Source organism: Electrona antarctica, assembly GCF_951216825.1.
Source record: "Electrona antarctica genome assembly, chromosome: 19".
Classification (NCBI taxonomy): Eukaryota; Metazoa; Chordata; class Actinopteri; order Myctophiformes; family Myctophidae; genus Electrona; species Electrona antarctica.
The window spans coordinates 19,168,093-19,304,522 of NC_136800.1; the positions used below are offsets into that span (position 1 = coordinate 19,168,093).

Genomic DNA, 136,430 nt, shown 5'->3' on the forward strand with positions numbered 1-136,430 from the left:
AGTCGAGGAGGAAGGATGGATGGGGAAGGATCAACATATGGAATGTCAGAACAGGTCAGCTCCACATGGAGATCTAAGGGTTTGAGGTTTGAGGTCAGAGCAGTGCTCAAGAATTTTCCTCTTTACTGTGTGACTCACTTACGGATCTGCTTGACTGTGTCTCAAACATAACATGACAAATAACATTTTGATGCACTGATTAGGACTGGTAAGTGGGAGAAAAAAAATACCAGCCATTATACGGTATATATTAAAATAAAAAAATGTGAGCAGGACAAAAAAAATGGAAGTGAGTTCACAAGGACACTGAAGATGACAAAGGAATGTCTTACGGTAGGTATCTTTATGCTTATTATTTCCTCCGACTCATGTGCACCTTTTTTGCACCTGCTGTCATGGACACCTTTTCTTCATCCATGCCAACAGTTGAGATTTATTCTTTCATCTTTTTTTACCACAATATCTTTGCATCGGAATTTACAAGATGAACTGATCTCCCCCCACCCCCCGAAAATGAAAGAAAACAAAAAATAAATATATATATATATATAAATATATTTCCCCATCAGTGCTGTAATGTTGTATGTGTAGGTGATTGATAACCACATCCTGTATGTAGCAAAGCCTCCCCAAAACCATGGAATTCTCTCCGACAAGGGCTCGGGTGTATATTCAATACATCCGACAGTGTATGAGCCTAAATACCATACCCAGCATGGACCCCCCCACCCTCTCTCTTTGACTTATGAGTATAAGTTTAGATTCCCATATGGGAGAAGTGTGTTGAATTTGAAACTTAGCACATGCAGTGAAAACAGCCATCTGTTGCAGAAATATACATTGAACTTCATGGCCAGAAAGTATATGGACCAGACATGAACACAAAAAGAATAAAACATAGGCTATTTACCTGCATGTGATACTCACCAGGCTCAACTCCATTTTCCTTGATAGCCTCACACGCAAGAAGAAATTACTTTGAACTGCATTGTAGGTCATCAATGTGTACATATTCTGCTCACTGGTACATTTATCACTGCCATAACATTTAACAATTCTATAAAATAAAAATTAGCCTGGGTCCTTGTGCTCACCAGGACCACCATGGTCCATGGTTACCAATTCAACTTTAAAAGTTATGTTATCCCTAAGGCCATTTATGGATAGGGTGAACCCTCTTCCACCATCAGCAACCAGAAAACCTATTTACCTATATAGGCTATGCACAAAATGTCAACTTCAGTGTAGAAACACTGATGGGCTTTTGCATTTCTATTTTTTGGTGTATAATTTTGGAATTGCATGTAGTAAAAGTATTTATTTAATACTGTCAGAAGATAATTTAAATTAACGGTCCCCATAAACTATATTTCCAATTAACAGTTCAAACTTGACATGAAAAATTAGAAAAAATCTGCGTATGAAATGAAAGTACCGATTGGAAAATCAATACGGACTTGGATAAGATACGTGATTTAAAATCAAATAGAAACGTATGTAGGCCTACACTTGAATCCATCCAGGCGATGGCAAGTTGGGAACAGCATAGAAAAATCTATGTAAATGCATGAATGTGCAACAGTGTATCCGTATACAGCATGCTTATTTATAGTTGGGTTGATCATCTGGTTTTCCACTATCCCACAAAAATGATTCATGAATTTCAACATCTTTCTGTTCTTTCCAGATAGATAAAGCAGATGCAGTAAAGTTTTATGGATCTATTAATTGTTTCTTTCACCGAACATAAGACACCGAATAGTCACACAATTCTGAGAAAAGGAACAAGAGGAAAAATACTCCAAATAAACCAGGCCAGAAATGAATAAGGTTTTTGTGGTTTCATTTTAAAACATTTTTCTTTTCATAGCCAGATGATCATCAACATGACATTTGTAGAGTTTAGAATGTTTTTATTATAGTTTATTGTGATAGCATTTTCAATTTTTCTTTTTTTTTCCTTTTTTAAAATTTTCCAAAGAACCAACACAGCAAATAACGTCAAGGAAGGAGAGAAGAGGGAGAAGGTGGAGAGGAATAGAGAAAAGGAGAGGGTAGGCAGGGTAAGGGGAGGGGGGTCACATAGATAAGATATATCGGTCGGTCCATAGATAGATAGGATGGATGCTTTCAGGTTTGGCTTCCCCCCCCCCGAGCCCCCCAGGGTTCACACATAATACATACCAATAATAAAGATCAGAATAATATTAATAACCGTCATATCTATGAACAAAAAGAGCGAGAAAAAAACACTTTGCAGAGGAAAGCAACAGGCCTCTAACCCAATTCACTTACACTGCTGTGATATCCAAACTCCCTACAGTAATACAACGTTGCCTAAAAACACCAACAGATAGAGAAGACTATAGTTTTATGTATGCATCATCCATGTATGCATGCATATATGCAGGCTGGTGTGGGCGAGAGAAACAATGTGCAACGATACAAGACAACTTCAGTATTGGTACACATTTTTGAACGTGTCGACATTGTACGTGTTTATAAAGGTTTGTCATTGTGTGTATGAATGCATATACTGTAGCCATGTAGATATGCACGTGTTAAGAATGCATCATAAACAAACGTAAAAAAAATTGAGCCATTTGTGCAGCTGTCCAAATCTCTCTGAGGTTAAGGCAGACAGCTGATGTCAGGTCAGATTTATTGGGCTGTGGTGGGTTTGTTTTTTTTGTCTTTAGGACAAAACATAGGTAAACAAAAAATTTGGCATTAAAAAATAGATGAAAAAATAGAGCCAACGTTACTATACAATCTGAGAAGTTGAGGACAGAGTGCAAGAGAAAAAAGGGAGGGAAGGGAAGAGATTTGAGGGTAGATGGGAGGACAAGTAATGAATTAGTTAAAATATGATAAAATCTTGCCTATCACAGCAGGGCCTTGAAGCAAAATACTGCAGCAGTTATCAAGCTCTGATTATAGTACACATCTTCCAGCTAATTCATGGTAGATTTCTGGCTTTGCAAAAGGGATACCGCAAAATTTTAAATTTGAGTCAGTTTACCACCAAGAGCTTGTTATGGGGGGGGGGGGGGGGGGGGGGGGGTAAAAGGTTATACATCATTTATCCTTCACAACCACAGTAACGGGTTGCTAGCACCGCTAATATTTCATCATGTAAACCCTATATGGGTCCCCCTAGCCTTAAGCTAACAAGCTAGTTTGGTGACCTTTGATTTCAATGAGGAATGTCAACAATGTTAACTAGATGTTTTTTCTTATGCGAGGCACAAATACCAAACTTCTTACTTGCCATGTTGCGCCCGGTGACAACGCAGACAAGAAAGACAAAATGCCACGTTATCCCCTTCACAGCGAAAGCAAGAGAAACGAAGGGAGCCATATATACACAGAACGCAACAGTTAAATAGTACAGCCTTAGTTTAAAACAAAGTTTTTTCCATTTGATTTGATTTAATTGTGGCCACTGCTCAAACCTCCTACATGATTCCCTCTCTATTTCCTTCAGTTTTCTTTTTCATTTCAATTCCAACTTCGTCACTTTTCACACAACAGTTTGGTCTTTTATTCCCTCCCATGACAGTTTAAAACATTTGTTTAAACCACAGCCATCTTCTAGTGTTCATTAAATACAATTCAGCTCATGTCAAAAGAAAATTAAAAACAAAAAAACAATAAAGACACAAAGAGAGAAGAATTTACTAAAAACAAAACAGAACAAACTGTGAAAAGAATCCACCACAGTTGGTTTTCTGGACAGACATGTCTTGGTTGCAGTGTGATAGGGCAGTTGCTAATGCCACCTGCACTCTAAACAAAAACAGATGCACTGAAATCACACAATTATATTGTCCCAAATACACAACAGACTGACACAACATGTTAAATATGTTGCTATTAACGCGCTGTGCCTGTATGTGCAAGCAGACAGTTGTGCCATTTCAACAAGTCCATTTTTTGAGTGCCTGCTGTCTGAAGCACAGGAAATACAGTCACCTTCTTTTTATGTCTCTCTCCACTAAGGAGCTCATGATCTATTAAAAAAAAACATACTTGTAGATATCTTAAGTGTTTAAATACCTCTAATGTGATCATGTTGAGGGACTGACAAATTACGTTCCTCTGTGGAAAAACTGTGCTTTGCCCTGTCCTAGCTGTGGTTACACGTGTCGCTAGCTTCTTCTCGTTTTCAGCAAAAATGGATACATTGGCAGCAAGAGCAACAGTATCAGAGATAACATGGCTAAACATAACCCCGCCATAGGTGGCCATGACTTAAGCCTGATTTATACTTCAGCTGCAAAGTGTTGTGTGATGTGTTGCTCGATTAAAAAAATAACTGAAAAAAAGAAAGTGTCATTTTTTTTCAGTTGAAAACACTTTATTTTTGTCGAGCGACATGACGCACAACACTCCGGCTTCAGGCTTTTAGCGCAACGGCTCTCCAAACTCCAGCAGGTGTGCAATTCTCGATTCGGGTTTTTATAAAAATAAAAGACTTCAAATTCGTTTATTTTTTATAAAATATCAAAACCTGTACACCTCCAGAATTGTGAGAGTGTTCGCCTCTGAACATCTGTTTAGTTGACTTTGTTCCTGCGGGGGGGGGGGGGGTTCCCAGTAGAAGGGAGGCAGAGCGGACGAGGCGTGGCTACTGGCTAGGCCCCTAGGCCCAGTGGAGTAGACGTCCTGAAGACACACACAAAGATGGAGATGGATGGAGAGATGGGGCGACAGCAGGAAACCATAGAAAAGGAAGAACAGGGATGGATGGAGAGAAGGACCCGGGTGGATGAAGGGACAGAGAGACGAGAATGGAGAGGCTTAAACAAACTTGTGAGTGAGTGAGCATGGCCAGTTATGGAGAAACGCAAGGAGGAGGTCTGGACAAGGGAAGTAGAGGGGACAGCGGGAGGAACAGTGGAAGGAGGGAGAGAGGGGAGGGTCTGAAGAGATGTGTTCAGAGGGTGTTCAGCAGCATCCGCCCCCAGCCTGTTGTCCTCCCTGGTTACCGGACAGCGAGGAGTTGGTGGTAGGATGCTGGGGTCCGATCTTAATACCGTTAGCCTGTGCGGAGAGAGAAAAGAGATGTTTGGCTCAATTAGAAGGCCAGGGATTGTTCTTCATTAAAACGGTCTTACTAGCAGAAGTGGAAGTGGGCGACAGAGTGAGTGGGTGACATTAAAGCCCCCAACAGCATTCTTAAACACCTTCTTTTAGCGTCACAATAGACAGCATTCTGAGGCTTCTGAGGCTGACTCAATGCACTGCTTTGTGAACAAATGTTAAAAGCATAGTTATTCTCCTAAAAAATAAAAGATTTACAGTCAATTTACAAACACAGACAGGCGATGAAAGTGGAGAGAAATAGGAGTGAGAGGCAGTTCTGTGTGCGTGCGTGTGCATGTGCGTGCGCACACGTGTGTGTGTGAGAGATGTATGGAGCAGTTACTTTCATCCCTCCCCACTCTGCCCTTCAGACAGGAGTACAGTAGAGCATCTGAGAGCTCTCTCTCTCTGTACAGTACAGTGGTCTCTTCTCCTCTCTGGGAGGCTTGCCCTTTCTTGCTGTAGCCCTCGCTCTCTCTCCCTCTTTGGCTCTATATTCATATACACCCCCCCCCCTCCTCCAGTAGCAGCAGTGCCCCTGGGAAACGCTGCGTGCCTTTAAATCACATTTATAGAGCTAAGGCCACGAGGGTGTGTGCGTATGTGTGTGTGCGCTAAGTTTGTGTGTGTTCTCACTGTGCCTGCCAACTGAGGGGGAGGAGGGGGTTCTACTTGGGGTTCCCTCTCTCTCTCCCCCTCTCAGCTGATGTGGTTTGGACCGGGTGCCTGGCCTCCCACTCATTTTTTTTCTTCTTCCCTCCCCCCTTCCTCCTCCTACTACTACTAATAACAAACAGACCAATGGCGGAAGAGGGGCTCGCCTGCCTCTGGCTCTGGCTAGCTGGATAACAGCCTGGACGACTGGCCCAAAAAGCGGTTGAATCAGTGACAGCCAGGCAGGCTGGCTGGCTAGCTGGCTGCCTGAGTGGCACACATGACTACTAGACTGGCCCGAAGGACCCGGCTTGCGGCGGTGTGGCTTTACAGACTGCATGAGCAACTGGCTGGGTTGGCTGACTGACTGTCTGTCTTACTGCTGCTTGACTGAGACCTTGTGGGATGTGAGGAATTTATGACCTGGCAGGGTGCCAAGCAGAGAGAGGGAGGAGAGAGAGGTGGGAGGGCAGCAGCAGTAAAGCAGGAGAGGGAGAGAGCAGGGGGACAAAAAGACGGAAGGGAGCGAGTGGAAAGTAGAGCAATGGAGGGAGAGAGATAGTTGTATTGAGAGAGAGAGAGAGAGAGAGAGAGAGAGAGACAGACAAAAGCCGCTGGGTGTGGGTAGGAGGAGGGAGAGGAATGCTGGAAGTTTGGCTTGGCTGGACTCAATGGAGGGCCTAGCCCATAAGCCTCCCCCCTTCTCTTTGAGGCGAGAGGGAGCGTGGCAAACCACAGACATACTCCCAGAGATACCACAGAGACGAGAGAGAGAGGGGGGAAACAGAGAGAGATGAGGGGGAAAAGGACAAGAGAAAGGCAAGAATGATTGGAGAAGGAGAGGAGGAAGGAGAGAAGAGTCTGTCTTACCTCATTGTTGATATCAAACACACCCTCCTGGATCTTCTCGTAGATCTCCTTGGCTGTGTTGATGAATGCCTGAGAGAGAGAGAGAGAGAGAGAGAGAGAGAGAGAGAGGTGAGGGAGCAATAGAGCCTCCGTTATTATTTCTGGTTCTTCCATCTGTTTAACTCACGATAATCAAAAGTTAGATATATAAAAAGAAGGCAGAAGAAAAAAAACACGTTCACAGGAAGGCAGCAGGCATTAAGGCCGCGGATGAGGAATGTTGAAGTAGTCTTGTTTGTATTGGACCTCGTTCAGGGCATTAGCGTCCAAACCCATTTGTGTGAGTGTTATGAGCAGAGCGGAGTAGCCAGCGACTGGCTTCCCACAGGCCTCCCAGACAGAGCTACTGGTTTGGGTTTTAATGGTACCACAGATCAACACTACTGCAGTATGTACGACGTGGTCACAGGACAAAGCAGAATCTAATTTGGGATCAATGTCCATCATCGCTTCTCTGAAGCCCCTTTCCCACTGTAAAAAACACACAATCCTCCAACACCAGCTAACATCTGGCTTCTGTCTTTAGCGGGAAAGGTTACAATCGGCATTCATTCCCGGGACAAATGACTCGCCACAGGTATTTATTGGCTCCAGCTCCGATTGTCAATGATGGAACAAGCACATAGAGATAGATATGCAAATCTCTGCCCCTTTTTCCGGGACACTATAATATAGTTTCTCCTGATGCAACGAGAAGAGGAAATCTAGAGACCAAGGGCTCTACCGTGTGAGTATATCACTCATATGTCTTCCCCTGAAAATAAATCTGTGAACTGAGTATTTACAACATATACAGTAATGATTACAACCATTTACTTTGGAATTCCCATTCCCAAGTAAATGAGAATTCGTCAGAACTTTGTAGAAGCAATTTGAACATTTTTGGAAATTAGAATCCTCTATTATACCACCCCCTGAGTCATCCATTTTCATAATTGCAAGGATTCCCAAAAGAAACATTTTGATCGGTTTGGATAGTTGTAATTATTGTGCATCGCCTCTGGACAGCACGCATCTGAGAGAAAAGATAGCAAGAGATTGTGAGACAGAGAGACACACACACACACACACACACACACACACACACACACACACACACACACACACACACACACACACACACACACACACACACACACACACACACACACACACACACACACACACACACACACACACACACACACACACACACACACACACACACACACACACACACACACACACACACACACACACGTCTGGAACGCACCATAACGGATAAGATGACAGATCTTTCTACTTGTAATGATGGATTTATTTCCCGTTTTGTGCCCCATAATGATCTGGTATGTTTGTGACACACCAGAAAGAAAAACAGAAAAGGCATCGTCCTCTCCTGGCAATGGGAATGGCGTCAATAACTTAGTGCTCATGTTAGTGGGAAAATGTTATGAATGATTGATCCCAGTGGTCTCAAATTGACGCTGAGAAGACTTCATATGCAAACTTATACATTAAAAAATAAATAATTAAATAAGTAAAACTCAGCCAGACAGCATTTCTCTCTCACAGCTATAGAGCATAAGTTCAAAGACTTCAGAGTAAACTGCTGCACACACACACACACACACACACACACCCTAGGGCCCTGTGCTGGGATTAAACTGGTGCAGAAGGCCCTGGGACCAGTGTGATACTACACACTACTGGTGGCAACAGCTGTTTCACAGCCATCCATCTGTGAGGAATAATAATAAAAGAAACAGTGCCCCCATCTGGTAAAATGGACACATTGTAACACGCTTGAATAAAAAAAGTAAAATAAAAAAAAACACCCTGTAAAGGGTTGTCTGCTTTCTTAAAACCATTCTGTGAAAATTGTTCTCTTTACATTTTACAAACAGCACACCGATGATGAGGCGAGTTAATGTCATTCTGTGTCCGCGAGGCTATTGCATTGGAAGCCCTAATGAACGTAAAGATGGATGGGTGGATGGAGGGCATAAAAGAACAGAACCAAAGAAAACAGGAGTGGGAAATGAGAAGAGAGTATGTTATGGGAATGTGCATCTCTGAGGGTCTTTCCAGCAGATTGGTGTCCACCCACGGACCCTGACGACCAGCCGAGGACTCCGATTGGCTGCTGGCTGTCACCGAGGGGAGGAAGGGGGTCATGAATATGTATGAGATATAACTGCTTGATGCACAGCTACGAAGGGGAGGAGGGGAGGTACATATCAGTTACTAGAGAGGGAGCAATAGAGATGGAGGGAGGGAGGAGAGAAGAGGGGGAGAGAGGGGGGGAGAGGGGGAGAGAGGGGGGGGGGGGAGGGGGAGAGGGGGGGGGGAAGAGAGGGGGAGAGAGTGAGGGGGAGAGGGAAAAAGAGGACAGGGAGAAGGATGGAAGGTAAAAAGGAATAAAAATGAGTAAATGATGGACGGCAAGGGACGGAGCGATAGAGATGGAGGGAAATGGAGAGCGGGAAGGGAAGGGTAGAGAGAGAGAGAGAGAGAGAGAGAGAGAGGAGAGAGAGAGGAGACGTAGGGTATCAGGAGGATTGAGAGGACACTAATGAGACAAATTAATCATACCACACACAAGCAAGCACACACACACACTCACACATGCACTTTTCCTGTATTAAACACCTCAGGAGAACAGCTGTGTGTGTGTGTGTGTGTGTGTGTGTGTGTGTGTGTGTGTGTGTGTGTGTGATAGTGTAGGGCATGAGAGGGGGGGAAATCAATGTAAACACACATACACACACACACACACACACACACGATGGTGCCCAAGGCCTGGCGTGCTGTGGTGTGTAGGATGGGATTATTTATGTGATTGGATAAGTGAGAGAGGGGTCCCTGAAGACATCACCATGCATTCATTAAATATACCAACACTCTGTGTGTGTGTGTGTGTGTGTGTGTGTGTGTGTGTGTGTGTGTGTGTGTGTGTGTGTGTGTGTCTTACTACACAACAATTGGGCTGATCTCGGCTGTGTGTATGTATTAACACGGCTATTTATGGTACATGCCATGAAGTGACGAAGGCACTTCATTTGGTACAACAGCTTTGGTTGGGTATGCATGCATATGTGGATTTGTTATGGCAGGTCGGGTCTTCATAAGCTGTGTGCCAACAGACGAGCCACTCACGGGTTGTGCCGTTTTCAAAGTAAAATGTGCAATTACTTGCACAAATCATCAGAATATTGATGATCAATAGTCAGCGCTTGAATGCATAAATTATTGATTGATCTTTTGGGGGGTTTTGTCTTTTTTTGTAAAGTGATACTCCTGTGTTACCGTTAAGCAGAGTCTAATTCTAACATCACTGACTGCAAGAGAGCATCCAAAAGAAGGTTGAAAAGTGGTGAAGACAACAATGCTGTAGCCACTGGACCACAATTCTCCTCTCAAGATGTTCTTTGTAAACCTCATAGAAACTAAGGGAGAGGCGACATTCGCCAAATGCTACGACAACAAATCACAGATTCTCAGGGAGTTTTTCCAACTGCTCCCAGCATCCCCAGCTTGCGTCTGCACCACCGTAATTATGCTTATAGACAACACAATAATAAGCCTGAGCTAATCATTCTGAGAGATCAAATGACATGTGCCGTGCGTCATAATCAGCCTATACATACTAGTGTTTACATGTACATGTACAAGAATGTCATAACAGCACGACACACGAGAGAAAAGTAGAGAAAATGTGCAGACTAAGGAAAAACGTGTGTGTGCGCGCGTGCGTGCGTGTGTGTGTGTATACAATATTGAGAATAACAATCGTCCAGGGTGCAACTACTTGGCGATTACAGATCAACTGTATATAACCTACTCTGGTGTGTGTGCAGTGTGCCTACAGTGTTGCTTCTCTTAGCTCCTCTAGAAGCAGTCTTAGCTGAGATTAACACAATCAGCACCGGGATTCCTTCAAAATAGAAGCTCTGGGGTACCGGAAAGATATGGCCGCTTTTACTCTGAAACCCACCCCCCGGAAACAATCCGGGGAAAAAAAACTGAGAAATAGTTTGCTTTACTTTGCTAGCTTACATTGCTATAGTTTTAATTTATATGATATATGATCCAAAAAGCGTTCATATTTTGAACGAGAGGCGGATGAGGAGCAGAAATGAAGCGCTAGTATATTCATCAGATCAAAACCACGGAGAGCGCCCTGGATTAGGAGAGACGAGGCATTCTTTCTGCCGCACTAACAGCTAAGTCAACGGGAAGATAATATGGCCGTAGAGAGCGAAGGGCGGTGGCCGAGAGTCGGACTGAAAATGTAAGGAAAAAATTCAGAATATTCTTCTCTCGCCTGGTATCATTGAGGATGCGCTAGGACGTGTACACACTTCCAATGCATCCCTCCTACGGACGGAAACGGTTAAATGTTTGTTCTCTTACCTCCTCTACATTAGAAGCAGTCTTTGCTGAGGTTTCCATGAATATGAGGCCATGTTCTCTGGCAAATGCCTCTCCCTCCTCCTTCTTCACCTCTCTCCTTGACTCCAGGTCACTAAACACACACACACACACACACACACACACACACACACACACAGAGAGATACACATCAACACAGACGCACATAGGAGCAATTGCATCAGAGTAGACCACATGCTACACTAGCATGCGTCTATTCAAGGTTACAGTAATGCTATCAAGACTGCATGGGATGGCACGTTGTGCACACTGCAGTCTGTGACTTCTTGTATAGCTGATATTTTGTAGAAGGATGTGAGCGATGACTCTTGTAGCAACTGAGCAAAAGCAGGTAGAATATTTCAACCCCTTGGAAGATTGTGGACACATTTTGTGGACTGATTTCACAATGGCCATTTCTCAGACAGGGTCTGACATTTTTAGTCTCCATGCATACGTACATAGAATGTGATGCAAGGCCTCATCGAAGCACATGGTCGATATAACGCTTACCTCTTGTTTCCGATGAGCATGATGACCATGTTGGAGTTGGAATGTTGGCGTGCGTCCTCTAACCAAGTTGTCAAGTGGTTGAAGGTGTCCCTTCTGTCGAACACAGAGACACAGCAGTCAGCAAATTATTATTCAGTCTTATACACTGACTGCTTACATATTACTTAGCCACAAGTGTAGATCCTGCAGACAGGAAAGCAATAAAAGCACACTTCATTTATTGTAGAATGCGTGTCTGACCAACTCTGCATTTATGTTTGACTGAACTCTTTTTAAATTGTATGTGGAGCCTTTTCTCTCTTTACACTTCATTCAATGTCTTCCACCGTTTTGTTTTTGTTTGTGGTCCACTGGAAGCCGCTCCCTCCCTGCACTGCTCTGCTCTACGTGGTCGAAATGAACATTCTCAGTGCAAAAATACGTCAAACTAATCTCTCTCTGCCCCTGCTGTCACACAGTTCACAACTGGATAAGTAAACTTTCCAGCCGGAGGAAAGGCCAATAATGTCATGGGAGGCTGAACCACAGGGGACTGGCGTGTATTCAATGGGAATTATCAGCATCCCAGTTACAGCTGCTGGCGATGACACTGTCCCTCTCTCCATGTTTGTCCATCTGGATTTTCTTCTTTTTTTTTGAGAGAGAAGGAACCAGAAACTTCCTGGTTCATACGAGTGCACGCCGACTACGGAGGTTCCATGGCTCCATTTGATTGGCTGAGTTACCTTGTGATGTCGTAGACTAGCAGTGCTCCGGCTGCTCCTCTGTAGTAAGACCTGGTGATGGAACGGAATGACTCCTGACCAGCCTGGAGATGTAGAAATAAATGGATATTCATTAACATCAGAGTAAGATGAACGATTTTCCTAGGATGCTCTACTGGGTTATGGGTCTGGAGGTTTTTCCATACATACACAGTAAAGACACAAAGGAGATAAATATATCTGAAACAAGAAATTGTGATGAAATGGATTAATTCCCATTTATCGTGGTAAAAAAAAAGAATGCACACAGTAACAAAAAAGGAGTCAAGAATCTCGCAAATTGGCCCATGTCCAGTCCCTGGTTTTAGTCCTGATCCCCTAGTGGATTCCAGCTCCTGGTGTTCGAGTCAGCTGGGAATAGTGAGTAAGGGGACAGAGCAGGGCCTGTTATGTGGACACAATGGACTTCTCTCTGACACAATCCCTGTTGTCTCTCTGCTTTCCAAAGTCTCTCTCCCTCTCCCTCTGCTTTCCAAAGTCTCTCTCTCTCTCTGACAGTGTCCTTCGGATCAAACCTGTGTCACTCTAGTTATAGTGTAGTCTCCAAACTCAGCACCTTGTTCACTCCCCTGCCTGTACTTCCATGGCTGCACCATAAAATTGCTCATTCACTGTTCATGCGTCTAGTCCGCTCCACCCTTCTGTCCTCACTGCCTTTCACTTCTCTCCAACGGGGGGTGTCAAGACTGACCCCTCTCTCATTTTTGTAGGACCGCTGATGCGACCAACTCAGGCTTCCCACATGTTTTTTTTCCCTTCCCAAAACTTTTCCAGAATATTTAACCCAATTTGGCATTGGCACCTGTGCAATAGAGACACCGCGTTTGAAGTCGATCGCTCAAGCAGGAGACCCGGACGGTTCTTGAGATATGCACGCAGGGGATTCTAGGCATTTATCGATCCATAATAATACCTTATTAGCGCATTTATAGTTTGATAATAATTCTACGCTCTCTCTGCAGTGTAACATTGTTGGCTCTGTGTGCTTTTAACCCGGTAGCAAATACACAGCACAGCGCTCTATAGTCTTAACAGACAGCTGCAGCGTCTCCTTCTCAAAAGGATGCATCCCAACAGACAGACAACCAGGCCATGAGTCAGTCAGTCAGTCAGTAATGCCATTAGTGTATAAATGATAAATGAGTTCAAAAAAGAGAACGCTGTGTCTGTCTGCCATCTGGTGCGCGCGCGCGCGCACGCACGCACGCACGCACGCACGCACGCACGCACGCACGCACACGCACACACACACACACACACACACACACACACACACACGATATATCTGTCTCCCCTGGTTCTTCTTTAGGAGCCTCTAACCTCTGAGACCACTAGAAGGCTGCAAGGTAACAGCACTGTTGTGCGTTTTATTTGGAGGTGTCTTCAACAAGCCACAACTGAGACACTTAAGCTTCTATTGACTTTGGGGTATTTGACCTCAGGGAGTGCGTCCTAACGAGCCATGAAGGAAAAAGACATGGTGTCCTTGCTGTAATGGGCAGACGACCAGAGTCAGAGCATCCTGTGGAGTTTCAGAGTTCAGACTAGCTCCACTGTGGCTCATAGAGCTCTAACTCCACCTGCTGGCCAGCATGTTAACTGCACCTAAACTGCCTCACATTATGGACATTGAAGTGTCAATAAAATGACATAATACACAGTGTTCCCTCTAGAATTTGTTTAGCAGAGGAGGGTGGTGGCGTAGGAATGTTATCGTCTCAATCTGGGTTGGTGTGGGTGTGTGTGACCCCCCCCACCACACACACACCCAGGTAGTATGAAAACACTGTCTGCTCTTAGAAATGCTCTGCTAATGTGTTAAAGACGTAGTGAAATGAAAAATACAGTTCACACTTTTAGACAATATATCTGGTCATCATATGGGCATACCTAACAATGGATGCCAAAACAATAGGATCATTTCCAATTTTGGGTATTTTTATATCAAAAGTCCATACAGATCTAATTTTAATTACTTCCTTTGAACGACGAAACGTAATGCGTGTAGAGTCCTGCATGAATAAAAATGACATAAAACACACAAGGGGGACAACTCCAAATATTGGCAAGATACTATATTCAATAGTTGCTTGATAGATTAAAAACTGATTATCCAACATTCCCTCAAATCAAAAAATCCTATCTCAAAATATTAGAATATTAGACATAATCCAGAAATGCCGACCATCTTAAAAGTATATTAATGTATGCAGTCAATTCTTTGGGCTACTTTTCAACAAATGATTTCATCAATGGGGTGTGGCATGGAGGTGATCAGCCTGTGGCACTGTTGAGGTGTTATGGAAGCCGAGGTTTTCTTTGATAACAGCCGTAAGTTCAATTGTATGGTCGAGCCTTATGTCTCAGACCTTCCTCTTGAAAATACAACCTAGATTCTCTGTGGGGTTCAGGTGAGGCCAGTTGGCTGGTCAGTTAAGCACAGTAATAACATGGTCAGTGCACCAATTACTAGTAGTTTTGGTACTGTGGGCAGGTGCCAAATCGAGCTGGACAGGAAAATCAGCATCTCTGTGAAGCTTGTCATGCTCTAAAATATCCTGATAGATGGCCGTGTTGACTCTGGACTTGATACAATAGTAGACCAATAGCAGCAGATGACAGGGCATCCTGATAGACCAATAGCAGCAGATGACAGGGCATCCCGATAGTAGTCCAATAGCAGCAGATGACAGGGCATCCCAATAGTAGACCAATAGCAGCAGATGACAGGGCATCCCCAATCATCACCGACAAGTGGAAACTTCACAGTGGAGGCAACGCTATATCTCAATATCTACCGTGTGAGACATAAGACTGAACAATACAAATTAACTTATGGCTGTTATTAAAGCAAACTTGGGCTTCCATAACACCTCAACAGTGCCACAAGCCGATCACCTCCATGCCACACCCCATTGATTCAATATTTGTTTCAAAAGTAGCCTAGACCAAGTATTGACTGCATACATTAATATACTTTTCAGATGGTCAACATTTCTGGATGATTTTTTTTAGTGTCTCATGTAATATTCTAATATTTTGAGATAGGATCTTTTGATTTTCATGAGCCGTATGCCATAATCATCTAGATTAAAACAAAAAACAGTGTGTGTATGTATGTATGTATGTATGTATGTATATATATATATATATATATATATATATATATATATATATATAAAAACACAGATGCTGTCCCGGATTGAAAGGTATAGGTTACACAGTACACAGTACACCCTTGGAGAACCCCACTCAACAAAGTATATAGGGTTTATATGGTATTTTTGTAATTACCTGTGAAAAAAGCTATGGGCATATGTGCAAAACAAGCGAATGCCAGGCATTTGTCCTCAATATCTAAACTCGGTCAACGACAAAAAACGGGCATGTCCAGATAAAAACCTATTACATCATGGTCATGCTATTATCAAACATTTGTATATTACCGTGTCCCAGATCTGCAGTTTGATCTGTTTTCCATCTATAGTGATCATCCTCGCTCCGAACTCCACACCTGGACACACACGCATACAAATCATTGTTATTTCATATGGCCACACCATCGAGGTAAAATGAAGCTTCATATCCATCTATCAGAAGGAATCCTGATGCTAACATCTGTAACAGTGTAACAACAGTTCTAAGTGTCTCCTGATAGTTTCAGACAGCACATCAGAGCACCTGTAACAGTGTAACAACAGTTCTAAGTGTCTCCTGATAGTTTCAGACAGCACATCAGAGCATCTGTAACAGTGTAACAACAGTTCTAAGTGTCTCCTGATAGTTTCAGACAGCACATCAGAGCATCTGTAACAGTGTAACAACAGTTCTAAGTGTCTCCTGATAGTTTCAGACAGCACATCAGAGCATCTGTAACAGTGTAACAACAGTTCTAAGTGCCTCCTGATAGTTTCAGACAGCACATCAGAGCATCTGTAAACGTGTAACAACAGTTCTAAGTGCCTCCTGATAGTTTCAGACAGCACATCAGAGCACCTGCCATATTTATTGACTGAGATATTGTCCTCAGCTGCAGTGTGGTACACTCTCAGAGAGGGTCTTACCAATAGTGAGGTCGTGAACTGGCTGAAACCTCTTGTCTGTGAACTGTAGTAATAGACATGACTTCCCCACACCTGAAACAGAAAAAAAACACACAAACTCAGTCCCAGAAGTTGGGAAACAGATCCTTAGACACATGCATGCACACACAGCCTCGTTATCAATTATTGTTACACAGAAGTCTGATCATCCACTTAAACACACACACACACACACACACACACACGATAACAAAAAAAACAAGAGGTCGCCCCCTGGATTTTCAACAAGAACCAGCAGTTAGTTGTAGATCTAAGGTTAGATGGCATCACGTAGACCAGTTTAATTGTATAACAATGTCCGTGTATGACTTGGGAAAAATCATACCACATGATCACGATACTGTACATTATCATACAGTGTGCTGCACTGTCGGGAAGATGGTTTAAGTGTGATTCACATTATATTCACTTGAGGAATCACAGAGAGGGAGGTAGTTTGTTGACCTCTGTAGACAGATAGTCAGATACTGGCTCGTGATGGGCTCTATTTCTTTTTTTAAAGAGCCCATCTACAACACATTGTGAGCTTGTAGATGGATGTTGTACAACATGGATCTTAGATTTGTTTGTGTGACTTTTCATGAAAGACTACTTTGAAGTATAGATCATATTGTTCACCACTGGTGTTTACCATCTAATTAAGAGCCTGTCTCAGGCCAGACGGCTGGGTATGCTGGAGGATTAATGTCGTCTCTTGCTCAGACAGGACGTTGCTTTTTTCATCCTCAGCAGAGGTCTACAGCAGAAAGGTTAATGTTGATAGAAAGAACCTTTAGGAAATAAAGTAGTGTCTTGTGCATGTGTATGTGGCAGCCAGGCTGGACATCAAAATGGAACTCTCCACCCACGCATTGTTTGAAGAATCAACTCTTATCAGTCCGTTTCTAATACCCAATTACCGTGCAGCAGCTTTACCTCCATCTTCTCACAGTGTGATATTATAAACAGGCTTTCTTTAAAGCAATGTTCCATTTACAGCACTTACTTTTGCAGGAGTTCACAAAAGAGCACCAATAATGGCCAGTTGGCCACTGTTGGGAACCATAGTCTTAGTTTCACCACAGAGTTTTGCCAATGACTGACTAAAGGCCCATTTATATTCCCTTTACGTATGAAAATAAATATATCTGATTCAAATGTGAAGTAACCATCACTGCTCACATACTACTACTGCGTCTTTTGCATTGGCATGGATGTTAAGCAATACATTCAGTAGAGTGCAGTTCATGGTCAAAGGTTTCAGATGTACACTTTAAGAAATCTTGCATAAAGACGGATTAAATGAAAGCAGAAAATGGACAAAAGACTAACATTGACATTAAATTAAAAGTACATGATTAATCCACTAATATCCACAGCACTGATGCATTCTGAACTGTCAATCCCCACTCAGTCAGAAGGCATCTACACATCTATCATTTTCACGGCTTTAGCCGAAATTGAAATTGACAACACACAGGAAAGACTATATTTGTGCGTGTCTCACGCATCGAAAATAGCCAGTCTACATGCTCACCTAACAAGCTTGTAGTCGACAGGTTATTTATATAACAGGGCACGCAATCAAGCATAAATTAGGCAGAACATTTTCATTGCTCATCTCTGCAGACTCTGCCTCCTTATTTGCATAATAACTCAACTCGAGACAGGTGATTGGTCAAACAGGAGGCCAACCTCCCCAACATCCAGGGGGTCAGAGGGCATTGCCATAGCAACAGATGGCACTAGCTCCTGTGTTCAGAGCGACCATTTTAGCCCCAAATGTCAACAGTCACCATAAGGGACACATTATTGGAGATGGAAGGGTGATAATGTAATTCTTCACCTCCAGCTGAAGGCATGTCTCACGAGATTGTTGCTGACAGGTTTAACGCATAAAGGAAGAGAATGTTGCAAGGCAACCGTTTTACATTCTTAGAACTTGCAAATATGCTGGCAATTTTGTTTTGTTTTCGTCCCAGACACTAGTTTTTCTTTTTTCTTTTTAAAGTAAAGTGAAAAATAAAATCTAAAAACTGGTGTCGTTAGCCTGCCAAAACTTGAGGTAAACCACCACAACAGCAGCCAAACATGTCTTTTCAACAAGGACTGTAGTTACACAATCACGGTTTGTATACTATAGATAGAGAGAGACAGACACACAGTCAGTCAGTCTGTCAGTAAGACGGACACGAAATGTTTGAGCTATTCTCAAACATTTTAGAGAAAAATCAATGTAAAAGTGTTACAACTGTGACTGAGATGATACCAAACATTCCTCTGATCATACAACCCAGCAACGCTTAGCAGCTGTGGTAATATTGTTACTTCTAAGAGTACAGATCAGCCATGTTGAAAGAGATACAGACAGTGTGAGAGCGCGAGAGAGAGAGAGAGAGAGAGAGAGAGAGACCTTCCTCTTAATTGTTTCCAAGGGTTACCATCACCAGGCAGTGGCGTTGCTAGGCAGGGGCTCTGTGGTGATGGGAGGATGGAGAGAGAGGACAGGCTCACTGGAAGGACCCTTGTATATTGTAGTGGTCTGGTGGTAACCTTGTATGTCCAAAACTGGACATACAAGAACGCACCTCCAATGCCTGGCTTTTGAAATTACGTCCTATGGCAGCCAAGTCTATGGACTATTAATGTTTGTTTAGAGCACTTTTATCTAAAATCGAATGGCAGCCAACTCTATGGACTTTTAATGTTTGTTTAGGGCAGCAGTTAAACATTGACGACGTGAGAGGTCATGTGGCAAATAAAAATACATCTTGTGACTGATTTAGTTTTATATACAATAATAACACTCGGCATTCATGTCTCGTAACGTATTTAGTGGCAGTGAATCTGCAATGAATGAAAGTGACTGAAGACTCAAAATTATGCTTAATTTCCCAAAAACTAAAAAAAAATGTGGCAGCCACAGTGGGTGGCTGTTTGTTATCGTAAAACTTCCGCCGTATTAGCAGTTTTGGCAGTTCTGAGCTATCGTTTTTCACGAAATTCGGCAGTATGGTAGAGGGCTGTGAGGATCCCTCAGGAACTGAAGCTCACACTCATTCGTCAAAAGACCTCTGATCTTTAGATCTCTAGATGAAAAAAAAAAACTAAAATAATTTTCTCGATCCATTCTTTGGCCACGTCACATAAATCGCATTTCCATACATGCCAATGGAGTCTGGCTGGTTATGGGACTACATAGCATTGGCAGAACCCCTTCAGCCAATCAGCCTAATCATAGTCCAGTCTACCCGCGCCATGTGAACCACACAGGAATGAGCAGGTTCGAGCTGACCTATAGGTAGAATCTAATTAAAACCCACATGGGCAAGCCCATTTGTGATGATTCGGTGTCCTCTCTTGTCTAAGACCGTAGCCCAATCAGGGACCAGCATCTCTGGCAACGTAATTATGTCATCATTACAATATATCATAATATATCAGGGGGGTTTTTGGAAGCGGTGATGCCAGTGGTGAGCACACCTCATGGCGTGCTCTTTTTGTGCAAGGCGCAAGTTGGCAGCTCGACAGAGTGCATTTCTAGTTCTTATAATTGTTTTAATTAAATATTGAAAATAGATGATCTACAAGCTCACAACTTTTCCACTACATCTGTGCAACACTCTTGTTATTGTTAGTAATTGACAAAGAAAAAACAGAATAAGTTGAAATATGGAGATATGAGGTTTCCTTATGACATCGATGCTATAGTGATACGCCTGTCATTATCCCCTGCATTACACCGGCAGTTTGCAGTCAACATACACCGCAAGACAACAGGGCAATGAATCAAAAACATATTGAAAACAATATTTAGAACCACTAACCAATTTAATTTTGCTCTTGTAGGTTAACCGATTGATCGACAAACAGGCAAAGTGCACACAAACATTACAGGAATGTTAAACTATAAGTTTATGAACCGTTGCAATGTTATACAGTATATATTCTGCACATTAGTTTTACTAGAGCGGTGCCCATTGGGCACTGGCCTATTTGGAACGATGCAAGTTGGAAATGGATGCCCCACCCAGTTATTATGTCTCTGTCCCTTTTATGCCCATGCCCCATATATAGAGTTATTTGTCAGGCATGCCCAAATATGGAATCTATGCAGATGTCAGAACAGCTCCATATATGGAGATCTAGGGATGATCATGATACACACAGATGTTAAAGCCGCATCACACACAGCATTTCCACCCACAAAACAATCGGGCAGGAATACAATACGATTATTGCCGTATCGATAAATTGAACACGATCCTACTCATGGTGCACCCTGGTTACTTACTTACTGCCTGGTGTAGTGGTGTCCCCATCGATATACAAAAAAAACAAGAAATTATGACAGTCAAATTTGTCAGGTGAAATAAACGCTGTCTCCGTTGTGCATTTTAATCTTAACACATTCCCTCCCATTCACGAGTTACAGGAAGCTCTCCTCCCAATCACGAGTTCCACAAGTTATGTTCATTGTTTAATTGGCCGTTTTTAATACGTTTTAAGACTTACGGGGTTTCCATCGGACAGAGTGGGATAGGTGACACGTTCGGATGATGTCACCGGAAACAGATCAGTCGCACTGGCTTGCTAAGGCTTCTGGGAAATGGAGGCCCAATGCATTCCTATTGCAATTGCAGCGCACTACGGGAGCATTCGTCCTCCGCTCTTTGTTGTTGATCGGCAATTTGGATTATTTTTAACACGACGACAAATGATCACACCATTTTAAGGCGGATTTTCATGAAACGGAATGATGATGGCGGCAGAGTGGTTCTTCAAAGGTTAGTGAAAAACTAGGCAGTCAGATGGGGATCACAATTAATTCCACAGTCAAACTGTTAAATTATTATACATATCAGATGATTAAGGATGAGTAGCATTTGTTCCTTCACATCTAGAGAGAATGTGTGTCATTCATTGGTGAATGTTTCCAGTTTCCAGTTTCCGCCTCACCACCACCACACAGTGTTTACCTGTGTGGCTAACAGAGTTGCGCTTATCAAACTACAGTCATTCAAATAAGTGGAGAGAGCAGCTCACCCCATAAGAACAAACAGCAGAACTGACTGGCTTCATTTTGGACTGGGTGCAGTGTTCATTTTGATTCAGTTTTAGCCATGGACTTTGGAATAAAATTCCATTTAGGTTTAGTCATATTTTTGTCATCTCTACTTTTAGTCGACTAAATATTATGATATTCTAAATCTACAGATGATTTGGTCGACAAAAAATATTTTGGGGGCCTTGGTGCATGTTGAAAATAGCCGATCTACAAGCTCACAATGTGAGCTATTTTTAGTTCTCAACCAAACAATGCGTGTCTTTTAGTTCTACTGCGTCTCTTCCAGTTTGTCTAGTTTTTATTTGTTGACGAAATTTACAATATATTTAGTCTTTGTTAGTTTTAGTCATCATACTATCATAGCTTAGTTTTTGTCAGAGAAGAAAAAGGTAGTCGACACATTTTTCGGCATAGTTTTAAGTTTACGAAATTAACACTGTAGTCAGGGGATATTAATACAATCTGGGAATAAATTTCTTACCAAGAATTTTCTTCACCAATGTGTTTATATAGGTGTCTAACATATCCCACATTGGTTTCTATTCAACCACCCTAGGGCACATTTGGGCAAGTGGATATGGCCGAATTTAGCCCAAGGAGTGTTTTTCGTGCAAAACGAATGCTTGGAATGGGTTCAGAATCATGAAAAACCCCTAGTTTGACCCCTAGATTGGCCATAGACTTCCTAGGTTGGCCATAGCCACTTGCCCAAATATGCCCAAATGTGTTGACCTCATCACATTTGTGATGACGGCTATGGCCATTTTTAGCTCAAGGAGTGTTTTTCGTGCAAAACTAATGCTTGGAATGGATTCAGAATCATGAAAATACCCTAGTTTGACATGTCACATGCTACTTAAAGCATAATGAAATGTAGAACATTTTGCCTTATAATGGTTGTTGTATGGCAGTTGGCACCCCTAGTAGTTGAATAGAAACCAATGTGGGATATGTTAGTAGACACCTTTGCAAACACATTGGTGAAGAACATTCTTGGTAAGAAATGTATTCCCAGATTTGACATTATACTGATAATATTCCCTGATGCTAACTCAGTAAAATCAAGACACCAACAATTTCCATTGCTTCGATTTGTTAGCCATGTACGGGCGTCGTTCACAAAGCACTGATTAAATAATAAAGGTCGAGTCGTGGAATCTCAGGAGGCATTGTTTAACTTGAAATATTATTTAACTTCCCTTCAAAAACTGTTCTGCTCTAGCAGCGATACATGCTCCTTCCGTTTTTCACCCCTGGCAGGTCTCAGACTGGATGCCCATTCATTAGGCCTAGACTAGGCTAGTAGTAGAAGAGTGCTTGATTCAAAGATATTACCCACATTGCTTTTGCTACCACGGCTGTGAGGTAATGCGGACCTGCTCGACCAGCGTGGAAGTCAAGTCGAAGTGCCAGGCTTTAGTTCTGTAATAATAATGATTTCAATAGGGCTTCACACTACTGCAGAGATTAAAATAAAGGTGCATTTTGCATCCCAAAACAGTTTATAGTTTAGGGACGCAATAAAACAACGACCTCTTCATCCATGGGATGCACTACTGTACTGTTTTTTATTCTAGTTTGCTAGCTTTAGTTATAATCATTTCTTCTTCTGTTCTCTACATGAATATAACCATATTATAACCATATAAAATGAAATGGGAGTTAAATGCTGCAATTTGTAAAAATGGCAAAATATGACTCCTAACGTCGTTGAAGTGGGACTCATCTAAAAGACCATCCCTGCATCCTGGGACTCATTACATTGAAAACCTATTTACATCACTGCTACTGTGCAGTGCTCGGGCCCCAATAATAATAATAAACTTTATTTGTATAGTGATTTATTTGCAACACTCTAATCAGAACAGAGCCACAATACTTGGGCCAGAGCCACACATTTTGCTGAATCGAAAGACTAGACACCACAAAATCTATACTATATGTCAAAGGCAGGAGAAATAAATCCCATGCAATGATTTTTGAAGGGCTTGACGTTTAAAATAACCACCGCCCCAATAAACTTAACTCTGAAACCATAGCTGATAAGATAAACAAATCCAGCAAACTAGGAAACCACACAATGCAGTGGAAAAACATTTCCAGAAAGACGGATAACCAACTTTGTTTGAACGCTGTTCAAATTGAAGGCTGTGTCTGTTTACTGCATTCAAGTACATCAGTTGTACAACCCTATCATGCAGTTAGTTAGTTTTCAGCAAAACTAATCTGTAAGATCATTATCTGTTGCCCCTCGTCTTGTTATTACTGTACAAAAGTATCAACCTATTCTGTTGTACCGTTCTGCATGATTCTATACCATACTGTCCATGCCTTTTCAAACTTTTCAGTATTAACCGTATTGCTTCCGAGACTACCAGACTTCCTACACCCACACTCTCTGATTTGAACAATAACTTATTGTTCATATCAGAGTGTGTGGGTGTAAGTCAATAAGGCCATCACACGGTTAGCACTTTCCTCTGTATTGCTATTTCAACTTAATGACATCTGGACTAAGATACAGAACCTTAGCGTGGAAAAAGGTCTGCTTTACTAGGAGTTTTGTTCCCTCAGCCATCGTGGCATTAAACAAACTGCCCTACCGATAGGATGGTTCTGTGTACAGTGAGGACCTCATGTTTATGTATTGTCTTGGTGCCGGTGGTGATATGTTTTCTGTGCCATGTGTTGTTTTGTTGCAGGTGTTTTGAACATACCTGTGAAGACGAATATCCCCTAGGGGACAATAGTTTAATTTATAATTATTAGTGATGTGCACTGTAAAGTTATATCTACAATATGATGTTATCATGTCATGCTATGGTTAACTATGGATAATGGAATGGATAACCACTAACATTAAGTAAGTGTACATGTTAACAAGAAAATGCCATTCCCTACTGGCTAACATTAACACACCGGAAAACAGAGTTTCCACTTACGTGGAGTGTAAGGCCCCATTTACACTGGCAGACAAATCTAGCCTGAATCAGATCTGTGCCACATCAAGATTGAAATCTGATTGGTTTAAATGGTCACATGACTCATTTAAACAAATCAGATTCCAATCTGGATGAGGCTCAGATCTGATTCAGGCTGGATTTGGCTGCCAGTGTAAATGGGGCCTTAGTGTTCTTTCTCATTACATTGACGTAGTAGTATAGCTCATGTGTTTTCTGAATTGTGCTATAGGTGTTAATGAGATCAATAGCACAAGTCAGTAAACGTATGTTATCTCAGGGGGATAATGATCACTTTGAATACTTGGATCAGCAGAGGAAACCTGGAGAGGATAAAAGAATGTACACCACTCTGCCCAACAAGTACTTTGGAGATATAAGTCACTTAACCACTGTGGACCTCTACAGGAGAGGCTCACTGGCCTGTGGTAGTACAGTTAACTTCTTAGGTGTGTGTACAAGTAAAACGTGTCAGAAACAGTGGCATATGGGCACACGGGTGGCGCAGTGGTAAAGTACCTTCCTTGCCACCGTGGAGTCTAGGGGTTCGAATCCACTGCACGGTCCATCCGGCTTGGCCGAGCATCTATCTATACGAACACAATCGGCCGGTGGTCAGGGAAGGGAAGTTTGGCAGGGAGGGTGAAATTTGTCACTGCACATAATCCTACAAACTGGAGCGGGGCAGCGGGCAGGTGAGCCAGTATGTTACAACAGCAATGGGAGGAATAAATTGGTATAACAACTAAATTGGGGAGAGAAAAAAAAGGTGAATAAATTGGCTCAAAATTATAGAAAAGAAAACAAAAGGCCCAAAAAACAGGGACTCTAGGGTTAAAGTAAAGATGACAATGATTGGTGATCAACGTATTACACACATTTTTATTAAATTCTGTGTCAAATCAACACTATTGGGCAAGAGTATTTCAGAATTTCTAACCCTTATATACTTGTTTAGAAACAGCCAGACAACAGCGACAGAGTCTCCAGGGCCAGCTGTTACCAGCTTACCATTTATTACATTGTGTAGCATGACCTCAGGCCTCACAGTTATTGTCTCAATTATTCTCCCTCTCTTATGGTTATAAATTATGCATTTCGTATTAGACGGTGCTAACAATATAGCACAATAAAGCAGGAAATAACGAGTTGTGTTATCATAACCACTGTAATAAATGTGAGCTGTCCAAACCACCTAAAAATATATTATAATATAGGCTATACTTGTATGTAGCAATCGATCTATTATAGGCGGCACAATGATAATTTCCATGCCCTTGTGCACAGCGCACACCTGAGAAATGATAACCGGCTGTGTGAGCATCATTAAAGATCACTGAAATTACCAGGAGTGGCCTATCCATCGAGTGAACTGTCTGGAAAGTAGACTTATTTTTAGGAGGTTGAAACATGCACACAAGAGTAGAGAAGGTGGACGGGGGTGGTTATAATTTAGGGTGTAATTTTGTGGGGAGAACTGCCTATCTGCCAGGCTGATCTCTGGAAGAGCTGGCTGACGTCCAGCAGCTTAAGAGAATATCTATCCTGAAAATTGAGAATTTACTTTTTTTTCTCCCCTGGGATCATGGACATTTTGCAATAACAGTTTTTCTCGGTCCCTTTTGATGTGGAGCCATTTCATGAGGGATATTGTCGCTGTCGGGCAGAAATGTTGTGTATCTCATTTAATCGTTTTATGATTTTTCATTCATGAATGCCCCATTTTAGACTCTGTAGTATGGCAGTCTCACACTGAAGTAGACAAATCGCCAATCGTTGAACATTTGTGAAACATTTCAACCTGACTGACATGCCCAAAATAGGGATGCCAGGTTCAAAGCAGTTAGGTCTATCTGTGGCCTGGGTTCTATAAATATTTGATTTGACTAGTGACTAAATACTAACAATGTTGTTTATGATATGTGAAAGCTGCTTTAGGATATTTAATGATACTATAGCGGCTAGCCCCAATCCTTGTCTATTTTTTATCACAGTACATTTGCACATAATTTGTCCTCTGTTTGTCCTCACATAATTTGTCCAAGTGGTTAGGATGGGTAGATTCAGTAGGCATCATTTATACAGCACCCAGGGATCAGTTAGGGGTTTAGTGTCTTGCTCAGGAACACTTCCGAGTTCCGACACATAGACCGGTGCCAGAGGGCTAAACAGGGACCTTCCGTTCCTCCACATATTCAGCCACTGGGCTCAGTAGCTGGTTGTACAGACTAGGTATTACAAACACTGTAATACATCTCACTTCGCACTCACTTTTGAAAGTGAGCACTTTGTACCAGATTGAAGATCAGAAGAAGGATCAACACTTTCATCACTATATGAACAAGAAGGGGGGGGGGGGGGGGGGGGGGGGAACTGTTTACATTTTCAGCCCAAGTTATAAAACAATTACAAACAAATACCTGTTACATGGCACTCTTCTCTAGAAGCAGGTATTGCACTCTAGAGGACATACACTGGTTAACCTAGTGCCATTAAAGAAAACACGGATGAGACTGAAGGACAGTATATTATTATAATTGTAGGGTAACAATATGGCCCTTGGCAGAGGCTGTAGTAGTAAAATGAGGATGGAGATTTCTACAGCATACACGCATTTCAAACCATAGTTGAAGAGCTTCAAAGAAAAACACCACCATACCCTTTGTCAGCCTTCTGATTGGTCCCTGACTGACTAACCAGCAGGCTCTTTCTGCGCTGTTCCACCCTGGTTCCGCCTTGTTTATATTGAATTTGCAAAAACATCTTTTGGGGACTAGCTATTTTGTAAAATAGGTGTGCTGATCATCAGAATATTGGCTCAGGAATGCCACAAAAACAAAGAAATATCCATGAATTCAAGTCTCCATGGGGTGAGTATTGGCTGGGGGAAAAAGCCATTTAGGGGGTGAACCTTTAAGTGGTTAAAATAGTGTTAGAACTGAGTGAGAAAAAAGTTAACAAAAAGGAGTAGAAAGTAAAAGAAAAGTAATGGCTTCACAACAGCAATGTAAATGTGAACTATGCATCACTTCATATTTTCAGACTCCCTGACCATCTGCCCTGCCTTGTGCTCAGTATAGAACAGTAGTCTATGATGATAACAGAGCCGACTTAATGCATGGGTCAATCACTCTGATCACTGCATGCTTATCTCAGTCTGCAATCATGTAATATCGCTCAAGGAGCAGAATTAGGCTTTCCTTGCTGGTAGATTGCTTTGGATTTTAAGTAATGAGTTAATTTAACTCTAGAAAACTAAATTTCTACACTTTCAGAGTTAAATGACCACACTGGTCGGACATGTTTAGCTTATAGAAGATTGCATTATGTACATTACTGCTGACTATTGTCCAAAGCATGCAGCCTTGTAGTTTGTTTTGTATTTGAGGAAACAGCTTTTTTCTATTAATTTAAGTACAGTATGAAAATCAACTAGCAGGGACTTAAAACTTGCTTGAGATAGTTATCCAACTCACCACATTTTACTACAACGCTACGCTATTAACTCAAAACAACAAAGTGGAAAAAGCGGCACTCCAAAATACAAGGCTCAGATGCAATTTTCATATTTTATTGAGAACGCCAACGCGTTTCGGCAACAGCCTTCTTCAGAGCAGATAAGCTACGCTACTAATTGTATCATATGGAACAGTTGGGGGAATACAAGGTAATGCATACTATAAACTAAAGTTAGTAGCCGACACACCCAGTTGACTTGAGACATGAAGGCTGTAAGCCAAAACTAGACCTCTTGACAAAGACTGTCAGATAAGGACATCCTGCACAGCCTGTTCAAGGCAGGAATGTTGTGCCGTTATTCCGCCTCGCTATTCTGCATATTTATTCGTTTATTCTTGTTTTGCTGTGAAGCCGGCAGTGGGAATAGTCAGAGAGCTGAATACACATCTGTAACAGGGTCTAACTCTGCCGGCACTGCCCGGCAGGGCAGGACAGCGTGACATCTAATGTCCACACACCTTTGGCTCGAACTGCTCCCTGCTTCTCTTCAAATTTCCCTCCAACATATTTCTGAACGCACAAACACATGGCTCGCATGAATCCAACAGTCTAATTTTACTTTTTAGCATCATGTTCTCCCACTCTCTCTTACACACCTAGTAGTGATGATGTGCATGCACTATAGGTAACTCTGTTTTTTTATCCACACCCACCAGCATTTTAAAAGAATTTCAACTGCCCAACCTGCTTCAACACATCTCTTTTCACAACCTGACCAGCTGTCATTAAAGGCAGACACAGTATTTAACAAAAATTTGGTTTTTTGCTGACAAATTGGGCAACATCTGTTCTGATCATATAATGGAAACAGATTTAAACCAATTAGTTAATAAACACATATAGGGTACGGTAAATGCATAAGCCGTTGCTGTAATTAAATGTATCAAATCTACCAACAACTGCTGTCATCTCACATTGTGCAAGTGTGTGAGAGAAGATCTATGCTGATTTTGTCCCATCTGCAAATAACAATCTCCCCTATAAGCATAACCTACCTGCAATGCTTGCCATATTTCCTGACATTACTTTCTATTTTTCTGTTTAAAGTCATAGTTTTCTGTGTCGTTACATCTACTGCTCAGTGCTCACACAATGGGGAATCCCTCCTGGCCCAAGGGGGATATTAGACCCCAGGGCTTCAGGAAGGACTACTCTGTCTGCTACATAAATACAGAAGGGATATAGATTAAAGTTCATGACAATTTCTCAATCCTCAGATTGCACTCACAGCAAAATGATGAGTCATGTAACTTAATAATACATGACTAATAAGCCAAACCCACATACTGGTATACTCATTTGACCGTCCATAATTAAAACTGAATGATGTGCCGTGCCGTTTGTTTCTAGTCATAGCTTCTACGCAAAATGTATGTATGTATGTATGTATGTATGTATGTATGTATGTATGCATGTATGTGTGTGTATGTGTGTGACTGTGTGTGTACACAAATGACTGTAGTTTACACCAGTTGACTTGGGACTAATTTCCTGTCTCTCTGTTGACAAAGAATCATCACATGATCCACTCTAGGCAAACAGCCTCCAACTTAAGTAACTCATCCTACAGTATACACTATACAAGGACAAAAACATAACTGTCTGTCACTCAATCACACCGCACGTCATAAAGCCAACCCTTCAGACACGGAGGTTGTTCAAATCCCTGCTGCACTCCTTTCTGGGAAGCTTCCTGAACAGAGCAAATTTAGAGTTTAGGTTGGTCCCTCAAAGGAGGGAGCAGACAAGGTGTAGTGGGACCCCAGAGGTTTGCAATGGGATCCGATCTATTTGCTACTTAAATTCTATCAGTGTTTAATTCATTATGATTTAGTACAAAAGATCAAACATTTTAAATCTGATGGAATTTTCAGTTAAAGTACATTTCTATAATATATATCGTCATACTAAAAGTATCTTAAGATGCAGATCTGTTTTACAAAACCTTGAACCGATTGCCCATTTATCTGACAGCCCATGACATGTAAAGCTTGGACATTTCCACCTTAGATAACATAATCAAGCCAGAAACCCAAGTGCCGCGGGCTAAAAATGGATTCCCTCAAGTAAACATGTATAAAAAGGTCTCAGCATAGCTGTCTGTATGGATATTGATTGGGTATTTTCCATACTATTTTACAGTAGATTTCAGAGGGACCATGCATAATATCTGGAATGCAACCCTCGTTCTACAGAGTAAGGTAGGGCTGAATGGTTAAAAGCTACTTTGTAGTACGAGTCTGCAACCACTCTAGATAAAGTACAACAGACAGAACTGCACATACCGTAGTAGTTGGTTATTAAAAACAGTTGTGTTAAACAGCAGAGTTTGATGAACAGTCCTGGATACCTTTTACATGGAGGTATGCCTACATGATATAACCTAACTGGGATCTTGGCAGCAGCTCTCTTCAACACTGAGGCTGTAAACAAAAACACTTCTGACAGTGACACCTCAAGCCATAACACTGTTTCACAACACTAAACTTGAAAGTACATCAATTTCATGGCCTCCAATCACTAAAAGCAGTCCAAAGACAAATAAGAAAATGTGAAATGACATCAATTTCATGGCAATATACGCGACTCTATAGCAAAAGGCCGATGCAAACCTCAAAAGGCTGGTGACAGGTGCGTAGGGCAATAGAGCATATATTAAAAAGGGTATCTTTGAAAAACAAAGAAGAGGTCCCGCACACTGTCAGACACTTGAATATACGTGTCTCCACATTGTCATATGGTTTTAGGAAATGATCAGCAACAGATTAAACCAATCCATTCAAAACCCAAACCATGTCACTGTAATATCTAGGGGAAATGTTTTCAGGTCAATACATTTTACATGTGTTATATATTGACTGTACTACCCAATGCAACAAGACAGCAGGCATTTCTATAGATGTGAATAACCCATATCTTATGATACAATGAAGCTTACCGGGTAAGACACCGGTCATCCGTGTCTTACATTTAAACATGAACAGTGTGGGAAGTGAACATTGTAACAAGATACAACTAATGCATTTGCCATTTGGGGGAGGTGGGGTCTTCGATTTTGCTACATGTAGCAAAGGATCCTGTTCCTCATCATCACACCACCACCACCTCAACAAAAACACCGATGTGACCAACCAGGCAATTCCATTTCATAAATGATATTACTGCTGTTGTTGATACTTTAGTCTAGTCATTTAGTTCAGCAGCCTCGGGCAACAACAACATAAGATGCACCTGCTGATGTTGAAACACCCAAGCTAGTTAACGAGGCCCCCGATCAGAATACAAAGCTAACCGAGTAAACAAATGACAACATTAACCACTGGCCCCCATAACATTACACACATGATATCGCAGGGCTAAACGCGTCTGGAATTGGACACAAACAAGGAATCATAGTCTTTATAAGTTCCGTTTATGCGACAGGGAATGTTTGTCTGATAATCCTATTCGTTATAAAACGCCATTTCGTGGGAATACTGGAAAGACTGGCCTTCAGTTTTGTCTGCCAAGACACTATGATGAGATCAAGTGTGTTCTTGTTAATAATAACGCATGTAAAAAAAACACGCGTAGACGAGACTACTAGAGAGCAGAGGTCGCGGTGATCGTGTTTCGTGTAACTGCTGAGTTGTCATATTTACTGTGTTCAGTGTGTTGTGTACAAGGGCTACGTAGTTTAACGAGGAGGGAGCACATACAGGCTAAAAAGGCTAACTAGCAGGGCTAACGTAGCTAGCCCGAGGCTAACACCCCCACCCTGGGCGCAGGGAAACAGACAGGCCGAACAACAGCGACTCTAAAAACGTGTCAACAACAGCAGCTCCCATCAACACAAGCGCAACACAACAGAGGCAAAACGTTGTGCTAAGTGTGCGCCACTGTCGGGGCCATTCGATGTGTTTTCAGACAGGGTAGCTGCTGCTGTCATCCCACCCTCTCTCTGCTTGCTTTTACCACGTCATTGGACCGTCCAACACTGCGGAAATGGAGCGGAGGAGCTAGCAGCATTAGCTAGCAAGCTAAAGAAGCCGCGGCTAACCCAACAGTGCTAAAGCTGTCACCAGTTGATCAGTGCTGCTCACCCGTGTCTCCGATGATGATGTATTTGAAGAGGTACGCGTACGCCATGGCCCCTGCTTTGCTGCTGGCTGTGCGAGAAATGACGATCGCCTTGTCCCTGGCCCGTTCCTTATGTCAGCGAACAGACCGTTAGAGCCGTGTGGGAATTAAAGATCGCCCGGGTTGCTTTTTCTCTGGCTGTCAGACAGGCAGCTTGCTGCTTTTTAGCCTCCTTTTCTCTCTCTCGGTGCTGCTGATGGGAAGGAACAATAAACAGCCTCCTCCGACTCCTCAGCTGTTACGTCATCATAGGTTCCGCCCCCGCCACCTCGCCACGCATGCCGCCCCTATACATGCGCGGAGCACCCGTTAGATAGAGACACACGGGGACTACAAATTTCACGCCCCCAAATGAGACAGCGGCCCCACTTCTGGTCCGTTAGACCAGTGTACTGCATGCCAGCCCATAGAAGTCAATTGAAATTCCACTGTAGTTAGCCTACTTTTAAAATAATACAACATGAACTGAAGACTATATTGATTTGAATAAAAATATGTTTCCAAATGTATGAAGTGTCTTTGTCAACATATTTTTTTGTTTTCTCAATAGATGACTTGTTTCACATTTAATTTACCACTTGAATGAGTTACCCGTAATGTTAACGGAGCAGAGCTGAGTTGACAGACTGATTACCTGTCGCTTATAAGTGACGTTCCAAGCGCCGCCGAGTTTGAAGATACATTATCCGTATTTGTGGTGCATGGTGTGAACATGCAGGCGTATATGAATTCTTTACCTGCCGCGGAGCTCCGACGGTACAAAGAAAAAATAAAACTTGTTGGATTATCAATTTGTCCATATGATTTGCCTAAAAGTAGTTGGGAAAATGACCCAACTAAATGGCCAGGAGTGACATATCCAGATATTGTCAACTATCTAGTGGATTCTCCAGGTTTATAGATAATAAAATATCAATTAGAATCTATCTTATTTATTACAGTTTTAATACATATTACAATATATGGGCTATTTATTTATATAGCCAATATATTGCAATTTCACGGGAATTGGGAGCTTCATGCATGAAGAATAATATAATAAATTACTTTTCAGGCAGTCAATTTCAGTCTGTGTAATCCTATATAGCAGCATATGCTCCTCAGATGATTTTGCCTGACTTCTTGATATTGTCAATCTATATCATATTCAGTAGGATAGGATTAATGGTTCACATGACGCTCGTCCTTCACGTGCGTCGTGGCGTGACTTGCTTTGTTTTGAGCGCCTGGCTAAGTTATGTGCATTTGTAAACGTTCAGATTTCAAATAGCCTATAAAGTGCTCACCCCCCGGGACACGGATGTTAGAATTTTGAACGGGCTGCTATTAACACCCGTGCATCCCGTATTGTTCAAGAAAATGCATTTTAATCCGATCGGTGACCATTTTCTATAAAGGTTATAATAATGCATGAGTGCAATACACCTCCCAACCGATAAGGGCACGTATTGAAAGCATATAGCAAAAAAAATTGAAATTGGCCAGCCGTCGGATAAAAATGCTTTTTATTGAACAATATAAGGACTACACGGGTGCTAATAAACGTGCAAATGTATAACATCCGTAGCTCCGGGGGTGAGCACTTTATATTTGAAATCTGAACGCTTATGTACACTTAAACGTTGTAAATGTAGCAAGGCACTAAAGACAGGGTGAAGTTGCGTCATGACTGACTATCATAAGTTTCAAGGCTAATTTCACTGTGACATATACCTTCATAAGCTTCACTTGAATACTTAATTTCCACCACTTGTGGAGTTCACAAACTTCTTCTGGATGGTTTCACAGATTTTTTACTAGTGGATGGGTGCAGCCATTTCTGTCTCTTCATGATCAGCTGGAAGTTGATGAAACATCAAGTCTGGGTTTTTTTCTTTGTTGTTTTTACAAAGAGGAACGCAGCACACTTTAGGCATGATGAAGACTGGCCGTTTAACCGTTTACAACGCTGGACTCTGTCACGCTCGTCGTGGTCGCTCGATCCGTCGCTGGGGAATGCCGCATCTAGCGGTATTTATAAGGATTAATGCGTGACGTACAAATCATACGTCAGGGAAACTTCAATATATCCGATGCTAGCAGTCTTTACAATCTTATGGAGTATATTATAGTACATTGTGGGTTGTATATTGAGATGGCAGGTATATGACATTAAAAAGGACAAATAAAACATATGGGACACATTATTCGAACACAAAATAAATCGCTACAGCCTCAGTAATGAACCAGTGAAATAAGGGTATTTTATGATGCCTCTCATAGGGATTGCATTGGCAGCTGCAGTACACAGTTGAAACGGACCAGAAGTGGGGACGCTGTCTCATTTGGGGGCGTGTAATTTGTAGTCCCCGTGTGTCTCTATGTCGCCCCATGCCATAGTAGGTTGACCCCTGGCCTTCTAGTTCTACTACACCCATTAATTTAACACCGGCCGGGCCCAACTCTCAGCCCAGTTACTGGCTGCACAAAATGTACTTGCACGAACATGCGTAAAGGTAAAAGGTGACTTCACTCACTCACTCACCCACCATGTATCTTCCTACCATGGTGTTCTTAAAGAGGGGTTTCCCAGGGTTCCTTGGGGAGGGAGTTCCAGGGGGTCCCCAGCAAGATTAGTTATAGCATTTGAAGTGAAGGCTATTCGAAAATCTCCGATCTATAAGCTCAGCTGAGAGCTCACATCTCTTCAATTTCTGCTATTTGAAATATTTTTGAAACATTTTAACATCACAAATCTTTGTATAGATCTATATGTTCATATGGTATGCGCAACCAGATACATATTAAGGGTGTCCTCATGGATTTTTTGCCATATCGGCAACTGGCCTATGTACCGTATTGTAGTCCACCCTACTCACAATTAATAAAACAGAAATCTCTCACACACACGCACACGCACACACACACACACACACACGCATGCACAGTCGCGCGTGCGCACACACGCGCGCACACACACACACACACACACAATCTAAACATTGCCAAAAAGTTGAATAATGTGCCATTGAAGTCCATAGGTCCATATAGGTTAGAAACCAACATCTGTGACTGTACCTGTTTTCTTACAGTGATCATATAAATACATATCAATAATCTGGTAAAGAGTCCTGGGGTGTTGGGAAAATACTGTAGGTGGACCTTGTTGAATATAAAAAATGTATAGCTGCAAGAATTTGTAGTCGTGAGAATGACACATATTGAATATCTGTGTGATTTGCTCAATAGACATTAAATTACCAACAATTACTCATTATGGGGGTTCTGTTTAAGAAATGTTTAAGTCCTACCATTTGTGCCCAAATCCTTAAGAAAGAAAGTTAGTTTCAGAATTGGATTTGGGGGAATAGCCATGGACATGTGTCCTGAGGTAGGAGTAGGATATGACCAGAAAAAATCCCTTTGAACCAGGGGCAGTAAAGTTAATTATTCCAATAAAATGATCCACATAACCTATTAGCCACCCAAATAATAGAGCAAATTAGGCAAGGCTATATAACCCACAATTTTGGCAGTGTCTTAAATGGGAATTTTATAATTAGCATCTAATGTTAGCCGTTGTAATTTCCCTCTATACATGATTTCTTTAATTTTTTTAATTCTTTCTTGTTTGTTCAGATGATGAAGAGCTCGGTAGAAGTCAGATCTGTGTGCAAAATGTTTACAAATGATCTTAGCCTGTGGTCCTCAATAATATGGTAGCACCAGCATAAACCACTTCAATGACTTGAACATCTTCACCTTAGATGTCTCTTTCCGTTTAAAAAGCCTAAATATTAGACGACCCAGTTATATGGGAATAACCTGTTAAGGCTGCCCAGGGCTGGGAATGTTACCAGCCAACTAGTCTCACGTAGCCAATGATCAGAGATCCCTACCTACTGATACATTTGGGAAATTTAAATTTAAATGTATGGGCTTGAACAGACAGCGGAGAAAACCAGTGCTAACTAGAAAAAGTGCCCTTCTGGGCACAGGTCTCCACCAGGAGGATAGGGCTGTGTGAGATGTTTGGCAAAATGTTTAGGAGTAATATAAACATGTTTTTTTGTTTGTTAGTTTTTTGCAACAATTTTCTTCATTTTGTTGAGGAAATGCAGAGCCAGATCACTCATAGCATGAGGATAGAATTCTGGATGAGCAGGACATGTGCAGCATTTTGTACAAAACGGGCCACTCCTGAAAACTTTGGAAGGCAATGTTAGCCAATCAGTGTAGAATCTGAGAAATCTCATCTTGATCACATGACTACAGAGATCATGTGTACCGATTTGCGTGACATTTGGATGAAATCTGTGCGACTAACATAAGCAATATGTTTTGCAGAAATCGGCCTCATGGTGGCGCTATAACCGGCAGATGTGGAAGGATGCAGGGACAATGTTTTTTCCATGGCCTCTAGGGAGTGCGCATACACAAGTTGTATACAGATCGATGCAGTTATAGCTAAAAACAGGCCTGTTATAGCGCCACCGTGAGGCTGATTTGGGGAAAAAGGAGTGGCATGTCGTCCTCGGCCTAGTAGAAATGTGCGTGTATAATTTCACGTAAATTGCACGCTGCGTTCATGATTTGAGGCTTTTGTTCAAAACGGGGCAATCTTGCAAACTGTGAAAGCCAATTATAGCCAATTAGGATGGAATATGAAATATGGGACAGATCCGACTTGAGCACATGACCATAGAGATACTGTGTAACGATTTGTGAGATTTTTGGACATGATTTTTGGACATGTGTTTTACAAAAGTCGGCCTCCTGGTGGCGCTATAAAAGGCAGATGCGGAAAATGCAGGTCAAAGGTTTGTCCTTGGCCTCTAGGGAGTGTGCATGCAATGTTTCACGCAGATCGGTGCAGTTTTAGGTAAAAAATGTGCACAGCTGCCTCATGGTGGCGCTATAACAGGCCGTTCTGGAAAATGTGGGGCAAAGGTTCATCATTGGCATCCAGGGAGTGTGTGTGCAAAGTTTGGCATCGACCGGGTTAACGGTGCCGGAGATTAGCTGGTAACGGACGGACGGAAGGAAGGACGGACGGACGGACGGACACACACACACACACACGGACGGAGTGCAAAACATACTCTCTCCCCATGCCTTCGGCCTGGTGGAGACAATAAACCTACACCCTTTGAAAAAACAATCCTGATAACATCCCAGTATAAGGAAACCCCTAAAGTTGTTGCATTGGTACTGCAATGCTGTTATTTTTAAATGTCTGAATTGTTTCCACTCTGTTTTATACCATTCACTGAATTATGATGTCAGCAGACATATATCAGAAAAGCTGAGATCTCTGATTGTTTGGCTATATACACAAGACAAGACGACTATAGCAGGCCTGGAAATTAATCATTTTAGAGGCAATGTCACTTGGCCTGCATGGCCTTTGGTGTTGTAAATTCTTTGAGGGCACAAGGGCCAAATGCTAGTTGCCAGGGAGCCACAGGCCCAAAATTTGAGAGGACCTGTGATGTCATGTCATACTTTTTATTTGTGTTTTTAACTTTTTTCTATTCATTTGGTCATTAGGGTCCACAGAATAAAAATGTCTCTGCCGGAAACATCGCAAAAAACAGTTATGGCCATTTTTGTATACCACACCATAGACAACCTATAAAGGCAACATTTTCCAAATTTCATTATGCTTTTAAGTAGCATTTAATGTTTTTGTATACCATCAGTCTAGGTGTCAGGTGTGGTATACAAAAATGACCAAATGAATAGAGAAAACACAAATAAAAAGTACGGCATGACAATGACATCACAGGTTAAACTCTATTCTAGTCGGGGGGCCTATGGCCCCCCGACTAGAATATTATATAGACAATATTATAATAGACAACGGACATGAATCACTCTGTAAACCTTAATTTGTATGTACATTGTTCTCTTGCCTTCTTGAAATCATAATCTGCAGTCTTGTAATGACTAATAATTTGCACCAGAGGGCAGAAAAGTTACATATTTCAAAGTTGAAACAAAATCCAGTCGTTTTAGTGTGATGAGATGAAGAGGACAGTGGGGACAGGCACATAACCATAACCACTGTGTCATCTGAATAGGATTACGAGAGACTATGGCTTTCCAAATCTGTGTCATATTCAAACTAGAACAGATTACACTTGATCACAATTGATGCAATCTAGGACTACAACTAATGATTGGTTTCATAATTGATTAATTTGTCAAATATAGTTTTGATTAGTTTATTGGTTATGCAAATAAGAAAAATGCAGAATTGTGAGTACTAATTGTACGCCATTTATTTGATTTTGGGTCTAGCACTCCACTGAAAACCATTGATGATGCGCTACCTCTTTTTCTTATATAGTTTTGATTATTTGATTAATCTTATAATCTGTGATTAATGTAGTCCATATTCAGATCTGAGCCAAGTCTCCTGGATGGGGTATCTGGACATAAAAACAAAAACATATACAATTAGGAAATAAGGCAATAAAGTAGACCTACACAATGATTGTAATGCTTTACACATTTTGGTGGAGTTGAAAAATGCACGCATTATACATTTGTACATGATGCATCACTTAACTCAATATTCTAATTAGCCTAATTGCCTATGAGCCAATTTCCTGTCCATGGATTATTCAATTGTTTCACCAATCTGATTAGTGCAATCCAATTGCACTGTTGTATAGAACGTTTAGAAACCTCTGACTGACAGAGTAAAGAGTTATAGGTTCCACATTTTGATTTATGGGGGTTCACCAGATGCCACCCTTTGTTTTTAGTCCCCTTTTGTCCCACAAACTAAGTTAGCATATATAAGAAAGGAAATGGCAGGACCAGGTTTCTAAAACTGGAGATCAGCAAGACTGTGTGAGCAAGGCCTGTTTCTGTAAGTGGTGTAAAGTACAATGTTTAGGTACTTTTACTTTTACTTGAGTATGTCCAATTTTCAGTACTTTTACTTTTCAGAGGAAAATATAATATTTTTACTCCACTACAATTATTTGAGAACTTTAGTTACTAGTTACTTTGTATATTTTGATTATTATTACAAAACATACATTGCCCACTGCAGTCGTTTTGGCCGTTTGAAAATAGACGATCTACAAGCTCACAATGTGCCGCCATGTAACTCACATGTGAGCTTGTAAATCTGCTATTTTTAAAAGATCTTTATAAGCATTATCCATTTGAAAACTTGTTTGCTAATGTGGTCTCGTAAAATATAGTCCATAGCCATATTTGCAATATTCTGTCAATAATTATACTATACATTTAGGTCACTGTTTATTTGACTGCTAAATTGAGATGCAGGTTAAGTGGGGACTGCTAGTCTGGAGTCTGGGAGCAATCACTTTAGGAGTTCCCAGGGAAGTACCTGTGGCTAGGCTTTGTTCTAAACTCCTTGAGGCTCGGGTGAGGTGTTGAAGACACTTAGCATTCTTTTGTCTCAAGAAACCTTTTGAGGGACAATTTGTTTACCATGTGTTTTTCAATCTCTGTGAAGTTTCAGACTCCACCTCTGAATTCAATTCTGTACTATATCTTGTCATGTTGTCAATGTGAAAAGCACTAGTCTGGGCTGGCCGCGGTGGTCAGTCATATGGGGCCCTGGGCTCCATGCTCAGGGTCCGAGGTGAAGCTCTGTTCTGGACTCTGTTGTATTTGTACTTCTGCAATAAATACTACTCCGATGGATCTTCAGTTCTCTCTCTGCCTGTTTCTCTTCGATCTGATGACTACAGTTTGCTTTAGTCTAGAGTGTTCATTTCTCTCTCTACTTTAGTGAGTTTAGGGTGAGTTGGGTGTGAAAATACACCACATAGATGGTACCGAAACCCGGTGTCTTTGGTGCGACAGCGCCAGGCAGAAGAGAACCGGCGGGGACTTTTGGACAATTTCAGTCTAATTTTGGCGGTTGGAGGTTAGTTTGATTTTTTCGGCGAAACGGCGTTCGTCTACAGCGGGAAGAAGTGGTCTTCTCTTCGGCGAGGAGGACAACGGCGCAAGCGGTGCGCTCCGGATCTCCAACGGACGGCGGAGTGCAGACCTGGACTCGGCGACGGACGTCGACGGGAAACGTGCTTCTCTTCACGTCTTGGCGGGGAGCAGCGGATCTCCAACCCGTGGGAGGCGATCGATCTACTCGGCCTTCACCTAGCAGCGGCCCGGGAGCGTTCATTAGCGGTCCATGCGCCGGGAGAGGGGAGCGCACAGCTCGAATACGAGACATCTCACCCCATGCATTTGACCGTGACATACTTAAAGGCGAATTCGACATTTGACTCTTGTGTTATATTCTTGTGAAATATTCAGTATAGCTCAAAGGCTACATATTCAGTCAGACTTTTGGTGAGTTGTCCTGACAACTCACCCCTAAACGTGAAGACATCTCACCCCGAAAGTGGCCAAAAGTGAAGACATCTCACCCCGGAAAGTGAAGACATCTCACCCCTAAAAAAGCAGGGGTGAGATGTCTTCACGTTTAGGGGTGAGTTGTCTGGACAACTCACCAAAAGTGGCTTTAGGGGTGAGTTGTCTTGTTACCCACAGCTCGACTCATTTCATCAGCGGAGGTGGTCGCGGACGGCGATCACTGTTCATTTCATTTTTCAGAAACAGCGGATCTGCATGCTCGTTTTGCGGCGTGTCTTTGTTTCGAGGCCTGTAGCTACACGTGCGTTCATGTTTTTCTTTCCAGTCATTTATGTGATATTTCATATTCATGTAATGTCTGGAAGGGGGGATGAAAAGTGCAACATTATAGGAAGTTTATTAATAACGGATGGAGAGATTCAACAGTCTTTATCTGTATTCAAAAAGTGTGTCTAAATGTGAGTCTATTCAGCGTATATGTAGGCATACTTGATGTTTGTGTGTTTTGTCGAAGTTAAATTAGTTAAGAAGTTGATTCAAGAAATAGAGTCTATAGGGTAATTTGGAGAATGTTTAAATAATTTTAGCTTTATTGAGATTAATTGATGCCCTGTGTCAGACGGCCGAGATCCCGGTGCCCCTCCCATACGCTTCAGTATAAAATCGTCGTAGAATTAGTAGAGCTGATTATTCTTTTCTCGTGTTAAATTTAGTTTGATTATAGTCAACTAAAGGCAGTTAGGGTGTCACGACGTGCAAATATTCTTTTGTTATTATTGAGAGAACTTTTGCCTTTAAACGTGAGGGAGTTAGCGTTCTCAGCCCCCTGGCTGGTTGGGGAACTGTACCCTGGTTAAGTTGAACTGTGAGGTAAGTCAGGGACTTGAAGCAGGAGGTGGCCTCTGGCTGGGATCGGTTCCCTCCCTTCCCCGCATCGCGCTTACCAAGCCTTTGAAGGAGTAGTTTCAAAATATAAATTAATTTATCAAACTTGTCCGAAAAAACGTATTTGATAATGAATGTTATGGCTATGTTTTAATCTTAATATCATATTAAACTGGGTGTTTAGTTATTAAGATTGAAGGCCAATAATTATTCCAACAAAGTGGGAGTTTCAAAGTGAAACAAAGGGGTTAAGACGAAAGTGTTGTGGTGATTTAATGTCAGTATGTGTAAAGTTTCATTTCTATCATTGATCGATAAGGTTATGTGAAATTCGTTTAAAAAAGTGATTTGAAGTTACAGACAGCGGTATTGTGAGTGTCGTGATGTGTCGAAAAGTGATGCTAGGTGTACATTGATGAAATTGTGAAGTTATAGAAGAAGAATCATTTAGAAGAACGTGACCATGTAATTTGAACCAGTTGTAATCATTTTGGGAACTTTGTGTAATGTTGTCACTTGTTGTTGTTTTTCCTAGTGTGTGTTATAGGCTATGTGGAGTCAAAGGGGGGTGTACTACAGTTGATTATGGACTATATGTATTTTTTTTGTATGCCAATCTTGTGATTGTCATAAGGGGGGAATGTGGTCTCGTAAAATATAGTCCATAGCCATATTTGCAATATTCTGTCAATAATTATACTATACATTTAGGTCACTGTTTATTTGACTGCTAAATTGAGATGCAGGTTAAGTGGGGACTGCTAGTCTGGAGTCTGGGAGCAATCACTTTAGGAGTTCCCAGGGAAGTACCTGTGGCTAGGCTTTGTTCTAAACTCATTGAGGCTCGGGTGAGGTGTTGAAGACACTTAGCATTCTTTTGTCTCAAGAAACCTTTTGAGGGACAATTTGTTTACCATGTGTTTTTCAATCTCTGTGAAGTTTCAGACTCCACCTCTGAATTCAATTCTGTACTATATCTTGTCATGTTGTCAATGTGAAAATCACTAGTCTGGGCTGGCCGCGGTGGTCAGTCATATGGGGCCCTGGGCTCCATGCTCAGGGTCCGAGGTGAAGCTCTGTTCTGGACTCTGTTGTATTTGTACTTCTGCAATAAATACTACTCCGATGGATCTTCAGTTCTCTCTCTGCCTGTTTCTCTTCGATCTGATGACTACAGTTTGCTTTAGTCTAGAGTGTTCATTTCTCTCTCTACTTTAGTGAGTTTAGGGTGAGTTGGGTGTGAAAATACACCACACTTGCATAATGAGTAGGTTAGTACATTTTAATAGTACCATTTTGGTACCAATACTTTTACTCAGGTACATTTTGAATTCTGGACTTTTACTGGAGTATTTCTACATTGCAGTATTGATACCTTTACTTTAAAAAAGAAAATAGTACATTTCCACTGGTTGGGTCCCCATGTGAGTAGAGTATACAGTATGTCCTAATGAGCCTGCCAGCCTGGATCCCATGGTGGCAAAAGACTATAATTATTCAATTTAGGTCCCAGCCTGAAATCGTGTTAAGTTGCCTGGATTTAGACAATGGAGGGCAAGGTCGTATTCCCGATAAAGAATGTAGGGCAATTAATAATATCAGGATCAGGCCCGGGAGATATGACATTATTTAAGGAGGAGAAGAAGAAAAAGAAAGAAAGAAAGAAAGAAAGAAAGAAAGAAAGAAAGAAAGAAAGAAAGAAAGAAAGAAAGAAATGTTATGGCTCTTTCGACATCTTGAAGTCATCATGGATAATGGTCTTAACTTATGCTCCGTCATATTATGATGGTGTCACACGCCCACAATAGCAGATCTACAAGATCAAAGCGTGTGGCGTGTGGCACTACACAGTACACACTCAGATCAGCTATTTTCTGTGCGTGACGTGGTTGCATGACGAGGTATAATGGGCTCAAGAGAACAGTATCTCCTCTCTTTCTCCTCTCCCCTTCCACTCCTGGACCCCCCCCCCTCCCCCGCCTCCCCTGTCGTTTTCAGGCTGTTTTCTCAACATTTGCTGTTTCCTTCACCACAGGGTGGATATGTGGCTTCATGTCCAAGAGAAATATCACCACGACCTTCCTGCCAGCATTCCTACACACACACACACACACACACACACACACACACACACACACACACACACACACACACACACACACACACACACACACACACACACACACACACACACACACACACAGTGACCGATGTGTTATTAAAGGCAGTATGAAGGACTGTCCTGGCACCGGCACCCTGCTCTGGAGCATAGCGAGTTAAGTACATTTAGTCACCCTCAGCAGTGCCAAGTCCTCTCTGCGGTGGTGTGAGTACACTGTGAAATCCAGAGTGTCAACGTTGGTCAAACGAAACAAACACTCCAGGCTGTATTATGTTAAATTTGGATTTGTGGACCAATATGGGGACTTAAAGGCGTAACCCATGGATACATAAGACAACAGAGAGACAAACAGAGATCCAGTACAGGGTGACAGGAAGATTTAACCACTTTAACAACATTTAACCCAGCATCCTTATTCTGTCGAAAAAGTTTTTTTTCAGCTACAACAATTGTGTGTAGAGTGAAAACACAAGAATATAGAGCCTTGAGGGACTCCTCAATAAAGTATAGGGTTTAAGTGATTAGATAAGATGGGGCTGGGGGGCACAGCTGGTGCCCAGCCCAGAGCACACCTGCAGCCTCAGAGAGAGAGAGAGAGAGAGAGGGGGGGGGGGGGGGGGGGATCACCCCTGCAAATGAGGAGGTATGAAGAGATTGAATCCACAGAGCCGGAACAGAAAACATCTCTGTAGATAGATGGAGAGAAGGAGAGTGAAGAAGGGAGAGAGAGAACAAAAACAAGAGGGGGCGGGGGGCAGAATATAAAGAGATCTCCAGTGTGTGTCCTGTATACTGCCTGTAGAGAGAGAGAGAGAGAGAGAGAGAGAGAGAGAGAGAGAGAGAGAGAGCGAGAGAGAAAGAGAAAGAGAACAGATCACCACTCACTACTAGAACAAAGTAACCATCAGTCTTTCTTCAGCTGTCAGCAGCATTAGACCTACAGTAATACACCTGCCTGACTCAGACAGCAGTGAAGAGTGGTGAAAGGAGGACAAGACAAAAGTGCAAAGAGAAAAGAAAGCAGTAACAAAGGGAAGGGGCGAGAGAGAGAGAGAGAGCGAGAGAGAGAGAGAGAGAGAGAGAGAGAGAGAGAGAGAGAGAGAGCGAGAGAGAGAGCAGTGGATAAAAAGCTGCAGGGAAGTGGGAATCAATCCACAGAGACAACAGAGGAGGAGGGAAGGCAGTAAAAGGGGAGAGAGAGAGAAGAGTTGCTGATCATCAGGGAAGCTGCTCACTGCCAGGACACTGTTGAGGAAAGCATACGAGAGCGAGACAACATCAATTGGGTGAAGAGAATTTAAATTCAGACTGGTGACTAGACTAAACTAAACCTGCAGTAACTTTGTGTTAAGTGGAAGAAGGGACTCCTTTGAGCTAAGTGACAAGCAGCCTTTCAGTGTGCACTGTGCAGCCAGCACCATGGCCGACAATGTGAATGAGGAATCTGATGATTACACTGGCAAGGATGAAATCGAATGGGGATACGAAGAAGGTAAGTCAACTCTCACAGATGCAATGCTAGAAACAAATGTGCTAGATCACAGACAATTCTACATTGTATATGACATTGTTGAATATGAGGTGATGAATTACTATTGCTTGATAATAAAAAAAGCTATATAGTGCAAGCCATCAATAGGATGTTTACCTTAGGGCAATGGGGTTAGTTTCAATTCAACCAGTTCCAAAGAATAAGGTGGCATAGAACTCGATCATGACATTTGCAGATGCACATCATCAGGTGACACAAATGTCTATCAAGCAGCTCAGCAGCACCTTTGCCAAGAGTTGTGAAATTTGGCATGTACAGCAGGGTTTGCACCATTGTGACTTTAACTGCATGGTGTAATTGTTTCAAATTCTTGATTTGAGTCAGTCCCAATTAGGCAGCTTACGCACCTATAGGCTAGAGCAGGGGTGCCCACACTTTTTGACTTGAGAGCTACTTTCAAAATGACCAGCTCGGCAAGATCTACCCACCAAATCAATTATTATAGCATTGCTGAAAATAGTTTAAATATGTACCTGAGGGGGCTTCGGAATAGTAGAGTTCGTGTTACATTCTGTACAGTATAAGACAAATGCACTTGGAATGGGAAATAGAGGGGGAGAATTTTTTTTTTAATCGTTTTTTTCCTTAAATATATTTAAATGAAATACTCTTTAGGGGCATGTCATGTGATCTACCTGCACAGCCTTTGTTATCTACTGGTAGATCGCGATCTACCTTTTGGGCACCCCTGGGCTAGAGGATTAGGGGTCATCTAGTACACTAAGCATAACTGTAGCCTAAAGGCGGTAATCACCTATAGGCTAGAGGATTAGGGGTCATCTAGTACAGTGGAAGCATAACTGTAGCCTAAAGGCGGTAATCACCTGTAGGCTAGAGGATTAGGGGTCATCTTGTACAGTGGAAGCATAACTGTAGCCTAAAGGCGCTAATCAAACATTTACCTCAGGGAACTCCATTTTCAAGTATTTGTTTCTTCTTCTTGTGAAAAAAGAAAACTGGTTTTGCAGGATATTGTTTACTAGACTGTTAACCTACTAACCTACAGTATCCTCTATGAAACTTTGTCAACATAACAGTCTAGATTTGGGTGATACATTATTCACAATAATAAAACGTTGGAAATAACGTTTATGATAAGTTGTTAACATTGATATGTCTTAATAATATAAGTTATAGCCATCATTCGCTCACTTTCTACTTTTACTTTGTCTTTACTGAGCAACCATGGAATTAACTATAACCATGAACTGTAACAATACTACCGTAAGTATACTAGCCAACACTTTAAGATAACGGCCCATTCATGGTTGGCTCAAGAAATGCCATCACAGAACTGCAGAAACCTGTCTTTAACAAGGCAAGAATTCCCTGGATCTTTATATCTATTATTCTTTTTACATAATGTGGAATCATACCAGCTGTCATTTATACTACAGCTGTGAAATACAATCTCAGAGATTGCGGGTTTCTGCAGGAGAGTGATATTGATGCTTTATAAGGATTTTATTGAGGCAAGCGAGCAGTTTATGGGGAGACATGGATTAAAGATGCCTCTGAAATACCTTATAAACATTATGCATTCAGAAAACCATGACTGCTTACAATTGCCTGCAATTGGTGTTGCCTGCCTGACCTTTATCATACTAATACCATGAGTAATAATATGCATATTAATAATGATAATACAATGTCTTGCCATGGTCCAGTATTTTTTTGATCTAATGCAATAATGACATATAGGTTACTACAAATTCATTATAATTTCCTTCTGCTTTCTAACTGCATGATTTGGGCCTGAACATCACTGCCGTTAAACTGCTCACATTCGACCTGAATTGCTTAAATATTTGCTGTCGTATGACAGCTGCAATGTACCCTTGCCCCCTATATTTGCTATTTGACTGCTTTGAAATAAATGCATGGCCAACCTCAAAAACCTCCATTACTAACGTTTTAGTTTTTGTAATGCCATTACAGCTACTTTTTGAGCATTATTAGTTAAACTCTGTCAATGAAAATTGAAAATGTACTTTATTATTATCTCATAATGCCATAATATAGGACAGTTTCCGATTTAGCTTCATAAGGAGACGTACTGTATACAAAGATGTTACAATGTGATAACATTGTGATAAACACAGTGTATAAATCATGGTAAGTTTTGCTTTAGGTAAGGCTATTGGGAATCAGTTAACATCTTACTCTCAGCATGCCTGAGAAAAGAAAGACGGCCAAAGAAAGAACACAACAACACATACACTGAACAGCAGCACTGTCAGTCAGTCAGTCAGTCAGTCAGTCAGTCAGTCAGTCAGTCAGTCAGTCAGTCAGCCAGTCAGTCAGTCAGTCAGTCAGTCAGTCAGTCAGCCAGCCAGCCAGTCAGGTATCCCTCCCTCAGTAAGAGCTCTAACAGTAAAGGATTGTTCTGACAACCACAGTTAGTAACTTAGTATTCTACTGGGAAGTTGGACTACAGCTCCTTTTACCGCTCTTTGACTTTAGTCAAATGCACGCACGCACACACACACACACTGTCTTTTGCGCATTAATACAACACATGTACATGGCATGCACACACACGTGAACTGCTTCACGCAGAGAAACTCTGACAGCGGGAGTTAGTAGTCAAGGACTGTTGTTGCTGAGGAGATGGAGAATGTGAGGGTCTTTCTCTGAATGGATGAAGGTGTCTTTCCACTGTAGTTGTAGTTAAGGAAATAGTTAATAGAACCTTGGTTAAATATAAACATGGCACTTACCAAAGGTTTTTAGATTCCTAATAGTATGAGTCTGTCATTTCTACACAAGACACACAGTTCCAAGTTCTGCTATTAATGGTTGAGATTAGCACAAAGCTGAAGTGAATCTAGGATTCTAGGGCATCTTTAACTACTTACACCACAGTTCAGGAACGGAAAATGCTACACTGCAAACTGGAGTAATTCAAACTCTAGCACTTAAAGGGATAGTTCACCCCCAAAATGATATTATTGAGCCAGTGGAGTGGAGCAGTGGCTCCCTATGGGGACACAAAGAGTCTCCTTTGTGTCTCCATAGGGAACCACTGCCACCCACAATTTACAATTTACAATTTAGGCATTTAGCAGACGCTCTTAATCCAGAGCGACTTACATTAAGCAATAACAAAAGCATGGCATACATCACATATATAAAAAGTAGTTTCATCAAATTATTGACGAAGGAATGCGACAAAAACAAAAAAATCTCGTGTGTAATTGATAGAAAATAAGTCATTTTGTGGGTGAACTACTGATTTATACTTGTAGGTAGAGGGAAAGAGAGGCAATGTAGAATAGATGAGAGGGAAGAGAAGCAAACAGGAACAAGGACACAGCATTCAATCCACATGACTGACAAGGAGCTCCGGGAGCTGTTAGAATATTTGAACTAGTTCACAGTGTGGCCTCCGACATGCACCGTTCTTTAAGACACGCACGCACGCACGCACGCACGCACGCACGCACGCACGCACGCACGCACGCACGCACGCACGCACGCACGCACGCACGCACGCACGCACGCACGCACGCACGCACGCACGCACGCACGCACGCACGCACGCACGCACGCACGCACGCACGCACGCACGCACGCACGCACGCACGCACGCACGCACGCACGCACGCACGCACGCACGCACGCACGCACGCACGCACGCACGCACGCACGCACGCACGCACGCACGCACGCACGCACGCACGCACGCACGCACGCACGCACGCACGCACGCACGCACGCACGCACGCACACACACACACACACACACACACACACACACACACACACACACACACACACACACACACACACACACACACACACACACACACACACACACTTCAATACAGAACGCTGACAGGGAAGGAGGGAGGAGTAGGAAAATATGAAGGACAAAATTATTTCAACACTCTGTAAATATGTAAGACAATAAATCATCAATTATGTCAACTATTATGTCAACTATTATGTCAACTAACATCAAATTATGTAAACAGGCTGTTCGTTTTTCCCAGGCGTAGAGTGGGGACTACATTTCCCAGCAGCCAATGGTGAGTACCAGTCTCCAATCAACTTGAACTCCAGAGAGGCACAGTATAATACGTCGCTCCTGGACAGAGTCCTCTTTCCAAACTACGTGATGTGTCGCGACTGTCAGGTCATCAACGATGGACACAGTGTACGCATCATGCTCAAGTCCAAATCAGGTGACTTTTGGAATTCTGTTATTCTGTAAGAAAGATAAACATTAATGAAGACCTCTGTGTCCAAGCACACAGTAAATGGTAAATGTAAATAGCGCTTTTAGCCAAAATGCAGCTTTACATAGATTGGTCATTACATTCACCCCTTCACACATACACCGATGGTGGAGGAAACCAAGCAAGGCACAAACCTGCTCATCAGGAGCGTCTTGCTCAAGGACACTTTGACACTGACTCTGGGGGAGCCGGGGATCGAACTGGGAGCCTCACGGGTCCTATCCGGCCGATCTACCGGACACTCTACAACTGAGCCACTGCTGCCCTGCAGCACAATAGTTTGGATCATAATATGGGCAGGATACATTTTTCAAATGCATTCCAATAAACCGAAGTGACACATTGTTGAATGAAAAAAATTAGTGAGTCACCAGCTCACTAATTTCCAGGCCTGTTTCTGTATATAGCGTGAGGGAGCTTGATGTACAAGTACATCCCCCAGCCATGATATACAATACACCCCCTGGACATGATGCTAGCTCGCAGGGACTTCCCCCGCCAACCCTTGACACTGAGTGCCAAGCAGGGAGGCATTGGGTCCCATTTTCATAGTATTTGGCATGGCCCGGCCAGGGAATTGAACCCGGATCTCCCAGTCTCAAGGCGGACACTTTATCCACAAAGCGGCTAAGCTGGCTATCTACTTGTGTTATGCATTCAGGAAAAAAAAATTGGTTACACTTTATACGAGGCCCATGTCTATAATGCATCATAAATATATGTATAATGCATTAGAATAATATGCTGCTAATATGCTAATATACTGTATAATTGTCAACCCCAGTGTCACCTTCCCGCGACTCCACTTGGGGTCCCGGCTCATAGTTTGAGAACGTCTGTAATAGCGTATCAGTAAACATACCAAGTAAACTAGCCTGTCATGGCCAGACTGAGACTGATCACATATCACTCACACGTTGGCGCGTAAGTGATCCCACGTGATCTGTCTGGCCATGCCAGGTTAACTGTAAACAGGCATGTGATTCATTTTTGCTCCATAGTTACATGTTCCTCTCTATACACAGTAAAATCCTCAGTGTTCATTTACCCATTTGTAGCTCTGAGACAGTACAAATGTCAGAGTACTGTGTTATCGTGTTCAACTCAAGCAACCGAAAAGAGTAAAAATGACATTGATGATTGATGATGCAGTAGTTTTCTGGATGCTGTGTAGTGTATTTTAATAACAGCTGAATGAATGTTTATCCTCGTTGGTGCAATGAAGCGCAGATTAATCTATACGACTGTCTTTTCTCTCTCTCTCTCTCTCTCTCTGCCTGAATTCATCTTCCCATTATAACTCTCTGTGCCTGTTTCCCCATAATGCCTTGGTGGCCATGCAGTGGTTACCGGGGGCCCACTGCCTAGTGACCACGAGTACGAGCTGCAAGAGGTGCGTTACCACTGGGGCAAGGAGAACCAGAGAGGGTCCGAACACACAGTCAACTTCAAGGCCTTTCCTATGGAGGTACATGACTACTACACACCGTCACTGTCTGTGGTGGAACACATTTCTTACTTATGTAAAAGTATCAATACTGCAATGTAGAAATACTCTGTCACAAGTAAAAGTCTGTAAAAATACTGCAGAATGTCCCAAGATTGAACCACAAATACACCAGTACATCTTAATGCTCTCTCTCTCTCTCCCTTTCTCGCACGCACGCACGCACGCACGCACGCACGCACGCACGCACGCACGCACGCACGCACGCATGCACGCACGCACGCACACACACAAGGCTATGACCAAGACCATGACCATGGATGGGTGGTTGGGAGGTCAACCCTATTTCCCCCACAAAACAAAACAAACAGTATGTAACTTGATATTTCTGACTTGAGCAGTTTTCCTTCAAGCAATACTGTATCACTGGTTGTAGCAATTTTAGCGTATGAGCTCATGCATTGTGCGGTTTATTTGAAAAAATATTTAAAAATAAATAGTAAAAAAGGCGAAGAAGTTTAAGGATAATGGCTAAAAAGCACTGGTGAAAATAGGGACCCTAGTTGCGACCATAGGTAGCAGTTTACTATGAAAACCTGCATCTCCCCTCAGTCGGTCGGTCGGTCGGTCAGTCACTGACGCCTCAATATATGGTCACGCCTCGTGACATCACGCCGGCCTCAATATATGGTCACGCCTCGTGACACGTCACGCCACCATATATGACCGTCTCCATATATCACGACACTGACCACATCAAACCCTGGATAGGCACACTACACATGGAGAAGATTGGATCATCACTTAGATCTGCATATATGGAGCAGCAACTCTACATCTGACCTCAAACCTCAAACCCTTAGATCTCCACATATGGAGCTGACCTGTTCTGACATTCTACATGTTGATCCAACCCCACCCGTCCTTCCTCTTTGATGTCTCCCTTTTGACTGATACCTGTCCATTCAAACTCTAGACGGGCCCACCCCAAAGTTATTAGTGCAGCCGGGCCCGTCAGCTGGTGAAAACTAGAGTTCTCAACAGGCCTGAAAATTAAGGCCCGGCCCTACCTGGGCCCTCATCAAACCGTGTTACACTCAAGACACTTCCCCCGCTGCCACCCTTAGATCTCCATATATGGAGCTGACCTGTTCTGACATTCCATATGTTGATCTGACCTTCAGGGCGCTTCTCTCCCTCAGGGCGTCTTACTGGTCTAATAGTCATGCTAAATATCAGTCACCAGCAGCTGATCATGGTTCCTCTTCTTAAAACTGTCAAGGAGGCTTATGCTGACTAAAGTACACCCCCACACCTGTTGTAATCATTGACCTGTCAAATGCAGCTACTGTTTCACCAGTTTGCCTTCTCCATCTTTATAGCCTAAGTATAGCCTAAGTTTCTTAGAGCCGTGCTCCATCTGATGATGGTGTCACACGCACGTGCCAGAAATAGTAGACCTATAAGCCCACGACACATTGCATCCGTGACACGTTGTGGGCTTGCATATTGGCTGTTTTTGACAAGTGGCAGAAGTATGAATCAGGTTTTTACTCTCCCTCTCTCTGTGTCTCTCTCTCTTCAGCTACATCTGATCCACTGGAACAGCACTCTGTTCAACTGCTTAGAGGATGCACTAGGAAAGAAGAATGGGGTTCTCCTCATAGCTCTCTTTGTACAGGTACTAATTCAAATCATTATTGAGTATTGTCAGCCTGGTGGGACCAATGAGAGAATCCCCATTTAAGCGTGGGAACATCGGAAAAGGCAACGTTTTCCCCGGATCTGTCTCTTTAAATAGAAGAAGACCCATGACTTTCAGAGAGTTTCAGCCATACCCTGCTGCACTTCCTCTAGTCTAGCAGACCTCTCCGTTCCTTTGACCTCTCAGGGAGGATGTGAACATAGTAAGCCTGTTTCATGCATGCGCCCCACGGTGCACGCACACACACGCACCAAAACAATACCCCCATACACAGTATGCACAATGTTTTTGTCTTAAAAAATGCCGCTCAACGTGTGTGTGTGTGTGTGTGTGTGTGTGTGTGTGTGTGTGTGTGTGTGTGTGTGTGTGTGTGTGTGTGTGTGTGTGTGTGTGTGTGTGTGTGTGTGTGTATAAGCAAGTGAGCCACATACAGTAGGCACACGCACGCACACACATGACCTGTCCTGTGTTTTCCAGATAGGTAAGGAACACAATGGTCTGAAGGCCATTACTGACGTTCTACAGGATCTGCAGTACAAGGTGATGAGTGATGACAAACATGCTAATAGAAGAATGACAAGAACAATAAATAAATAAATGCAGTTGAAGGTTGGTGAACTTTTTTTTTATGTGTCTTTATGTTTTCTTTTCTCAGGGAAAGACCAAGATAATACCCTGCTTTAACCCCATGACTCTCTTACCTGGTGAGAATAAACTTGAGAATGAGTGTCTCACATGTGGATTTGACATCAACCTGCACTTAAGGCCTATTTTATTCTTAGTCGTATGACAGACGGTGTTGCATGTTTGAACCAAACCTAGGGGGGAACAAGGTCAGCTCCCTTTGGTGTTCTGCTCATGGGCATCTCAGCACTCTAGAGAAGTAGTAGGACAGTTGCATGGGCTGTTTCCTAAGAGCATCTGAAAAATCACACTTATGTGAAGTGAGGGGCGCTCTTATTATCATACATCATCATAAATCACATTCCGTGATCAGCCAATCAAGTCATTTCTGTGGTACACACACAAAGCTGGGCATATGAGGGGTTAGCGCCCGTTGCAAGTTGCTGCACTCAGCACTCTGTCTTCTACCTTGAGCCATCCTAGCCTAGCAAATTGAGCTGCATGGGGTTAGGCGAGTCCTGGGGTTGAGGTTTAGGCCCTCATTTATCAATTGAGTGTAAAATCTGCCCCAAATTCGAGTGTAGGTTTCGTAGTACACCCACGTCGGGTCGGCATTTACAAAGTGATCGCAGACAGCTGATCCTTCCTTAATTTCGTTCGGACGTTTATAAATGTGACGGCTGAAATCTATCTGGCACGCCCTATGAAATCAAGCCTCGCCCTCGTTTTTGCGACATGAACAACTGCAGTACGACCTTGGAAACCATAGTTACATGACGAAAAAAGTCAATAAAAAAGTCACCCCCCTCTCATACACACACAGACGCACGCACGCACACGCAACTTGCAAGTCCAACTGGTTTGTTGTAGCCTATCTTAAATAAATAAAGAACGAACACCTGTATGAATTAAATAAAGCTGTAGCTGTAGTACCCTGTCTGTTTCTCCTCTCGCCTCGCTTGCCTTGCTGCCCACACACACACACGCACATACGGGCCGTGGCCCAGTCAGTTTAGAGCTGGCCCAACTTTGAGCCTTGTGCATGCACATTTCTGGTTAGTAAACCACAGCATGCAAGCCGCCTTTGTTTTAAAATGGTTCCCCAAACCGTTCACAGTTCACACTTCACTATCGGCCGGGGATGCGCTACCCCCCCCCCCCCCCACACACACACACACACACACACACCCCCCCATGCTAATTTGCCCAGTCAATCATTTGATCCTCGCTACACGCCTGCCGTGTGTTGTTAGTTGTAGCCTATATTAAATTATTAAAGTATTTATTCATTTAATATAGCCTACAACAATATGTTAGTGAACGAAAATCTGAACCTGCATGTGAACAATGAATTAAATAACAAATATAGGCGCACACACACGCTGCTGTTTTCCTCCTCTCCTGTCCTGTCTGTCTCTATCACTGTGGTCCGTTCATGACACCGCGACCATGCACGTTTATGACAATCTATTTAGATTACCTCGCTAGTCGCAGTAGTCGGTGCAGTGGCTGGGCTGTCAACTGACAATTATATAAATGTGCAGCCTAAACCAGCCTCATGTGGCACACTGGCACTGGTGGGCTGGCCTATACCTAACTCCGATGCGGTCAGCGGTCCCCAATTTTGCGCTGGCACGCCGACACGGCACATTTGGCATTCGAGCGACACGTCGGGTTTATCCTTAAAACGACGAGATGTAACTCGAGAAAGACATGGCTGTAGATTGCACTATAGCCTACCCGTTGGTTGGTAGACTTGACTATAGCAGCACGCACTCTCGATCCAGTTAACTATTACTGTTAACTAGGGGGGGGGGGGGGGGCACCGGCATGCGCTCATGCAAAACACTGTTTAAATGGCTTAAGCATCTAAACTTGCAACATTGTTTTAATTGCGCGATTTTAACTGCTTGTAAAGTTGGTAATCTCCTACCAATTTCATATGACACAGACACATCGTTGATGTAGGCCTATTCCTTTTTTCCCTTTATTTTTATTTTTTTACATGTAGCCCATATATAGGCCTACATACATACTACATACATATACTTTTCTATTAACATTTTAGGAGTGAATACATATGTTTAGATGCCTGTGACAGCCTCTCAGCTGGTCAAACAATGCTGCTCCGCTGTTCTACGACAGAAAAACAGGTGAGGACAACTGGACAAAGCGTACGACAGCTCCCGACCAGACGTGGTTTTTGTCTTGGCTCAAGTTCAAAATCAAACGTTGGCGCAAATCGTAAATGCCGAAAATTGCGGTAATTTCGGCGTACACCCATATTTTGGCGTACGCACGGTTGATAAATGAGGGCTTAGGCCCTCATTTATCAATCGAGTGTAAAATCTGCCCCAAATTCGAGTGTAGGATTCGTAGTACACCCACGTCGGGTCGGCATTTACAAAGTGATCGCAGACAGCTGTTTCTTCCTAATTTCATTCCTAGCAGTGATAAATGTGACGGCTGAAATCAATCTGGCACGCCCTATGAAATCAAGCCTCGTCCTCGTTTTTGCGACATGAACAACTGCAATACGACCTGGAAACCATGGTTACAGGAAAAAAAATGTTTCACTCTCTTGCCTAAGTTGCCTTGCTGCCCCCTCCCATACACACACACACACAGACGCACGCACGCACACACAACTTGTTGTATCTTAAATAAATAAACCTGCATGAATTAAATAAAGCTGTAGGACTATACCCTGTCTGTTTCTCCTCTCGCTTCGCTTCCCTTGCTCTCACCCCCCGCACGCACGCACGCACATATCGCAATTTGCAAGCAACTGTCACTGTGTTGTTAGTTGTATATTAAATTATTAAAGTCTTTATTAATTTAATATACAACAAGATATATTAGTGAACGAAAACCTGAACCTGTGAACCATGAATTATATAACAAATAGACGCGCACACACGCTGCTGTTTTGCAAGGTGCATCTCCTGTCCTGTCTGTCTCTCTCTATCACTGTGGTCCGTCCGTGACACCGTGACCAATTGACCATGCACGTCCGACAGTCTATTTAAATTGCCTCGCTGTCAACTGTCAATTATATGAATATTGCAGCCAAAACCGTAGCCTCATGTGACACTGGACAGTGGTGGTGGTGGTGGGCTGCAGGCTGGCTTAGCCTATACTATCTCCGATGCGTTCCCACTTGCGCTGGCACGGCACATTTGGCATTCGAGCGACGTGTCGGGTTTATTAAACGAGGAGGAGATTGCACATACTGTAACTCCAGAAAGACATCGGCCTGCTGTAGATTAGGCTACAGTAGGCTACACATGTTGGGACTCTCTGCGCTGCAGCACTGCACAGTGCACTATACTCTAAACGTCCCGTCATGGAAATATTTCAGCACAGACAGCCCAAATCCTCGCATGTATGTGCTCATCATGCAAAACACTGTTTAAATGGCTTACGCATCTAACTTGCAACATTGTTTTTAAATGCGCGATTTTAATTGCTTGCTTGTAAAGTTGGAAATCTCCTACTAATTTCATATGACACAAAGACACATCGTTGATGTATTCCTTTACTTTTTTTTTATTTTTTACATTTAGCCCATATACATACCTATACAGTTTTATATAAACATTTTAGGAGTGAATACATATGTTTCGATGCCTGTGACAGCCTCTCAGCTGGTCAAACAATGCTGCTCCGCTGTTCTACGACAGAAAAACAGGTGAGGACAAAGCGTACGACAGCTCCCGACCAGACGTGAGTTTTGTCTTGGCACAAGATCATTTTCAATCTTTGGCGCAAATCGTAAATGCCGAAAATTGCGGTAATTTCGGCGTACACCCATATTTTGGCGTACGCACGGTTGATAAATGAGGGCCTTAGGCCCTCATTTATCAATCGAGTGGAAATTCTGCCCCAAATTCGAGTGTAGGATTCGTAGTACACCCACGTCGGGTCGGCATTTACAAAGTGATCGCAGACAGCTGTTCCTTCCTAATTTCATTCCTAGCAGTGATAAATGTGACGGCTGAAATCAATCTGGCACGCCCTATAAAATCTAGCCTCGCCCTCGTTTTTGCGACATGAACAACTGCAATACGACCTGGAAACCATGGTTACAGGGGAAAAAAAGTTTCACCTGCCAAACGAAGTGCACTTTCTGACAATGCGCAGGATTCGTTTGAATCACAGCAAAGCTTTCTGGTGTGAATGTCACCTAAGTTGCCTTGCTGCCCCCTCCCATACACACACACAGACGCACGCAACTTGTTGTATCTTAAATAAATAAACCTGCATGAATTAAATAAAGCTGTAGGACTACCCTGTCTGTTTCTCCTCTCGCTTCGCTTCCCTTGCTGCCCGTTTCACCCCCCGCACGCACGCATGCACGCACATATCGCAATTTGCAAGCAACTGTCACTGTGTTGTTAGTTGTATATTAAATTATTAAAGTCTTTATTCATTTAATATACAACAAGATATATTAGTGAACGAAAACCTGAACCTGTGAACCATGAATTATATAACAAATAGGCACGCACACACGCTGCAGTTTTGCAAGGTGCATCTCCTGTCCTGTAGTCTGTCTCTCTCTATCACGGTGGTCCGTCCGTGACACCGTGACCAATTGACCATGCACGTTCGACGACAGTCTATTTAAATTGCCTCGCTGTCAACTGTCAATTATATGAATATTGCAGCCAAAACCGTAGCCTCATGTGGCACTGGGCAGTGGTTGTGGTGGGCTGCAGGCTGGCTTAGCCTATACTATCTCCGATGCGTTCCCACTTGCGCTGGCACGGCACATTTGGCATTCGAGCGATGCGAGGAGGAGATTGCGCATACTGTAACTCCAGAAAGACATCGGCCTGCTGTAGATTAGGCTATAGTAGGCTACCCATGTTGGGACTCTCCGCGCTGCAGCACTGCACTAGGCTACTCTCCAACGTCCCGTCATGGAAATATTTCAGCACAGACAGTCCAAATCCTCGCATGTATGCGCTCATCATGCAAAACACTGTTTAAATGGCTTACGCATCTAACTTGCAACATTGTTTTTAAATGCGCGATTTTAATTGCTTGCTTGTAAAGTTGGAAATCTCCTACTAATTTCCTATGACACAAAGACACATCGTTGATGTATTCCTTTACTTTTTATTTTATTTTTTACATTTAGCCCATATACATACCTACACAGTTTTATATAAACATTTTAGGAGTGAATACATATGTTTCGATGCCTGTGACAGCCTCTCAGCTGGTCAAACAATGCTGCTCCGCTGTTCTACGACAGAAAAACAGGTGAGGACAAAGCGTACGACAGCTCCCGACCAGACGTGAGTTTTGTCTTGGCACAAGATCATTTTCAATCTTTGGCGCAAATCGTAAATGCCGAAAATTGCGGTAATTTCGGCGTACACCCATATTTTGGCGTACGCACGGTTGATAAATGAGGGCCTTAGGCCCTCATTTATCAATCGAGTGTAAAATCTGCCCCAAATTCGAGTGTAGGATTCGTAGTACACCCACGTCGGGTCGGCATTTACAAAGTGATCGCAGACAGCTGTTTCTTCCTAATTTCATTCCTAGCAGTGATAAATGTGACGGCTGAAATCTATCTGGCACGCCCTATGAAATCAAGCCTCGCCCTCGTTTTTGCGACATGAACAACTGCAGTACGACCTTGGAAACCATAGTTACATGACGAAAAAAGTCACCCCCTCTCATACACACACAGACGCACGCACGCACACGCAACTTGCAAGTCCAACTGGTTTGTTGTAGCCTATCTTAAATAAATAAAGAACGAATACCTGTATGAATTAAATAAAGCTGTAGTACCCTGTCTGTTTCTCCTCTCGCCTCGCTTGCCTTGCTGCCCACACACACGCACACACACACACACACATACGGGCCGTGGCCCAGTCAGTTTAGAGCTGGCCCAACTTTGAGCCTTAATTGTGCATGCAAATTTCTGGTTATTAAACCACAGCATGCAAGCCGCCTTTGTTTTAAAATGGTTCCCCAAACCGTTCACACTTCACTATCGGCCGGGGATGCCCCCCCCCCCCCCATGCTAATTTGCCCAGTCAATCATTTGATCCGTGCTACGCGCCTGCCGTGTGTTGTTAGTTGTTGTAGCCTATATTAAATTATTAAAGTATTTATTCATTTAATATAGCCTACAACAATATATTAGTGAACGAAAATCTGAACCTGCATGTGAACAATGAATTAAATAACAAATAGGCGCACACACACGCTGCTGTTTTCCTCCTCTCCTGTCCTGTCTGTCTCTATCACTGTGGTCCGTTCATGACACCGCGACCATGCACGTTTATGACAATCTATTTAGATTACCTCGCTAGTCGCAGTAGTCGGTGCAGTGGCTGGGCTGTCAACTGACAATTATATAAATGTGCAGCCTAAACCAGCCTCATGTGGCACACTGGCACTGGTGGGCTGGCAGCCTGGCTGGGTGGTTTAGCCTATACCTAACTCCGATGCGGTCAGCGGTCCCCAATTTTGCGCTGGCACGGCACATTTGGCATTCGAGCGACACGTCGGGTTTATCCTTAAAACGACGAGATGTAACTCGAGAAAGACATGGCTGTAGATTGCACTATAGCCTACCCGTTGGTTGGTAGACTTGACTATAGCAGCATGCACTCTCGATCCAACTATTCTCTCGATCTCTCGATCCAACTATTCCAGGAGGGGGGGGGGGGTGGGGGGGGGGGGGGGGGGGGGGGGGGCACCAGCATGTTTAAATGGCTTACGCATCTAACTTGCAACATTGTTTTTAAATGCGCGATTTTAATTGCTTGCTTGTAAAGTTGGAAATCTCCTACTAATTTCATATGACACAAAGACACATCGTTGATGTATTCCTTTACTTTTTTTTTCTTTTTTACATTTAGCCCATATACATACCTATACAGTTTTATATAAACATTTTAGGAGTGAATACATATGTTTCGATGCCTGTGACAGCCTCTCAGCTGGTCAAACAATGCTGCTCCGCTGTTCTACGACAGAAAAACAGGTGAGGACAAAGCGTACGACAGGCCTTAGGCCCTCATTTATCAATTGAGTGTAAATTCTGCCCCAAATTCGAGTGTAGGATTCGTAGTACACCCACGTCGGGTCGGCATTTATGAAGTGATCGCAGACAGCTGATCCTTCCTTAATTTCGTTCGGACGTTTATAAATGTGACGGCTGAAATCTATCTGGCACGCCCTATGAAATCAAGCCTCGCCCTCGTTTTTGCGACATGAACAACTGCAGTACGACCTTGGAAACCATAGTTACATGACGAAAAAAGTCAATAAAAAAGTCACCCCCTCTCATACACACGCAGACGCACGCACGCACACGCAACTTGCAAGTCCAACTGGTTGTAGCCTATCTTAAATAAATAAAGAACGAACACCTGTATGAATTAAATAAAGCTGTAGCTGTAGTACCCTGTCTGTTTCTCCTCTCGCCTCGCTTGCCTTGCTGCCCACGCACACACGCACATACGGGCCGTGGCCCAGTCAGTTTAGAGCTGGCCCAACTTTGAGCCCCCCCCATGCTAATTTGCCCAGTCAATCATTTGATCCGCGCTACGCGCCTGCCGTGTGTTGTTAGTTGTAGCCTATATTAAATTATTAAAGTATTTATTCATTTAATATAGCCTACAACAATATATTAGTGAACGAAAATCTGAACCTGCATGTGAACAATGAATTAAATAACAAATAGGCGCACATGCACACACGCTGCTGTTTTCCTCCTCTCCTGTCCTGTCCTGTCTGTCTCTATCACTGTGGTCCGTTCATGACACCGCGACCATGCACGTTTATGAAAATCTATTTAGATTACCTCGCTAGTCGCAGTAGTCGGTGCAGTGGCTGGGCTGTCAACTGACAATTATATAAATGTGCAGCCTAAACCAGCCTCATGTGGCACACTGGCACTGGTGGGCTGGCAGCCTGGATGGGTGGTTTAGCCTATACCTAACTCCGATGCGGTCAGCGGTCCCCAATTTTGCGCTGGCACGCCGGCACGGCACATTTGGCATTCGAGCGACACGTCGGGTTTATCCTTAAAACGACGAGATGTAACTCGAGAAAGACATGGCTGTAGATTGCACTATATTCTACCCGTTGGTTGGTAGACTTCTGCAAATGCCTCTCGATCCAGTTAACTATTCCAGGAGGGGGGGGCACCGGCATGCGCTCATGCAAAACACTGTTTAAATGGCTTAAGCATCTAAACTTGCAACATTGTTTTAATTGCGCGATTTTAACTGCTTGTAAAGTTGGTAATCTCCTACCAATTTCATATGACACAGACACATCGTTGATGTAGGCCTATTCCTTTTTTCCTTTTCTTTTTTTACATGTAGCCCATATATAGGCCTACATACATACTACATACATATACTTTTATATTAACATTTTAGGAGTGAATACATATGTTTAGATGCCTGTGACAGCCTCTCAGCTGGTCAAACAATGCTGCTACGCTGTTCTACGACAGAAAAACAGCCGAGGACAAAGCGTACGACAGCTCCCGACCAGACGTGAGTTTTGTCTTGGCTCAAGTTCAAATTCAAACGTTGGCGCAAATCGTAAATGCCGAAAGTTGCGGTAATTTCGGCGTACACCCATATTTTGGCGTACGCACGGTTGATAAATGAGGGCCTTAGTCTTTAGTCTGATGTTTAGTCTTTTGAGAGGTCTGAAGTTTAGTTTTTAGTGACATTGGGGTATTTGTGAACCATGAGGTGCATCGTGCATGCATAGTCAAATGGACACTGGATGAGGCCTTCGGCTAGCATTCTCAGTGCGTTCTTGTTGACAAACGAGTTATGATGTAGGAGGTACTCCTGTATATTGTTTATAATGCGATATTTCATGGTAATGTTTGCTCCGCCCACCAGACCCCGCGCTCAGAGATTACTGGGTGTATGAAGGTTCTCTCACCACACCTCCTTGTAGTGAGCAGGTGACCTGGATACTGTACCGCTACCCTCTCACCATCTCACAGATGCAGGTAAGGAAAGCCTGTTTTGCTTGGAGCCCGCCGCCCTTGATATGATTCGCAAAAGCTGGCATCCACTTGTGTTTTTTCAGATGTTATTCATTTCTTAAGCCCTGTACGACTCGTACAACAAATATATATATTGAAAAAAAGAATCGATGTAAAAGCTCACAACGTGACTGTTTTTGTTTGTTTTTCGCAGACTTTCAGACATTTTCAACATTGTTATTACTGTGCTTCACAATGATGTTACATTTCATTATCATTATGTTATCCATGTTAAAGTTACAGGGTAACAGATTCTGTGTGTGACAAGTTGACTGATATCACCCTGAGAACATACAGTACAACACAGTAGACAGACAGTGAATGAAAGCAGGTTATAACCAGACATGGCCGTTGTGTAACTTGTGTTATGCCTACTTGTTGTACCCATTGTCAGAGTACTAAGTGCAGTTTTCATTATCATAATGATAGGCAGGCAGGCAGGCAGGCAGGCAGGCAGGCAGGCAGGCATCTCTATATATGGGAATTAAATGCGGGACACAGAGAAACTGACACACAGAGACATTGGTTCTGGACAACCGCTAGCCTGACCAAATTCCACTCAGCAGAACACACACCATAGGGTCCTTGGCGATACACACGGCAAGTTTGAACGCTGAGACAGTACGTGCCTGAGTTATGTAAGAGACAGACAGACAGACAGACAACCTTCTAATCTAAGTTTATCTAACCAATCAATGAGTCAATGATCACTGGATGATTCACTAAAATAAGTCACTTTGTTGAAAGGTTAAAAGATGAAGTGGAAATCACCTGACATTTATATAAACCGTTTCATCTGAACCCCCCTCTAGTCTGCTTGCCCTTTTCAAAGAGACCTGTCACCTGACAGAGACCTGTCACCTGACAGACCCCTGGCCTTCTATAGAGACCTGTCACCTGACAGACCCCTGTCACCTGACAGACCCCTGGCCGTCTATATGACAGAGACCTGTCACCTGACAGACCCCTGACCGTCTATTAGAGACCTGTCACCTGACAGACCCCTGGCCTTCTAAAGAGACCTGTCACCTGACAGACCCCTGGCCTTCTATAGAGACCTGTCACCTGACAGACTCCTGGCCTTCTATTAGAGACCTGTCACCTGACAGACCCCTGGCCGTCTAAGAGACCTGTCACCTGACAGACCCCTGGCCGTCTAAGAGACCTGTCACCTGACAGACCCCTGGCCGTCTAAGAGACCTGTCACCTGACAGACCCCTGGCCTTCTATTAGAGACCTGTCACTTGACAGACCCCTGGCCGTCTAAGAGACCTGTCACCTGACAGACCCCTGGCTGTCTATAGAGACCTGTCACCTGACAGACCCCTGGCCTTCTAGAGACCTGTCACCTGACAGACCCCTGGCTGTCTATAGAGACCTGTCACCTGACAGACCCCTGGCTGTCTATAGAGACCTGTCACCTGACAGACCCCTGAGACCCCAGAGACCTGTCACCTGACAGACCCCTGGCCGTCTAAGAGACCTGTCACCTGACAGACCCCTGAGACCCCAGAGACCTGTCACCTGACAGACCCCTGGCCTTCTAAGAGACCTGTCACCTGACAGACCCCTGGCCGTCTAAGAGACCTGTCACCTGACAGACCCCTGAGACCCCAGAGACCTGTCACCTGACAGACCCCTGGCCGTCTATTTTGCTCATCGGGTTAATCCTCTCTGGCTTCTGGCATTTTGCTTTATAATGCAATTTTGGGTCATGGGTGGGATGTCCGACTTGGAAAAGGCACCATTCTAACTTCTGTCACAACAGGAGATGTGACTTATATACTTGGTTGACTGTGGTCCCTCAGGGCTCTAAATTAGTCATGCTACATTAAAAATATCTAAATCTAGATGGGAGGTCGGGGTTCGATCTCCGGCCAGGTCATACCATAGAGTATAAAGAAGGATAGAGACTGAACTGGCGCGAAGCTCCGCCCATGTCAGTGGAAGTTGCTCAGTGGTGTTTTGAAGTACCCGGAAGGACCGTCTACTTCCGCCTTTTTTCGATTTGGGCACCAAAATGTGGTGCCCAAAATGGGGAAGTGCAAACGCGCTCAACGTTAAAGCCCAGCTGCACGGGGTTTCCTCGTCATACTTCCACGGGTCCGCCTGCAGTCCCTCCTCTTACAACTAGGGCCCAGTGCTTCAACGTTGGAGAGCCTCACTGGGGCCTTGGGTCATACCAAAGGCTATAAAAATGGGACCCAATGCCTCCCTGCTTGGCACTCAGCATCAATGGGTTAGATTGGGGGATGGGTCAAATGCGGAGAACAAATTTCACTGCGGTATAAAAGTCGTACGACTTTGACTCGACTTTTGACATGAATCATACTGTTCCTCATCTGGCATCAACATTTAACAAAAGAACGGATCGATGAAGCTCACGTTTTGAGATTGGCTATTTTTGAGAGTTCTTCTGTTTCATTTGACCATAGTTTTGTGCTGAATGACACTCTATTGTGTTGTGAACAGTAGCAGTCTTTTATGGCAGGTTGGGGCCCTAAGATACATCAAACATCCGGCTAATATTGACTGCCAATGGCACTTCTGTGTGTGTGTGTGTGTGGGTGTGGGTGTGGGTGTGTGTGTGTGTGTGTGTGTGTGTGTGTGTGTGTATATATGCATGCAGTCCCACACACTTGTATTGCTATACTTGTGAGGGCCAATTGTCCCTACAAGTATAGTAGAATTTGCGAAATAAGACAATTTTCTGGTCCCCACAAGAGAAATGTTTGTTTTGTGTGTGTGTGTGTGTGTGTGTGTGTGTGTGTGTGTGTGTGCGTGCGTGCGTGCGTGCGTGCGTGCGAGCAGTGCAACAGTTGTGTGAGGACAACTATAAATCTTACCGTACATGTAATCTGAGTTATAAATCCACAGCAGTGGTCAGTGGTTCAGTCAACATTTTGACAGCGCTGTGGAGGCTCAAACACTGCTTTCATGTTTGTTCTGAGTCACTGTCAGGTGAAAACCTTGTATGTCCAAAACTGTTACATTTCAGGAAATGAAACGAACATTTTCAGAAATAGTGGAAATGGCTCATCTACAAGCTCACAACTCGTCGCAACACGCCATGAGCTTGTAGATCAACTATTTTCGCCACTTTTGCTTCACTCTTGCATGACTAAGTATAGAAATAAATGATGAAAAAACATAAAAAGTTATAGAGATACAAGGTTTCTGCCTGGCAGCAGCAATCTGCTGTAGCCCATTCCTGCGGCCAATGCTGAGTCTATCTACAATGGCTGCATTGAACAGATTTGAGACGTGACTTGCAAATGCAAGATACTTTTGTGTGATGATCTCTCTGTTAAGACCGTTATCAGAAAATCGGATCTGCAAAGAGTCCGATCCGTGAAAAGCCCATTTTCACGCCTTTATTAATCGGTCGTATGCTTGTTTGGGGCTAAAGCCATGTTTGTTATGGGAAGCACTAAATCAATTTTCTATGTTTACTGTGGCTAATGGTGTTACTGTTTACTATTACCATGGTTGAGGAGGCTGGTGTCTACACATCCCTGCCTGATGACTCGGCTTGAATCAAGCTGGCTTGGAGCTGGTGGAGCTGCTGGTAGACCAGCTTGATCCTACTAACACCATGAATGCTTGTGAAGAAAGAACAAACAGCGATCTATATAACTTCTAGCTGACTTCCTGCCATAATGTTTGCACATTAAATTATGATGTATATTTTGATAGCTTACGCCTCTCAACATATGTCATAATTGTACACATAACACTTCGGCTTATAGGAGGTCACATTGAGTCCCAATGAGTGAAGAGTTCATCTTTGGATAGCCAGTCACTAAAGATGGCCCAGGGACACTTTAAGATAGTCAGCTTACAAACAGCTGTGAGTTCTTCCTGTCATATAGTACGGACAGTGACTTTTATCACTCAGGAATCCTTTTACAAAAGGACCCCTGCTGTGGTAACTTGCTGAACCTGTGGTAACTTGTTGACTGAGAGGCTTAAGGGTCAACACACACACACACACACACACACACAGGAACAAGGTGACACCCACATGTTAGAAATGTATAAGACATGCAGGGAATCAGTAAGTGTAGGAGAGTGAGTGAGATACAGCAGAGAGAGAGAGACAAGGGGGGAACCTAGGCACGCTGCCTGGGACGAAGGCCTCAATATGCTGTAACGATGGAACGATGATATCTGTAACCTGTCTGTAAAACTGACCAATAAATGGAAAGAAGGATATGTGCCTGCTTGGATCTCCATATTCATTTCAACAGCAACTTCAACAAAGAATTAGGTAAAATCTCCACAGAACCCTGAAGAACAGATACATCACAATGGCGCCAGACGTTGGAGGATTGTTGGTGGGGATTTTCTACGCCACGCGAGACGGACCTGCGTATCTGTGGATTTTTTGTTGCTTTTGACATGACTTTGGATGGAACCCGGGACTGAAGTTAGGATGATGGAATAGGTTTATAATTCTTGTGTTAAGCGTACGTGTTAGGACCATAGTGTACATCTGGACGCTGTGTTAGGCAGGTTATTGATTAGGTTAGTGGTTAGGTTCTTGGAGTCTGCTTCTGTTAGGGAGTTGACAGGGTTTAAGGGTTAGATGGTAGTGTAGCTTATATGGTATGATTGTGCGTGTGTGTGCTTCGTTCATTTGTTTGTTTGACCTGGAGCATCTTTGTGAGTTAGGGTTGAATGCCGCATGCTGGGGAGGCCTTTCTTTGTCTTTGCGACAGAGCGGGGGAGGATTTTATGCTTTAGGCTTGGGTGTTATTATTTGGGTTGGCCTATTGTATTATTTTTCTTGTAGGTATTTCTGAAGCATGTGGAACATGTTTCAGAGGGGGGAGTAATATAGATATTAAATTGGGGGTTTAAAAATAAATTTGTCATGATCTGTCTCTCCACAGACCATGTCAGCCCTGGCCACTCCCACTTTCCTTTCCAAACTGCAGTCCCATGTACTCAGCTGTCTCCAACTCCCTCGTCATCCCACCTGTGAACTATTCTACAATCAACCTTCCCCCTATAAGACTGGACTCATAGCAAGCATGCATTGTCAGATCATAGTTTGTTGTAGCAGATGCATGTCCCTGGTTTTCCTGTTGTTCCTGGTTTTGACTTTTGGACATTTTATGATTTGATTCCTGATTCCTGCATTCTACTCGATGTGTGAGTTTTGTTCCGGCTTCCTGTGTTTCTACTCTCATGTGAGATTTATGCCTGGATTCCTATTTTTCTCATTAAATACTTTAAATCGACACTGTTTCCTGTGACTCTGCATATTGGGTTCAAATTCGCTCTCTGCACCATAACAGTATGATCTGACCAATATCATGAACCCAGCAGAGTTACTGTTTTTGACAAGGAAAGTGTTGAGTTTTGAAAGTGTTGTGAATCGGCTTGTGGCCTCTCCCCCTAAACTGCATGCTGAATTTCGAAGGGAGATTTCTATCCAGCAGGAGTGGTTTAAAGAGAGGCCATGGACAAGCCATTTTGTCCCCCATTTTAGTGTGGTTTGTGGGAGGCTTAAGAACTTTGACACCAGCTCACTACCACATGCTCCCCAGCCAGCTCCTAATTTTGTTAGGGTTGGAGTGATGAGCCTGCGTCCCGCTAGCCTGGATGCTAACCAGCAGGGCACCCAGTCTGTGGATTATTTTTCTCATTTTCGAGGCAATGAAGTTAATTCAGAACAACTTCATGCCACTAATCCTTTTTATGGCACCCGTCTGGCTCGGGGAGGTCCCCGTTGTGTCAACAGGCGGGGGGGTCTCCCAGCCACCAAGCCCACCCGCCCCGCCTGTCCTGACAGTGGGGGGAACCGTGGGCCTGGTAGGAGAAGGCGTGGCCGCCAACACCACCAGGAACCTCCGCTGCCCAGCTCTCCTCCGTCCAGTTCTCCAAGGCCAAGCCTGCCCAGCTCTCCACCGCCCAGCCTGCCCAGCACTCCCCTGCCTAGCACCCCGCTGCCCGGCATCCACCAGCCCTTCCAGCCTGCTGTCTCCATTGTTGACCTGCCTGTGCCCTCTGCACCCTCACCGGTGATATCCACTGCCGACCTGCCAGAGCCCTTGCCAGCCATCTCCCTAGATGTACTGCCTGCGCCCTCTGCACCCTCGACAGTTCTATCAGCCAGTGACCTGCCAGAGCCCTGGTCAGTCATCTCCAGTGGTGATCGGTTTCAGACCGAGGTGATGGAAGCTCTGGCCCTGGGCTTTTTGTTCGGCTGCTTCCGTCCGATGCTGTCTGCCGGCTCCAGGTGTCCTGAGTCTGCAGCACCCTCCTCGTCTCCTGGGTGTGCAGAGTCCTCTGGGGTCCCGTCTCCAGAGTCTGCAGCATCCTCATCGTCTCCTGGGTGTGCAGTGTCCTCTGGGGTCCCGTCTCCAGAGTCTGCAGCATCCTCCTCCTGTCCTGAGTCTGCAGCACCCTCCTCATCCCTTGGGTGTGCAGCGTTCTCTGGGGTCCCAGCATCCTCGTCTCCTGGGTGTGCAGTGTCCTCTGGGGTCCCGTCTCCAGAGTCTGCAGCATCCTCCGCCTGTCCTGAGTCTGCAGTCCCGCCTGCAGTCCCGCCTGCAGCTCCGCCTGCAGCTCCGCCTGCAGTCCCGCCTGCAGCTCCACCTCCCGCGTCTGCAGTTCCGCCTGCAGCCCCTCCTCCCGCGTCTGCAGTTCCGCCTGCAGCCCCTCCTCCCGCGTCTGCAGTTCCGCCTGCAGCCCCTCCCGTGTCTGCAGTTCCGCCTGCAGCCCCTCCTCCCGTGTCTGCAGTTACGCCTGCAGCCCCTCCTCCCGTGTCTGCAGTTCCGCCTGCAGCCCCTCCTCCCGCGTCTGCAGTTCCGCCTGCAGCCCCTCCTCCCTTGTCTGCAGTTCCGCCTGCAGCCCCTCCTCCCGTGTCTGCAGTTCCGCCTGCAGCCCCTCCTCCTGCGTCTGCAGCTCCACCTGCAGTTCCACCTGCAGCCCCGCCTCCTGTGTCTGCAGTTCCGCCTGCAGCTCCGCCTGCGGCATCCCCGGCGTCGCCTACAGAGCCTGCGGCATCCTCGGCGTCACCGTCCGAGCCTGCAGCATCCCTGGCGTCGCCTCAGCCTGCAGCATCCCTGGCGTCGCCTCAGCCTGCAGCATCCCTGGCGTCGCCTCAGCCTGCAGCACCTCCGGCGTCGCCTCCGCCTGCAGCACCTCCGGCGTTGCCTTCCGAGCCTGCAGCACCTCTGGCGTTGCCTTCCGAGCCTGCAGCATCTCCGGCATCGCCTACTGAACCTGCAGCACCTCCGGTATCGCCTACTGAACCTGCAGCACCTCCGGCGTCGCCTCCGTCTGCAGCATCCCTGGCGTCGCCTCCGTCGGCAGCATACCCGGCTCCGCTTCCAAGGTCCTCCGCCTCGTCTCGGCCTCCAGGCCGCCCTCCTGACGGCGCCTCCTCCGCCTCGTCTCGACCTCCGGGCCGCCCTCCGGATGATGTCACTGCCTCATCCCAGCATCCTGGCCGTCCCCCAGATGGCGCTCGTTCTGCCACCTCCCATCCTCCTGGACGTCCCCCTGAAGTCACCAGCCCTGCCTCTGGCCGTCATCCTGGCCGCCCCCCTGAAGATCCCCTTTGCTCTGGTCCTGCGCCTCAGTTTCCCTCCTCCAGGCCCCCTCCACCCGCCCTGCTCGTCCCTTGGCAATGTTGTGGGACGTCTGGTATCCGTCCCTTGAGAGGGGGGTACTGTCATGATCTGTCTCTCCACAGACCATGTCAGCCCTGGCCACTCCCACTTTTCTTTCCAAACTGCAGTCCCATGTACTCAGCTGTCTCCAACTCCCTCGTCATCCCACCTGTGAACTATTCTACAATCAACCTTCCCCCTATAAGACTGGACTCATAGCAAGCATGCATTGTCAGATCATAGTTTGTTGTAGCAGATGCATGTCCCTGGTTTTCCTGTTGTTCCTGGTTTTGACTTTTGGACATTTTATGATTTGATTCCTGATTCCTGCATTCTACTCGATGTGTGAGTTTTGTTCCGGCTTCCTGTGTTTCTACTCTCATGTGAGATTTATGCCTGGATTCCTATTTTTCTCATTAAATACTTTAAATCGACACTGTTTCCTGTGACTCTGCATATTGGGTTCAAATTCGCTCTCTGCACCATAACAAAATTGGCTTTAATTTGGGGTACAGCTAAATTTAGGAGGTAAATGAGAATACATTTCTCATTGTAAATTATCACATTTAGGATATTTCATTTATCCTTTGTAAAATTAGATAGGTGAATTTGGATTGTTAAGCCTACAGGTTTTTATTTTAGTCAAAAAATATAGCCTGCAGGGGTAATTTGATTCTGGGACAAAACAGTTGCTTAGATGTGAATGAGGGAGCGATTGAGTGCATTTGACGCCTGTGTGGAGTGCATGCAGGGGGGTCAATCTCTTCCCTCAGTCAGTGATTTGACTTGCTAGTCTAAAAAAAATATATAGAGGCATTTCTATATTTCTTTGTCACTGTCAGTAGTTTTCTCATTTCTTTATTTTACACTTTCCTGTGTGAATGGTGAGAGAGAAAGTATTGCATTGGAGTGAGTTCATTGACTACTCATTCTGTGGGGACAGTATGCAAATGAGTATGCATGTCTGTGAGTGAGTGAGAGGTGACACAGCATGAGTTTGTCACAGTGTGACTGTGTGAAAGTTTAGTGTCTAGTAGATTATTTACTATTTGGTAGATATGATGGACGCAGGAATAATCCCAGTGGACATTGTCCAAGAGAAATATTCAGTTTTATGCAAGGATATTTTGAAGATTTCAAAGAAATTTAACCAGCGTTGGCCAGACATTGACAGACCCTGGCCTCTGGAGGGTACTTTTGATGTAGAAGTCATTAACACCATAAGGGTTCTGGTGCATGGATACAGAGCAGATCAGAAAACGAAGGAGCGAAAACTCAAACGCAAAACTGAATTATCAGTATTAGCTATGTTCTGTACAGAAGGCCCCAATGTCAGTGAGTCAGTACTACCGGCCCAGAAGCAGCAGTGCATTGACATTGTGGAACACAGCAACGTGCTCTCAGCAAAGGCTGAGGTGAAAGTTCATGACAGCGGAGACATGAGGACATCCAAGCAACGGCCAGATGACAGCGACACTCAGCGCTCTGTTAAGAGGGAGCTGGAACGGGTACGTTGCCTGAAAGAGGACTTGACCAGTGAATTAAGGACACAAAGACAGGCTATGCGTGCCATAGAAACACGGTTGAGTGAAATTCTGATGAAAGAGGCACATCTGATCCTCGATTTGGGTGACCTGCAGGATGAGGCTGCCACAGGCTGCCACAGAGACAGTTTACATGGAGGTGATGACATCTACAGAAGGACAGCAAGCCCCAACCTGGCCATGAGCACCATTTCTGTTTGTGACAGCGGCAGCAACCTGTCACAGGAGGAAGTGAGGAAGGACGCTGTGGTGCTGAGCTCTCTTGGTGATAGTCTCACCGTTCTTCGTGGGCAGATTTTTGTGACAGAGAGTTTTCGGGAGAATATTACGGACTCAGCCGCTACTACGTACCTGGCGGAACGTTTGGCTGGATTGATTGCTCTAGAAAAAGACTTGGTTCGACTATACAAAGAGCTGGATAGAAAACACTGCCGTGACAGAGCTGCTGGACGCACGGAGAAACGTGTGTTACCGAGTCACGACAGGCAGAGTGGGAGTAAGAGGAAGTACGTCAACAAAAGTGATGAGGATTTTGAACAGGACAGCAGTGATTGTGAGAGCCATTCCGGCACTCGCACACGTTCGAGCCGGAGACGTGTGAAAGACTCCAGGGGGGCCTTGAACAAATGCCCATGCAGATAAAGAGGCCCACACCTGACATTGATGATAACTGCCCCAGGATGCTACCGGTGCTGGGGAAGGGCAGACATATGGAATACAAGCCATGGGCGTCCGTCGACATGACTGACATTGTACGTCAACTTCCCCCTTTGCGGGATGGTGCGCACCGATGGATATTGAAGTTTGAGGACCTTTTGACTGGGACAGAGCTAACTGTGGGTGACTTAAAACAACTTCTGGCAAATCTGATTGACATAGACGGCCTGGATGACATTCTTGACCGTGCGGGACTTCGACTGTACGCGGGCACGACGGCTGGAGACGCAAACCTTTTCTTGAGTCACAGAGGAGCACTATGGCGTGCGCTGAGAGACTTGTACCCCACTGTCGTGCATCCGGATAGGATTACGATAGCTCCACTGGGGGACTCCGAACCTCCACGCAAATATGTGGCCCGCGTGTGCCAGGAATGGATGGATGCCACAGGAAAGGACCCTGAGCGTAATGATTTTGAACGGTCTATTGTCCACTCAAAAATTGAACAAGGTCTTCCTGAGAAGGTCAGGGCCAATCTGCAGACAGAGGTTGGCCTGGTGAGATTGCCCCTCGGACAATATGTGGAACACATTGTGCACTGGGTTGGACTTGCTCGCAAGGAGGCAGATGAACAAGAACAGAATCACACTGAGATGGTTCGACTGCTGACCAAGACCCAGTTGGAGGGCGCTCAACAGATCATACAAGCGGCTGTCGTGACAGCTGGGGTTGAGCCCCAGTCGGCTCCGGACCCATCCAGTGCACCCAGGGTTGACCAGCACAAGATTCAGCCCGAACAGTTTCGTCCACATAATCCCAAGCCGAGTGGACCACGTTATTACACAGGCTGTTATAGATGTGGCGATGTGACGCACTTGCAGCGTTGTTGCACGGCTGTTTTGCCGAAAAGTCCGCTGCCACAGCAGTGGGAACCTCCACAACCACTTCTGCCATGGAGAGTACGAGAGACACCTGGTTTCGTGGGGCCACAACAGAGGCCGCAGTGGGAGAGGCCGCAGTGAGAGAACCCACCACAGCAGAGATGGCAACAATGGGGATGTCAGCCACCTGTGCGACCCTATCAGTGGGCTGCACCTCAGGGGGCAGTACAGCCACCTGTCCTGCCCTATCATCAATACGGTGATTTGACATCAGTGAATTTAGTTAGTTCAGCGACACTCATTTAATAGTCTCATTGTAATCTCTCAACACCATGGTTATTACATTCCCTTGCCATGCCAGAACTAGGGAGATTAGCAAAAGAATGAGATCAAGGCCAGAGAGGTCACGTCACAGCCCGGAAAGCTGGAGGATGAGAGGTGTTTGCCATAAATGTGGGATATATGGTCATTTTTCTGGACAGTGTGATCAGAAACCACACTGGGAAACTTTGAGGGAAGTCAAGTTGACCGGACCTCATGGATGAGAAGGACAGCTTTAATAGTCTCATTGTAATCTCTCAACACCATGGTTATTACATTCCTTTGCCATGCCAGAACTAGGGAGATTAGCAAAAGAATGAGATCAAGGCCAGAGAGGTCACGTCACAGCCCGGAAAGCTAGAGGATGAGAGGTGTTTGCCATAAATGTGGGATATATGGTCATTTTTCTGGACAGTGTGATCAGAAACCACATTGGGAAACTTTGAGGGAAGTCAAGTTGACCGGACCTCATGGATGAGAAGGACAGCTAAAGGAGAAGTGTCATGGCTCCGCCATGCTCTTCTTTTGACAGTTGACTTGACACGCCCCTCTCTATTGAAATGTGTGTGTGAGAGAGGACACAGCCTGATTGTGTCACGGAGTGAGTTTGGAGGGTTGGGGAATAATACTACTAAACCGTGGTAGTATTTTGAATCAACTCTGTCTGAGAGTGTGTACAGGTATGGAACCTTCTCATTGAAAAAGGCATAGAGATGGTAGACGTGTCTACTATTGATCTTTTTTATTTTGGTGGTGGATTTATGATTTGGTACACCTTGGTGTCAGGAGAAACGTATGTTTGCCAGGTCATATGAAGCTTGAGTTTGGGGTAGCCATGAGCCAGGGGTTTTCAATGAGAAGGTTACAAGCCTGAGAGTGTTTGTGGTGTGAGTGAATCAATGATTGGATTATTGCATGTACTTCGTACTAGACTTACTTCAGGAAGGTTCTAGCTATGTCCAGTAAAATATTGCTAGTAGAAACCAAGAGTGATAGTTAAATGAGCAAATACATACAGGGCTAAATGTGAGGATCTTTATGTGCTCCGACGGAATGTGCAGCTATAATTCCTTTCACCCTAAATAAATACCTTGTTTAGTTTCAGATAAAAGGGAGAGAGCTTTAGGGCCAGGGGTGGACCTCCTGTCCTGTCCTGTCCTGTCTTTATCTCCTACCTCTGTTTGACCCGCTGTGAGCTGTTTATTGGGGGTGCTATTTAGAGAAAAAGATGGGAAGATCTTTGCTCTAAGGAGTGAAGGGTGACTGATTGACCAATGACATGTACACAATGTGATGTTGGCTTTTGGAGTCTGATGTCAATAGTAAGTCGCAAGGACTAAATTTGTAAGGGAGGGTAGTATGGTGTGAATTTGAATAAGTATTGGCCTTAGTCTAAACAGCTGTGTGTGTGAGGGAGTGAAGGCGGCGGCTGACACGACCTTTTTACGTACAGTGATCACAGGAATTCGCAACCCTGTGTTCTGAGCACAAGACTAGCTGGTAGCATACTGAGGGGGATTTGACCCATATCTCCAGGAGTGGAAGTTTTAGCCGGGGGAATCTAGAACCACGGTTGAACCTATTCAGGGTTAAAGCAAATGTGCCCCTCAGCCTAATCACCTGTCCTGCCCTATCATCAATACGGTGATTTGACATCAGTGAATTTAGTTAGTTCAGCGACACTCATTTAATAGTCTCATTGTAATCTCTCAACACCATGGTTATTACATTCCTTTGCCATGCCAGAACTAGGGAGATTAGCAAAAGAATGAGATCAAGGCCAGAGAGGTCATCTTGAGTAGCTTGTGGTGTCAACAATATCCTAACGAATGATTGGGGATATTTGTGAGAGACTTCTGTAGAGGGAGCCTGCATGTTTCCTATTAATAGGTGTGGAGGAGAGGAGTCCATCCATGGATTCCTGAAGGTGTCGAAAGTGACATCTGACTGCACCAAAAGGATCACAGAGTGATCTCCAGGTTCGAGAGGATGTCGACAGTGACATCTGACAACGCCAACAGGAAAACAGGGTCATCCCGAGAGGGCCCAGAGTCCAGGGGGGTGTGTCCGCAGGCAGCTGTCTACGCAACACTACGACAGAGGAGCTCCTAAATCAGCTTCTACCGTCGGAGATCAACAGCAGGTGACCTTCACAGCTACTGCTGCGTTCGCTACAGGAGGTGTCGGATTGAACACTATCCTGTGGCCAGGGCCCACGGGCCGATGCCATCTTGGACCGAGGAGCGTTCCAATGTTCGTATACAATGGAGAAGAGGAGCATGGTTCTCCTTCTGCTCTGGAAAGAGGAGGAGCGTTCCAAGAGGAGGAGCGTTCCAAGAGAGGAGTGTTTCAATGCTTTTGCTGTCATGATTGACATGGCTAAGCAATAAGCTGTCCACTAGAGCCTTGTGATTGCTCAAAGGAGATTCTACTGCCGACTGCAGTTCAGCTGTGGTTCATTGGTGCTGGAGCATATGGTGACAGAACTGTCTGCTTCGAACCTACAGATCTGAGAGCTATGCTAGCTCTGAGAATTAAGGAGGATTTCCCAAGCGTTTTTATTCTATAGGCGGAAAAAATTATTGTGGGAACCGTTTCCTACTGCGCGTTGAACGTCTGAACAATTTGCGTCATGGAAAGAGGACAAGATCGCGGTTCATCTGAATTGTGATTAATGTTGGAAAATGTTGTTCTAATGTTTGTGTTTTGTTGTATTCTGTGCTGACAGGTCAAAGTAGATATAACAAGGTACTGGAAATAGTACTGTTAAAGGGATGTTTGTTTTTATGGTCTAACCATTTTGTCATGCTTTGAGTGTTAACTTTTCATTTACAGGTATTTGAATTTAATCAATATAGGAATTTGATTTAGTCTAAATAGGATTTCAGTTATATAAGGAGTTTAATTTCTGTTACAACAGAACAAGCCCCATGCTTGTTCGGTTCTAATTTGGTACAATATAGATAGTTAAAAAGATGCTCCTGTGTCCAGGGGGGTCTATCACGTTGAAAAGATTTTGGTTGATTTGTTTAAAAATAATAGTTAATGGTGATAAAATGAGTTCGTTTTAGATAACTTCCTTGAATATTACAGTGAAATCCAATCCAAAAATGAGAATTATATTCTAGTTAGTAATACAAATGTTGTTTAATTGTTAGTTAAAATAGGCCTACATTAGGATAATAAGTTAACGTCAGAAAATGAGTATTACATGTTAGCTCTTTTGTGTGCAACTTTCCGAATTATATGGCTCAGGTGATGGTTTCTGCAGGACCATTCATCTGTCCATGTTCCATGGAAGTTGCTCACTAACTAAGAAGGGGGGGAGAAGGGAATATTATTCTTATTAAGTCGATATTGGAATCCACTTCCAAACAAATATTGATGTCTATACAGGTACAGGGATCAGCCTATCTAATGTTGGGGAACAAATTAAAAAATAGTATAGTAATTAGCCTAGGAACAGTTCACTTGAATTTATTTTATCTGGGTGTGACAACAAACAGCTTCGGACTGATAGGGTCATTGTCTAACAGATTGATTTTGTTCATTTTGTTTTGAGTTTTGTGTCAACCTGACTGTGTTTTACCTTCTCATTATCCAGGGGGGAAGAGGGTAATTACCTACGAAGGGAGACCGTTTGGGGAATTTGAACATTTGGGGATTTTTTGAGAAAAAAGAAAAAAGTGAACATTTTTTTGGAAAAATAATTTTGGTCATTTATAAAATATGAATTATGTCTGGGGAATATTTAATTCCCCAGAAGGGGGGTCTGATGTATATTTTGATAGCTTACGCCTCTCAACATATGTCATAATTGTACACATAACACTTCGGCTTATAGGAGGTCACATTGAGTCCCAATGAGTGAAGAGTTCATCTTTGGATAGCCAGTCACTAAAGATGGCCCAGGGACACTTTAAGATAGTCAGCTTACAAACAGCTGTGAGTTCTTCCTGTCATATAGTACGGACAGTGACTTTTATCACTCAGGAATCCTTTTACAAAAGGACCCCTGCTGTGGTAACTTGCTGAACCTGTGGTAACTTGTTGACTGAGAGGCTTAAGGGTCAACACACACACACACACACACACACACACACACACACACACACACACACACACACACACACACACACACACACACACACACACACACAGGAACAAGGTGACACCCACATGTTAGAAATGTATAAGACATGCAGGGAATCAGTAAGTGTAGGAGAGTGAGTGAGATACAGCAGAGAGAGAGAGACAAGGGGGGAACCTAGGCACGCTGCCTGGGACGAAGGCCTCAATATGCTGTAACGATGGAACGATGATATCTGTAACCTGTCTGTAAAACTGACCAATAAATGGAAAGAAGGATATGTGCCTGCTTGGATCTCCATATTCATTTCAACAGCAACTTCAACAAAGAATTAGGTAAAATCTCCACAGAACTCTGAAGAACAGATACATCAATTACTTTAGACTTTATAAATACACATGCATACAAACACGACCACCCGCCCGCCCGCCCGCGCACACACACCCGCACCTCCCACCAACGGGGCTTTTTAAGTTTTAAGCCAAATTTAATCACTTTTCCCTGGGACTCAGGCTCCTCAAGACTTATAGCCTACAGTAATAGGCTACTGTGTAAAAGGTTGGTAACAGGTTGTGCTGTGTAAAAACTATAGGTATGGGCTAACAACCTATTCTGGATTTAAAGGTGTGTTTTTGATTGATTGTTTGTTTGAATACTATGAAGTATGCAAGCAATGCTAAGCCTAAAAGTATCAAAAAGCCCTAAAGGCTTGTTTCCATTGTGGTCCTATGCATTCCATTCATAATCACTCTGTCTCTCTCTGTCCTCCAGATCGAGGAGTTTCGGAGGCTGCGGTCTCATATCAAAGGAGCAGAGGTTGCTGAAGGGACTGACGGGGTGCTGGGGGATAACTTCCGTCCCACACAGCCGCTCAGTGACAGGATCATCCACGCCGCCTTCCAGTGACTCTCTCCTCCTTTCAGCACACATAATGCAAAGGTAGTGACTATAGTGACCAATACCATCTGTTGCCCTACATGTATGTGTACACTACACACCACCAAACAACTACCGTACAATCACTGACAGAAGAAGTAATAATAGTCTAAATTTACTGCAAAGATAACATGCAGTGGTGGAAAAATTACTCAGATTTTTTACTTAAGTAAAAGTATCAAAACTGCAATGTTGAAATACAAGTAAAAATCCTGAAATAAAACAATTACTTGAGTAAAAGTACAAAAGTATTGGTATCAAAATGTACTTAAAGTAGAATGTACTCATTATGCAGAATGTCCCATTTCTAAAGTTGTCAAATGTATAATGTATAAACATTTTGAAAATAGCAGATCTACAAGCTCACAATGTGTCGCAAACTCAAGTAAAGTACAAATACCTCAAAATTTTACTTAATTGTACTTAATGTACTTAGTTACATTACCTCACTAGTAGTGACTAGTGACCAATGCCGTCTGTTGCCCTGTGTAGCGTGTGTGCACACCACCACAACCACTATGACGGTACAATATCACTGATGAAGAAGTAATAGTCTAACTTTACTGTGAAGATACTTACAGACAGTAGTCTACATAAAGGTCTATTCAAGATCGCATTTTACATACAGGATCGACTATGACCTAATAACGGACATATGAAAGATCTCCCAGTAGCCTTTGAGGTTCACCTCAAACCCTGGACTGGAATTGGGATGTAAGATGAAAGGATCGGTAGACTGGGCCGTGGCTCAGCGGTCCAGGCACCTTGGCTGGTAATCCAGTCTGGCAGTGTGCCGCGGGTTCGACTCCCGATCTCGACGGCCTTTATTGCATGTCTTCCCCCCATCTCTCTCCCCATTTCCCGTCAGCCTACTGTCTGTCCCTCCATAAAAAAATATAAAATAAAGGCGAAAGCCACAAAAAAACATTAAAAACAAAAAAAAATAGAATTGTAGCAGTTGTAGTAGTGGAAGTAAACCAGTTCAGTCCTCAATCTGGCACTGACTTGGCCTGAAAATCCCTATTTTAGTATAGCTGTCTTGCGACAGGGGAGGAGGTATATATTTTGGTGGCAGGCGAAAAAGACAAATGAGTCTTTTTAGAAACTATAGTCCTGGGATTGACCTATTGAAGTTACAGATAGGCCTAGTAACCGTGCAACTGGATTGTGTAAAGGAAACACTTTTGCAAATTTCCTCTGGTATTCCGATTAAAGCTGCAATACGTAACTATGTTTTACCCGAAGATATAATGCATATGGAAAATCACTTGTCAACTCCTACCCGACCACAGGATCATACTCTACGATACAGATTGCTCAAAATAACCCCTTTATTTGCAAAAAAAAAGTTATTGATTGCAGCTTTAACACAAATACATTATATCCTGTAAAAGTGGCTAGTTTGCATTGTCTGTTTCGGATTAAAACTCACTGGTAGCTCTAGTTTTACGATAATAAAGCAACTGCCTCCAGGAATACTGCCTTAGAATAAGTTATCAGTGCATCAAAAATACTTAAAAGGGTAATTTGGAAATAAAGTGTACTGTATTTTCCTGTGCAAACAAAAGGGGTGAAAAGAGTGATGGGTGTGGGCAACCATTTTGAAACAGAGCTCATGAATGGCAGAGATTCAGAGGGGAATGGAGGATGGGTGGGAGAGACGGAGGAGGGGAAAATGAAGGGAGAGAAAGAGAAAACAAGGTTACGGCGGGAGGGGGAGGAAGGAGGTATAGTAATAATATAGAGGGACAGAGAGAGGTGTGAATAGAGCAAAGTCTGCACAAGGACCACGACAGAGGGATATTTCAGGGGAGGGAGGGAGAGAGAGAGCGAGAGAGAGAGGTGTAAAGACAGAGAGGCCGAGTTGAAAATGTCAGTGGGGTGAAAGAGGAGTAGGGGAGAGAGAGAGTGAGAGAGCGCTGGTAAAAACAGGAGGACCATTGTTTTCCATGTAAGTTATATCTCAGCAGTTACACCAACCCAGACCCACCTGACAAGCAGACCAGGACAGGGGGAGAGATGGAATGAACACAGGAGCGAATGCTGCTCTGAAGCAGTGTTTACCAAACGGTGGGTCAGGACCCATTTTTTGATTGTGAACCCATGGGTCACGAGTAAATATCACATCACGTCACATCGCTACATGTGAAGTTAGATCGGCTATTTTCACTCAAATTTATTTTTTAGGTCTCGAGGTAAAAAGCGTGTGAACCAGCTGCTCTGAGGTGCCCAGTAAAATCCTGACTCAGGACCCAGAAGTGTAAAATGTGCCATTTATGTATTTTGTTGGGTAATTCGTTTTTGCTTCACTTATTACACAGTAAATTACAGTAAACAGGATTTTACTACAATTTACAATTTAGGCATTTAGCAGACGCTCTTAATCCAGAGCGATTTATATTAAGCAAGAACAAAAAAGCATGGGTTACATGAGTTACATGAATAAACAGTTACATGAATAAACAGATTGAAATAAGTCATGTTATATGAAACCAACACCAAACATTATTATTATTATTCTACAAAAAAGGGTTGTGTTGCTGTGGAGGCCATTTAATGGCCAGAAACAGAGGGCCAATAAAAATACTTTCCATCAGCATGCACACACATGCGCACACACACGCACGCACGCACGCACGCACGCACGCACGCACGCACACACGCACGCACGCACGCACGCACGCACACACCTCACTCTGCCTAAAAGAAAAACCATCTGTTCCATCGTCAACCTCTTTCTGTTTTTCAGAAGGGAAGAGAAGAATGACGCTGGGAGAAGGAAAGGAGGAGAGGATGGGTGTAAAAGAGAGGTGGAGGGGAAGAGAGGGAGAGAGAGAGAGAAGAGGAATGGAGAAGAGGGGAGAGAGAGAGAGAGAGAGAGAGAGGTGGAGGGGAAGAGAGGGAGAGAGATAAAGAAGAGGAATGGAGAAGAGGGGAGAGAGAGAGAGAGAGAGAGGGGAGGAATGGAGAAGAGGGGAGAGAGAGAGAGAGAGAGAGAGAGAGAGAGGGGAGGAAGAGAAGTTGGTCTGATGCCAAATCACCTGGGGTTTGAGTGGACTAGGACCGCATTACCCTCCTCCTGTCTCCACACCTTCGCCCTGTGTGTGTGTGTGTGTGTGTGTGTGTGTGTGTGTGTGTGTGTGTGTGTGTGTGTGTGTGTGTGTGTGTGTGTGTTTGCGTCTTGCTTTATCTGTCTCTGTGAGCCACTGAGGATTTTACTGTGATATTTCTCTCTCTCTACTACTGTATCTGTCTGTATGTTTTGCTGTTTGATTATGTACGTAGACTAGAGTATATTCTACGACGTTACTTTCCTGATTGGCTGAAAAGAGGCTTGCACCACACACACACACACACACACACACACACACACACACACACACACACACACACACACACACACACACACACACACACACACACACACACACACACACACACACACACACACACACACACACACACACACACACACACACACAAGCTTTTCATAGTGCTGCAAAAACAAAAGGAAACATCATCAGCCACACATTACAGCTAAACACACACAAGTGGGTGTGCCTGCTGTGCACACATACAGTAGTCCTACACACACATACAGTAGTCCACACACACAAGTACACCCGCACGCAGTGGTGGAAAAACTACTCAAATGTTTGAAGTATCAATACTGCAATATAGAAAAAGTACAAAAGTATTGGCATCGTAACGTACTTGAAGTACCAAAAGTTAAAGTACTCATTGTGCAGAATGTCCCATTTCAAGTTGTATAAGTTGTTCAAATGTAAATAGGGCTGAAGTGGTTAATGTAGGCCTATGTTTTGTAATAATAATCAACATCTACGAAGTAACTAGTAACTAAGGTTTTCAAATAATTGCATTGGAGTGAAAGTACAATATTTGTTTCTGAGAGAATAGGAGTAGAAGTAAAAGTACTGAAAATTGGAAATACTACAGTAAAGTAAAAAATAGCTCAGTACAGTACTTAAGGGGAATAGGACTCATTTTCAACATTGAACTATGTCATTAATATATTTTAGAGTGTGCAAATAATAAAAAGTTCCCCCCTTCTGTTTAGAAAACGAGTGGTATTCCCCTTTAGTAACTTTACACCACTGCGCACACCACTGGCTCTAATCTGATACATTGTCCTACAGTGAACATGAATGTAGGCCAGTGGTTCTCAACCTTTTCTGAATCAGGGCCCACTTGGTCAAATCATGAAAGCTACCGTTTGCGGCCCACCCATCTGACCATTGAACACGGCAGCTATTTTTCAGAGCGTGTTTATTTTAATGAATAGATGGAACCATTTAAGTTGCTATTTATCGGCATCAGAATGAACACACGTTTTTCAAGATTTGAAAGAAATCTCATGTCATTTTTTAAACATTAAAAAAACAATCAGTGTTTTGCCAATTATTTGGGGGCCCGCCGGTGGGCCCTGTGCCAGACGATCCCTGTGCTAGACGATGCTCCTAATTTCAGATTTTGATAATGTATTGTATTTTGTATACTCTGGATGTCTGTACAAAAATATTAAAAGGTAATGTAACAATAACTTTCTGTTCTAATTACTTGTGTGTATGTGTATGTGTATGTGTGTGTGTGTGTGTGTGCGTGTGTGTGTGCACGTGCGTGCGTGTGCGCGTGCGTGCGTGTTTGTTGGGGAAGGGGACAGGTTGGCGGCTGTCTTAAGGTGGCCTTCAGGTTCTGTTCTGTCAGACAGAGACACAGACAGAGATACCCACTACATCTCTGAGGCAAATATAGTACTTAGTATATAGTTGTACATTGAACAGCAGGGTCCATTTCATTCCAGTAGTTGGCTACACACTCTGATTCACAAACGTGTAAGGGTCCATTTTGGACCCCTAGTGGTCTCCCCCAGACCCGAAATTGAGAACCATTGGTCAGTCTGAAGAGTAAAGACACCACATGACTCACCACCTGCGTTGTGATATGACTGTGAGGTGTTGTGAGCTTGTAGATCTGCTGAGGAGTGGAGAGGACAGGAGGTGATGGAGGTTAGGAGAGGAGATTAACCCTAGAACACAAAAAGAAATTAAGAGTAGAGACAACAAAGATTAAGGCTGCCCAACAAACTGCTTTACTTCTGGAGTTCTGGGGAGCCCCTAAAAAAATAATGAACATTGATCCACACCACAGGCCGTATCGGAGATGTGTTACGCTGCGCTCCAGTTGGGGTGTAGTAAATCAGATCCCTTGTACCAAACCTTATAAATAACCGATCTACAAGCCCACAAAGCATTGCAAAACGTTGAGCTTGTAGATCTTTTGCAGTATGTAGAATGGGAACATGGGGGGGTTCAAGCAGCACTATGGCTGGCTATCCATGGCTGGATGGATGAGGACACCTGGTGGTTGAACCCAGGACATTTCATGTGTTACTGTATGTCACAAAAGGATGCTTGATTTCTGACTGGCTACTATGAGACTAAACACTTTGATACAACACGTCTCTCACGAACACGAATATCCACACAGTTTGTTCATGACTGTGGTCATTAAATGTAATTTCTAATCCGAACATACTTTATCCACTTCAGGATTATTAAAATCCACAAAACCTTAGACTGTGGAGTCATCCAGTATCGGATAACTCCTTGTATCTTAAATACTCCTTATCAATACTAAATATGATGTAAGGAGGAAAGGTTGGAACCTTTCTGGTGGAAAAGTTCATCTACGCCATCATCCACACCATACCATATAAAACTCCTGAATCAGTGCAATCAAATGGCCCCAGATATCAGAACACTAGGTCAGAACAATTAATTTAACCCAACCAGAAAATTGACATTTAGCAGAACTTCTAGCAGAAAATTAAGCATGTTTTAGATTGTTGTTGATTAAAAAAGTTTACAAAAACACAAAAATAATATGGACACAATCTCTACACAACTTGAGAAATTGAAAAACGAACCATGTTGAAATGGATCTATTGCAGTTTAGTCAAATAATTGTCATATGTTGAAGAACAAAGGCGAGCCGAGTGCTGCCGAGATTCACAGGGCAACCCCAGTCCTGGTGGTGAGGTGCTCACCAAGTTAAAACTAGTTTCTAGTGAATCGGGAGAGGCTTCAAGCACACTCTTGAGCAAGAACATTTAAAAAGCCTTTAATATTTTGACAGGGCTATCACAACAGACAGGACACAACTACTTTCAACCTGGTGTTCCTACTAAAACATTTAGAATACATCAAGAGCAGAATCACCAAAGTAGTCATTAAATATCACTGGGTGGGCTTGGTGAAATTGACCCAGTAGGCGCTTTCTCTCCTTGGCTGAGATTTTAGGGTCCAGGTGGATGTTCTTCAACAAATCACACAGATGCTGGTTTGTGTTGCGCCTGGTAGCGTCAGGATAGATGCTGCTAGGGTCCTGCTGGCAGAATGTAGAGCCTAGGAGATTAAAATAAAACAATTAGAGTTATGCACAAAGATTAAGCTCAGCAGTGCCAGTGGTGGCTGGTCAGTAGAGGGTGCTATGGCACCACCCTACCTCTCTCAATCCCCCCAATATATATCCTCCAAATCATCAATTTAATTTGACCAAGCAATGAACATTTTGCACTCTACTTATAAAAGCTGCTTTTTAGTTACTTTGACTTGATTATGGGTGTAGAACCCCCGAGTAGCAAACCTAATGTTTGTCTATGATATTAGAGATGCTGAGATGGTCTAGTCAGGGACATTCAATGTGAATGGGAGCAATGGTAAACTGCAACCTATGGTGACTGTAAGCATTCCATGTGGATCCCCAGGCCATTATGTTTTGCATTTATCCATTTAGTTTTCCATTACAAATAATTTCTTGAAAATGATTTACCCGTTACATCTGGTTGAGTCCCATGCGAGATTCTGTCCAACATATCGCTGACCTTCTTGTGTAGAGCCCCAGGTATCTAAAGGCACAAAAATAAGTGGCAGTGGCTTAGGGGTAGAGTAGCCAGCAGAGTAGCTAGATGGAAACCGTATGTATATATAAATGCACCATTTAGAACAAACGATTCAGTGAGGACAATGCTGATTGATAGGTGAAACAGTGTAATCCATTTATATCCATCCGCACGTCCACCTAGAACTTTGGTTAAAAAAAACCCCACTTCAGTCAGGACAACTCAAGAATGGATGGAATATATATTTATTTATTGAATATAAAATGAGCAATATATTTATGGTTTGGCGATGAATTGGATCTGCTTTTTAGGTACTCAGATCAAGCGCATCAGTCCCAACCATAGGGACTCTGAATCCCCCGTACCTAAACAGCAGATCCAAAACGACAGGTGGTAGCTGGGGTGGAGGAGGGTGAGAGGCAAAATTTTAGGCAGACAGCAGCGCAGCAGTATCAGTGTGCAGCAGCAAACAAGCAAGCAGATTGAGCAGTTCAAACTTCCAGTTTAAATAGCCGGTATGAAGACGGAATGTGTGTGTGATTGGATGTGATGCTGAGGCGGCCCAATTAAGGGCCGGCAGCAACTGCACTGAGGTTTCCTGACTGAACTTTCTCTGCGCATGTCTGTGACAGGCGCGATGCTCATATCTCTTAAGGGGAAAACCACCCATTTTCAACATTTTACTATGTCATTAATATACCTTAGAGCTGTTGTGTGGACTGGAAATAATAAAAAAGTCCCCCCATTTTGTATTTCCTAGAACTGTAATTATGAAAAAAATAATTTACATGGTGAAACACATCTTGATGACATCATCAAGATGTGTTTCACCATGTTAATGATTTTTTTCAGACCTCTAGTTCTAGGAAACACAGAATGGGGGAACTTTATTATTTCAACACAACAGCTCTAAGGTACATTAATGACATAGTAAAATGTTGAAAATGAGTGGAATGCCCCTTTAACAATTAATGGACGGATGGATATCATGGATTGCCATTCAACTTTGTGTGCTCAGAAAATCCTGAGAGGTTGACCCCTCTTTTTGGTCACCCCATGAGCTTTCCTCCAAGTAAAAGGAGGCCAAAGGGCATTGAGTTTTTTCTGCCGTTTTAATGTGAAGCCGCAGACTGTAGCACTGCACCCTAGACACATTTCACCTCAGGGATAATAGACTTTACCCTTAAGCAGCTGCTAGTCCTACAAAAATAGTTTGTTGGATATAAAAGCTCACAAATATGTCCATAAATTCAAGTCTCTTAATAATCAGCTCCAAGCCTCTTGTAATTTTAGAAGAGAGCCTAGTAGCCTTCTGCTACTGTATATTCTACAGCATATTAGTCCAAATGTCTGCTATATTTATTTAAGTTCATAGTCTACAGTCTACCTTGAAGATTTCCTTTCTGTTGTCAATCATGAAGAGCACCATCAGTTGATCTCTTTCCATGGAGAGCTTCTTGCTGTGGAGAAAAGCCCTGCAGAAGGATCTCACCAATGCCTGTCTGTTCTCCATCTAAAAGTACAACAGTATGTGTGAAACCTATAACCTGCGACAATCTGACCGGTTTAGATATTTTCAGGTTCGACACTTTGTTAAGACCCACTCTCCAACATTCCCGCAGTTACCTGCGCGGTCGGGTGTGGAGGTCTTTATGCCTGCAGCGAGCCTAGCTAGAGGTGTTGTTTCATGTCTCTATGAGACTATCCCCCGCAGTGATCCGGCTGGGAGGCCGAATTGGGGATCACATTTTCAGACGAGTGGTGGGAGCAGGCAACGGAGAGGGTTAATTCCTCCTCCTGTGCTAGGCTTAGCCTCATTCAATTAAAAGTTCTCCACAGAACTCATTACAGTAAAGCAAGATTATCTAAAATATATCCGGGCGTGACGGACAGTTGCGATAGATGGTCACAATCACCAGGAAATCTGTCCCATATGTTCTGGTCTTGCCCCAAATTGTTACCATTCTGGAAATCTTTCTTTGACATCATTTCTGAGGTGCTGGAGACAACCATTTTGCCTTGCCCCCAAATTGCAATTTTTGGAATCCCAGAGGAGGATGTAGTTTTACCCAAAAAGCAACTTAATGTTATTGCCTTGGCCTCATTAATCGCCCGCAGGAGGATACTTTTACAGTGGAAGGCAGAGTCCCCTCCCTCGGCTAAATCATGGTTGATTGACGTTATGTCCTTTCTGAAACTTGAAAAAATCTAATTCACGATTCGAGGGTCCTCTGATAAATTTTATAACCATTGGCAACCTTTAATATCGTATGTAAGCGGTTTGGAATCACTTTCACCTGACTGAAGACACATGGTGTTGGTGTGCTCTGGTAGTGCAGATCTCTACTTGGTGCAAGATATATAGCCTAATATATCAGAAATCATTACACATGAGGGTGAGCCAATTAAGCTCTTACAAGCTTTATCTCTTTATATATATAAGTATTATTATTATTTTAATTATTAGTATTTGTATTATTATTTGTATTTATTACTGTTTTTTGTTTGTTTTTTTAATTCATTTTATGTCTCTTATTTTACCCCCTTTTAAGTTGTTTATTAATTATTTCTGTGAAAATGATCCCTTTCTTTGTATCTTAGTTATGTACTCAAATTATTGGTTTTATACCTGTATATAATTGATGTTTGTATGTCTGGCCTCGTGGGGAAAGATGGTGGGTGGGTGGGGAGGATTGGGAAAGGAGTTGTATTTTCTTTCTGTGAAACTTGCATAATATGATGTCATACTCTTTGAATAAAATGTATATATAAAAAAAAAAAAAAAACAGCACTAGTGTTAAACCAAAACATAGAAATTACAATTCTCAACAAGTCAGGCCAAATATGGCACTGCTTTGGAAGTTAGCCTATAAGAAAAGTACTACTCTTTGCGATAATATTTCAAGCTGAAAATGGGGTCAAATACAGTCCTCCTGTGCCACGCTGCAGTACCTTGGGGGACTGATCCATTAAGATATTGTGTGTGTGTGTGTGTGTGTGTGTGTGTGTGTGTGTGTGTGTGTGTGTGTGTCAACAACCTCTTTGTCCAGTTTTATCGCCCCAGGGTTAGCTGCAAGAGCCAGGAAAGTCAGAAGCTTGCGCAGCTCCTCTCTACAGCTAGGAGGCAGCAGCTTCAGACAGAGCTGCAGGGCCTCAAGTGCCTTGTCCAGCTTTGCATTCACTAGGGAGAGAGAAACCAGCATAAAGGGTACCTAGAATGGATTTGTCATTTGGCAGGAAAACACCCATGATACACCTCATATGGTTGCGTTTGCGCAATGGCTTATACAGCAGAATGATGATTAAACTCAGGTTAAGACTGGACGTGGAGTTACAAACTGCAATTGCACTTTGGCGTGCATGGTGGGTTATGGGTGTGTCATCCTACTGTACCAACCCTTCCAGTCTAATGTCCACTTTATTGTAAAGATTAAAAGGAAGAAAAAGGGTAAACATTGGCAACATTTGGCAGTTTTCCCCCCCAACATTCTTATGAATTCTCATCCCTTAAGCACAAGTGTATGGGAAAGAAGGGTCCTTAAAGTTTAACAGGGCTTTGTTGTCGAGCATTAGTTTTGCTATAAATAACTATACTTAGTTTGCATCAAGTTTAATTTGAACTAATAAGTTACAGATTCACTAGAAACATAAGACATTCCCATTACTTTAGAATCCAGTAGGGGGTAGGCCTGCCCTACAATAGATAAAGAAAATCATTATGTGAAGGGTCTGATTTTTCACTTCTCACCCAGCAGGTCAATGATGGCGGTGTAGACGTCACTCATGTGATTGGGCAGCAGGGCAGGCCTGTCTGTGTGGCTGTAGTGATTGACCAAGGCCTCATAAATCATCAGCTTACTTTGGGCCATGGAATCCAGACAGAACCTAACCAGGCCTGGGGTAGACAAACCTTACTTTCATACTGTGTTGAAATTAACATAGTTTATAAATACAATCTAAAGATATGCACGTTAAATAGTTTTGCTCTGAATTATACAGTAAAAAGGGACAATCTTATTACTCACTGAGCATGCATGCAACCCAAATTGTAGCCTCTAGTCTATTCACCTTTTATGAAGGATAAAGGAAAACACTGCCTTTCATATATCAATCTTTTGTAAACAAGCCGTCAGGTGTATTTGTCAAAATTGAAACACACACACGCACGGTGAAGACACTTGCTTTCATTTGCATTGAGACTACCTGCCGTAGTGTAGCCAGGACTGTGACGGTCATGATCGGAGCATCTGGGCAGCTCCCTGCTGAGCTCCACCACTGGCTGATCAGGGAGGCTGTCCAGACAGTCCAGCGCTGCACAGAACCACTCATCCTCCCTGAGGAAGACAAGAAATAACACATTTCTTACTAGAAGACAAAAAGGTGATGTGAAACCCCCAGTAGGCTACTGTATTCCAATTATAAAGCTTATAAAGCTTCTAAATGTTCAGTACAAAAGGAAAGAAAGCTGTGCCCGTTAAAACACAACTACGCCGCTATAGTAGCTTTTTTCTTTGATAGCTATAGTTTTCCTCAACAGTTTGGCTTTTCCCAGAATGTATCAAAATGACAAACGTCAGCACTAACCGCTTGATCCGCAAGTTGCACCTTAACCAAAATGAGAAAATATCTATCCATGGCAATATACTGACAGGCGAAAGCATGGCAACAAGGGAGATCAAAAGAGTAAATCAAAGGACAAGATTCTTGGGCAGAATTCCACCTGTCAGGAGGTCAAAGGGAGAGGAGGTGATCGAACCCACCTCTTTATCTTTACTTCGGCCTCAACCTGTACATAGATTATGTACATCAATTATAGTTTAAAATTATTATTCATGTCATGATTGTGTGTGAGTGTGAGTGCATAGGACCCGAATGGAAACAAGACCGCAAGGTCTTTCTTCGGTGTAATCCTTTTGGACAAATGCTTGACTGTACCTAGCCGCACTTGTTTGTATTAACGGGTCGTGCTGTGACTCCTCCATTATGTGAAAATTCTAAACAGGTGGTACGCAGGACCATTCAGTGACTTCCAAACTCCAACACCTGCACAGAATTTCTTGACAGAAAGTAGCTCATAACATGTCTACGGTGGATTATTATGAAACAAACGTTTTGCAGATTGAAAGATAATTCAAGCTTGCCCTACAGCTAGAATGTTGATGAGTTTAACGTAGTTTAATACAAGCAGATCGCAGATGCAATTTGGATGAATGGGGAGTCAATGGAGGGTATTGCAACTCTAGATTCATCCCATTATAAAAAAGATCTAGAGTTGCAAATTGCAGCTAGACTGTACCTTGTGTGGTTTGCATTTATATATTGTCTAATAAAATATTCAATCAAAAGGTTCCCAAACTCACTCACATGCCAAGGACCCCCAAAAAACCATATCCTCTGGCTTTAGTAATAACAGCTGATCTAACTGTTACCACCCATCCCCATCCAGTCACAAAATCAGACGTACTGTGAGTCTCTAAGCGCCTTGAGGACCCGTCTGTCCAGGTGACTGCTGCTGTTGTAGACGAGGTCTGGTTTGTCGTGAGCCAGCTGACGACATGGAGAAGGTGAGGGGTTCTGGTTGCACTGAAGCAATCCATCCAGCATGGGGAGTTCTACCACTGTTAACAGCCTGACCATGGTCTGTTCCTGCCACAGTTCATCCACCACTGCAATGGAAGAAGACAGATGGGAGGAGTATTACAGTTAACCACCTATACTTCAGCTGACCAGGGTCTATACTTGGTGTCGTCCCCCCCGCCAATATAAGCCTATAGCCTGAAGATTTGAAATTTACCATATTCGCCCATTTATGACATGCCCAGGCCAGAACATGTCTGGGTTACGGACAGTCCTAACGGACAGTTCTCTTCTCCCAGTTAGTACCGAAAGTACTGACACAAGAGGGGTAGCTTCTGCACTGCATCCCAGTGTGTGTCAGGGCAAAAATACTGTAGTAGGGTGCCATGCAATCCTGTAACAGACTTTGTGCGAATGTGGAAAAGCATCAATGATACATTTAGTCCATAGCCTACTGTGGATATTTTTCCTTTTGGGTGGTCTTGTCTGAGACCATCTTATGGCCAATAGCATTTAGTTGTGATGAAATGGCTGACTTACATGATTGCGGTAATGCAGAGTTGGAACTAAAACTCAAGGATTGGTTGGCTCTGCCAGGGGTATCTAGATGATTCCTGGTTTTCCCTGGTGTGTACATATGGTCGGATTCCAAAGAAGTGCGCTGCTGCCCAGATGACCCATGGGAAGATGTTGGATGTCCATGCCTAAACAACATAAAGAAAGATAATTGAAAGCTTATATTGCAGTAGTTGTTTTTGAGGGGCACTAGCCCCTCCTATGCCCAGCTTTCCGGGTTTGTCTGAACACAAACATTGGCTTGTGATTGGCTGATCACTGTATGTATATTGTATAAGGTGCTAAAACTACAAACGCCAAGTAAAAACTAAAAGATCAATATACGAGCCTTTCTGCATACCCGTCTGTAGGAGCACAGCACAATAAGTTGTGGATTCCATGGCCGAGCTCGCCTCTCTCCAACTCACCCGTTGGGGGCATTTCTGTGTCCAGGAACCTGTTAAATATTTTCAAATGAAAGTTACAACATATTCAGATTGCAGTGTTATAAAACCCATTGTGTGTGTGTGTGTGTGTGTGTGTGTGTGTGTGTGTGTGTGTGTGTGTGTGTGTGTGTGTGTCTAACCTGTAGAGAGCATTTTTGCTGTCCTGAAACACATCCTGCTTCTTATCTTTCCCAAACATTTTGGTGTCCACTGCTTCAAACACATTGCAGTTCAACAATGCCTGACAGATGTACATAATCTTGTCCCGTTGGATATCGACACCTGCAGTTGTGAAGAAAGTGATGGTGGTGGGAGGGGTACCATTAATCAATGTAGGCATCCTTTAGCAGACACTCTTTGGAGCGACATACAACAAATGCATACAACAAATACATACAACAAATACCTCAGTAAATTAGGATCGTCAAAAACCAAGAATCAGTGTAAACAATATAACATCTAAAAAACAAATCTGTACATTGAAACTATTGGATGCCAGGTAAACAAATGAACCTAGCATCCATATAAATACCATCTAAATGAGATTTTAACCTTTTTCAATCAACAGTATTTTTTTTACTATTCATCATACAACAATATATAGGGATATAAGTGGTTAATCTATCAGAGGACATTGTTGAAAGACTTATGGTGTAGTAGTACAATGGTTCTCAATGCAGCGTCCAGACCACCAGAGTTCCAAATGGACCCTTGCAGGTTCCATCCATTTGTACATTCAAGAGTTAAATGAACACTCAAGTCAAGACTTGAAAAATTGGGCAGCGGCGGCCTAAGGGTTAGAGAAGCGCTCTTGTTGCCGAAATGTTGCTGGTTCGATTCCCCGGACGGGCAGGAAAAATCTGGGTCGGGAAGTGATTGATCATCACTCACCCAACACCGCTGAAGTGCCCTTGAGCAAGGCACTGAACCCTGAGAATCACTGTAGTAGGCCTAGAAAATACCTCCGAAGCCACTAGCATGGGAGAGATGATCCATCACCACATCTATAGCATCAGAGCCAACAAAACAGCTACTGTGCGACTTGAGATGGATACGTCGATCCTTAACCTTCACTGAGGCTTTGAGATGGGAGATGAGCCCCCTCCATAAGGCGGTCGAGTGGTTTGCCTTAGTTACCACTCTGTGACCTAAACGAGAAGAGAATATGAACAGTCAACACTCAACAGTACATGTAGCCTTGCTTATTGACTTCCCCTTGTACCGCCTCCCGCACCAGGGCAGGGTGTCGGTGCGAGGCAGTAACGTAGGGACACGCAGCTAGCCAGTCGCCGCTCGGGAGGCGGTACAATGGGAAGTCAATAAGGAAGTCAAGGAAGAGAATTTCAGAGAAGCCAAAAAATTAACGGCATTGGCGGTTAATGCCCACGTTTCCGTTGTCTCCTATAGCCGCGTTATGCATCTTTGAAACATCACAAACACTCAAGCGGCGTGCCGCTCTCCGTGAACGGAGGGTATGTACATCTGCATCCTACGGAGGGCTTAATAACCGATCAAGGGCCCTAGGGTAAGCAACGTCCAAACTTCAGAAAATCTTAACCGAGGGTGCCGAAAGGGGCTACAGTACATGCAAAAGCAAGCGCTGGGTGCACAAAGAAAGGCTGAATAGACCAATAATTGTAATGAAAATGTATTATTCCACCTAAGGTAGCAAACAAATGTGAGGCAAGTCAGGCAACAGCCGCAACAATCACAGTGGTTCAACTCAAGCCAGTCAAACGCCACCTCCAAAGGCCTATTATGACACTAGCTTAAGCTTTAAACTCTCGCTCACATGTGAGTGAATTACCCTTGGAATAGAGAGTCTGGGGTCCCACAAACAACTTCTCTTCAAGGCTTTTCAATGCAGCGACTCTCTCCTTGACTGAGGCCATTTTTCACCAAGCTGACGTAAAAGGCAATCAGTGTTCCAGTGGACTCCACACACCTTTTATACAGGTAATCAATCAATTATCAATCAATAACTCAGTCAGTTCACTACATTCAACCACTAGATGGCAGCACATACACGCCACATCATTACTTTGGTCTGCACAATCCCACATTGAGATGCCAAAAGTAGCCGATCTACAAGCTCTCATAATGAGTAATAACGATAAGGAGGACATGATGTGAGCTTGTAGATCTGCAATTTCCATGATCGTCTAATCTACAGTAACAAGGCTGACAACTGTTGTCTTGTTGTGACTTGTGGTCAACGTTGGATAATATAGAAGTGATATATAAAATAATTAAGGGAATAAAATGTCCCTGATTCCAAAAAAGCCCTACTGTGTAACCTTTTCAATAAAACAAAGTTTAAATTTGATATTTCGACTGGTAAAAGCATAAAAGTTTCACAACACACATTCCACGAATTCCCATAATGGCCAGTCGAATATAACTAGTATAGTATAATAGTCGCAGTAATAGTACCAGTACTAACAGTCACTTGTTCTGGTATTGATTATATAATTTGTTTAATGTGTCCCTTTCTCTTCTATCCTTTAAGCAGACAAGACGCACCCTTCATAATGATGTCCCTAAATACATTGTGGATGAAGACAGTCTCCTCCAACTGTTTGAAGACTGTCCAGCGTGTGGCTTAATGTGTGACGTCCAAAAGACAACAAGAGGGAGGGACCTTCCTGGCTGTTCAGCAGCTGTGCCCCAAATGCCACTTCAGCAGAAACTGGAGGAGTTGTTGAAAAACACAAACATACTACACACTCATACATAGGCCCATGCATGGGAATGGCTTACCAGCCAGCCCATTGATACTGATTTTTAAAATATATATTTTTTAAGCTCCACCAGGCGGGAATTTTGCGTGTGTGTCTGCCCTCTGTGTGTGTCTGTGCACAGCTAGTCGTCACTTTTTTTCTTGAATGTATTTATTCACACACAACATGCTGCAAATAAATGTCTTTGTTGTAGAAACATCTGTAGCATGTTGTATGAATATATTGCTCTCAAGCTACAAACAACGTAACTTTTTGTCATTTTTTGTGTTTATTATATTGTCCTGCATCTGTACCTGATTAGGGTTGTATTCTACTTTGGTGATAGAAAATCACATGGATCAAAAACAGTATCTGATCATGGATACAACAATATTATTTCCTGTGTTTGGCAATTGGCACATCCCACCAGAATGGCATGAGACCCTAAAGTTTTTCTCTGCCAATAGAAGCTAACATTATTTAGCACTTGGCATGTGCTAATTTTGGGGATCCGCTTGTAATTCCGACTAGCGCATTAGTCCGACAATGTGGCTTCGCTTGCGGTTAGGGACAGGGTTAGTTAGTAATAGGCCGAGTCGGACCAACACGGCGTCGGAATAATGACGCTGACCCTAATTTTGGACCATGTAGGCAGTACATAACCAGTATCCAAATACATTCAATTATCAATTATTCATTCATACCACCCCTTTTCTTTTCTTTTTTGACCATTAAAATGGGAGTTTTTGAAATCCATACCAACAATCTAACTGTTAATACATTCTTATGCCTTAAGAGATAGGCACACTTCCAAGATAAATGTAATGTAACTATGAGAGAATCATTCCAACTGCAGACTTTACTAAATTACTAGTCATCTCATCTTTTTATATTTTACAGGCAGTCCCCTTTGGTGATGCTCACAGCTGCACCAGTGATCCAGAGAGTTCTGCTGCTGCCGCCATTACTGCAAATATTGGTTTCAGTGATGAACAAAATAGGGAGGTGGGTGACCACAGTATGGGATCTCCTGGAGAGTCACAATATCGATGTTTATTCAGCCAGTCAAGCCAACTCAAATCCCACAAGATGCGTGTCAGGCCCACAGGCAGACCTAGAGAAGGGCCAAAGAGAAATGATGTGATCAACTCGGATGACGGAAACCAATTGCACATTAGTAATGAGAATGAGGAATGCCAGGGCAACAGTCACTCCACAGACAAGGAGCAAGAGCATGACAATGGCTCTGATGTAAACAATGAGCTTGCAGATGAAGGACAAAGTAGTGAGGTGAATAGTGGAGATCACAATTCAGAACGCGATTTGGATCCCCCAGAGAACCACAGTAACAAGAGTGAGGCCTCTGATGATGCTCACAGCTGCACCAGTGATCCAGAGAGTTCTGCTGCTGCCATTACTGCAATTATTGGTTTTGGTGATGAAAATGACTCCTTGGACAGTGAGGTGGATGGTGGATATCGCAAAAATGACTCCTCGGACAGTGAGGTGGATGGTGGATGGCGCAATTCAGACCGTGATTGGGTTCCACGTGGCAGTAAGACAGTTAGGTACAGATGAGAAGTGTGAAAAGAAATACAAAAAGCCCTATTCTCGTATAAGCAAACTCTGTCCAGAATGTGGAGCATTTTTCCTGAATGAGAAGGCTCACATATGCGAGTACAAAAAGCCCGATTCTTGCAATGTGTGTGGAAAGAGATATTTCTTTGAGTTAAAGCTAAAAACTCACAGCAAGATCCACAGGGACGGCTACAAGCATATGTGCAAGTACTGCTGCTCAACCTTCAGAACAAGGTCAGACAAACGATATATTGTATGCAATTTCATCAACGATATATCACAATATCTGCAGCTACAAAATACGTGGAACTGAAAAAACGCTATTTCCGTGCTCGGACACAGGGAGGGACACACACATAGCTGTCTATAGTGGTTGCACCACTCAAAAACTAAATTAATACTCAATAAACTCCACCTTTGCCTCATACCCTCATCATAATACCTCACAAACACCACCAACTGACCATTATCACTGGTGTCAGTGGACTTGTCCACTGCTGGGGAAAAGCATTCTGCAATTTGTATTCCCACAAAGCTGTTTGGACAAATCACCATCCAGTAATTCAGTAACTTCTGGTTGCTGTGGAATCTGAGTGGGATTTGCTTTATTTTAGCTATAATTTCCTCCTTTTCTAAACATGTTGTTCATCACTTCATTATGAACAACATTTCAAGAAAATGTTTTTTAATATCGATATTTTAATAATCAATATCAATTATTTATCGCGGGAGGACGTATCGATATATATCGCCATATCGATATTTCAGCACACCCCTAGTGTCCACACAGGAGAGAAACCCTATCAGTGTCACCACTGTGACAAGTCCTTTAATCACAATGTTAGCCTGAAGAGTCACATTCAGCGTTATCATGGACAAGTCCCTGACCCAGGGGAGAATGTTCTGCTGGAGAAGACAAGTAGGAATGAGTCTGAGGCAGAAAACGATGAGACTCAAGAAATGGAGAGCAGTGCTGTTGATGCTGAGGAGGTTGAGCGAAGTAAGGACACATTGTGCAACGCTGGGAATGGTGATGATGAGGAGAAGGTGAAAAAAAGAAGAAGGTCCACAGGCAGACCTAGAGGAAGGCCAAAGAAAAAGGCAGTGATCACCTCAGATGACATGAACCAATTGAAGAGACAGATATGCATCAGAGATGAGAATGAGGAAGGTCAGGGCAACAGTGACTCAGCAGAAGAGGAGCAAGAGCATGACAGTGACTCAGATTTTGACCCAGCAGGGCAGAGAAGCAAGGAAAAAGGTGGGGCCCAATCCTGTAAGGTCAGAGGTAGATGTAGAGGAAGGCAAAGGTAGAATCCATTAGTCTGGCTGTCCTGTAAATCAGTGGTCCTCCACGTGGGGTCCAGGAGTCCCTGAGAGGGTTTACAAATTATTACAGGTTATTATTTCAGTAAATACAACTAGAGAACATACAATTAAAATGATTTGTTTGCTCTGACCAAGGAGATTGAAAAATATGTTAGACCTACAGTACTTCACTGGAGAGTGATTGACCATTGATGAGTAAAGTTGCAACTTTGATGAGCTACTGAAAGCAAAGTGGTTATAGAAATAGCCTAGTTTGCAGATTCATTTACAACAATTTTCAAGTTTAATTCATATCAGGACATAACACACAGCTAGCCATTTAAATACCTTCTCTATTTGCTGACTCCTCCACTTTCTGCGTGAGAGAAAGAGGACATGAAACACTAAACAAATTATGTCATCAATATGACATCAAAAGTGACTGTTATACTGTATTAGTACTATTATAATATAATATTACTACACTAGTGCAGTAATGCTATTCACTGGCCATTACGGTTATGCATTGGAGCTGACTTACGATAGTTTGACCTCAATGGAGTCTCCGTCACATTCATCATCATCATCTAGGGTCAGCCTGCATTTTTTAGAGGGTTGAAAGGACTCTGGGTATGTTGATGTGAGGAGTGAAGGTGATCTTTTCCAGTCTGGTGGACCAACGCCAACACTCTCAGAACACAGACTTGTCTGAGTAGCTAATTAGAAAACATAACCTGGTTAAAGAAGATGAGTTATACCAAACTATAAAAGCTTCAGACGGCTAAAATACACATAGCTACCAAAATGACCCATTACAAGAATGGATATTCTGAGCAATAGACCATATAAATAAGTTAGAATACACACTTGCTACTTGCTAATTACCAGAAATATTATTTTTTGAGGGGCGCTAGCCCCTCCTATGTCCAGTTTTGAGTGCTTGTGTAAACACAAACATTGAAGACAAAAGTGTGTAAACATAAACATTGAAGACAAAAGGGAGGACGCAAATTGTGATTGGCCGGAATGAGATGATGTATGATGATAAGACCGCCCCTCACTTCACACTGGTGTGATTTTATTTTTTCACAAACCTTCACTTCTAAAGTAAGTCTTCTTAATCTGCGTGCCAACAGATTTCTTCCGTGGGGGGTCAGTCTGGCAACCTATGTTCCTGGTAATAGCGCACTGTGAAAAAAACATACTATCATAAGAACAAATTGTAATATCCAGCTAACCAGAGGAGGTATTGTGCCATGTTTGGTGTAGATAAGAGCAATGGTGCAAATTTTAATATAGAATCGTAACAAGACTGAAGAATGAAGGGTTTTTATTTTTGAAGACAAGAAGTGGTAGGTGAAAACTCCATCCCTTCATTATACACTGTTGGCGAGTCTGATGTGAAAGTAAGTAATTCAATGTTTCAGTAGCCAATCTAGTTTCAGTGGTTATTAAATATGGAATAATTTGTCCTTTTGCAGGTTTTTAGCCAGCTACCAGAGATGTTCTGACTGAAAATGATTGCTAGCCATGTGATGGGGTCTTTAAATTTGTCACCTCTTCAAAAGCAAGCTAGACCCCTAATTCTGCCCACTGACTGTATAACCAGCTGGATTGCCAAAATGTTTGTCTCTTGCAACATGTAAAGATAGAAAAGGAAGATAGAAAAGCTCTTGCCACCGTGTGCGACACAGTACTTTATGAATGCTATTGATCTAAGTATTAGGATAGCGGAACAATGGTAACACGAATAGTTATTCGTCTTTAAATTGCCACCATAGCCTATATTTTTTCACAACCCCGGAGGATAAATATCACCACCTCCAAACACGTTATAAACGGCTCTTTATTAAACAGACAGGATACAGATTAAACAAGCAAAATTGGAAGTGATGACAAACAAATGAGCAGACAAAATAGCAACACTATAAAAATTAAGCTGATTTTTTACCTTTTTTTCCCCCCGATGAAAATGAAAGCCTGGGTATCGAGGCTAGTTTTCTGACAGAAGAAGAAAGTTTACCAGTCCTGCCGTGAACATTCCCTTATTGTTGAAGCAGTCATCTATAAAATGCCTAGTGTCACATAACCTTGAATTAGTAGAAATTATCCTTTCATCAAAATGAGTAAAGTCCAGCCATTTTCTTCTCAACCATGGTTTAGTTTCCTTAGGAGGAAAGTGGAAAAGAGTGTTGAAGATTTCACAACCAAAAACGCAGCGTCGATATGGACTGCGCCCCATAACTGCTGAGCTCCTTCAGCTGACACCTGTGCGGGTGACTCAGTAGCTGGCTGAAATGACAGAAATGGGTGTTGTAGGACAAAAATTCAATACAATTATTGAATTAGACTTATTGGAACCCAAATTAATATTTGCACTATATATGCATAGTTGTCTCCACCAGGCCGAAGGCATGGGGAGAGAGTATGTTTTGCACTCCGTCCGTGTGTGTGTCCGTCCGTCCGTCCGTCCGTCCGTCCGTCCTTCCGTCCGTCCGTTACCAGCTAATCTCCGGCACCGTTAACCCGGTCGATGCCAAACTTTGCACACACACTCCCTGGATGCCAACAATGAACCTCTGCCCCGCATTTTCCAGAACGGCCTGTTATAGCGCCACCATGAGGCAGCTTTTCACATGATTTACCTAAAACTGCACTGATCTGCGTGAAACGTTGCATGCACACTCCCTAGAGGCCAAGGACAAACCTTTGACCTGCATTTTCCGCATCTGCCTTTTATAGCGCCACCAGGAGGCCGACTTTTGTAAAACACATTTTTTGATATTACTCCTCCAGATTCTGTCCAAAAATCTCACAAATCGTTACACAGTATCTCTATGGTCATGTGCTCAAGTCGGATCTGTCCGATATTTCATATTCCATCCTAATTGGCTATAATTGGCTTTCACAGTTTGCAAGATTGCCCCGTTTAGAACAAAAGCCTCAAATCATGAACGCAGCATGCAATTTACGTGAAATCTTTCACACATTTTCTTACTAGGCTGAGGAATATATCCCACCCTTTTCACATTGGCCTGTTATAGCGCCACCAACAGGTTGATTTTTGCAAAACACATTTTTGGAACAAAATGCCTCAAATCATCCAATTGCCATCAAAGGCAAACATGTTTATATTACTCCTAAACATTTTGCCAAACATCTCACACAGTCCTATCCTCCTGGTGGAGACCTGTGCCCAGAAGGGCACTTTTTCTAGTTTCATTATGATATTCCACTGTTAGGTTCTTAGCTTAAGTATGATTCATGATGATGATTTTATGTATATGGTGTATTACCAATGATTTTTGTTCTTGCTTACTGTAACTCGCTCTGTATTAAGAGCGTCTGCCAAATGCCTAAATTTTCATTCTGGTATCCACAATAAAAAATGTAATTTTATTATTTTTTAAAGGTTTTCTGACCTCAATTGCACCCCAAAAAACAGAAGATTTTCTGTGGTCTGAGGTTTTTTGAATAATTAGGCTCAACTAGACCGGTGCCCGGCTGTAGAGCACCAAGTCGGCAATACCCTGTACCCGTGTCAGAGTACCCGTTCCATCCATCCGTCTAACCCTATTCCTAAACTTAACCCCAGTAAAACTATATGCCTAACCCTAAACGTATTTCTAACCTTATTCTCAGTAAAACAAAATAAAGAATGCAAGAACCGCCGCACCGAGCACGAGCAGTCGGTGTGAGGTCGGCGGAAAAAAGCGAGGATGAGATGGATTTTGGGCGACCATACCTGATACCTATATGAAGTTTTGTGATGTCAGAACAGGCCAGCCCCATATATGGAGATATAGGGGTGATCAGGTCCAGAGCCCAGGCAGAGGCTTTTGTGCTGGTTCTGGACAACCGGCTATCCGACGGACTCGACTCCGGGCACTAACTGTGTTGGGTCGACAACGGCACTGCACTCCCTGTGGAACTGGAACGCAAGTGTGTCGAATTTGAAGTTGGGGGGCAGAGCATATAGGGGCGATGATTGACAGACAAAATGCCATCTGCTGGCTAAAACCTTTAATACACCTTGTTTGAAGGACCACGAAACAAAGACTTAGAGTTTTAAAGGCTACTGTAATAATTTGAATATCTGTAGGCTACTTTACATGAGTAGGCCCATTTCATTTTTTTAAACATGGCTTTTACTCCACTACATTTCAAGAACTATTTCTAGTAGCCTACGATCAATGGTTGTTAGAACCTGTTACTCGAGTCGTAGTGACAAAAAATATCCCACTTTAACGTTACCTGGCTGAGCTAAATGGCAAAAAGAAAAACGTAGCCCTTAAAATTATTGTAATGGACAAAAAAAACTATCCCGCGCGCACACAGGCCAGGGACATCAAAAGGTTAGTCACAAGACAATGGTCAATATTATGTATGTCAATCTGCCTTTAACTATGTTAAACTATGTTTAATTTCCTTTGCATGCAAATGTAGCTCCTGGCACAAATTGTACAGGTCGTTAATGGTACCCCAACTTTCAACCCCTGAATTCATCATGATCCACTAATTACTTCATTAACAATTATTATTTTTTTGGTTCAAACCTTAGATTGACTGGCCTAAAATGTGAAGTCGATTTGGACGGTTCTCCATAATAAAAAGCAGATACGCACAAGCAAATGTAGACTGACAGAGATTAGTTTGTTCTGAAAGAGTTGAAATAAAAATGATATCAATTATAACAAATCATTTTAACCTGGAGTCAAATCATTTCTGGAGGAACGGCAATACGATTTATTTATTCTCTCAACTCTAATTACAATGGTTCAGAATCAGTTTTATTGTCACAAAGAAAGAAAGAAAATGGAGGCAGGGAGTAGGAAAGCAAGGACAAAACCAGAAAAATATGTGTCCATTCCAATAAGGTCAGTTATTTGGTCCAGAAATTCCTTCCGATTTACACTGTATGCAAGGTAGATAGTTATAGACATAACAGTGAAACTCTGATCAAAATAGACATTCTTGAATATGGGACCCCCTTAACCCTCTCAGTGGCATTGTAGTTACCGTATATTAGGCACCCTGCTCTGGAGCATAGCGAGTTAAGTACATTTAGTCACCCTCAGCAGTGCCAAGTCCTCTCTGCGGTGGTGTGAGTACACTGTGAAATCCAGAGTGTCAACGTTGGTCAAACGAAACAAACACTCCAGGCTGTATTATGTTAAATTTGGATTTGTGGACCAATATGGGGACTTAAAGGCGTAACCTGGATACATAAGACAACAGAGAGACAAACAGAGATCCAGTACAGGGTGACAGGAAGATTTAACCACATTTAACCCAGCATCCTTATTCTGTCTATTTTTCAGCTAAAACAATTGTGTGTAGAGTGAAAACACAAGAATATAGAGCCTTGAGGGACTCCTCAATAAAGTATAGGGTTTAAGTGATTAGATAAGACTTTGCATATGCATGGGGCTGGGGGGCACAGCTGGTGCCCAGCCCAGAGCACACCTGCAGCCTCAGAGAGAGAGAGAGAGAGGGGGGGGGCAGATCACCCCTGCAAATGAGGAGGTATGAAGAGATTGAATCCACAGAGCCGGAACAGAAAACATCTCTGTAGATAGATGGAGAGAAGGAGAGTGAAGAAGGGAGAGAGAGAACAAAAACAAGAGGGGGCGGGGGGCAGAATATAAAGAGATCTCCAGTGTGTGTCCTGTATACTGCCTGTAGAGAGAGAGAGAGAGAGAGAGAGAGAGAGAGAGAGAGAAAGAGAAAGAGAGAGAGAAAGAGAAAGAGAAAGAGAAAGAGAGAGAGAACAGATCACCACTCACTACTAGAACAAAGTAACCATCAGTCTTTCTTCAGCTGTCAGCAGCATTAGACCTACAGTAATACACCTGCCTGACTCAGACAGCAGTGAAGAGTGGTGAAAGGAGGACAAGACAAAAGTGCAAAGAGAAAAGAAAGCAGTAACAAAGGGAAGGGGCGAGAGAGAGAGAGAGAGCGAGAGAGAGAGAGAGCAGTGGATAAAAAGCTGCAGGGAAGTGGGAATCAATCCACAGAGACAACAGAGGAGGGAAGGCAGTAAAAGGGGAGAGAGAGAGAAGAGTTGCTGATCATCAGGGAAGCTGCTCACTGCCAGGACACTGTTGAGGAAAGCATACGAGAGCGAGACAACATCAATTGGGTGAAGAGAATTTAAATTCAGACTGGTGACTAGACTAAACTAAACCTGCAGTAACTTTGTGTTAAGTGGAAGAAGGGACTCCTTTGAGCTAAGTGACAAGCAGCCTTTCAGTGTGCACTGTGCAGCCAGCACCATGGCCGACAACGTGAATGAGGAATCTGATGATTACACTGGCAAGGATGAAATCGAATGGGGATACGAAGAAGGTAAGTCAACTCTCACAGATGCAATGCTAGAAACAAATGTGCTAGATCACAGACAATTCTACATTGTATATGACATTGTTGAATATGAGGTGATGAATTACTATTGCTTGATAATAAAAAAAGGTATATAGTGCAAGCCATCAATAGGATGTTTACCGTAGGGCAATGGGGTTAGTTTCAATTCAACCAGTTCCAAAGAATAAGGTGGCATAGAACTCGATCATGACATTTGCAGATGCACATCTTCAGGTGACACAAATGTCTATCAAGCAGCTCTGCAGCACCTTTGCCAAGAGTTGTGAAATTGGGCATGTACAGCAGGGTTTGCACCATTGTGACTTTAACTGCATGGTGTAATTGTTTCAAATTCTTGATTTGAGTCAGTCCCAATTAGGCAGCTTACGCACCTATAGGCTAGAGCAGGGGTGCCCACACTTTTTGACTTGAGAGCTACTTTCAAAATGACCAGCTCGGCAAGATCTACCCACCAAATCAATTATTATAGCATTGCTGAAAATAGTTTTAATATGTACCTGAGGGGGCTTCGGAATAGTAGAGTTCGTGTTACATTCTGTACAGTATAAGACAAATGCACTTGGAATGGGAAATAGAGGGGGAGAAATGTTTTGGTTTTTTTATCGTTTTTTTCCTTAAATATATTTAAATGAAATACTCTTTAGGGGCATGTCATGTGATCTACCTGCACAGCCTTTGTTATCTACTGGTAGATCGCGATCTACCTTTTGGGCACCCCTGGGCTAGAGGATTAGGGGTCATCTAGTACAGTGGAAGCATAACTGTAGCCTAAAGGCGGTAATCACCTGTAGGCTAGAGGATTAGGGGTCATCTTGTACAGTGGAAGCATAACTGTAGCCTAAAGGCGCTAATCAAACATTTACCTCAGGGAACTCCATTTTCAAGTATTTGTTTCTTCTTCTTGTGAAAAAAGAAAACTGGTTTTGCAGGATATTGTTTACTAGACTGTTAACCTACTAACCTACAGTATCCTCTATGAAACTTTGTCAACATAACAGTCTAGATTTGGGTGATACATTATTCACAATAATAAAAAGTTGGAAATAACGTTTATGATAAGTTGTTAACATTGATATGTCTTAATAATATAAGTTATAGTCATCATTCACTCACTTTCTACTTTTACTTTGTCTTTACTGAGCAACCATGGAATTAACTATAACCATGAACTGTAACAATACTACCGTAAGTATACTCTGTACTAGCCAAAACTTTAAGATAACGGCCCATTCATGGTTGGCTCAAGAAATGCCATCACAGAACTGCAGAAACCTGTCTTTAACAAGGCAAGAATTCCCTGGATCTTAATATCTATTCTTCTTTTTACATAATGTGGAATCATACCAGCTGTCATTTATACTACAGCTGTGAAAAACAATCTCAGAGATTGCAGGTTTCTGCAGGAGAGTGATATCGATGCTTTATAAGGATTTTATTGAGGCAAGCGAGCAGTTTATGGGGAGACATGGATTAAAGATGCCTCTGAAATACCTTATAAACATTATGCATTCAGAAAACCATGACTGCTTACAATTGCCTGCAATTGGTGTTGCCTGCCTGACCTTTATCATACTAATACCATGAGTAATAATATGCATATTAATAATGATAATACAATGTCTTGCCATGGTCCAGTATTTTTTAGATCTAATGCAATAATGACATATAGGTTACTACAAATTCATTATAATTTCCTTCTGCTTTCTAACTGCATGATTTGGGCCTGAACATCACTGCCGTTAAACTGCTCACATTCGACCTGAATTGCTTAAATATTTGCTGTCGTATGACAGCTGAAATGTACCCTTTCCCCCTATATTTGCTATTTGACTGCTTTGAAATAAATGCATGTGATAACATTGTGATAAACACAGTGTATAAATCATGGTAAGTTTTGCTTTAGGTAAGGCTATTGGGAATCAGTTAACATCTTACTCTCAGCATGCCTAAGAAAAGAAAGACGGCCAAAGAAAGAACACAACAACACATACACTGAACAGCAGCACTGTCAGTCAGTCAGTCAGTCAGTCAGTCAGCTAGCCAGTCAGTCAGTCAGTCAGTCAGTCAGTCAGTCAGTCAGTCAGTCAGTCAGTCAGTCAGCCAGCCAGCCAGCCAGTCAGTCAGTCAGTCAGTCAGTCAGTCAGTCAGCCAGCCAGCCAGCCAGCCAGCCAGCCAGCCAGCCAGCCAGTCAGTCAGTCAGTCAGCCAGTCAGTCAGTCAGTCAGCCAGTCAGTCAGTCAGTCAGTCAGTCAGTCAGGTATCCCTCCCTCAGTAAGAGCTCTAACAGTAAAGGATTGTTCTGACAACCACAGTTAGTAACTTAGTATTCTATTGGGAAGTTGGACTACAGCTCCTTTTACCGCTCTTTGACTTTAGTCAAATGCACGCACACACACACACACACACACACACACACACACACACACACACACACACACACACACACACACACACACACACACACACACACACACACACACACACACACACACACACACACACACACACACACACACACACACACACACACACAGACTGTCTTTTGCACATTAATACAACACATGTACATGGCATGCACACACACGTGAACTGCTTCACGCAGAGAAACTCTGACAGCGGGAGTTAGTAGTCAAGGACTGTTGTTGCTGAGGAGATGGAGAATGTGAGGGTCTCTGAATGGATGAAGGTGTCTTTCCACTGTAGTTGTAGTTAAGGAAATAGTTAATAGAACCTTGGTTCAATATAAACATGGCACTTACCAAAGGTTTTTAGATTCCTAATAGTATGAGTCTGTCATTTCTACACAAGACACACAGTTCCAAGTTCTGCTATTAATGGTTGAGATTAGCACAAAGCTGAAGTGAATCTAGGATTCTAGGGCATCTTTAGCTACTTACACCACAGTTCAGGAACGGAAAATGCTACACTGCAAACTGGAGTAATTCAAACTCTAGCACTTAAAGGGATAGTTCACCCCCAAAATGACTTTTTTTCTATCGATTACTCACCCCATGGATATTATTGAGCCAGTGGAGTGGAGCAGTGGCTCCCTATGGGGACACAAAGAGTCTCCTTTGTGTCTCCATAGGGAATCACTGCCACCCACCACCCGGTCATCAAATTATTGACGAAGGAATGCGACAAAAACAAAAAAATCTCCATGAATTCAAGGATTCATGCATGGGGTGTGTAATTGATAGAAAATAAGTCATTTTGTGGGTGAACTACTGATTTATACTTGTAGGTAGAGGGAAAGAGAGGCAATGTACTGTAGAATAGATGAGAGGGAAGAGAAGCAAACAGGAACAAGGACACAGCATTCAATCCACATGACTGACAAGGAGCTCCGGGAGCTGTTAGAATATTTGAACTAGATCACAGTGTGGCCTCCGACATGCACTGTTCTTTAAGACACGCGCGCGCGCGCGCACGCACGCACGCACGCACGCACGCACGCACGCACACACACACACACACACACACACACACACACACACACACACACACACACACACACACACACACACACACACACACACACACACACACACACACACACACACACACACACACACACACACACACACACACACACACACACACACACACACACACACATACACACACGGAGGGAGGAGTAGGAAAATATGAAGGACAAAATGATTTCAACACTCTGTAAATATGTAAGACAATAAATCATCAATTATGTCAACTATTATGTCAACTATTATGTCAACTAACATAAAATTATGTAAACAGGCACTTTACCCAGGCACTACCCAGGCGTAGAGTGGGGACTACATTTCCCAGCAGCCAATGGTGAGTACCAGTCTCCAATCAACTTGAACACCAGAGAGGCACAGTATAATACGTCGCTCCTGGACAGAGGCCTCTCGCCAAACTACGCGATGTGTCGCAACTGTGAGGTCATCAACGATGGACACAGTGTACGCATCATGCTCAAGTCCAAATCAGGTGACTTTTGGAATTCTGTTATTCTGTAAGAAAGATAAACATTAATGAAGACCTCTGTGTCCAAGCACACAGTAAATGGTAAATGTAAATAGCGCTTTTAGCCAAAATGCAGCTTTACATAGATTGGTCATTACATTCACCCCTTCACACATACACCGATGGTGGAGGAAACCAAGCAAGGCACAAACCTGCTCATCAGGAGAGTCTTGCTCAAGGACACTTTGACACTGACTCTGGGGGAGCCCGGGATCGAACTGGGAACCTCACGGGTCCTATCCGGCCGATCTACCGGACACTCTACAACTGAGCCACTGCTGCCCTGCGGCACAATAGTTTGGATCATAATATGGGCAGGATACATTTTTCAAATGCATTCCAATAAACCGAAGTGACACATTGTTGAATGAAAAAAATTAGTGAGTCACCAGCTCACTAATTTCCAGGCCTGTTTCTGTATATAGCGTGAGGGAGCTTGATGTACAAGTACATCCCCCAGCCATGATGTACAATACACCCCCTGGACATGATGCTAGCTCGCAGGGACTTCCCCCGCCAACCCTTGACACTGAGTGCCAAGCAGGGAGGCATTGGGTCCCATTTTCATAGTATTTGGCATGGCCCGGCCAGGGAATTGAACCCGGATCTCCCAGTCTCAAGGCGGACACTTTATCCACAAAGCGGCTAAGCTGGCTATCTACTTGTGTTATGCATTCAGGAAAAAAAAATTGGTTACACTTTATACGAGGCCCATGTCTATAATGCATCATAAATATATGTATAATGCATTAGAATAATATGCTGCTAATATACTGTATAATTGTCAACCCCAGTGTCACCTTGATCCCGCGACTCCACTTGGGGTCCCGGCTCATAGTTTGAGAACGTCTGTAATAGCGTATCAGTAAACATACCAAGTAAACTAGCCTGTCATGGCCAGACTGAGACTGATCACATATCACTCACACGTTGGCGCGTAAGTGATCCCACGTGATCTGTCTGGCCATGCCAGGTTAACTGTAAACAGGCATGTGATTCATTTTTGCTCCATAGTTACATATTCCTCTCTATACACAGTAAAATCCTCAGTGTTCATTTACCCATTTGTAGCTCTGAGACAGTACAAATGTCAGAGTACTGTGTTATCGTTATACTCAAGCAACCGAAAAGAGTAAAAATGACATTGATGATTGATGATGCAGTAGTTTTCTGGATGCTGTGTAGTGTATTTTAATAACAGCTGAATGAATGTTTATCCTCGTTGGTGCAATGAAGCGCAGATTAATCTATACGACTGTCTTTTCTCTCTCTCTCTCTCTCTCTCTCTCTCTGCCTGAATTCATCTTCCCATTATAACTCTCTGTGCCTGTTTCCCCATAATGCCTTGGTGGCCATGCAGTGGTTACCGGGGGCCCACTGCCTAGTAACCACGAGTACGAGCTGCAAGAGGTGCGTTACCACTGGGGCAATCAGAACCAGAGAGGGTCCGAACACACAGTCAACTTCAAGGCCTATCCTATGGAGGTACATGACTACTACACACCGTCACTGTCTGTGGTGGAACACATTTCTTACTTATGTAAAAGTATCAATACTGCAATGTAGAAATACTCTGTCACAAGTAAAAGTCTGTAAAAGTACTCATTATGCAGAATGTCCCAAGATTGAACCACAAATACACCAGTACACCTTAATGCTCTCTCTCTCTCCCTTTCTCGCACGCACGCACGCACGCACGCACGCACGCACGCACGCAGGGCCGGTCCTGAGCAATCTGGCGCCCCAAGCAGGATTTTTCGCGGCGCTGGGGAGGCTCTGTGGAGGCACTGGCGGGACACTGGCACTGGGGAGACACTGGGGAGGTACTGGGGAGGCACTGGGGGGGCACTGGGGGGACACTGGGCAGCCAGAGTTGGGACAGAGTAAAAAAAAAAAAAGTAAAAAAAAAAGAAGAAAAAAAAAGAAAATGTTTTTTTTTGTTTGTTTTTTTGGCGCCCCTCCCCCATGGCCCCTCCCCCATGGCGCTCGGCCTGTAGGAAGAACCGGGCCTGCACGCACGCACGCACACACACAAGGCTATGACCAAGACCATGACCATGGATGGGTGGTTGGGAGGTCAACCCTATTTCCCCCACAAAACAAAACAAACAGTATGTAACGTGATATTTCTGACTTGAGCAGTTTTCCTTCAAGCTATACTGTATCACTGGTTGTAGCAATTTTAGCGTATGAGCTCATGCATTGTGCGGTTTATCACATTTGAAAAAATATTTAAAAAAAAATAGTAAAAAAGGCGAAGAAGTTTAAGGATAAGGGCTAAAAAGCACTGGTGAAAATAGGGACCCTAGTTGCGACCATAGGTAGCAGTTTACTATGAAAACCTGCATCTCCCCTCAGTCGGTCGGTCGGTCGGTCAGTCACTGACGCCTCAATATATGGTCACGCCTCGTGACATCACACCTCAATATATGGTCACGCCTCGTGACACGTCACGCCACCATATATGACCGTCTCCATATATCACGACACTGACCACATCAAACCCTGGATAGGCACACTACACATGGAGAAGATTGGATCATCACGTAGATCTGCATATATGGAGCAGCAACTCTACATCTGACCTCAAACCCTTAGATCTCCATATATGGAGCTGACCTGTTCTGACATTCTACATGTTGATCCAACCCCACCCGTCCTTCCTCTTTGATGTCTCCCTTTTGCCTGATACCTGTCCATTCAAACTCTAGACGGGCCCACCCCAAAGTTATTAGTGCAGCCGGGCCCGTCAGCTGGTGAAAACTAGAGTTCTCAACAGGCCTGAAAATTAAGGCCCGGCCCTACCTGGGCCCTCATCAAACCGTGTTACACTCAAGACACTTCCCCCGCTGCCACCCTTAGATCTCCATATATGGAGCTGACCTGTTCTGACATTCCATATGTTGATCTGACCTTCAGGGCGCTTCTCTCCCTCAGGGCGTCTTACTGGTCTAATAGTCATGCTAAATATCAGTCACCAGCAGCTGATCATGGTTCCTCTTCTTAAAACTGTCAAGGAGGCTTATGCTGACTAAAGTACACCCCCACACCTGTTGTAATCATTGACCTGTCAAATGCAGCTACTGTTTCACCAGTTTGCCTTCTCCATCTTTATAGCCTAAGTATAGCCTAAGTTTCTTAGAGCCGTGCTCCATCTGATGATGGTGTCACACGCACGTGCCAGAAATAGTAGACCTATAAGCCCACGACACATTGCATCCGTGACACGTTGTGGGCTTGCATATTGGCTGTTTTTGACAAGTGACAGAAGTATGAATGATGTTTTTACTCTCCCTGTGTATCTCTCTCTTCAGCTACATCTGATCCACTGGAACAGCACTCTGTTCAATTGCTTTGAGGATGCACTAGGAAAGAAGAATGGGGTTCTCCTCATAGCTCTCTTTGTACAGGTACTAATTCAGAAGAATGGGGTTCTCCTCATAGCTCTCTTTGTACAGGTACTAATTCAAATCAATAAGCCTATCTCACAGAATTTCCCCGCCCCCCTTAATACGCCCCCTTTCGGGGTTAGTGGTGATAGCGTGACGTCACTCCATAGACGCTACATGTTAACAGAGGTAATTTAAGAAGTCTACAACTTTTGTTTTCTCAAGGTAAGGTTTGTTCTATCTGTTCGAGCTGATTTACCATCTTGTTTGCTTCATAATAATATTGGTCTGTCACATTTTTACATTAGAAAATGTACTTAGATTCTCCAGAGGAAAAAACGTGTAAATGCTAATGTTAAAGACACCACTATTTACCGGAAGTGGGCGTGGAAAGCGGGCTGTGAGATAGGCCTATTCAACCAAGTATTATTGAGTATTGTCAGCCTGGTGGGACCAATGAGAGAATCCCCATTTAAGCGTGGGAACATCGGAAAAGGCAACGTTTTCCCCGGATCTGTCTCTTTAAATAGAAGAAGACCCATGACTTTCAGAGAGTTTCAGCCATACCCTGCTGCACTTCCTCTAGTCTAGCAGACCTCTCCGTTCCTTTGACCTCTCAGGGAGGATGTGAACATAGTAAGCCTGTTTCATGCATGCGCCCCACGGTGCACGCACACACACGCACCAAAACAATACCCCCATACACAGTATGCACAATGTTTTTGTCTTAAAAAATGCCGCTCAACGTGTGTGTGTGTGTGTGTGTGTGTGTGTGTGTGTGTGTGTGTGTGTGTGTGTGTGTGTGTGTGTTGCATGCATGCGTGCGTATAAGCAAGTGAGCCACATACAGTAGGCACACGCACGCACACACATGACCTGTCCTGTGTTTTCCAGATAGGTAAGGAACACAATGGTCTGAAGGCCATTACTGACGTTCTACAGGATCTGCGGTACAAGGTGATGAGTGATGACAAACATGCTAATAGAAGAATGACAAGAACAATAAATAAATAAATGCAGTTGAAGGTTGGTGAACTTTTTTTTTATGTGTCTTTATGTTTTCTTTTCTCAGGGAAAGACCAAGATAATACCCTGCTTTGACCCCATGACTCTCTTACCTGGTGAGAATAAACTTGTCTCACATGTGGATTTGACATCAACCTGCACTTAAGGCCTATTTTATTCTTAGTCGTATGACAGACGGTGTTGCATGTTTGAACCAAACCTAGGGGGGAACAAGGTCAGCTCCCTTTGGTGTTCTGCTCATGGGCATCTCAGCACTCTAGAGAAGTAGTAGGACAGTTGCATGGGCTGTTTCCTAAGAGCATCTGAAAAATCACACTTATGTGAAGTGAGGGGCGCTCTTATCATACATCATCATAAATCACATTCCGTGATCAGCCAATCAAGTCATTTCTGTGGTACACACACAAAGCTGGGCATATGAGGGGTTAGCGCCCGTTGCAAGTTGCTGCACTCAGCACTCTGTCTTCTACCTTGAGCCATCCTAGCCTAGCAAATTGAGCTGCATGGGGTTAGGCGAGTCCTGGGGTTGAGGTTTAGTCTTTAGTCTGATGTTTAGTCTTTTGAGAGGTCTGAAGTTTAGTTTTTAGTGACATTGGGGTATTTGTGAACCATGAGGTGCATCGTGCATGCATAGTCAAATGGACACTGGATGAGGCCTTCGGCTAGCATTCTCAGTGCGTTCTTGTTGACAAACGAGTTATGATGTAGGAGGTACTCCTGTATATTGTTTATAATGCGATATTTCATGGTAATGTTTGCTCCGCCCACCAGACCCCGCGCTCAGAGGCTACTGGGTGTATGAAGGTTCTCTCACCACACCTCCTTGTAGTGAGCAGGTGACCTGGATACTGTACCAATACCCTCTCACCATCTCACAGATGCAGGTAAGGAAAGCCTACTCTAATAGGCACTGGTAGCAAAACTGTTTTGCTTGGAGCCCACCGCCCTTGATATGATTCGCAAAAGCTGGGATCCACTTGTGTTTTTTCAGATGTTATTCATTTCTTAAGCCCTGTGCGACTCGTACAACAAATATATATATTGAAAAAAAGAATCGATGTACAAGCTCACAACGTGACTGAGAACATACAGTACAACACAGTAGACAGACAGTGAATGAAAGCAGGTTATAACCAGACATGGCCGTTGTGTAACTTGTGTTATGCCTACTTGTTGTACCCATTGTCAGAGTACTAAGTGCAGTTTTCATTATCATAATGATAGGCAGGCAGGCAGGCAGGCAGATATCTCTATATATGGGAATTAAATGCGGGACACAGAGAAACTGACACACAGAGACATTGGTTCTGGACAACCGCTAGCCTGACCAAATTCCACTCAGCAGAACACACACCATAGGGTCCTTGGCGATACACACGGCAAGTTTGAACGCTGAGACAGTACGTGCCTGAGTTATGTAAGAGACAGACAGACAGACAGACAGACAGACAGACAGACAGACAGACAGACAACCTTCTAATCTAAGTTTATCTAACCAATCAATGAGTCAATGATCACTGGATGATTCACTAAAATAAGTCACTTTGTTGAAAGGTTAAAAGATGAAGTGGAAATCACCTGACATTTATATAAACCGTTTCATCTGAACCCCCCTCTAGTCTGCTTGCCCTTTTCAAAGAGACCTGTCACCTGACAGACCCCTGGCCTTCTATAGAGACCTGTCACCTGACAGACCCCTGGCCTTCTATAGAGACCTGTCACCTGACAGACCCCTGGCCTTCTATAGAGACCTGTCACCTGACAGACCCCTGGCCGTCTATATGACAGAGACCTGTCACCTGACAGACCCCTGACCGTCTATTAGAGACCTGTCACCTGACAGACCCCTGGCCTTCTAAAGAGACCTGTCACCTGACAGACCCGTGGCCTTCTATAGAGACCTGTCACCTGACAGACCCCTGGCCTTCTATTAGAGACCTGTCACCTGACAGACCCCTGGCCGTCTAAGAGACCTGTCACCTGACAGACCCCTGGCCGTCTAAGAGACCTGTCACCTGACAGACCCCTGGCCTTCTATAGAGACCTGTCACCTGACAGACCCCTGGCCGTCTAAGAGACCTGTCACCTGACAGACCCCTGACCGTCTATTAGAGACCTGTCACCTGACAGACCCCTGGCCTTCTAAAGAGACCTGTCACCTGACAGACCCCTGGCCTTCTATAGAGACCTGTCACCTGACAGACCCCTGGCCTTCTATTAGAGACCTGTCACCTGACAGACCCCTGGCCGTCTAAGAGACCTGTCACCTGACAGACCCCTGGCCGTCTAAGAGACCTGTCACCTGACAGACCCCTGGCCGTCTAAGAGACCGGTCACCTGACAGACCCCTGGCCGTCTAAGAGACCTGTCACCTGACAGACCCCTGGCCGTCTAAGAGACCTGTCACCTGACAGACCCCTGGTCGTCTATAGAGACCTGTCACCTGACAGACCCCTGGCCGTCTAAGAGACCCGTCACCTGACAGACCCCTGGTCGTCTATAGAGACCTGTCACCTGACAGACCCCTGGCTGTCTATAGAGACCTGTCACCTGACAGACCCCTGGCCGTCTAAGAGACCTGTCACCTGACAGACCCCTGGCCGTCTAAGAGACCTGTCACTTGACAGACCCCTGGCTGTTTATAGAGACCTGTCACCTGACATACCCCTGGCCTTCTAGAGACCTGTCACCTGACAGACCCCTGGCCGTCTATTTTGCTCATCGGGTTAATCCTCTCTGGCTTCTGGCATTTTGCTTTATAATGCAATTTTGGGTCATGGGTGGGATGTCCGACTTGGAAAAGGCACCATTCTAACTTCTGTCACAACAGGAGATGTGACATATACTTGGTTGACTGTGGTCCCTCAGGGCTCTAAATTAGTCATGCTACATTAAAAATATCTAAATCTAGATGGGAGGTCGGGGTTCAATCTCCGGCCAGGTCATACCATAGAGTACAAAGAAGGATAGAGACTGAACTGGAAGCTCCGCCCATGTCAGTGGAAGTTGCTCAGTGGTGTTTTGAAGTACCCGGAAGGACCGTCTACTTCCGACTTTTTTCGATTTGGGCACCAAAATTTGGTGCCCAAAATGCGGAAGTGCAAACGTGCTCAACGTTAAAGCCCAGCTGCACGGGGTTTCCTCGTCATACTTCCACGGGTCCGCCTGCAGTCCCTCCTCTTACAACTAGGGCCCAGTGCTTCAACGTTGGAGAGCCTCACTGGGGCCTTGGGTCATACCAAAGGCTATAAAAATGGGACCCAATGCATCCCTGCTTGGCACTCAGCATCAATGGGTTAGATTGGGGGATGGGTCAAATGCGGAGACATGAATCATACTGTTCCTCATCTGGCATCAACATTTAACAAAAGAACGGATCGATGAAGCTCACGTTTTGAGATTGGCTATTTTTGAGAGTTCTTCTGTTTCATTTGACCATAGTTTTGTGCTGAATGACACTCTATTGTGTTGTGAACAGTAGCAGTCTTTTATGGCAGGTTGGGGCCCTAAGATACATCAAACATCCGGCTAATATTGACTGCCAATGGCACTTCTGTTTGTGTGTGTGTGTGTGTGTGTGTGTGTGTGTGTGTGTGTGTGTGTGTGTGTGTGTGTGTGTGTGTGTGTGTGTGCATGCAGTCCCACACACTTGTATTGCTATACTTGTGAGGGCCAATTGTCCCTACAAGTATAGTAGAATTTGCGAAATAAGACAATGTTCTGGTCCCCACAAGAGAAATGATTGTTTTGTGTGTGTGTGTGTGTGTGTGTGTGTGTGTGTGTGTGTGTGAGTGCACGCGCGCGCGTGCGTGCGTGCGTGCAACAGTTGTGTGAGGACAACTATAAATCTTACCGTACATGTAATCTGAGTTATAAATCCACAGCAGTGGTCAGTGGTTAAGTCAACATTTTGACAGCGCTGTGGAGGCTCAAACACTGCTTTCATGTTTGTTCTGAGTCACTGTCAGGTGAAAACCTTGTATGTCCAAAACTGTTACATTTCAGGAAATGAAACGAACATTTTCAGAAATAGTGGAAATGGCTCATCTACAAGCTCACAACTCGTCGCAACACGCCATGAGCTTGTAGATCAACTATTTTCGCCACTTTTGCTTCACTCTTGCATGACTAAGTATAGAATTAAGTGATGAAAAAACATAAAAAGTTATAGAGATACAAGGTTTCTGCCTGTGCTGAGTCTATCTACAATGGCTGCATTGAACAGATTTGAGACGTGACTTGCAAATGCAAGATACTTTTGTGTGATGATCTCTCTGTTAAGACCGTTATCAGAAAATCTGATCTGCAAAGAGTCCGATCCGTGAAAAGCCCATTTTCACGCCTTTATTAATCGGTCGTATGCTTGTTTGGGGCTAAAGCCATGTTTGTTATGGGAAGCACAGACTATGGTAAGAGACAGACAGACAGACAGACAACCTTCTAATCTAAGTTTATCTAACCAATCAATGAGTCAATGATCACTGGATGATTCACTAAAATAAGTCACTTTGTTGAAAGGTTAAAAGATGAAGTGGAAATCACCTGACATTTATATAAACCGTTTCATCTGAACCCCCCTCTAGTCTGCTTGCCCTTTTCAAAGAGACCTGTCACCTGACAGACCCCTGGCCTTCTATAGAGACCTGTCACCTGACAGACCCCTGGCCTTCTATAGAGACCTGTCACCTGACAGACCCCTGGCCTTCTATAGAGACCTGTCACCTGACAGACCCCTGGCCTTCTATAGAGACCTGTCACCTGACAGACCCCTGGCCGTCTATATGACAGAGACCTGTCACCTGACAGACCCCTGGCCTTCTATAGAGACCTGTCACCTGACAGACCCCTGGCCTTCTATAGAGACCTGTCACCTGACAGACCCCTGGCCGTCTATATGACAGAGACCTGTCACCTGACAGACCCCTGACCGTCTATTAGAGACCTGTCACCTGACAGACCCCTGGCCTTCTAAAGAGACCTGTCACCTGACAGACCCCTGGCCTTCTATAGAGACCTGTCACCTGACAGACCCCTGGCCTTCTATTAGAGACCTGTCACCTGACAGACCCCTGGCCGTCTAAGAGACCTGTCACCTGACAGACCCCTGGCCGTCTATTAGAGACCTGTCACCTGACAGACCCCTGGCCGTCTAAGAGACCTGTCACCTGACAGACCCCTGGCCTTCTATAGAGACCTGTCACCTGACAGACCCCTGGCCTTCTATAGAGACCTGTCACCTGACAGACCCCTGGCCGTCTATATGACAGAGACCTGTCACCTGACAGACCCCTGACCGTCTATTAGAGACCTGTCACCTGACAGACCCCTGGCCTTCTAAAGAGACCTGTCACCTGACAGACCCCTGGCCTTCTATAGAGACCTGTCACCTGACAGACCCCTGGCCTTCTATAGAGACCTGTCACCTGACAGACCCCTGGCCTTCTATAGAGACCTGTCACCTGACAGACCCCTGGCCGTCTATATGACAGAGACCTGTCACCTGACAGACCCCTGGCCTTCTATAGAGACCTGTCACCTGACAGCCCCCTGGCCTTCTATAGAGACCTGTCACCTGACAGACCCCTGGCCGTCTATATGACAGAGACCTGTCACCTGACAGACCCCTGACCGTCTATTAGAGACCTGTCACCTGACAGACCCCTGGCCTTCTAAAGAGACCTGTCACCTGACAGACCCCTGGCCTTCTATAGAGACCTGTCACGTGACAGACCCCTGGCCTTCTATTAGAGACCTGTCACCTGACAGACCCCTGGCCGTCTAAGAGACCTGTCACCTGACAGACCCCTGGCCGTCTAAGAGACCTGTCACCTGACAGACCCCTGGCTGTCTAAGAGACCTGTCACCTGACAGACCCCTGGCTGTCTATAGAGACCTGTCACCTGACAGACCCCTGGCCGTCTAAGAGACCTGTCACCTGACAGACCCCTGGCTGTCTATAGAGACCTGTCACCTGACAGACCCTGGCCTTCTATTAGAGACCTGTCACCTGACAGACCCCTGGCCGTCTAAGAGACCTGTCACCTGACAGACCCCTGGCTGTCTATAGAGACCTGTCACCTGACAGACCCCTGGCCTTCTAGAGACCTGTCACCTGACAGACCCCTGGCCGTCTATTTTGCTCATCGGGTTAATCCTCTCTGGCTTCTGGCATTTTGCTTTATAATGCAATTTTGGGTCATGGGTGGGATGTCCGACTTGGAAAAGGCACCATTCTAACTTCTGTCACAACAGGAGATGTGACTTATATACTTGGTTGACTGTGGTCCCTCAGGGCTCTAAATTAGTCATGCTACATTAAAAATATCTAAATCTAGATGGGAGGTCGGGGTTCAATCTCCGGCCAGGTCATACCATAGAGTATAAAGAAGGATAGAGACTGAACTGGAAGCTCCGCCCATGTCAGTGGAAGTTGCTCAGTGGTGTTTTGAAGTACCCGGAAGGACCGTCTACTTCCGACTTTTTTCGATTTGGGCACCAAAATTTGGTGCCCAAAATGCGGAAGTGCAAACGCGCTCAACGTTAAAGCCCAGCTGCACGGGGTTTCCTCGTCATACTTCCACGGGTCCGCCTGCAGTCCCTCCTCTTACAACTAGGGCCCAGTGCTTCAACGTTGGAGATTCTCACTGGGACCTTGGGTCATACCAAAGGCTATAAAAATGGGACCCAATGCCTCCCTGCTTGGCACTCAGCATCAATGGGTTAGATTGGGGGATGGGTCGTACGACTTTGACTCGACTTTTGACATGAATCATACTGTTCCTCATCTGGCATCAACATTTAACAAAAGAACGGATCGATGAAGCTCACGTTTTGAGATTGGCTATTTTTGAAAGTTCTTCTGTTTCATTTGACCATAGTTTTGTGCTGAATGACACTCTATTGTGTTGTGAACAGTAGCAGTCTTTTATGGCAGGTTGGGGCCCTAAGATACATCAAACATCCGGCTAATATTGACTGCCAATGGCACTTCTGTGTGTGTGTGTGTGTGTGTGTGTGTGTGTGTGTGTGTGTGTGTGTGTGTGTGTGTGTGTGTGTGTGTGTGTATATGCATGCAGTCCCACACACTTGTATTGCTATACTTGTGAGGGCCAATTGTCCCTACAAGTATAGTAGAATTTGCGAAATAAGACAATTTTCTGGTCCCCACAAGAGAAATGATTGTTTTGTGTGTGTGTGTGTGTGTGTGTGTGTGTGTGCGTGCGTGCGTGCGTGCGTGCGTGCGTGCGTGCGTGCGTGCGAGCAGTGCAACAGTTGTGTGAGGACAACTATAAATCTTACCGTACATGTAATCTGAGTTATAAATCCACAGCAGTGGTCAGTGGTTAAGTCAACATTTTGACAGCGCTGTGGAGGCTCAAACACTGCTTTCATGTTTGTTCTGAGTCACTGTCAGGTGAAAACCTTGTATGTCCAAAACTGTTACATTTCAGGAAATGAAACGAACATTTTCAAAAATAGTGGAAATGGCTCATCTACAAGCTCACAACTCGTCGCAACACGCCATGAGCTTGTAGATCAACTATTTTCGCCACTTTTGCTTCACTCTTGCATGACTAAGTATAGAATTAAGTGATGAAAAAACATAAAAAGTTATAGAGATACAAGGTTTCTGCCTGTGCTGAGTCTATCTACAATGGCTGCATTGAACAGATTTGAGACGTGACTTGCAAATGCAAGATACTTTTGTGTGATGATCTCTCTGTTAAGACCGTTATCAGAAAATCTGATCTGCAAAGAGTCCGATCCGTGAAAAGCCCATTTTCACGCCTTTATTAATCGGTCGTATGCTTGTTTGGGGCTAAAGCCATGTTTGTTATGGGAAGCACTAAATCAATGTTCTATGTTTACTGTGGCTAATGGTGTTACTGTTTACTATTACCATGGTTGAGGAGGCTGGTGTCTACACATCCCTGCCTGATGACTCGGCTTGAATCAAGCTGGCTTGGAGCTGGTGGAGCTGCTGGTAGACCAGCTTGATCCTACTAACACCATGAATGCTTGTGAAGAAAGAACAAACAGCGATTTTACTATCTATATAACTTCTAGCTGACTTCCTGCCATAATGTTTGCACATTAAATTACTTTAGACTTTATAAATACACATGCATACAAACACGACCACCCGCCCGCCCGCCCGCGCACACACACCCGCACCTCCCACCAACGGGGCTTTTTAAGTTTTAAGCCAAATGTAATCACTTTTCCCTGGGACTCAGGCTCCTCAAGACATATAGCCTACAGTAATAGGCTACTGTGTAAAAGGTTGGTAACAGGTTGTGCTGTGTAAAAACTATAGGTATGGGCTAACAACCTCTTCTGGATTTAAAGGTGTGTTTTTGATTGATTGTTTGCCCTGAGGGCTTGTTTCCATTGTGGTCCTATGCATTCCATTCATAATCACTCTGTCTCTCTCTGTCCTCCAGATCGAGGCGTTTCGGAGGCTGCGGTCTCATATCAAAGGAGCAGAGGTTGCTGAAGGGACTGACAGGTTGCTGGGGGATAACTTCCGTCCCACACAGCCGCTCAGTGACAGGATCATCCACGCCTCCTTTCAGCACACATAATGCAAGGGGACCGACAGACACTGGTTGGAAAGGTAGTGACTATAGTGACCAATACCATCTGTTGCCCTACATGTATGTGTACACTACACACCACCAAACAACTACCGTACAATCACTGACAGAAGAAGTAATAATAGTCTAAATTTACTGCAAAGATAACATGCAGTGGTGGAAAAAGTACTCAGATTTTTTACTTAAGTAAAAGTATCAAAACTGCAATGTTGAAATACAAGTAAAAATCCTGAAATAAAACAATTACTTGAGTAAAAGTACAAAAGTACAAAATGAGCAATTTGTTAAGAAATGGACGCCCTTCGCGCGCATCGAGATTTAACATTACAAAGATTGATGGACACCCCCCTTCCCCCTCTTTCCTTTTCTTTACTTTATTATTTTTATTCTATTTTATTTCTTTATTTATTTTCTTTCATGTCTGTTGAATTACTCGATCAAGATGTTGTCTTTCATGTTTACATTTCTTCATTATTATTGTTGTTAGTATTATTTATGATTATTATTTTTGTGTTACTTTCTATGTTGCTGCTGTCTCCTTGGGGAGACAATTCTGTATTGAATAACTGAATGATGATATATGATGCATATGTATAAAATGTATTGTCTACCCCAGCAATGACAATAAAAAACAATAAGTTGAAAAAAAAAAAGTACAAAAGTATTGGTATCAAAATGTACTTAAAGTAGAATGTACTCATTATGCAGAATGTCCCATTTCTAAAGTTGTCAAATGTATAATGTATAAACATTTTGAAAATAGCAGATCTACAAGCTCACAATGTGTCGCAAACTCAAGTAAAGTACAAATACCTCAACATTTTACTTAATTGTACTTAATGTACTTAGTTACTTTACCTCACTAGTAGTGACTAGTGACCAATGCCATCTGTTGCCCTGTGTAGCGTGTGTGCACACCACCACAACCACTATGACGGTACAATATCACTGACGAAGAAGTAATAGTCTAACTTTACTGTGAAGATACTTACAGACAGTAGTCTACATAAAGGTCTATTCAAGATCGCATTTTACATACAGGATCGACTATGACCTAATAACGGACATATGAAAGATCTCCCAGTAGCCTTTGAGGTTCACCTCAAACCCTGGACTGGAATTGGGATGTAAGATGAAAGGATCAGTAGACTGGGCCGTGGCTCAGCGGTCCAGGCACCTTGGCTGGTAATCCAGTCTGGCAGTGTGCCGCGGGTTCGACTCCCGATCTCGACGGCCTTTATTGCATGTCTTCCCCCCATCTCTCTCCCCATTTCCCGTCAGCCTACTGTCTGTCCATCCATAAAAAAATATAAAATAAAGGCGAAAGCCACAAAAAAACATTAAAAACTAAAAAAATAGAATTGTAGCAGTTGTAGTAGTGGAAGTAAACCAGTTCAGTCCTCAATCTGGCACCGACTTGGCCTGAAAATCCCTATTTTAGCATAGCTGTCTTGCGACAGGGGAAGAGGTATATATTTTGGTGGCAGGCGAAAAAGACAAATGAGTCTTTTTTAGAAACTATAGTCCTGGGATTGACCTATTGAAGTTACAGATAGGCCTAGTAACCGTGCAACTGGATTGTGTAAAGGAAACACTTTTGCAAATTTCCTCTGGTATTCCGATTAAAGCTGCAATACGTAACTATGTCTTACCCGAAGATATAATGCATGGAAAACCACTTGTCAACTCCTACCCGACCACAGGATCATACTCTACGATACAGATTGCTCAAAATAACCCCTTTATTTGCAAAGAAAAGTTATTGATTGCAGCTTTAACACAAATACATTATATCCTGTAAAAGTGGCTAGTTTGCATTGTCTGTTTCGGATTAAAACTCACTGGTAGCTCTAGTTTTACGATAATAAAGCAACTGCCTCCAGGAATACTGCCTTAGAATAAGTTATCAGTGCATCAAAAATACTTAAAAGGGTAATTTGGAAATAAAGTGTACTGTATTTTCCTGTGCAAACAAAAGGGGTGAAAAGAGTGATGGGTGTGGGCAACCATTTTGAAACAGAGCTCATGAATGGCAGAGATTCAGAGGGGAATGGAGGATGGGTGGGAGAGACGGAGGAGGGGAAAATGAAGGGAGAGAAAGAGAAAACAAGGTTACGGAGGGAGGGGGAGGAAGGAGGTATAGTAATATTATAGAGGGACAGAGAGAGGTGTGAATAGAGCAAAGTCTGCACAAGGACCACGACAGAGGGATATTTCAGGGGAGGGAGGGAGAGAGAGAGCGAGAGAGAGAGAGAGGTGTAAAGACAGAGAGGCCGAGTTGAAAATGTCAGTGGGGTGAAAGAGGAGTAGGGGAGAGAGAGAGTGAGAGAGCGCTGGTAAAAACAGGAGGACCATTGTTTTCCATGTAAGGTATATCTCAGCAGTTACACCAACCCAGACCCACCTGACAAGCAGACCAGGACAGGGGGAGAGATGGAATGAACACAGGAGCGAATGCTGCTCTGAAGCAGTGTTTACCAAACGGTGGGTCAGGACCCATTTTTTGATTGTGAACCCATGGGTCACGAGTAAATATCACATCACGTCACATCGCTACATGTGATCGGCTATTTTCTCTAGTTTTCACTCAAATTTATTTTTTAGGTCTCGAGGTAAAAAGCGTGTGAACCAGCTGCTCTGAGGTGCCCAGTAAAATCCTGACTCAGGACCCAGAAGTGTAAAATGTGCCATTTATGTATTTTGTTGGGTAATTCGTTAGGGTTAGGGTTCCCTCACGTGACAGCACAGGCATTAACATGGTGTCAACGATAGAACTGGCTGACAGCACCTACCAGAATCTCCTGGTAGGCCAGTAGGGACCTACTGGGCCCAGACGAATGGGTGACAATTCATGACAACTTGACCATTCAATGGATTGATAAGGTAGGGATCGGCTGGAGAAGTTGGTCTGATGCCAAATCACCTGGGGTTTGAGTGGACTAGGACCGCATTACCCTCCTCCTGTCTCCACACCTTCGCCCTGTGTGTGTGTGTGTGTGTGTGTTTGCGTCTTGCTTTATCTGTCTCTGTGAGCCACTGAGGATTTTACTGTGATATTTCTCTCTCTCTACTACTGTATCTGTCTGTATGTTTTGCTGTTTGATTATGTACGTAGACTAGAGTATATTCTACGACGTTACTTTCCTGATTGGCTGAAAAGAGGCTTGCACCACACACACACACACACACACACACACACACACACACACACACACACACACACACACACACACACACACACACACACACACACACACACACACACACACACACACACACACACACACACACACACACACACACACACACACACACACACACACACACACACACACACACACACACACAAGCTTCTCATAGTGCTGCAAAAACAAAAGGAAACATCATCAGCCACACATTACAGCTAAACACACACAAGTGGGTGTGCCTGCTGTGTGCACACATACAGTAGTCCTACACACACATACAGTAGTCCTACACACACAAGTACACCCGCACGCAGTGGTGGAAAAACTACTCAAATGTTTGAAGTATCAATACTGCAATATAGAAAAAGTATTGGCATCATAACGTACTTGAAGTACCAAAAGTTAAAGTACTCATTGTGCAGAATGTCCCATTTCAAGTTGTATAAGTTGTTCAAATGTAAATAGGGCTGAAGTGGTTAATGTAGGCCTATGTTTTGTAATAATAATAATCAACATCTACTAAGTAACTAGTAACTAAGGTTTTCAAATAATTGCATTGCAGTGAAAGTACAATATTTGTTTCTGAGATGGAGTGGAGTAGAAGTAAAAGTACTGAAAATTGGAAATACTACAGTAAAGTAAAAAATAGCTCAGTACAGTACTTGAGTACTTAAGGGGAATAGGACTCATTTTCAACATTGAACTATGTCATTAATATATCTTAGAGTGTGCAAATAATAAAAAGTTCCCCCCTTCTGTTTAGAAAACGAGTGGTATTCCCCTTTAGTAACTTTACACCACTGCGCACACGCACACCACTGGCTCTAATCTGATACATTGTCCTACAGTGAACATGAATGTAGGCCAGTGGTTCTCAACCTTTTCTGAATCAGGGCCCACTTGGTAAAATCATGAAAGCTACCGCTTGCGGCCCACCCATCTGACCATTGAACACGGCAGCTGTGTATTTTTCAGAGCGTGTTTATTTTAATGAATAGATGGAACCATTTAAGTTGCTATTTATCGGCATCAGAATGAAGTATGAACACACGTTTTTCAAGATTTGAAAGAAATCTCATGTCATTTTTTAAACATTAAAAAAACAATCAGTGTTTTGCCAATTATTTGGGGGCCCACCGGTGGGCCCTGTGCCAGACGATCCCTGTGCTAGACGATGCTCCTAATTTCAGATTTTGATAATGTATTGTATTTTGTATACTCTGGATATCTGTACAAAAATATTAAAAGGTAATGTAACAATAAGTGCATAACGTTCTGTTCTAATTACTTGTGTGTGTGTGTGTATGTGTGTGTGTGTGTGTGTGTGTGTGTGTGTGTGTGTGTGTGTGTGTGTGCGTGTGTTTGTTGGGGAAGGGGACAGGTTGGCGGCTGTCTTAAGGTGGCCTTCAGGTTCTGTTCTGTCAGACAGACACATAGACAGAGATACCCACTACATCTCTGAGGCAAATATAGTACTTAGTATATAGTTGTACATTGAACAGCAGGGTCCATTTCATTCCAGTAGTTGGCTACACACTCTGATTCACAAACGTGTAAGGGTCCATTTTGGACCCCTATAATGGTCTCCCCCAGACCCGAAATTGAGAACCATTGGTCAGTCTAAAGAGTAAAGACACCACATGACTCACCACCTGCGTTGTGATATGACTGAGGTGTTGTGAGCTTGTAGATCTGCTGAGGAGTGGAGAGGACTGGAGGTGATCGAGGTTAGGAGAGGAGATTAACTGTAGAACACAAAAAGAAATTAAGAGTAGACAACAAAGATTAAGGCTACCCAACAAACTGCTTTACTTCTGGAGTTCTGGGGAGCCCCTAAATAAATAATGAACATTGATCCACACCACACAGGCCGTATCGGAGAGGTGTTATGCTGCGCTCCAGTTGGGGTGTAGTAAATCAGATCCCTTGTACCAAACCTTATAAATAACCGATCTACAAGCCCACAAAGCATTGCAAAACGTTGAGCTTGTAGATCTTTTGCAGTATGTAGAACGGGAACATGGGGGTTCAAGCAGCACTATGGCTGGCTATCCATGGCTGGATGGATGAGGACACCTGGTGGTTGAACCCAGGCCATTTCATGTGTTACTGTACGTCACAAAAGGATGCTCGATTTCTGACTGGCTACTATGAGACTAAAACACTTTGATACAACACCTCTCACAAACACGAATATTCACAGTTTGTTCACGACTGTGGTCATTAAATGTCATTTCTAATCCTAACATACTTTATCCACTTCAGGATTATTAAAATCCCACAAAACCTTAGACTGTGGAGTCATCCAGTATCGGATAACTCCTTAAAGTATCTTAAATACTCATCAATACTAAATATGATGTAAGGAGGAAAGGTTGGAACCTTTCTGGTGGAAAAGTTCATCTACGCCATCATCCACACCATACCATATAAAACTCCTGAATCAGTGCAATCAAATGGCCCCAGATATCAGAACACTAGGTCAGAACAATTAATTTAACCCAACCAGGAAATTGACATAATATAGCAGAACTTCTAGCAGAAAATTAAGCACGTTTTAGATTGTTGTTGATTAAAAAAAGTTTACAAAAACACAAAAATAATATGGACACAATCTCTACACAACTTGAGAAGTTGAAATGGATCTATTGCAGTTTAGTCAAATAATTGTCATATGTTGAAGAACAAAGGCGAGCAGAGTGCTGCCGAGATTCACAGGGCAACCCCAGTCCTGGTGGTGAGGTGCTCACCAAGTTAAAACTAGTTTCTAGTGAATCGGGAGAGGCTTCAAGCACACTCTTGAGCAAGAACATGTAAAAAGCCTTTAATATGTTGACAGGGCTATCACAACAGACAGGACACAACTACTTTCAACCTGGTGTTCCTACTAAAACATTTATAATACATCAAGAGCAGAATCACCAAAGTAGTCATTAAATATCACTGGGTGGGCTTGGTGAAATTGACCCAGTAGGCGCTTTCTCTCCTTGGCTGAGATTTTAGGGTCCAGGTGGATGTTCTTCAACAAATCCCACAGATGCTGGTTTGTGTTGCTCCTGGTAGCGTCAGGATAGATGCTGCTAGGGTCCTGCTGGCAGAATGTAGAGCCTAGGAGATAAAAATAAAACAATTAGAGTTATGCACAAAGATTAAGCTCAGCAGCGCCAGTGGTGGCTGGTCAGTAGAGGGTGCTAAGGCACCACCCTACCTCTCTCAATCCCCCCCAATATATACCATCCAAATCATCAATTTAATTTGACCAAGCAATGAACATTTTGCACTCTTATAAAAGCTGCTTTTTAGTTACTTTGACTTGATTATGGGTGTAGAACCCCCGAGTAGCAAACCTAATGTTTGTCTATGATATTAGAGATGCTGAGATGGTCTAGTCAGGGACATTCAATGTGAATGGGAGCAATGGTAAACTCCAACCTATGGTGACTGTAAGCATTCCATGTGGATCCCCAGGCCATTATGTTTTGCATTTATCCATTTAGTTTTCCATTACAAATAATTTCTTGAAAATGATTTACCCGTTACATCTGGTTGAGTCCCATGCGAGATTCTGTCCAACATATCGCTGACCTTCTTGTGTAGAGCCCCAGGTATCTAAAGGCACAAAAATAAGTGGCAGTGGCGTAGGGGTAGAGTAGCCAGCAGAGTAGCTAGATGGAAACCGTATGAATATATAAATGCACCATTTAGAACAAACGATTCAGTGAGGACAATGCTGATTGATAGGTGAAACAGTGTAATCCATTTATATCTATCAGCACGTCCGCCTAGAACTTTGGTTAAAAAAAAACCCCACTTCAGTCAGGACAACTCAAGAATGGATGGAATATATATTAATTGAATATAAAATGAGCAATATATTTATTATGGTTTGGCGATGAATTGGATCTGCTTTTTAGGTACTCAGATCAAGCGCATCAGTCCCAACCATAGGGACTCTGAATCCCCCGTACCTAAACAGCAGATCCAAAACGACAGGTGGTAGCTGGGGTGGAGGAGGATGAGGCAAAATTTTAGGCAGACAGCAGCGCAGCAGTATCAGTGTGCAGCAGCAAACAAGCAAGCAGATTGAGCAGTTCAAACTTCCAGTTTAAATAGCCGGTATGAAGACGGAATGTGTGTGTGATTGGATGTGAATGTGATGCTGAGGCGGCCCAATTAAGGGCCGGCAGCAACTGCACTGAGGTTTCCTGACTGAACTTTCTCTGCGCATGTCTGTGACAGGCGCGATGCTCATATCTCTTAAAGGGGAAAACCACCCATTTTCAACATTTTACTATGTCATTAATATACCTTAGAGCTGTTGGGTGGAAATAATAAAAAGTCCACCCATTTTGTATTTCCTAGAACTGTAATTATGAAAAGAATCATTAACATGGTGAAACACATCTTGATGACATCATCAAGATGTGTTTCACCATGTTAATGATTTTTTTCAGACCTCTAGTTCTAGGAAACACAGAATGGGGGAACTTTATTATTATTTCCACACAACAGCTCTAAGGTACATTAATGACATAGTAAAATGTTGAAAATGAGTGGAATGCCCCTTTAACAATTAATGGACGGATGGATATCCATTCAACTTTGTGTGCTCAGAAAATCCTGAGAGGTTGACCCCTCCTTTTGGTCACCCCATGAGCTTTCCTCCAAGTAAAAGGAGGCCAAAGGGCATTTTGAGTTTTTTCTGCCGTTTTAATGTGAAGCACTGTAGCACTGCACCCTAGACACATTTCACCTCAGGGATAATAGACTTTACCCTTAAGCAGCTGCTAGTCCTACAAAAATAGTTTGTTGGATATAAAAGCTCACAAATATGTCCATAAATTCAAGCCTCTTGTAATTTTAGAAGAGAGCCTAGTAGCCTTCTGCTACTGTATATTCTACAGCATATTAGTCAAAATGTCTGCTATATTTATTTAAGTTCATAGTCTACAGTCTACCTTGAAGATTTCCTTTCTGTTGTCAATCATGAAGAGCACCATCAGTTGATCTCTTTCCATGGAGAGCTTCTTGCTGTGGAGAAAAGCCCTGCAGAAGGATCTCACCAATGCCTGTCTGTTCTCCATCTAAAAGTACAACAGTATTTGTGTGAAACCTATAACCTGCGACAATCTGACCGGTTTAGATATTTTCAGGTTCGACACTTTGTTAAGACCCACTCTCCAACATTCCCGCAGTTACCTGCGCGGTCGGGTGTGGAGGTCTTTATGCCTGCAGCGAGCCTAGCTAGAGGTGTTGTTTCAAGTCTCTATGAGACTATCCCCCGCAGAGACCCGGGTTTGGATAAGATTAGGACTGGCTGGGAGGCCGAATTGGGGATCACATTTTCAGATGAGTGGTGGGAGCAGGCAACGGAGAGGGTTAATTCCTCCTCCTCCTGTGCTAGGCTTAGCCTCATTCAGTTCAAAGTTCTCCACAGAACTCATTACAGTAAAGCAAGATTATCTAAAATATATCCGGGCGTGACGGACAGTTGCGATAGATGTTCACAATCACCAGGAAATCTGTCCCATATGTTCTGGTCTTGCCCCAAATTGTTACCATTCTGGAAATGTTTCTTTGACATCATTTCTGAGGTGCTGGAGACAACCATTTTGCCTTGCCCCCAAATTGCAATTTTTGGAATCCCAGAGGAGGATGTAGTTTTACCCAAAAAGCAACTTAATGTTATTGCCTTGGCCTCATTAATCGCCCGCAGGAGGATACTTTTACAGTGGAAGGCAGAGTCCCCTCCCTCAAATTCACGATTCGAGGGTCCTCTGATAAATTTTATAACCATTGGCAACCTTTAATATCGTATGTAAGCAGTTTGGAATCACTTTCACCTGACTGAAGACACATGGTGTTGGTGTGCTCTGGTGGTGCAGATCTCTACTTGGTGCAAGATATATAGCCTAATATATCAGAAATCATTACACATGAGGGTCAAGAAATGAGCCAATTAAGCTCTTACAAGCTTTATCTCTTTATAAGTATTATTATTATTTTAATTATTATTATTTGTATTTATTACTCTGGTTCTTTTTTTTTTTTAATTAATTTTATGTCTCTTATTTTACCCCCTTTTAAGTTTATTAATTATTTCTGTGAACATAACCATGATCCCTTTTTGTATCTTAGTTATGTACTCAACCTATTGGTTTTATACCTGTATATAATTTATGTTGTTTGTATGTCTGGCCTCGTGGGGAAAGATGGTGGGTGGGTGGGGAGGATTGGGAAAGGAGTTGTGGGAGAAAATATAAAAACAAAGAGTTGTATTTTCTTTCTGTGAAACTTGCATAATATGATGTCATACTCTTTGAATAAAATGTATTAAAAAAAACAGTCCTCCTGTGCCACGCTGCAGTACCTTGGGGGACTGATCCATTAAGACAGTGTGTTTGTGTGTGTGTCTCCAACCTCTTTGTCCAGTTTTATCGCCCCAGGGTTAGCTGCAAGAGCCAGGAAAGTCAGAAGCTTGCGCAGCTCCTCTCTACAGCTAGGAGGCAGCAGCTTCAGACAGAGCTGCAGGGCCTCAAGTGCCTTGTCCAGCTTTGCATTCACTAGGGAGAGAGAAACCAGCATAAAGGGTACCTAGAATGGATTTGTCATTTGGCAGGAAAACACCCATGATACACCTCAGATGGTTGCGTTTGCGCAATGGCTTATACAGTAGAATGATGATTAAACTCAGGTTAAGACGTGGAGTTACAAACTGCAATTGCACTTTGGCGTGCATGGTGGGTTATGGGTGTGTCATCCTACTGTACCAACCCTTCCAGTCTAATGTCCACTTTATTGTAAAGATTAAAAGGAAGAAAAAGGGTAAACATTGGCAACATTTGGCAGTTTTTCCCCCCAAAATTCTTATGAATTCTCATCCCTTAAGCACAAGTGTGGGAAAGAAGGGTCCTTAAAGTTTAACAGGGCTTTGTTGTCGAGCATTAGTTTTGCTATAAATAACTATAATTAGTTTGCATCAAGTTTAATTTGAACTAATAAGTTACAGATTCACTAGAAACATAAGACATTCCCATTACTTTAGAATCCAGTAGGGGTAGGCCTGCCCTACAATAGATAAAGAAAATCATTATGTGAAGGGTCTGATTTTTCACTTCTCACCCAGCAGGTCAATGATGGCAGTGTAGACGTCACTCATGTGATTGGGCAGCAGGGCAGGCCTGTCTGTGTGGCTGTAGTGATTGACCAAGGCCTCATAAATCATCAGCTTACTTTGGGCCATGGAATCCAGACAGAACCTAACCAGGCCTGGGGTAGACACAAACCTTACTTTCATACTGTGTTGAAATTAACATAGTTCTTCTCTAAACGATTTATAAATACAATCTAAAGATATGCACGTTAAATAGTTTTGCTCTGAATTATACAGTAAAAAGGGACAATCTTATTACTCACTGAGCATGCATGCAACCCAAATTGTAGCCTCTAGTCTATTCACCTTTTATGAAGGATGAAGGAAAACACTGCCTTTCATATATCAATCTTTTGTAAACAAGCCGTCAGGTGTATTTGTCAAAATTGAAACACACACACAGACGCACACACGCACGCACGGTGAAGACACTTGCTTTCATTTGCATTGCGACTACCTGCCGTAGTGTAGCCAGGACTGTGACGGTCATGATCATGAGCGGAGCATCTGGGCAGCTCCCTGCTGAGCTCCACCACTGGCTGATCAGGGAGGCTGTCCAGACAGTCCAGCGCTGCACAGAACCACTCATCCTCCCTGAGGAAGACAAGAAATAACACATTTCTTACTAGAAGACAAAAAGGTGATGTGAAACCCCCAGTAGGCTACTGTATTCCAATTATAAAGCTTATAAAGCTTATAAATGTTCAGTACAAAAGGAAAGAAAGCTGTGCCCGTTAAAACACAACTACGCCGCTATAGTAGCTTTTTTCTTTGATAGCTATAATTTTCCTCAACAGTTTGGCTTTTCCCAGAATGTATCAAAATGACAAACGTCAGCACTAACCGCTTGATCCGCAAGTTGCACCTTAACCAAAATGAGAAAATATCTATCCATGGCAATATACTGACAGGCAAAAGCATGGCAACAAAGGAGATCAAAAGAGTAAATCAAAGGACAAGATTCTTGGGCAGAATTCCACCTGTCAGGAGGTCAAAGGGGGAGGAGGTGATCGAACCCACCTCTTTATCCCCTCTCCGACTTACTTCGGCCACAACCTGTACATAGATTCCATGCTTTTGGGAATTTTCAATTATTGTTTTAAATTATTATTCATGTCATGATTGTGTGCGAGTGCATAGGACCCGAATGGAAACAAGACCGCAAGGTCTTTCTTCGGTGTAATCCTTTTGGACAAATGCTTGACTGTACCTAGCCGCACTTGTTTGTATTAACGGGTCGTGCGGTTGACTCCTCCATTATGTGAAAATTCTAAACAGGTGGTACGCAGGACCATTCAGTGACTTCCAAACTCCAACACTTGTTGAGGAATATTTGGGGCAGAGGTTCGTTGTTGGCATCCAGGGAGTGTGTGTGCAAAGTTTGGCATGAATCGGGCCAACGGTGCCGGAGATTAGCTGGTAACGGACGGACGGGCGCACGCACACGCACACGCACACGCACACACACACACACACGGAGTGCAAAACATACTCTCTCCCCATGCCTTCGGCCTGGTGGAGACAAAAAGATCTAGAGTTGCAAATTGCAGTTAGACTGTACCTTGTGTGGTTTGCATTTATATATCGTCTAATAAAATATTCAATCAATCAAAAGGTTCTCAAACTCACATGCCAAGGACCCCCAAAAAACCATATCCTCTGGCTTTAGTAATAACAGCTGATCTAACCGTTACCACCCACCCTCATCCAGTCACAAAATCAGACGTACTGTGAGTCTCTAAGCGCCTTGAGGACCCGTCTGTCCAGGTGACTGCTGCTGTTGTAGACGAGGTCTGGTTTGTCGTGAGCCAGCTGACGACATGGAGAAGGTGAGGGGTTCTGGTTGCACTGAAGCAATCCATCCAGCATGGGGAGTTCTACCACTTTTAACAGGCTGACCATGGTCTGTTCCTGCCACAGTTCATCCACCACTGCAATGGAAGAAGACAGAGATGGGAGGAGTATTACAGTTAACCACCTATACTTCAGCTGACCAGGGTCTATACTTGGTGTCGTCCCCCTGCCAATATAAGCCTATAGCCTGAAGATTTGAAATTTACCATATTCGCCCATTTATGACATGCCCAGGCCAGAACATGTCTGGGTTACGGACAGTCCTAACGGACAGTTCTCTTCTCCCAGTTAGTACCGAAAGTACTGACACAAGAGGGGTAGCTTCTGCACTGCATCCCAGTGTGTGTCAGGGCAAAAATACTGTAGTAGGGTGCCATGCAATCCTGTAACAGACTTTGTGCGAATGTGGAAAAGCATCAATGATACATTTAGTCCATAGCCTACTGTGGATATTTTTCCTTTTGGGTGGTCTTGTCTGAGACCATTTTATGGCCAATAGCGTTTAGTTGTGATGAAATGGCTGACTTACATGATTGCGGTAATGCAGAGTTGGAACTAAAACTCAAGGATTGGTTGGCTCTGCCAGGGGTATCTAGATGATTCCTGGTTTTCCCTGGTGTGTACATATGGTCGGATTCCAAAGAAGTGCGCTGCTGCCCAGATGACCCATGGGAAGATGTTGGATGTTCATGCCTAAACAACATAAAGATAGATAATTGAAAGCTTATATTGCAGTTGTTTTTGAGGGGCACTAGCCCCTCCTATGCCCAGCTTTCCGGGTTTGTCTGAACACAAACATTGGCTTGTGATTGGCTGATCACTGTATGTATATTGTATATGGTGCTAAAACTACAAACGCCAAGTAAAAACTAAAAGATCAATATTGATATACGAGCCTTTCTGCATACCCGTCTGTAGGAGCACAGCACAATAAGTCGTGGATTCCATGGCCGAGCTTGCCTCTCTCCAACTCACCCGTTGGGGGCATTTCTGTGTCCAGGAACCTGTTAAATATTTTCAAATGAAAGTTACAACATATTCAGATTGCTGTGTTATAAAACCCATTGTTTGTGTGTGTGTGTGTGTGTGTGTGTGTGTGTGTGTGTGTGTGTGTGTGTGTGTGTGTCTAACCTGTAGAGAGCATTTTTGCTGTCCTGAAACACATCCTGCTTCTTATCTTTCCCAAACATTTTGGTGTCCACTGCTTCAAACACATTGCAGTTCAACAATGCCTGACAGATGTACATAATCTTGTCCCGTTGGATATCGACACCTGCAGTTGTGAAGAAAGTGATGGTGGTGGGAGGGGTACCATTAATCAATTTAGGCATCCTTTAGCAGACACTCTTTGGAGCGACATACAACAAATACCTCAGTAAATTAGGATCGTCAAAAACCAAGAATCAGTCTAAACAATATAACATCTAAAAAACAAATCTGTACATTGAAACTATTGGATGTCAGGTAAACAAATGAACCTAGCATCCATATAAATACCATCTAAATGACATTTTAACCTTTTTCAATCAACAGTATTTTTTTTACTATTCATCATACAACAATATATAGGGATATAAGTGGTTAATCTATCAGAGGACATTGTTGAAAGACTTATGGTGTAGTAGTACAATGGTTCTCAATGCAGCGTCCAGACCACCAGAGTTCCAAATGGACCCTTGCGGGTTCCATCCATTTGTACATTCAAGAGTAAAATGAACACTCAAGTCAAGACTTGAAAATGTGGGCAGCGGCGGCCTAAGGGTTAGAGAAGCGCTCTTGTTGCCGAAATGTTGCTGGTTCGATTCCCCGGACGGGCAGGAAAAATCTGGGTCGGTAAGTGATTGATCATCACTCGCCCAACACCGCTGAAGTGCCCTTGAGCAAGGCACTGAACCCTGAGAATCACTGTAGTAGGCCTAGAAAATACCTTCGAAGCCACTAGCATGGGAGAGATGATCCATCACCACATCTATAGCATCAGAGCCAACAAAACAGCTACTGTGCGACTTGAGATGGATGCGTCGATCCTTAACCTTCACTGAGGCTTTGAGATGGGAGATGAGCCCCCTCCATAAGGCGGTCGAGTGGTTTGCCTTAGTTACCACTCTGTGACCTAAACGAGAAGAGAATATGAACAGTCAACACTCAACAGTACATGTAGCCTTCCTTATTGACTTCCCCTTGTACCGCCTCCCGCACCAGGGCAGGGTGTCGGTGCGAGGCAGTGAAATGAAATGAAATGAAATGAAATCTATATTTACCCAGGGTATCTGGGCTAAGCTCAAGAACTTGTTTCCAGCCAGGCCCTGCTCATAGAACACATTTCATCGTAGTGGTTCAATGCCTTGTTCAAGGGCACTTCAGCGGTGGTAATTTTAACGTGTCGGACGGCTGATTCGAACTAGGAACCTTCCGGTATCAAGACCGCGCCGCTATCCGTTCGGCCACCGCTGCCAGTAACGTAGGGACACGCAGCTAGCCAGTCGCCACTCGGGAGGCGGTACAATGGGAAGTCAATAAGGAAGTCAAGGAAGAGAGAATTTCAGAGAAGCCAAAAAATGTACGGCATTGGCGGTTAATGCCCACGTTTCCGTTGTCTCCTATAGCCGCGTTATGCATCTTTGAAACATCACAAACACTCAAGCGGCGTGCCGCTCTCCGTGAACGGAGGGTATGTACATCTGCATCCTACGGAGGGCTTAATAACCGATCAAGGGCCCTAGGGTAAGCAACGTCCAAACTTCAGAAAATCTTAACCGAGGGTGCCGAAAGGGGCTACAGTACATGCAAAAGCAAGCGCTCAGGGTGCACAAAGAAAGGCTGAATAGACCAATAATTCTAATGAAAATGTATTATTCCACCTAAGGTAGCAAACAAATGTGAGGCAAGTCAGGCAACAGCCGCAACAATCACAGTGGTTCAACTCAAGCCAGTCAAACGCCACCTCCAAAGGCCTATTATGACACTAGCTTAAGCTTTAAACTCTCGCTCACATGTGAGTGAATTACCCTTGGAATAGAGAGTCTGGGGTCCCACAAACAACTTCTCTTCAAGGCTTTTCAATGCAGCGACTCTCTCCTTGACTGAGGCCATTTTTCACCAAGCTGACGTAAAAGGCAATCAGTGTTCCAGTGGACTCCACACACCTTTTATACAGGTAATCAATCTCAATAACTCAGACAGTCAGTTCACTACATTCAACCACTAGATGGCAGCACATACACGCCACATCATTACTTTGGTCTGCACAATCCCACATTGAGATGCCAAAAGTAGCCGATCTACAAGCTCTCATAATGAGTAATGACGATAAGGAGGACATGATGTGAGCTTGTAGATCTGCAATTTCCATGATCGTCTAATCTACAGTAACAAGGCTGACAACTGTTGTCTTGTTGTGACTTGTGGTCAACGTTGGATAATATAGAAGTGATATATAAAATAATTAAGGGAATAAAATGTCCCTGATTCCAAAAAAGCCCTACTGTGTAACTTTTTCAATAAAACAAAGTTTAAATTTGATATTTCGACTGGTAAAAGCATAAAAGTTTCACAACACACATTCCACGAATTCCCATAATGGCCAGTCGAATATAACTAGTATAGTAC

The 136,430-nt window shown here is 43.5% G+C and overlaps 5 protein-coding genes across 8 annotated transcripts; 2 read left to right on the forward strand and 3 right to left on the reverse strand.

Moving 5' to 3' along the window:
• Positions 1-1,826: 1,826 nt before the first annotated feature.
• On the reverse strand, positions 1,827-32,364 carry rab2a (RAB2A, member RAS oncogene family). The gene is made up of 8 exons (XM_079488558.1): positions 32,053-32,364; positions 16,406-16,477; positions 15,788-15,855; positions 12,303-12,385; positions 11,578-11,670; positions 11,047-11,158; positions 6,613-6,681; positions 1,827-5,046 (listed from the first exon to the last, which is right to left on the reverse strand). Exons 1-8 carry the CDS (start codon positions 32,096-32,098, stop codon positions 4,951-4,953), a joined length of 639 nt encoding a protein of 212 aa, XP_079344684.1. The 5' UTR covers positions 32,099-32,364; the 3' UTR covers positions 1,827-4,950.
• Positions 32,365-44,861: 12,497 nt separating this feature from the next.
• On the forward strand, positions 44,862-78,084 carry ca8 (carbonic anhydrase VIII; the record flags this gene model as incomplete). The annotated part of the gene is made up of 8 exons (XM_079529862.1): positions 44,862-44,934; positions 48,990-49,181; positions 50,579-50,703; positions 52,268-52,363; positions 52,865-52,927; positions 53,043-53,091; positions 61,912-62,024; positions 77,950-78,084. The coding sequence occupies 8 exons, from the start codon at positions 44,862-44,864 to the stop codon at positions 78,082-78,084; spliced, it is 846 nt and encodes a 281-aa protein (XP_079385988.1).
• A 6,155-nt stretch (positions 78,085-84,239) lies between these two features.
• Positions 84,240-93,545, reverse strand: LOC306943302 (DEP domain-containing protein 7-like). 3 transcript variants are annotated; one of them, XM_079529541.1, is made up of 12 exons: positions 93,422-93,545; positions 92,577-92,762; positions 91,755-91,896; positions 91,530-91,625; positions 91,154-91,317; positions 90,501-90,702; positions 89,240-89,370; positions 88,785-88,931; positions 88,075-88,217; positions 86,424-86,549; positions 84,967-85,042; positions 84,240-84,539 (listed from the first exon to the last, which is right to left on the reverse strand). In XM_079529541.1, exons 1-12 carry the CDS (start codon positions 93,504-93,506, stop codon positions 84,328-84,330), a joined length of 1,710 nt encoding a protein of 569 aa, XP_079385667.1. In that variant the 5' UTR covers positions 93,507-93,545; the 3' UTR covers positions 84,240-84,327. The 3 variants fall into 3 exon arrangements, with proteins under 3 accessions (XP_079385667.1, XP_079385666.1, XP_079385668.1); XM_079529540.1 differs by having other exon boundaries at positions 93,407-93,522; XM_079529542.1 differs by lacking the exon at positions 93,422-93,545 and having other exon boundaries at positions 92,506-92,644.
• A 9,950-nt stretch (positions 93,546-103,495) lies between these two features.
• On the forward strand, positions 103,496-120,614 carry LOC306943021 (carbonic anhydrase-related protein-like; the record flags this gene model as incomplete). Its single annotated transcript, XM_079529226.1, has 8 exons — positions 103,496-103,568; positions 107,387-107,578; positions 108,975-109,099; positions 110,929-111,024; positions 111,898-111,960; positions 112,076-112,124; positions 112,801-112,913; positions 120,474-120,614. The coding sequence occupies 8 exons, from the start codon at positions 103,496-103,498 to the stop codon at positions 120,612-120,614; spliced, it is 852 nt and encodes a 283-aa protein (XP_079385352.1).
• Positions 120,615-126,622: 6,008 nt separating this feature from the next.
• LOC306943364 (DEP domain-containing protein 7-like) lies at positions 126,623-135,943 on the reverse strand. 2 transcript variants are annotated; one of them, XM_079529650.1, is made up of 12 exons: positions 135,830-135,943; positions 134,749-134,934; positions 133,953-134,094; positions 133,730-133,825; positions 133,351-133,514; positions 132,697-132,898; positions 131,425-131,561; positions 130,937-131,083; positions 130,235-130,377; positions 128,773-128,898; positions 127,348-127,423; positions 126,623-126,922 (listed from the first exon to the last, which is right to left on the reverse strand). In XM_079529650.1, the coding sequence occupies exons 1-12, from the start codon at positions 135,912-135,914 to the stop codon at positions 126,711-126,713; spliced, it is 1,716 nt and encodes a 571-aa protein (XP_079385776.1). In that variant the 5' UTR covers positions 135,915-135,943; the 3' UTR covers positions 126,623-126,710. The 2 variants fall into 2 exon arrangements, with proteins under 2 accessions (XP_079385776.1, XP_079385775.1); XM_079529649.1 differs by having other exon boundaries at positions 135,815-135,934.
• Between the last annotated feature and the right edge of the window lie 487 nt (positions 135,944-136,430).

Excerpts from the sequence above, each read along its gene's own strand:
- rab2a (XM_079488558.1), bottom strand. The coding sequence starts at position 32,098 with ATGGCGTACGCGTACCTCTTCAAATACATCATCATCGGAGACACGG. Across the intron at positions 12,386-15,787 it reads AACTGCAGATCTGGGACACG|GCTGGTCAGGAGTCATTCCG; the intron begins GTAATATACAAA and ends CTACATCTCCAG. Across the intron at positions 11,671-12,302 it reads CTAGTCTACGACATCACAAG|AAGGGACACCTTCAACCACT; the intron begins GTAACTCAGCCA and ends TGTGTTCGACAG.
- LOC306943302 (XM_079529540.1), bottom strand. The coding sequence starts at position 93,506 with ATGGCCTCAGTCAAGGAGAGAGTCGCTGCATTGAAAAGCCTTGAAGAG. Across the intron at positions 90,703-91,153 it reads CTCTGCATTACCGCAATCAT|TGGTGGATGAACTGTGGCAG; the intron begins GTAAGTCAGCCA and ends CTTCCATTGCAG. Across the intron at positions 88,218-88,784 it reads CGCCATCATTGACCTGCTGG|TGAATGCAAAGCTGGACAAG; the intron begins GTGAGAAGTGAA and ends CTCTCTCCCTAG.
- LOC306943364 (XM_079529649.1), bottom strand. The coding sequence starts at position 135,914 with ATGGCCTCAGTCAAGGAGAGAGTCGCTGCATTGAAAAGCCTTGAAGAG. Across the intron at positions 131,562-132,696 it reads AAGGCGCTTAGAGACTCACA|GGAGGATGAGTGGTTCTGTG; the intron begins GTACGTCTGATT and ends TGTCTTCCTCAG. Across the intron at positions 127,424-128,772 it reads ACAGAAAGGAAATCTTCAAG|ATACCTGGGGCTCTACACAA; the intron begins GTAGACTGTAGA and ends TTGTGCCTTTAG.